At 37.1% G+C, this 121,896-nt stretch overlaps 1 protein-coding gene across 1 annotated transcript; it reads left to right on the forward strand.

The window, feature by feature from the left end:
* Window positions 1-56,294: 56,294 nt before the first annotated feature.
* Window positions 56,295-102,417, forward strand: Anxa10 (annexin A10). The gene is made up of 12 exons (XM_042054917.1): window positions 56,295-56,305; window positions 61,568-61,677; window positions 65,844-65,938; window positions 75,781-75,894; window positions 81,019-81,109; window positions 83,001-83,080; window positions 91,682-91,735; window positions 91,829-91,922; window positions 93,060-93,155; window positions 95,232-95,290; window positions 99,792-99,914; window positions 102,349-102,417. The coding sequence occupies exons 1-12, from the start codon at window positions 56,295-56,297 to the stop codon at window positions 102,415-102,417; spliced, it is 996 nt and encodes a 331-aa protein (XP_041910851.1).
* Window positions 102,418-121,896: the final 19,479 nt, after the last annotated feature.

Below are 121,896 nucleotides of genomic sequence, written 5' to 3' on the forward strand. Positions count from 1 at the left end.
TAAAAATAATCTTTTTCCTCATTGATGTCCAATCCATTCCAAAGGAATAAAAGTGTTAGTAAATCTTAAAGAATTAGCAGTGTTTTGTAGAAGAGAGAGAGACAGAGAGAGAGAGAGAGAGAGAAAGAGAGAGAGAGAGAGAGAGAGAGAGAGAGACTCACTGGTGGCTTGTGGATATAGTTCTGAAGGACCTATCTCATGGCCATGAGGACTGACTGACTGACTCCAACATGGCCTAAAGGTAAGGAAGAGAGGAGAAGCTTGTTTATAGCCATCAGACAAGTTTAAAACAGTGGCATAACACTAGATTGTAAATGGTTTTATAAAATCAAAAGGCTTTAGTTTCTATCCCAAGGTCAAAAAATATATTAACTGTTTTATGGAAATTTAAGATGGATGAAAGGCATTATCTTAGATGAAGAGCCTGGTCATTGGATCTCTTTGGAAACTGTTATAAAAGATCAAGTAAGGGATGTCAGTACCTTTGGGTAAATTGTGTTAATGTGTGAGTGTTCATGTGAGTTCATGTGCCCAGAGGTAAATGACAGATGTCCCTATAAAATAGTATCTCTCAGTGAACCTGGAACTCTATGCTTCAACCAGGCAAGCTGGCTCACCACCAAGTCCTACTGTCATATGTCCTCTCCCCAGTGGTACAATTACATGTGCACACTACAGTGTCTGATTTCATTCTGTATCCACCTCCCCGGAGCTGTGATTATATGTACACACTACAGTTTCTGACTTCAGCTTTTGTTACTATATTGGATACTGTGTACATCTATCAAATTTTATGTTTGAAATACAAGTAAATAGAAGAGGCTACAATCTGACTTTATGAAAAACCTGTAGCATGTGGGGTTACGATGGTGGCTAAATACAGTAGATATAATTATTTAACCCACCTTTATCCTTCCTCTGGCAGAAGGCAAAACTGAAAATGTAATAGCTCATTTAGCTCAGTGTAGCCCACGTGAACAAACCCAGTCAGACCAGCCTTTGGCTTATGATTATGATTATGTTGAGGCTGTATGCATACAATTCTACAACACTATTGAAGGGAGCTGAAAACTGTGGGGTGCTCCCTTCCGGACTCTAGAATAGGTATAGACCACACCCAAATACCAATTTCCAAGCACAAACCAAACACAAGAGATCCACTATTAAGCAAGACAGAGACAAGGGGGCTGAATCTGAATAGTGTAGAAACAACAGCAAATAGCTTTGCAGGTGTTAATTTTAAGAGGAAAGAGGAGGAGGTCTGTGTTAGAATGAGCTAGAATATATTGGTAAGTTCTGATTGGGTATGTTAATTAGAGCCAAATGGGATTTATGATTGCTGTACCGTGATGTTTTGATAGGTTGACCTGGGTAATCAGTCTCAGGAATGAGTCAGACATAAGAAAGTGGCCAAATAAGGAAATAAACCTTGGTAGCTGACTTGAAGGATGTTGTAGCAATGCTGTCTTCTATTATTCGTGTGCCTGGATGTAACTAATGGTTTAACAAAGAAGAAAGCAAAGGGAAAAGAACAACAGGATGGCACCATGTTTGCCATGCTCCTGTCTGCTATAGCCCTTCAGATACATAGCATGTTTTGACGCCAGGACTTCTCACACCAAGCTATACAGCAAGTTGTATTCAGAAACTTTGGGCTCTCTGCAAGTGAAGCCAACTTCGTCAAGGTAGAAATTACTTCAGATAAAACAGAATACAAGAAAGCATTTTTAATTGCTCATAGGGAATTAAATTAATCATGATTTGGGGGAAAGAAACATGATTTTGTTTGATGCTATTAGACTGAGAAAGGAAAGCACAGATGTGCCCTAGTTATTTTCTTTGAAATATATAGACAATATAGAGTGTCTAAATCAAGTTAATTAACAAACATCTGTAAGTTTTCGACACTCTTTGGTGTTTCTTTTGGTAACAGTTAACATCTACTATTGACTGACAGGATGGCTCAGTCCTTAAAGGTCCTAACTGCCAAGCATGAAACCTGGGATAGATTCCCAGATGCCATGTAATGGAAGGAAATAACCAACTCCTGCAAGTTGTCATCTGACCTCTACACTGATGCCCCAACCCCCCAGTCTCTTTGTCACTGGATCTGTCTGTCTCTGTCTCTCCCTGTCATTCTGTCTCTCACCCATTCTCTCTCCCTCTCCCTCTCCCTCTCCCTCTCCCTCTCCCTCTCCCTCTCCCTCTCCCTCTCTCTCTCTCTCTCTCTCTCTCTGTCTCTCTCTCTCTGTCTCTCTCTCTGTCTCTCTCTGTCTGTCTCTCTCTGTCTGTCTCTCTCTCTCTATTCCTCTATTCCTCTCTCCCTCTCTCCCTCCCTCTTTCTGGCTCTCTGACTTACACACACAGAATAATATTTAAATAAAAGTTAAATAGAAATAAAATCTATATTGAGACATTTTCAGTTAAATTTACCAATCCCAGCAGAGACTGGCAAATCACTGAACTAGATGCCAGCCTGATCTAATTGTCAGTTCCACGCCAGCCCAGGCTACACAGTGAGACCAGATATCACAAAACAAACAAACAAGGGAAAACAGATTTTAATGAATATTATAGGTACATCAACCACTTTATATTTAATCAGCAACTACTGTCACCTTATTTCTAGATAGTAAATCATTTGCATCAAATCCACACCAAAAAAAAAAAGATTCTGAAGCTCAGTGTTAATTCCTATGAATCAGTTCTATTTAAAAAAAAATCTATAAATTATAGTGTGTGTGTGTGTGTGTGTGTGTGTGTGTGTGTGTGTGTGTGTGTGTGTGTGTGTGTTGAAATTAAAGAAGATTCCCTAGGGAATCTCCTTTATTTAACTATTCCAGATGTAATTCTTCCTATCTGTCCTTTGGAAATTAATGAGTAACCTTGAGTTAATGTGTAAGACTAGAACAAAAATAATCAATGCCTGTTCCCTCATTTACATGGAGAAGCAGCTATATGTTCCATGTGTTGTTAAATCAAATGCTAGGATATTTTTTTTGAATTTCCCTACATTACTTGTGCAAGTAAAATGGCTTTGGTTTGTGAAGGTAAAAACAAAAAACTTTTCTGTGTACTAAAATTATAATGGCTATCCATAAAAGTCAAATTTAAATCAAAATTTTCAGTAGGGTTTCATTGTTCTTAAAGCACCAAGGAAAATTGTTATATATATCAGTTATATACAATTTGACTTTTATTATAAATAAAAACAAGATTAATATTCAAGTTACTTGAGATGAACCATTTATAGAGATCTATTTCCTAGTGTTATGACAACAGAAGTTTACTGAAAACTTCAAAGTTCTTTGAGAAGAGAGCTAGTGTGTTTGCATCTGCCTATAATCCCTGCACTAAGAAGGCTGAACTGGAAGAATTTTGACTTTGAAGCTAGCCTGAGACTCACAGTGAGGTCATGTCTCAAAAAATTAAATGTTAAGAGGTTGGATCTTTTCTTAATATATTTTATCTTTACTTCAGACAGACAAACAGACATAGAAGCACACACATAAAGACACACTTTAATAAAGTTCAAATATAGATATATACATAACCAAATCTTAGAAAATTATATAATTTAAAATGAAAACACAGGGTTAAATTAATGTTTGATATATCACCAAAAATGCAGCACAAGAATACCCAGAATAAAACAACTACTTAGGACCATATTACTTTGATTTGTGAAGTATTTTATGCTACTTAATTTTACAAATACACATGGTTCTAGAAACCAATATAAAGTTTTAGAATCTTTGTGGGCACAAGCGCTCTTTTTATAGAAAAAATACATTAACTGTAACTAAGGTGAGTTAATATTATCATTAGAACAAAAGGTGTTTAGAAAGATAAAATTGCTTTGTGCAGACAGTAAGGAACATCAGAAGATCACACAAAATATACATTTATACAATAAAAATCTGTTGTCCTGCATTCAATGAAATGGCGTAGCTGGTACAAGCTTTTGCCATTCCACAAAGCCTGATGAACTCCATGGCACACCATGGCACACATGACCCCCAAATAAATAAAACATACATATATGAATGCATACATGCATATGTGCATGCATACATGCATACATACTAAAGTACCATCATGCTAGTCAATTTAATGAAGTTATGTATTATATACAACACATAAAAATAACAAAAATATAAATAGTATACATTCAATCTTACGTTTTTTACCATCCACAAACACATAATGTAAGGTGAAAAGTTACCCTGTTTTCAGCTTTAAAAGGAAAGACATCACATTTAAAGTTAAATATACATGGCCTAATGAAATTGAACAATGTACTAATGCAAGCTGTAAGCACTCATCAGTCCCTTTAACAATTACCTACATTTTTGTTTCAACTTATGAAATATTCTTATCAGAAAAATCACATTAATCAAAGAGAAATTTCAGAAGGCTTTTTGTTTTGTTTTGGTTTGGTTTGGGTTTCAGTTTTAGAACAATCTATTTGCATAGTCCTGGCTGTCCTGGAACTCACTATGAAGACCAGGTTGGCTTCAAACTCAAAGAGATCTGCCTGCCTCTGACATTCAGAGCATTGTTAGCATGCCCAATTACAGAAGCATTTTTAAAAGTTTCTGCATAATGAGTGTGATTTTGTGTTTTCTTTGTGAATTTTTCTCACACTGAGTTCATGGTACTCACATAGGCAGCAATCAAGAAAACCAATGAAAGAAAATGTACTGAAGCCTACATTTTAGGTGATTTTCTCAAGAGGAGTAGTATGCTGGATTATTTATTTATTTAACACGATTATGCTCTGATTTTCACTTTTGCTACAAGCCACGACCTTATACAGCAATTGCTCAGCCATCATTTGCATAAGATTTATCAAAACCAAGGGATCTGATACAGATTAAACCAAAAGGCAAGGCTTTGGAGGGGGAGACATTATTGCTTTATGAATAAGTGGCTATCCTTTGCTGTAGACTTTCATTGTAGTTAACTCTCTTTCTGTTGCATAGTTGGGAATTAATTCTCACAGTTCAGAACTGTTTTTCCCCTAGGTACATGTTAAAGCACTTTCCTACTGCCAGACATTTGTTCCTCCCTTCTAGGTAAATACAGAGGTCTGCCTTTCTGCAATTGTCTTTATCAGTTGTACTGTTCAGAGTTTAGGGTTCAGGCTACAGCATCCCATTTAAGATATTCACAGATATCCAAGGACACTGAATCACTACTTGCCTAAAGCGGCTGAACCACAGTTGCTCAGATTCTTAGAAAAATAAGCATGCCCTGGTATTACCTCACTCAAAAGATTCCTAAATCCGTAGTTCAGTTTACTGAAGGTTTTAGTTCAGAAAATTTACGGCTTGTATTTTATTCTCAAGTACAGCAGAAGAGATTATGAGTTACAACCCTGAGAAAGACCTCCAACGCCCACGATCTGAATGACTGAAAACAGCATACCTGGAAGTAATAATTTAGAGGTGTGGGTCTCCCCTTTGATTCTTAAACTCTAGACCTATGCCCAGTAGAAATTTCTAATCAGATCAGGGGTCAACAGCTTTTCCCTGACTTTTTATATAGGTTGCCTGGTTACCTGGTAGCCTCTATGCATGCTGGGAGAAAAGAAGCAACTCACTGATTTAAACAATCCATGCACTATACATAATTTTACTGAAAATAAACCTTTTAGCTCTTTTATCGTTCACCTAAATGTAGTGTAGTGCATTAAACTTCCCCCTATAGAATGGCCTGATGATTTAATTCCTTGGACTTTTGTGAGTGTGTGTGTGTGTGTGTGTGTGTGTGTGTGTGTGTGTGTAAGAGCTAGAGATGGGGGAGGGAGAGAGAGAACTCTTATCTGATTTTTAAAGGGCAAAAGAATTCCACCCCTGGAAGGAAGCTGCTAGGGCTGGACAATTGCTGGTGTTAAGGATATACATGAATGGTAATGCTTGTAACAGGGAGAACTGATAGAAATGAGAAAGAAGAAGAATAAAGAAATATGGGTAGACAGAAGCTGTTGTGAGTAGACTTCTTAACCCTTAGATTTTAACCCTCTTTTTGCTTATTGTGGATTATTTTCTTGAGCCCTGGGAGGGATCTCTAGAAGCTGGACTTTTAGATGCCCTGAAACACTTTGCCACAAATCCCTCCTTCCCCCATGACAGTCATACACAATATGCACATGCACCACAAACAGAATGATTGAATTCTTGTTGTCAAGGGGTTCCGACAGCAGAAATTGTTAATGCCTAAGTCTGGCAATTTTTGTTAAACTTACTGCTGTACTTTTAGCTTATCATGTCAGTGGCTCATGTCATTTTATGGCTGTTCACTTCATAATGTACAAAAATGACTGACTTTTTCACTTAACCTTTATGTCCTGTGAACTTGCTAGACCTAGTGGTTCCAGAAGAAGTTGCAAATTGTCTAGATCATTCTACATACCGTCATGCCATCTAAAAATAAAACACCGATTTCTCCACTACCATCTAGATAGCATTGGTACCATTAACTTCCTTAATTGTGGTAGTAAAATCTTCAACTCAGTGTTGAATCCGAGCAATGACAACAAGAGGCTTTTCTTCATCTCCATATGATATTAGATATCATTAGATGTAGCATACTGATGAAGAGAAAATTCTCTTTCTATGTTTTGTTTATTATCTTTTAACACAAATATGTGTCAGGTATTGTCAAATAATGGTCATTTAACCAGTTTGCTAATGTAGCACATTAATTAATGCTTGTTTTCTAAGCCAGTCTTGAATGTCTATGACAAATCCTACTTGATAGTGGTATATAAGCTTTATAATGTGTTTCTGGAATGATTCTCTTACATTTTATTAAGAAAATCTGTATGCCATGGCCCCACTGTAGCCAGGATTTGTGCTGATATCCAATGCTCCTGCTACCATCGAAAGCCATACAGACACCCATGATCAAGTCCCAAGTGAGAATCTCAGGGCCACACTGCCAGCAGGGACAGTGGTGACATCCAAACCCAGCTGCAGCTAAGAACCTTGTTGGAGTACACGGTCCTACTGCTGCTGCGGGTCTGACTTGAAGTTCAGGTCCTGCACTGTCACATAGAGGCCAAAGATTAGGGCAACAACCTGAGGCCTTGGTGGTGTCCAACTGCCAAACAACTGCAGGAACCATTCCCACCTGAGTGGCCACTCCCTCCACCCAGAGCCATAATTGCTATTCTTAACTGGTCACTGACTTCTCAAAGTCCCAAATAACTAATCTATGCAGGTTAGACAAAAGCCACCTAGGCGCATACAGAATCAGGAACTCACCAAAACCTTCTCTGTTAATGCCACATAACTAATACCCCATATCTTATAACTCTGAAATATCTCTGCATCCTCATTCTATCTTCTCCTATGACAAAATCACTAGTTCACACTTGTGTTCAATTATTTGCTCAGTGGGGATTTTCGTTCTTGATTTCAAACCAATTTCAACTGTTTGAACCCAGAAATGTAATATTCGTAATCATTCATAATATTAGAGGTGACAATGTAAAGTGAATCTTTCTTCACTAGAGAACGGGGATCACCCACTGTTACTAGTGTTCACAGCTGCATGCCAGTCAGAGTCATAGCATCAGTGACTCTATTGGTGTCTTTGTTTTCTTTTGCTTTTCCAATCTCATGATAAAATAAAAGTTCTCTGCAGGGCTGGCACTTTCCTTTTCCCCAGTAATCTCATCTGGAGCTGGGGGATATAGCTCAAAGATGCAGGACTTGCACAGACGCACAAAGACCTGCATTCAGTCCTGAGCACTGATAAATATATCACTTCCTTAATTGTTTCAAAAAAAATAAGTTTACAGGGTTTATCTGTCCTTCAATAAAAGCAAGTTACCATGTCTACATTGATGTTAGATGCATCAACTACAAAAATATTTTGTGCTATAACTTTCCTGTTGATTTTTTTAAAAAAATCTTAGTTTTTACTTGTAATTATGTGTATGAATGTTTTGCCTTCGTGTATGCTGTGCACCACATACATATCTGGTGCCTAAGGAGACAAAAAGATGGAATCATATCCCCTGGGACTGGAATTACAGACAATTGTTAGTTGCCATATTCATATAAATGTGTGTGTGTCTGTGTGTGTGTATAAAACCAATGATAAAAATCAAGGATAAAGAAGCAAGAAAAATAAAAAACAAATGGAAACTGATTTTATATTCCCTTTCCTCAGAACATTAAGAGCATTACATTTGGTGATGAATGAATATTCCGTTAACATCATAAAAATCAATTACAATGCATTTTGCAGCCATCTGCATGTGCAGAACCCATTGTGCCGAGATGGTCACAGTTACACATTTAAACTAAGTGCTGTTAATAAGAGTGACTGCTTAAAAAGAAAATCAGTTCACTTTACAAATGAAACTCAGGTTAATACCAATTACCAGTTGTCAAGGCAACAGCTGAATGCAGAAAGGTGGGCATTTTGCTCTTTCAGCTTGTTCAGTCAGCTACCTGCATGGGGCACAGGATATGAAGTTAAACATCTATAAAATTATAATGCCAGGCTCAGATCTTTCCCCCGTGGCCTTTGTACATTACCATTAAAGTTATCTTGCAACACTATTAATTAGGCTTGATTGTCTCCTTGTCTAGCTTTGAAAGCAAATAATTATAGAGTATTTATATTCTACAACTTCCCGATATTGCTAGTTAGAAAAATATTCTTTCCAATATTGTGAAGATTGTATTTTCAAGAAAAGTCAATCTATCCAATGTTAAATACAAGGCTCATGCAGCCATTTGCCTTTCACATAAACCATGTACAAAACTCAAAAACCCAAATTATGGTCATATAGGAAACCTTCAAAGAATCTTCATATTGTAACTTTATTGTTTTCTAATTTTCTGAACTTTAAAAACACACATGAAAATTTACCTGAAAGTTATTTTTGCATGCAATTATGATTGCATAGTCTTAACTATTAATTTATAAGTGCTAGATTTATAACTCTGGTGTAGCAAAAGATATTTTATCCTTTTTTTCTACTAACTGAATACACTATGTAAACTTGCTGTTTAAGTCACACCGTTTTAAAAATGTTTATTTTTGGTAGTGAGCCTTAGCCTTTTTAATGGCTGGCTCAGCTCTCCAGCCCTAAAAATGTTTAGTAGATATCAGCTGCCAACTGTAGTATGCCTTTTCTATTATCTGTGTCAATCTTTCATAAAAATTTCAAGTGTTTCTCTCCCACTTGTTTCTGAATAATGTTGGAAGAGTTAGCACATTCGTGTGGAGGATATTTATGGTAAGTGTATTAGACACTGGACTGGGTGCTTATTGAAGTTTGGACTAGAAAACATGCAAATAAATCTCCACCCCAGTCAGAACTAAAGTATCAGATTACTATTTTGTTAGGCAGAATCTAGCAGTCTGATTGGATAAGTACTACTTGCTATGCAAATGTGTGCTAAGTTTGAGAATGAGAGACTTCTGCTTTCCCAACACCTGATTGTATATGCATACTGACTTATGGCAAGTCATTTAGTATTAAACTGGAGGGAATTGAAGCTACAAGTGTTTTATAAGAAAATATTATACTTTCAGATGAAGTTTTATCAGCATTTCTGGTATTAATTTGTCTTATAGAAAATGGTAAGTCTTCCATTCTTCATAACTATAAGTTATTCTTATAACTCATGTGTACTCTTAACACTTTTTGCACCTGCCACACAGTACTACTCTATGTAAACCAGCAGTGGGATAATGTTTGAACACTGTAAAGATTTGTCACTCCTATTGGTTTAATAAAATGCTGATTGGCCAGTAGCCAGGCAGGAAGTATAGGCAGGGTAAACAGACTCAGAGAATTCTTAGAAGAAGAAAGGAAGAGAATCAGTCACCAGCCAGTTGCAGAGGAAGTAAGATGAGAATGCCTCACTGAGAAAAGGTACCATGCCACATGACTAAACAGACAAGAATTATGGGTTATTTAGATTGTAAGAGCTAGTTAATAACAAGCCTTAGCTAACAGGCCAAACAGTTTATAATTAAAGTGAGCCTCTGTGTGTTTCTTTGGGCAGCTGTGAAACCAGGTAGAACCAAAACTTCTGTCTACATAAAGCCTTTTGTTCACCTGCAGAACATCAACTAACTATATAGAAGAAGCTTTTCTAAGCTAAATAATTGTCTCTAGAGATCAACAAAACCCCAAATCTCTCTGTCTGGGAAGTCAGTGCTGTTTGGACATGCTGCATTGTCTGTCAAGAAGGATCAGATTGTATCTTAAGATGTGTAGTTTGACAGCAGCAGGAAACCAAATATCTGAGTGCAGCCTTCTTGGTGTCACCAATCAGCCTCCTTGTGAAAGTAGAAGTCATGATTGCCTGATAGTCTGAAAAGAAAAGTTCTGAAACCATTTCCTAGGAAAGTAATATTCTCCCAATTATTCAGGTTTTATTATTTTAGTAGAATAAATGTAATTACTTATTATCTTTTAAAATATAATTAAAATATAATTATTTCCCCCTTCTCATCACCTAACCTTCCAATATTTTCCAATCATTTCCTCTCAAATCCATGAACCCTTTTTCATTCATACATATATAGAAGCATACATATATGAATACAACCTGATGAGTCTATTTAGTGTTGCTGGTATATATGTTTAAGGGTTGACCACTTGTTGAACAACCAAGTAGGGGGCCTATGCGTTGGAAAGCCTAATTCTCCCTCTTTCAGCAGTTTTTAGTTGCTTGTAATTCTTTGTCTAGGGATTGGAGTGCTTGAGACTCCCCTCTTACAAATTGGAATGTCAAGTATTATCATTGTTCATGTCTTGGTTAGACAGTGGCATGTTGAGATATCATGAGTGCAGCTTCTGTGTCATTTCTAGGAAACTTAATTTCACATAGACTTCTTGATTCTTTTACCCTTACAATCTTTCCACTTCTTTTTCTCAATGTTTCCTGAGCCCTACGTGCAGGGCTGTGTTGTAGATGCATTTCTATATGTTAGTCATTGCCTTTTCCCCATAGTATCATAAAAATTTCTATTTCTGTAGAATTTACCATATTACTCTAGTGAGACTAAGAGGTTGACTTTCCGCTTCCACCTTGACCAAAGACAATATAAGATTACAATCTACCAAATGAAGGAAATCAATAGAGTTCACTAAAGAAAGATAGATGGCTAAAAAAGGTGGCCTTTGTTGCCTTCTTCATCTTTCTGGGTCTTCATAGGACTTATTATTGAAGACCAGGATTATGAGGCTTGAACTTACTTGTTTGGAATTTGCCTTTCATCTCTCAAAAGTGTGTTTTACCATAGGTCATTAATGACCTACACCAAAATCTAATGATCAGAATTACATCTTCTGTATAGATCTATCATCATTTGAGAAAACAAGATGAGCAAAAAACTAAGGAAAAAAATCCAATATCTAGAAAAAAGTACTTAAATGTAAGTGACCCAAGAGTTTTCAGATTACATAAATTTACACATTTAAAAACTTCAACAAATGGAAAGCAACAATCACAAAATAGAAAAGTATGACAAACAACTTGAAATAAATCAGAAATATTTTATACACACACACACACACACACACACACCCACACACACATGTTCAAATCTTTCAATATCTTAGACAATATGAAAGAAACTTGTTTCAAAAACAGGAAAATAAAGAAATAGATAGATGATAGATAGATGATAGATACATAGATAGATAGATGATAGATAGATAGATAGATAGATAGATATTGATAAAATACTAGTCTGTTTTATTTATATGCTCATTCAAGTTCAGTTAAATTAATGAATATAAAATTCTTAATGTTCTTCCCATATGGTGTCTAGAATTCTAAAGATAACAAGATTAAAAGGTTTATTTTATTTATTAATTTTATTTTAAAATCTTTAATTCTTTGTGTTGTTGGCTGAAGCAATAAATAAATCTATTAGAAAAGTCCATGCTTCTGTATATTTCCAAGAAAAATATGCTAACTATGATGTGTGTTAATATAAAAAAACATTCAATCAATGAAAGCAGTTGTTCTCTATCATCCAAACACAGTGACATTTTAATACAGATTGTCATGTGTGGTGATCCCCAATACAAAATTTTTTCATTGCTACTTTATAACTGTAATTTCACTACTGTTATGAATCATAATATAAACATTCAATATGTAGGATATCTGTTACGTGGCCCCTGTGAAGGGTCAACCGACCTCAAAGCAGTTGATTTTTTTTTTTTTATTTTTTTGGTTTTTCGAGACAGGGTTTCCCTGTAGTTTCTAGAGCCTGTCCTGGAACTAGCTCTTGTAGACCAGGCTGGCCTCGAACTCAGAGATCTGCCTGCCTCTGCCTCCCGAGTGCTGGGATTAAAGGCGTGCGCCACCACCGCCCGGCCAAAGCAGTTGATTTTTTCACAGGTTGAGAAGCAAGGAATAAAACTTAAAGGACACCCATGATGTTTTCATGCAGAGAAAGATAGTTGTTTTGTTTTTCCCTTCTAATAAAGTAAAATGAAGTTTAAGTGTACACAAAAATGTCTTATCTTTTAAAATTATTGTTCTTTGTTGGTTAATATTTTCTAAACATTTGGTTTCATCTTTACCACAATAGAGCATAACCAAACAGGCATCTCTCAAGATTCAATTACTCTTTCCTCAGTATAGTTTTGCTAATCATGCCTCTCACACTAAAATATTATTTGCATATCCAGTGAAAAATGATAAATATAAAAATTCTTTATAAATAATAGTTTGCTATGTAAATAGATGCTTGTTATTTTAAATAGACTCTGCAATTTGCACAGGATAAAAAAAAAACAAGTAAGCTGCTATGATCAAAAATAAAGCTAAAGAGCTTAGAATAAATCAGATGATAGGTGCACAGTAGTACCTTGTGTAGAATTCAATAGCTAGAGTTAGAGATGTTGCGTGACATCAAAAGACGGTCAATGGAGTTGCCATTTGTTGTATTCAGACACTTCCTGAAGTGATTGAGATGCCCAGGTGAAACTGCCAATGATACAGAGAATGTAAATACAGCCTTCCATTCTTCATTTGTCTTATATTGAAAGTTTCTGGCTTAAGAACAAAAGCTTCTTCATGAAACCATGCCAAGATTAAGGTATTTCCCTTAGTTTATCACAATATATCCATTTCTTTCTCATCCCCAAGCACAACTGTCATTTCCCAATCTTACTGGTCAGAGTGTCATAAGGCAGCAGCAGATGAGGGGCAGATGCAGAGAAATACACCATGGGAGAGTTGTAGGAATGAGAAAAGAATAAGAATGGAACCTCTTGAATTCCAAACCACTAGTTCTCAACCACCAGTCCTCTAAAGCCATGACTCTGCATTAAAGTCATTCGAAGAACTTGTTAAACAAAGACACCTTGGAGTCAGTGGAGACAGGAACTCACCTAGAAAGCTTACTCCTTCATAAATTTCTCGTTTCTTGATGTTGGTAATGGTCCAAGGATCATTTTAAAACCATCTTATTATGTACTTTTGTCATTATATGATTTGTTTTTAGCCTCCAGATCTAAAGAAAAAAAGTGTTAGTTTTGTGTTATCTGAAATCTTATTCTGCTTTCCTATGAACCAGAAAGAACAAATTAATACACAATAACTCCATCTACCGATGACAAACCATGATCCCATGACAAGCATAGTAAATGCACCAACTCTGTTGTCAGCTACACTCATGGTGACCAATTTTTCTCTGTTCAAGATCCAGAATTGTTTTGTTGTTCTTTTTTATACTAGGGTGATATTTACTAGTTAATGATTTGTATAACTATGATACATATCTTTGAGCAAAATTTAAGTAAAAATTTAGGAAAATATACTGGACTAGAAAAAATATATTATTATTTGTTTTTGCTTGGTTACTAAATGTTTCCTACATTCTCTTAAGAAACATGTTTAAAGCTGGAAATCATTAGGAAATTTTCAGAAAAGCAATGTCATTGCAATGTGTGTATTTTATCATTTTAAAATTACATAATGTCTGGACACAGAAGACTTTGTTTTAAAAATGTAAAAGATCATTCCACCAAAATGAAACTCCTTTATATTTGGCAAATCTTGAAAACATTAATCATTTGCAATGACTAATAATTATTATATGCATCCATCTTTGTGTCATCGTACTGAGTGCATGAGAAAATAATTTTTTGAGGAATAGTTGGCACCATTATACCACACAGGAAGAATATATACTTGCCTTACATTTTTCCCTCTGTACAAAATTCTGGAATGACATACTCTATAGCTGAAAGCCAGGAATACCTTTCCTTCATAGAGCCCGCCCATGTAGTGAAGCGTTCTCACGGGATCCTATTAACAACTAGCTCCACCTTCCAAAAGGAACCATTTCACTTGAATTCATGGCTCACATGAATGCTGAGAATAGAACAGACCCCAGGGCCTAAATTGTTTATGTGCCTTCTTTGTTTATGCCTGACCAGTAAAAACAGGCTGAACTCTCAAAGGTGTTCATAATAGAAAGTGGAAAGATAAGGTAGTAGATTTTGTTTTTATTTCAATTAATTACAAAAACATGAGTTACTTATAATAGCCTAGACACTGCACTACTTTGGCACCTAAAGAAGATTAAGTTGTAGCTCTTGTTCACTATAAATCTTGCTAATAGGTATTTACAGGCAATTCAAGTGATAGATTATTTCCTTTGGTATAACTAAGTGGCACTAGTTCATTTCATAAGGAAATGATACTGTAGCAAATACAAATGACTGTGAGCAAGCACCAGGTGGTGTGTGTGCAAAAGAAATCTGACAATTCAGCGATTTTGGTGCTGTGGAGATTATAAGTCTCTGAAAGTGACTGCAAGTTTTACAGAGAGGCTTGCAGAGACCTGGGGCCCACAGCAGGCTGAAAGTAGGACCCTTGCATTCAACCCTCTGCTCTCCCCCTATGAATTATATAAAGCTATGAGCATCAGAGAAGACTCTGTTTACCCTTAGGACAAACTTTCTCTATTATTCATTTCTAGGACCACACTCTTGGATAAAGCAAGGTAACATGGACATTAGCACTATCATTTATAATGTGTGTGGTGGTTTGAAATAAAATGGCTCCCAAAGGAAGTGGCACTTGAGGAGATGTGGTCTTATTGGAGGATGTGTGCCACTTTGGGAGCAGTCTTTGAGGTTTCTTTTACTCAATCTTCCCTCAATGTGACAGTCAGTGGACTTCCTGTTGCCTGCAAGATGTAAGAGTCTCAGTTACTCCAGCACCATGTCTGCCTGCAAACCGAACATGGATTGAACTTCAAAAACTGTAAGTGAGCCACCTCAATTAAATGTTTTCTTTTTTTTTTTTTTTTTTTTTTTTTTTTTTTTTTTTTTGGTTTTTCGAGACAGGGTTTCTCTGCATCTTTAGAGCCTGTCCTGGAACTAGCTCTTGTAGACCAGGCTGGTCTCGAACTCACAGAGATCCGCCTGCCTCTGCCTCCCGAGTGCTGGGATTAAAGGCGTGCGCCACCACAGCCCGGCAATTAAATGTTTTCTTAATAAGAGTTGCCATGGTCATAGTGTCTCTTCATAGCAACAAAAACCCTATCGAAGACAATGAGCTATTTAAAATTCTGATGGCTAACTCCTAACATGTCTACATAGTCTTAATTTATTAGATGTTTAGAAATAAAAGAGCCACAATTAGAACTTTAGAGAGGCCTAATAAATATTATGTTTTTAGCACACAAGTCTTAATTTCTTTTCATCATAAAATCTGTGCCATCAGCATAGTAAAGGATCACTTTTGCAACAGTGAAGTCTTCACAGGGACTATTGAAGACAAAGAGACGAGAAGCGACAATCATTACCAGAATGACTTCTTGTCCCTCTCTGGCACAAAGCGGCACAAATCCATTAGGTCATCAGCAATGTTGGGAGGAAATGAGAACCAGGGGTTTCAGAGAGGTTAACACGCAGCTTGTGCAGGAAGTTAAAGTGGTTACAAATGAAATTCCTGTAGCCTTTCTCTTTTAGGAAATAAATGGCAGTAACAACTTGTCAGGCAGGATATACCCAACTGATGCCATAGTGCCTGTATTACGGGCAACCAACTACTTTCTGATTTGATTTGAGGCCAGCTCCAACTAGAGAATACATGCCTGGCTTACCAAGTCCAAAACTCTATAGCTACAGAGGTCATAGGCCCTAGCAGCAAACCTACTACAATATCTTAGGTAAATGCACATGCTGCCAAACTTCCTTCTAAATGGTGAAGTTTATATCCATACACCAGCGTTGCTCAGGACGTTCAGCAAACAAACTCTTCTTTGCAGAGGACAATGTATGATGAAGGGTCACTCAGTGCAGCATCACCAAGACAGGATTAATAAATTACTGAAATATAAGTATACTCTGAGAAATGGGTCACCTTCCTTGGAAACCACCACAAACGCATTTCCAAATCCCTACAGAAATCAATGCTATGCATGGGCAATCAATTCACCATTTCCCTTAGGTCTGATTTGGTCAAAGAGGTGTGTGCATTAGTGCTCTCTCGGGACTCTCACTGAGTGCAGCTTTTTCAGAGGTGTGAACAAATCTGATAAGCTCTATAAAGGCATAAAGATATGAACAACCTATTTTTAAGGTGGAGAATGGTCTAAATTTGCTCTTTGTCTTAAATGGGGTATTTAATAGACTGCTAAATATAGAGAGGAAAAATGAGATTTTATAAAATGCAGTAATTCTAAAGATCTACTTGACTTTACACTTACACTCAACACATGGTAGATATTACTCTGTTTGTTATCAGGCTCTGTCCGTGAGTTTTCGGCAGTGGGAGTCACTGGTACAGGAAACTACTAGGACGCAGCCCTGATTGTCTACTGAAAATCATATATCATGGTGATAAACTGCTTGAATTACCTAAAAGAGAGGAAAATGGTATTTAAAAGTTGGAAAAATCAGAAAAGTATAACTTAATGTAAGTGTTCAGAAGGTGGCTTTAAAATAGTACTTACAAAGAAGGGATTGATGGAATAGACAGATCCTGCCCTGAGTCACCCTGTGAAAATTGGGTCACCTATGTGCCGTGCCACTTCACTAACCTGTTGAGAACTGTGGTAGAGCTTCTCAACCTGCCTAGCCTCACTAAACTCTTCAAACTGTCACTATTGTAGAGAAAAGAATTTACAATTCTATCAAAGTTGGGGCCAATTTTAATGATTTGTTAAGAAGTGATGGATGTGGATCTCTGACTGACAAATGGCCTTGGTCACCTGGTTCTTTTCCCAGCACAAGGTCCTAGGCTGCTTACTCTGTTTTAGGTAACATGACACAAGAGTGTGAAGAAACCATCTGGGTGGTGGTGGTGCATTCAAGTGGATGTCTGTGAGTTTGAGATCAGCCTGGTCTACAAGAGCTAGTTCCAGGACAGGCTCCAAAGCTACAAAGAAACCCTGTCTCGAAAAACAAAAAACAAACATACAAACAAAAAGAGTGTGAAGAAACCATAGTCAGAATGGTGGACTATGACCCCCAAATCATATGATCCCAGAATAATAAGTAAATGATGGCAGGCAACCTAGTTAAAGTGAATGGGCAGCTGCATAAAACATCAGGTAGAAGGACTTTATTAGCAAAATTGTACACAGTTGTACTTGCCCTGCTGGAATGGACTATGGGTATAAGACTCTTAGCTTAGAGAGACAGAACTTACCAAAAACAATTGAGAAAAGCAATGTCTGCCCTGTGTATCTGTTCTTCATCATCCTTTAATGGAGCATAGCAAATGGGCAGGTTTAGAATTATGTAAGCTCACTCAAGTGGCTAATTTAAAACAATTAAAGAATAGTATGGAATGGGCTAGGGTTGGATTCCTGAGCTGCATAAAGAACTTTTGGGTTCAATTAGCGATCTTTTAGATGTGGGTATATCAGTATTCACAAACCCCTTGCTTAATGACCTGTGAGCAAAGCTGATGAATCCTCGAGACTGACTTTACGTTGTAGAGATATTAATAAGTAACGCCATGCGACAAGCAGGACGCTTATTGTATTAACTACTCAAGCTGTGAAGAAGCAAAAAGAGGCTAATATTCTGTAACCAATTTGGCTAATGCCTTTCTTTTCATCTCTCCTTAAAATTAAAAGTAAATTTGCATTCACCTGAAATGGATGAAAGCAGACCCATTTCCTACGTTCCCTGCTTTCTGTTGAGCCTGATGAGTTGTGTCAAATCCTGACGCAATGGTTAAAACTGCTACTCATTGCATAAATGAGATAATATTTATAGACTGATCTGAACACAAAGTCAGAACTGAATTAAAAATGGTTATTGATCATATTATCCCACAGAATGGTTGGTTAACCTAACTGATGTCCCACACACAGAAAAAAAAGATAAAATTCTTAGATAATCCATGGATCCTTCGACAACAAAAAGTAAAACATTTTCTGATTTTTATTAAAATCAGTCACACAGAGAATATGGGACATGTACTATCCTCTACTCAAAAGAACCCAGGGGAAAGAAGGGCAAACATACCCTGAATTTTAGTGGAATGTAGTGAAACAGAGAAAAAAGAAAACAATTTCCTTTCTTAATGTTTCAAAGAAACAAGTCGAAACGGCAGGTTTTGTGAATTGACTATCCCTGTGTTTAACTCCCCCACCACACGCACACTCAATGCTCAAGTAAATTTGATACTGTGTCATAAACTCTAGCGAGGAGATCTGGAGCATTTGACAAAAGTCCGTTACTGACACCCAGAGGTAACTGCGGGTATTTTCAACTGGGAAGTAATATTTGCAGAATTAACGAAAGCACAATTTAACAATAGACACTGTCCTACATGAGACATTAATGTCACACCACCCTTCAAGGCCCAGCAGACATCTCCGAAGAGTAAAAAGAAATAATATAAATTAGGAGACGAGGAGGCGAGCCATGAAACACCGATCCTAATAAAAAAAAAATAGCAATCATGACCACACAGGCAGCTTTGCCACCTGCACAAGATTGGGCCAAAATGTTCTACTGCTCCCTGAGTGACCTGTTAGCAGTAAATGCTTGGTGGGTGTCATTTTCTTCCGTGATGCAGTCATTGATAAGTAGTAATGGGCTGAGTCGAGAAGGAGCTCAGCATTAGAGGGAGGGGTCAGAGAGAAATATATGATAAAACTACACAGTATATATCTGAAATTAGCAAAAACTAATGAAAGCACTGGTTTGCTATTGTTACTTGAATTTTTGTTGAAACTTCTTCTATTATAGACATCTATAAACCTTTTCTGGACCTGGTCTGTTTAATTGTCAAGTGTGCGTCATGTCTTTGTGCACTGGCTTATCATTTAACATAGCATCTATGCCATTAGTGTCGTCTCAACTGTCAGAACATTATCGTTCATATGTACTGTCTTTTTTAAATCCCTTCATTCCTTATTGGATTCCTCTTTTGTTTTCATATCTTGCCCACTGTAAATCATCCACTTCTCTTTTTAATGCCCCGTTTAATCATTTTTTTGAGAATTTCATACAGTGTATTTGGATTATATTCACACTACCCACTTTACAAATATCCACCCTGCTAAGACTTACCTCCCAATAAACCCAACTTTGAATTTTCTTCCCCCCTCTGACTGGCCCATCAAGTCCAGTTTGTGTGGACAAACTATTCTTGAAGTGGAAGATGTCGTGGAGTATATTCAGCCTGCATGGGGTCAGGTCAATTAAGAAATCTTCCCCCTTGCTAGCGGCTATGAAATGCCAGTGTCTCCTCAGCTAGGGGTGAGATTTAGTTTGCTTGAGCTTTCTTGTGACACTGTCAGAATTGTGGGAACTCATGCGGGGAACTGACATGCTGGGTCAGGAAAAATTTTCTGAAAGTCATCTTCAACCCTTCTTCACACAGTGTTGGGATTAAAGGTGTGTACCACCACACCCAATTTGGAAGAGGTAGATTGACCTCTGAGACTTCAAGGGGCAGAGGTAGATTGACCTCTGTGACTTCGATGTGTGGTAGTATACACATTTAATCCCAATGCCTGGGAGGCAGAGACAGAACAGAATTCTGGGAGGAAGAAGGCAGGCTGAGAGCGCCGCCCACCATGAAGCTGCCAGGTCAGACATGCTGAATCTTTCCCGATAAGCCATGGCCTTATGGTGACATACAGATCATTAGAAATGGGTTGAATCAAGATGTGAGAGTTAGCCAATAAGAGGCTAGAGCTAATGGGCCAGGCGGCAATGTAAATAATACAGATCTCCTTATGATTATTTTGGGCATAAGCTAGCCAGGTGGCCAGGACAACAAGCAGCCTGACAGCCTGGGTGTAAGCCAGTCGGGCAGTGGGATACAGTCTGCCACTCCTTTTACTACAGTAAAATAATTTCAGGATTGCTCTTTGATGTTCTTTTTTTTCATGGTTTATTTTTTTATATTTAAAAATTTCCATCTCCTTCCCTCCTCCTCCCCCTTCCCTCCCTTTCCCTGCACCCATACCCCCTCCCTCCCTCTCCAGGCCAAGGAGCCATCAGGGTTCCCTACTCTATGTTAAGACCAAGGACTTCCCAACTCCCCCCAGGTCCAGGAAGGTGAGCAACCAAGCTGAGAAGGCTCCCACAGAGCCCGTCCATGCAGAAGAATCAAAGCCCAGCGCCATTGTCCTTGGCTTCTCAGTCAGCCTCCACCGTCAGCCACATTCAGAGAGTCCAGTTTGGTAGCATGTTCCATCAGTCCCATTCCAACTGGAGTTGGTGATCTCCCATTAGTTCTGTCCCACCGTCTCTATGGGTGAAGGCACCCCTCACGGTCCTGACTTTTTTTCTCATGTTCTCCTTCCTTCTGCTCCTCATCAGGACCTTGGGAGCTCAGTCTGGTAATGTTTACTAAAACTGAGAAAGCCACAAGATCCCAGCCCTTCTTTTATGAAAACTTTTTTTCTGATTCTACCTTACTTTCTAAGTTTGTTAGAAAGTAATTATTCCAAAAATCATTTTTGACCTTTTGTGACATCAGGTGTGAGGTCCTGAGTTGTTGTTCTTTTTGTTCGTATGTGTGTGCCTGTTATTTCCTTGTCTGGATTCCATTTGCGTGAAATATCCTTTTCTACCTCTTCTTGTCTGGCCTATGGGTCTGCTAATAGTTGAGCTGGGAGTATTGTTAGCAGTATGTCCCATTCATTCTTGACTTTTCATTACATAATGAAAGGTATTTCCATTAAGATAGTTATTGATAGTTAAAGGTTTATTGCTACTAATTTGTTAGTTTCTTTACCTTCATTGTGCTTTCTTTTTACTTCTTGTCTTAAAGTCCTCCTCTGTGGTTAATTGGTTTTCTCCAGTTGTATATTTTGATACTAACTTATTGTTTTTGTTTTATATATAAATCTATATAAGTATATATTTATATTTTGTGGAAACCATAAGGCTTACAAAAGAAGTTGATTATAATAAACTATTTTGAGAAGACAGCAATTGACAGAAATAAAGAATAAAGAAAACAGACACACTCAAAACTTCATATGTAGTTCATTCCTCCAAAAAATGAAAATTTGAGGTTCAATTTTAAATCTTTTCACATATCCCATCTTATATAAATGCACTTATTTTAATTAGTATTCATATTAACCATACCATGTTTATAATATTAGATTCTAAATTCATCTGTAGTTGCTTTATATTGAATAGTTCACCTTCTCATATTTTGTTCTTACCAGCCTGGCTTTCATTTTAAAGATCTCTCTATTGTATTTCTTGTAGGAAATGGGATCTCTCAGCTTTTGGTTGTGTGAGATTGTCTTCTTTCCATTTATGAAGTATAGGTTTGCTGCAAGCAATATCTCTATTGGCAGTTTCTGTGCAGCAATACTGTGAAAAACATTCCATCCCACTCCCTTCTGGTCTGGAAGATTTCTGCTGAGGAGCCTGCTCTCATGTAAATTTCAAAACCCTGGTATGTTATATCTTTTTCCTTGCTGCTTCAAGAATCTACTCTTCTTCTTTAAATTTGAATTCAGTATCATAGCTGAGCAAGGTATACATCCAAAAAGAATAGAATCCCAAAAAGCTAGTACATGCAGTAGGGATAAATCCTGGTGCCACTGCTAGTGGTCCCTTCATCTGCCCCAGCCATGCAAATGTCAACCACATTCAAAGGGACTAGTTTGGTCCTATGCTTCTTCCTTCCCAGTCTTGCTGGAGCTGATGAGCTCCCATTAGCTAGGTAGACTGTTTCAGTGGGTGAACACATCATGGTCTTGACCACTTTGCTCATATTCTTATTCCTTCCACTCAGCCTAAATATAGTAAGGAGGGTCTTGGACCTTCCACAAAGCAATAGCCTTACATTATGTGAGGATTGGATAGAGGTGGAGTGGGAGGGTGTGTGGAGGGAATGGGAAGAGGGGAGGAAGTGGGAACATGGATTGGTATTTTTAAAAAATCTAATAAATAAAAAGACGTATTCTGAAAATGTGCATAAAAGAAACACCATAAAGACTGAACAAGTTGTATTTAGGAATACATATGTATGTAAAAATACATGTATACATGCAATAATAGCTAGCAAAATAGAATATGAATTTGAAATACAGTGGATAGTAGCATATAGGAGGCTTTGGAGAGAAAAAAAGAAGGGAAATACAATTATAATATCAAAACTTAGTAAATAAATAGCCTGATGCAACCTTGTTTTGTTCAGCAGTTATTTCTTGGAATTTCCATGTTGTGAAATACTTTTCTATATCAGGATAATAAATAGGCCTGCTTCATGGTTGTTTAGGGGAATAAATGAAGTTACTTAAGATATTTAGATCAGGATCAGGACATTCATTTCTTAAAATAATGTCATTTATCACTGGAACCACAGTATCATTGCAGTAGCTCACATTAGATCTTTGACTGACAAGAATAATACATACTTAGAAATACTAATTTTAATGCATTTATTATTGACTTATAGACATACATCATAATGAAGCTTTGAATTGTATTTTAAAATATGCTTGTTATATTAATGAAAAGTTATAGTACGTACATGTTGAAAACATTTTATTTTCATATTATAAAAGGAGTTCTTTAATCTGCTTACAGGGAAACTCTGACAAATGTGAGATTCTTCCACATTAGAGCCATGAGAACAAGTTCTTCCCTATGACTAGATGATTGACCCCAAGAGAAATGAGTCATAAGATATACCTTGTTGCAAAATGAAAACAAAAGCATGCATAAATCCTAAAGGAAATAAGACAAAGAAACATTTGATGCTGCTTTGTAATATATAAAAATAACATATCTCAATATTAGTAAAATTCAACTGAACAATTTAATACAAGTATTTCTTAGCCTTTGGTAACAATTCTCTGTCTTCTGATATCTATGAAAGAGAAAAAATACTGTCATAAATTTTTAGGGCTGTAAACTTTGTTTTGAATTAAAATACATGACTAATATGCAAGAAGTTAATTTTCAAAGTGCTGACAATAATTTTGTACTAGTACCCTTTTCTTTAACTTTTTTTTTCTCTCATGGTTTATTTTTTTTTTATATATTTAAAAATTTCCATCTCCTTCCCTCCTCCTCCCCCCTCCCTCCGCTCCTCCTCCCCCTTCCCTCCCCTCCTTCTCCCCCTTCCCTCCCCTTCCCTCCACCCATACCTCCCCTCCCTCCCTCTCAAGGCCAAGGAGCCATCAGGGTTCCCCACTCTATGCTAAGTCCAAGGTCCTCCCAACTCCCCCCAGGTCCAGGAAGGTGATCGACCAAGCTGAGAAGGCTCCCACAGAGCCCGTCCATGCAGAAGAATCAGAGCCCAGCGCCATTGTCCTTTGATTCTCAGTCAGCCCCCGCTGTTGGCCACATTCAGAGAGACGGGTTTGGTCACATGATCCATCAGTCCCATTCCAACTGGAGTTGGTGATCTCCCTTTAGTTCTGTCCCACCGTCTCCATGAGTGAACGCACCCCTCACGTTCCTGAATTTCTCCCTCATGTTCTCGCTCCTTCTGCTCCTCATCAGGACCTTGGGAGCTCAGTCCAGTGCTCCAATGTGGGGCTCAGTCACCTTCCCCATCTGTCGCCAGCTGGAGGTTCCCTCACAGTCCTGACTTTCTTTCTCATGTTCTCTCTCCTTCTGCTCCTCATCAGGACCTTGGGAGCTCAGTCCGGTGCTCCAATGTGGGGCTCTGTCATTTTCTTCATCTATCGTCAGGTGGAGGTTCTATGGTGATATGCAAGAAATTCATCAGTATGGCTATAGGAACTGGCCTTTTCAGGCTCCCTCTCCTCAGCTGCCCAAGGAACTAACTGGGGGCGTCTCCTTTTCTTTAACTTTTAATTAAATTTCACCTTCAAGTATTTAAAAATATGATTTGGGCGATAATTAAAACTGGTTTATTTTTATTCATCAATTCTATTGTTTTAAAGTGAAAATGGTCAATGTAAATTTACAATAAGAATGAGTCACAAATGAACTTTAGAATATCACAATATGTACAAATTTCGTGGATATATATTTTAAAAACATATTTGGTTCATTTGCTTAAACTGTAGAAATTTATTATGTCTTATATATAGATTTAACCGACGAACTGCTTCACATTTGGCACCAATTATTTTTGCCAGTTGATAAAAAATAATAGTGACACAATTTGCTATATGAAATAAAATCTATTATTATAAATGACAGAATAAGTCAGAAGAGATAATCTTTGCCATTTTGTTTCTGAAAGAACTGGAATATAGAAATACTGAGATTAAAGTGATTACCAGACTAAGATGATAATATTAACATTTTCAAGTTCTTTAAAGAAAGAATTAATAGATTGTGGTGACCTAGCATTGGCCTATAAGCTCACAGGTACACTTATGCTTATCAGAGGTCAAGAGTACTACAAGAAAATATGTTCACCAGTAAAAGATTAATGAAGTTACAACCTGGTTAGTGGTCCTACTTCCATCTTCAAGTTCAAGCAAACAAAAACTAGTTACTGAATGCTTTTTTAAAACAATGTAATACTGTTTTGATTGTAATTGTAAATAGGACCAATAAATTTTCTGTTCTTTTATATTTTTTTTAGTGGTAGATGCACATTAAAAATAACAAAACTACAGATTCAAAACAACAGGATCTCCATGACAAAGAAAGATTACAGTATGCAAAAGAAAATTCCCTGTAAGAGCCCATTATCAGTGGTAAGGCAGAAATCAGAGGCCTAGAGCCAGATCAATGACTTGTATCAATGAACACTTGCAAGTAAAGATGAATGGACTAAAAGGTAAACTGTGTGTCTCAACTGGCCACATGAGAGCTTCCACAACAAGAGTCTTCTTTCTTTTCTTTTCTTGTTTTGTTTTCTTTCTTTGTGTTTAGCATTTGGTTGGGGGCAGAGAAGGTTGGAAGGCAGATTTGAGGTGACAGGGACATAAGCAGGATCAGAATGTAAGATGTGAAATCCACAAATGATCAAAGTTTAAAAAGGAGTATAATTTCTATTAGTGAAAATACTAAGGAAAACAGAATAAGATAGATGTAGAAATGAAATTTAAGTGGACTTTATAGTAAAGAGGAAGGAGAAGATAAAGAAAATAAAGTCATGGTAAACCTAAGACGCAGTGGTACTGAAGGAGAATTTGTATCAAGAAGGATTATATATTGTCACTTAATGTGGAAGCCCCCTTTATATGCTATGAATACCATTAATGAATAAAGAAATTGCCTTTGCCTGTTAATAGGGCAGAACTTAGGTAGGCAGGAACAACTGGACTGAATGCTAGGAAAAAGAAGAGCAGAGTCAGAGAGATTCCATGGAGCCACCAGAGTCAGACATGCTAAATTTTTGCTGGTAAGCCACTGTCACATGGTGATATACAGATTCATAGAAATGGGTTAAATTAGTAGAAGAGTTAGCCAATAAGAAGCTAGAGCTCATGGGCCAAGCAATGTTTTAATTAATATAGTTTCTATTTGGTTAATTCAGTTTTCGGTGGCTGGGACAAACAAGAGGCTCTCTCCCAACAAATTGGCACCTACGTGGCCAGCTAAATCCACTTAAAACCTGAGAATTTGAAAAAGAATTCTAGACACAAAAATAGTTTAACAGAGCTTCTTGCTGTTTGCTGGTGGCATGGTGTAGCTCCTTTAAGAGAGGTTTTCCTGATTCAACAGCAGCAGCAGAAAAAAGCAATGCCATTTTGAAATGTAGACTTCTGGGATGTGCTGCCAGCACGACCTCTGGCTCTTTCAGGAGACCAAGTATTTGGATGGGGTTTGTGAGCAGACTGCTGCAGCTTGCTAAATGGCAACATGGACTGGCTGTGTGCCTGAGAATGGGGCTGTGGGCATGGCCCTCAGAGGCAGTGAACAGCTCCACCATGCTGGACTGTGTAAAGAAAGAAGGCATACCATATATATCATAATAATGACACAGCTTGAGTTTTAGACTGGGAAGACAAGGGAAAAGTCCCATATAAACCCTAGTACTGGCATAGCTTGAGTTTTAAAAAGCACTCAGCATTTTGAAAAGCTCTCCTGGACTGGTAAGAATTACAGATATGCAGTAAATCACTTATGACAAATCCAGATGAGTCATAAGTGTAGGATAAATTTACATAGGTTTGGAAGAGAGAAAAAAAGAGTATTGAGAGTCATAAAAGAAAGTTAATGCTTTAATAAAAAGGGTAAAGTCTTTAAAGAGACAGAATACAGACAGTCATAGATTAAAAGCAGTAAAGAAAACTAGGCTTCATAAAAATGGAAAATTCACAGAGTCTAGATTGTGTATATTATTGTGTTATCTCTGAATATTTTGTCTGTGAAAGAGCTAAGTACAGAGAGACATTTTATTGTATTGGCTGCTAAGCTAAACCAGCATGTATATTATAAAGGTATCATGACTTCCAAATTTGGGTTTAAGCATATGTTGCTTTGGAAAAGAGATTCTTTTTTGTTTCCAGTGAAGATGCAAGTCTGTGGATTGCTTTCAGACCAATACGGTTTCATGGAACAAGACCCCCTAAAAGGTTATTGTGAACACCCTACCCCCACAAAGAAAATACTTCACCCAACTGTAGACTAAGATGAAACTAGCACACAAGATACATGATTAATAGTGGCCCCAAACAGCAGGAAATAGTATGGACAGAACTAAGCCCATATTCCCAAATATTGTTTATAATTGATTATTTACATTTAAAGGGAGATATGTTATAGAGATTTGTATTGGTATTAATCTTGGGTTGTAAGTTTTGTTATATGTATATTTCTGCTCTTGATTATGGTATTGTGATTGTGTACTTCATTTTAAAAATATAATATATAATTAAGAAATATAGGTTAATAGATAATCATCTATAATAGTCAAGCTTGTAGTCATGTTAGTTAGATTTCCTAGATGTATAGAGATATATTTCAGATGGATAGGCATTCTTTAAACCTTTCCAAGACTACAGAATATGACATTTAAAATGCTTTAAGAACTTAAAACTTTACATGACAATGAGACACGTGTGTTCCTGGCAGCACCAATCTACTTCAAGAGGAAGATGGGCATTGAAGAGGTACCTTTTGGAATATGTTAGATGAACTGGACATGCAGGATCCACAGAGAAATGACTGATGAACTTTCCTAAAGGTGAGATGATCCTTTGGGGTTACCGCTTCATGAAAGAGACTGCCAGACATTCTTCAGGACAAAAGAAAGTGACTGGCAAACTGCCAATATAGGTGGAAATGTCTTTGAAATTTCCTGCTTCATGGAAAAGTCTGCTGGATACTATGGGCCTGTAGGCTGAAGATGGATGCTCCAACAGTACCAAAGAAATTTGGGTAACTGTTCAGGCAATAAGATGTCTCTGTCAGTCGAGAGTTTTAGAAGTTTCTTACAATGCACTTTCTGTTTACTTAGGTAACATTATATCCTTCTGGAGTCTTTGATGGAGTTGAAGAATAGATACAGTTTTTCTTATTTATGATAAAAGATAAATTAAATATAAATATTGCAACTCTAATTCTTGTTTGATACCTGTTTTTATATGAAATTTTACTATGATAAAGTTAAAGCATTCCTTTTTGTTTAAACAGAAAAGAGAAAATGGTGTGGGAGGTCCTATTGTCTATGTGTTGATTTTATTGGTTAATGAATGAAGAATCTGCCTTGGCCTGTTGATAGAGCAGAATTTAAGTAGGCAGAGAAAACTTGATGGAATGCGCAGAGAAAAAAGGCAGAGTCAGGAAGCTTCCAGGGAGCCTTCAGAGTCAGACATGCAGAAAAATTGCTGGTAAGCCACTGCCATGTGGTGAAACCCAGATTAATGGAAATGGGTTAAATTAAGATATAAGAGCTATACAATAAGAAGTAGGAGCTAATGGGCAAGCAGTGTTTTAATTAATATAGTTTCTGTGTGATTATTTTCGGTCTAAGCTAGCTGGGAGGCCAAGATGAACAAATGGCCCCACCGCCAATTGTCACCCTTGCCTAGAAAAGAACAGGACTAACCCACAGAAATTATAAAGATACTACTCTCTCATGGTAACAGCAAAGTTAGTATTGTGAGGGAAGCCCTAACTGAATGAAACAAGCAAATACCTCAGTTTGAAGAATGATGGTTTGTACAACCTTTGAAAGTGTTTTCTATCAGAAAAGAGAAGCAAAAAAAAATAAGAAATGAAAATGGGGACATAACAACAGACAGCGCGGAAATCCAGAAAATCATTAGGTCATGCTACAAAAACCTGTACTCCACAAAATTGGAAAATATAAAAGAAATGGATAATTTATTGGATAGGTACCACATACCAAAATTAAATCAATACCAAGTGAACAATTTAAATAAACCTATAACCTTCAAGGAAATAGAAACAGTCATCAAAAGCCTCCCAACCCTCCCCCCAAAAAATTCCTGGGCTGGATGATTTCAGTGCAGAATTCTACCAGATCTTCAAAGAAAAACTAATATCTATACTCTTCAAATTGTTCCACATAATAGAAGCAGAAGAAACACTACGTACTAACCTTTTTCTTTGAGGCTATAGTTAAACTGATTCTAAAATCACAAAAATCTCAACCAAGAAAGAGAATTACAGACAAATCTCACTCATGAACATAGATGTAAAAATACTCAGCAAAACATTAGCAAATTGAATCTAAGAACACATAAAAAAAATTCACCATTATCAAGTTGGCTTCATCCCAGATATACAGGGATAGTTCAACATATAAAAATATAAAGAAACTGAAAGAAAAAACATATGATCATCGCATTAGATGCTGAAAAAGCATTCAACAAAATCAAACACCCCTTCATGATAAAGGACTTGGAGAGATCAGGGATAAAAGGAACATATCTAAATGTAATAAAAGAAATATACAGCAAGCTGACAACCAACATCAAGTTAAATGGAGGAAAACTCAAGATGATATCACTAAAATTAGGTACAAGACAAGTCTGTCCACTCTCTCCATATCCAGTTCATAGTTCTGGCTAGAGAAATAAGACAACAAAGAGAGATCAGGGGAATTCAAATTGGAAAGGAAGAAGCCAAATTTTGGTATGATAGTATATATAATGGAATTAATACAACTCACAATCCTAGAGAACCTATACAACAATGAGAACCCTAAAAGAAACATACAGGGATCTAATCTGTAAGGGAAATAGAAAAAGACAAGATCTCCTGAATAAATAGGGAACATGGGGACCATGGCAGAGGGCAGAAGGGGAGGGGAAAGAAAGGGAAGGAAGTAGAGAAAAATATATAGCTCGATAAAAACAATAAAAAAGAAAACCTTGAAAAAAGCTAAAAATAAATCCTCAGTGAGGTAATCCAGACCAGAAAGATGAATGTTGTTGGTACTTACTCGTAAGTGGACATTAGACATAAATGAAAGGATAATCAGCCTATAGTCTACAACCCAAGAGATGCAAGGGAAGAAGTACTGTAACAGAAACAGTCATGCCCCCTGGGAAGAGGAAATAAAAACGATCTCCTGAGAAAACAGAGAAGATGGGGAGGAGAAAGGATGGTAGAATGTGGGGCAAGAAGAAAGAAGGGGAGGGGAAAGGAGAATATGAGGAAATGGGATGACTGAGATGGGGAAGAACGGAGAGGGAGAACAAGGAAAGAGAAGGAAAGGGAGCCATTATGGTGCTAGCAAGAAATGGAGCACTAAAGAAATTCTCAGGAATCCACAAGAATGACCCCAGTTAAGACCCTAAGCAATAAAGGAGAAGGTGACTGAACTGGCCTTGCGCTGTAATCCAGATTGATGAATATCTTAAATGTCACCACAGAAGCTTTAGCAATTGTTGGAAGTAATTACAGAGATCCACAGCAGATCACTGGGCTGAGCTCCCAAAGTCCAGTCAAGGAGAAGCAATAATATGCATAAAGGGGTCAAGACCATGATGTGATACCCACTGAAACAGTTTGCCTGAGCTAAAGGGAGCTCTCTGACTCTGGACTAACAGCAGGGGAACCAGCATAGAATCATACTAGGCCCTCTGAATGTGGGTGACAATTGTATGACTGGGGAAGACTATGGGGCTACTGGCAGTGGGGCCAGAATTTATCCCCACTGCTTGAACTGGCTTTTTGGAACCCATTTTCCTTGGAGGGATACCTTGCTCAGCCTAGATGTAGTAGGAAGGGTCTTGGTCCTGCTTCAAAGTCATATACCATACTTTGTTGACTTCCCATGAGAAGCTTTACCCTCTCTGAAGATTGGATGGGGGATAGGGTAGGGATGAAGGTGGAGGGAGCATTAAGAGGGGAGGGAGTAGGAACTGGGATTGGTATGTAAAATTTCAATTAAATTTAATAATAAAAAATCAATATAAAAATAAATTAACAAATATTCACAAGAGGATTAAAAATTTAAAATTTGACAAACAAAATAAAGGAAAATAGAAATATAATTTATAAGCATATAAGGTAAATTCCACAAAAATGCAATCACAATTTAACTAAATTTATTAACATAAACTAATTCATTAAGATTATTTAAATTTCTTAATATAAATTGATAACATACATAAGCATATTATATGATAGGTTTTTTTAATTTTTTTTCTCATTTTTTTATTAAAAATTTCCATCTCTTCCCCTCCTCCTCCCCCTTCCCTCCCCTCCCTTCCACCCATACCCCCACTCCGCCCCTCTCCAAGCCAAAGAGCCATCAGGGTTCCCTTCACTATGTTAAGTCCAAGGTCCTCCCAGCTCCCTTTTAATAAAAAATATGGAGATAAATGTTCAAAGAGAAGAAATATGAAATATTCAGCTATTAAAAAAGAGGGGAAGTTAATCTTTTTATAGTTTGTTTCAATTTTATTGGTAAAATATTAGATATTGTTTTTCAGAAATTATTTAAATATATTATTTTTAGAAAATTTCAAAACTAGAATTTACAGTTGTAAGTAAAAATTATTCTTTAGTTCTCAAACTTTCTTGTGCTAAACTGACATATTTTTCCTTAGTACATAATTAAATTTGTTAATTTATTTTACATTCAAATCACAATTTCCCTTCCCTCCCCTCCTCCCATTTCCTCCACTCACTTCCAACACCCCCTTGCCACAATCTACTCCTCTGTTTCTCTTCAGAAAGGGGCAAATCTCCCATGGGTATCAACAAAGCATATCAAGCTGTATTAGGACTAAGTACCTCCCCTTGTATTAACTGGGTAAGGCAATCCAGAATGAGGAATAGGTTCCCAAACGTCAGCCAAATCATTAGGGACGGGTCCCATTCCCACTGTTAGGAGTCCCACAAGTGGACCAAGCTACCCCAAGCCTCATTTACCCCATCTACATACTGTCCATCCTACTTTTCCTGCTTCCTCTACGTTTGTCTGGCTTGCCCCTGGATGGCTGGTTCACCTTTTATCTCTGATCACCAGCCCTGCCTATCCCTACTCTGCCTACCTGTTGGCCATTCAGGCTTTTATTAGAACAAGCAGGTGCCTTAGACAGGCAAGGTAAAACAGCAATATATCTCTACATAGTTAAAATAAAAAGTGTAGCATACACAAAAGCAACACATCTTTACACAGTTAAACAATTATTCTGCAACAAAAAATATAATACATTTTTACATAGTTAAATATTGTATTACACAAAAGGTATATGCCCAAGAATGGTACAGTGTGGGTCTTGAGGTAGTTCAATTCCAAACTTTCTGAGAAACCACTATATTGATTTCCAAAGCGGTTAACCCCGTACGAAGAAATGGCACCAAAAGCCAAGTTCTGCATTTTCTAGTGACCAGTGCACATGACTTCCCTGGCCCTGTCCTTTGGCACTGGTGAACTCTCCCTGAAGTAATGCCAAAAATGCCAAATAAACCAGCACTTATCTGCTTGTTATCTGGTTTCATCTGTCCTTTGCATTGTCAGAAAACATATCACTTAGTGCCAAAACCCTGGAAGAGTTGAGCCCCAAGGCAGAAGAAGGCTAGGCCCTGGTCAAAGAGGGATCTCTCTCTCTCTTTCTTCCTCTCTCTCTCTCTCTCTCTCTCTCTCTCTCTCTCTCTCTCTCTCTCTCTCTCTCTCTCTCTCTCTCTCTCTCCTTGTCTCTTGCAATTGATTTTAGATTCAGTGTAAATTGTCTTTTTCCCAGTTACAGAGGTACTGAGTACCTCTCTAGGTCCAGGCTGGGTCAAGATTCACAGCAGAGCCAGAACAAGTCCATCCTGGAACAGAGATAATGTCTGTTCCAGGGAGCCTTGCTGGACCCGAACACATTCCTTTCAAGGCTATTCCCCATGCTCAATTCCAGGCTATTTTGGGGAATGCCTTGGCCTTGCTCTAGTCTTCACTCTGCACAGGCTTAAGAATGGATAATGCCAGATCCAAACCCAATCCTCAGTCACTCCTGGGGTTCCTGCTATGAAATTTATTCAAATTGGAGATGTCTCAGACTTAATGCAGAAAAGACCCAATTTTCCTTAGTTCTGTGACCTGGCCTCAGTACACTCTGGATAACTGATCTAAATGGTTACCAGAGGGAATTCTTGATTTTAACCTCCTCCATGATCTTTAATTTTTCTGCAGCAACATGGACAAATGATCTGAGTTTCCTTATTTCCTGGGCTTTTGTGTCTGGACTCATGCCCCTCCCTTTGCAGCCAGTGCTTGGTGGCCCAAGTCTTGTTGGCCAGGGTTACAGCTAAAATTCCAAAAGGAGAGGAGGTAAAAATTGTTATATCTATTTTATATGTATAAAAGGATCTGTGCCTATAAGTTATGTTACAAACATAGAACCACAGAGTATTTTGTTAGGGTCAGTTAAATGTAAAAATGTATGTAGCCAGTAGGTGTTTGTTTCTCACTGATTTTGAATGTGTAAGTTTAGTATGTTCTGTGTGTCTTGGTGATAATAATGTTAAAGTTGTTTTATGCTGTTCTACTTCATTAAAAAGCTGGCAGTGAGATTGGGTTATGCTCAGGCCTTTTCAGACCCAGACATGCTTTCAAAGTCTATCTGTCCAAGGACAAAAACCAGAGGACAGAAAGAACAAGAACAGGACAGCCAAGGAATTATTGGTTTATAAGCTATTGGCTATGGTTAAAAATTTGTAAGTAACATCTGTAACAAAATTAACTGAAAACTCATAGCTCAGAGTTGGAGCCCTTCTGGGAAACATGTGGCTTGCTTCCAACTTAGGTAAGGACAGTCACCATTTTTAGCTAAGTGGTTACCATTTTGACTTGGGGTGGAGAAGTTGAATGTCATGGTTTCACTGTCATCTCAACTAAGGGCAACCATGTGGTAAGAGCCAGCCAAATGAGACAACAGATCTCAAAAGATAATTTTATTTGGGATAAGATTTTTGTGTAATTTCTCTCCTGCCTTAAAGACCAGGTTTATAAAAGATATGATTTAAAACAATGCTTTTTTAATGAGGTATTAAAGCTGTACTTATGTGTTTATATACAGGAATGTGTCCTGCTGGCAGCCAAACTTTGTACCATAGGAGTAATCAACTTAGTATTGATTTTAGAGGCACTAGATTGTTTCCACAATTAAAACTTAGTTTTGCTTTCTACAAATTATGGTTGTGCTCTATGTCTTCACTCTTAAAATAAAAAGATACTTTTTAATATTACAAGAACACACAATTTGGGCCTTGGGAGCTCAGTCAGGTGCACCAATGTGTGGCTCTGTCTCTATCTCCATCCATCGCCAGATGAAGGTTCCATCACGGTCCTGACTTTCTTTCTCATGTTCTCCCACCTTCTGCTCCTCATCAGGACCTTGGGAGCTCAGTCCCATGCTCCAGTGTGGGGCTCTGTCTCTATCTCCATCCATCACCAGGTGAAGGTTCTACGGTGATATGCAAGATATTCATCAGTATGGCTATAGGATCTGGCCTTTTCCGGCTCCCTCTCCTCAGCTGCCCAAGGAACTAGCTGGGGGCATCTCCCTGGATACCTGGGAACCCCTCTAGAGTCAAGTCTCTTGACAACCCTAAGATGGCTCCCTTAATTAAGATATATGCTTCCCTGCTCCCAATCCACCCTTCCTATATCCCAACCATCCCATTCCCCCAAGCTCTCCCCATCCTCCCCTTCACGCTTTTCTCTCCCCATCTCCCCTTGCCCCCATCCCACCCCACCCCCAAGTTCCCAGTTTTTGCCTGGCAATCTTGTCTACTTCCAATATCCAGGAGGATAACTATAAGTTTTTCTTTGGGTTCACCTTCTTATTATCTTCTCAAGGATCACAAATTATAGGCTCGATGTCCTTTATTTATGGCTAGAAACCGATTATGAGTGAGTACATCCCATGTTCATCTTTTTGGGTCTGGGTTACCTCACTCAGAATAGTGTTTTCTATTTCCATCCATTTGCATGCAAAATTCAAGATGTCATTGTTTTTTATCGCTGAGTAGTATTCTGAGCAGAAAGAGGGAGAACATGAGCAAGGAAGTCTGGACTGCGAGGGGTGCTCCCATCCACTGAGATGGTGGAGCTGATCTATTCAGAGCTTACCAAGCCCAGCTGGATTGGGACTGAAAAAGCATGGGATAACACCGGACTCCCTGAACATGGTGGACAATGAGGGCTGCTGAGAAGCCAAGGACAATGACACTGGATTTGGATCCTACTACGCATACTGGCTTGGGGATGGGGGGCTAGCCTGTTTGGATGCTCACCTTCCTGGACCTGGATGGATGGGGAATGAACTTGGACTTCCCACAGGGCAGGGAACCCTTACTTTGCTCTTTGGATAGGAGAGGGAGGGGAGTGGAGGGGGGGGAGGGGGGTAAATGGGAGGTGGGGAGGAGGTGGAAATTTTTAATACAAAAAAACAAGAACACACAAAGACTTTTAAACTTCTTTAATTTTTTTTAGAATTTTACAAAAAAATTAAATAAACTGGATATTTTAAGGAACAACTTTTTGAATGTTTAAGTTTATAAGAGTATGAGACATTTTAAATTTATAAAGTATTCTATTAAATTGTCTTTGCTCTTGATACATAGATAAATAAAAGACTAAAACTTAGAACCACGGTTAAATACCAGAGACTGAGATAATCCTATTTTATGATACAGTAAGAGAGTGACCTAAGAAGTCTGGCAGAAAAACATGGAACCCCTGGCTTAAAGAATATCTCTCCTTACTTCAGGGCTACAGAGATTGATTTAAATATATACATCTAGTCTCCTTGTTTTTGCCAACATTGTTAAACTGTAAAACTGAGTCATACAGAAAACAGTTATGTTCTAAAATGGCACGTTATGTAAGGGTTAAAAAAGTTTCAAATCTCTTGTAGACTTCATTTATAAGTCTTGATACTAAAAGTGTTTCAATTCTAAATTTATCGTTTTATTATAAACTGTTAAAGAGAATTAAGCCTTGAGATATTTGGAACTATATGTAATAGATAATAGCCCTCAAACTATCAGATTTGATGAATATGACACTTAAGATACTTAAACTTATATGACAAACAGAGACTCCCAGATCCTTGCTGTGACTCTTAAGGTTTCCAGGAAGATAATCAGCACAGCTATGGACAACTCAACATGGACTGTGGTAATGCTAACCATTGGAAATGACTATCCCAATGCTTCAACTACTGCCAGACCTCAAGCCAAATTTTGGACAAGCAGGACACTAAAGAGTTGATTGTCCCACTCTGGCTAGATAAAGTAAAGTCAGTCTTTTCCTTTTTCCTCCACAGAAAAGCCTCTCGTCTTTTGAGCCTCCCAGCCAAGGGTATTGTGCTGATACCCCTGCATCTAGCACCATGGAGACCACAGAAGCCTGGGACAACTGTCTAGTTAAAAGATTATGGACTAGTCTCTGTCATTATTTTGTTTGGTCTGTCTCAACTCTCCAATCATATTGAAGGCCAGGCTAACTGTAGTTTTGTCAGCCAAGCAACAATTGACAATCATCACCCCTGCTAAGGCTACCACCACTTTTGTAGTTCATTGGTTAAAGTTACTAGGTTTCTTGTCGAAGAAGACAAATAAGTTTGTCTTCTTCACAGGTTTCATGTTAAAGAATAAACAAGTTTAAATGCCATGAAATGGGTTAACATTTATATAAGCTATGAGGGTCTAAGAAAATGTTTTAAGATATATAAACATCTGGGATGTGGAAGCTTCAGTGAGGTCTGCGGGTCTCAGAAAATGATTTGAAATGTAGAAATCCACGTTATAAAGGCATAGATAAATTATTTCTTGTATGTGAAAATGGGAAATGTTTCAGATTTCTTCCCTTTTCTATAGTATTGTTACATTAAGATTTCAAAAGTTCAGAGTTTTAACACTGATCAATGGAATTCCGATAAGCAGGTAGAGCACTGATTGTTGTTATCAACCACAAGCTCAGGATTTTAAATTTCCTTTGGTTGTCTTGTTATTATAGACTTAAAGACACTTTTTATTGGGCTAAAACATCAGGCTCTCTAGGCATAGAAAAAAATGTTTTTTTTTAACACAAAGCTATAGTCTTTGCTATGATGCTAGAGTGTAAATCTTTTCCAACCGTTTTACAGACACCTGTTAACTGCTTCTCCTAAAGTGCAAATTTCAGCACAATGGTAATGCTAATATGTCTAGAACGTTTTTCTCCTATGGTATATTAAACCTCATGTAAGCTTCAAGAAACCAAAAAGTCATAAGGTTTGAATTGATCTGCCATGGGTGAAAAAAAAAACTTCAAGTGTAAAGTTTTTCTTTAAGTTCCAAAATTTTAACTCCTGTCTCTATAATTTGTCTCAGCAGATTTCCACTTGCTTGACACACCCCATCCAGGACACATTGGTGAGCTGCAAGCTGCTGAGCTCTAGACTTACTAAAAGCTGATGTGAATCCATTCAGCTGATGTAATTGCTTCCCATTCCTTCTTTTAACTGGGCCTCATTCAGGATGTGTCTACCTTGATCAGTCTCTCAAGAGCTATCTAACCTGAGCTATTGCTTCCTACGTATCACCATGAGCTGGCCTTCCCTTACAGCAATACTCTTGTAAAACCCCTTTGAGGCCCTCCTTTCTTCAATGCCACCACCTGCTTAGTCTTGCCCAATCTCTTTTCTGGGACCCTCTGATTTTACAGTTCTCTTTCTGTTATTAGGGTTCACCCTTTTCGCAATACCACTAACTGCCATCAAAATTCATCTGGGCTCCCCTGGGAGTGTTCTTCTGGTGTAACGGGACTTTGTCTAAAATCTGTCATCCACAATCTCTCCATCCACCTCCTTGTGCCTTCTGGTGATGCTGGTCCCACAGCTAACATGCTATGAACAAGTTAAGTTCACTATGATTTCTTCTTCCTCTTTTAAACCTGACTTGGGCTAGACATGTCATGTGTTTTTCTCCTGGTAGTGGGGGCATCTCATTGGCTTCAGCCCTGGTGTCTTCTTCCAAGGTTGTAGACTAGAATATGCAGCTCAGAGAAGAGGGTGCAGTCTGGGGTTATTGCATAGCCTCCATCTAGTAAAGCCTATGTATTCTTCCAAAGTTGTGAGTGAGAACATGGAGCCCTGAGGCGAGGGTGCAGTCTGGGTTTTTCAAGTGGACTTAAGGAGTATTATCGGGTGGGGAGAAGTACCTTATCTGTACTGCCACCCACCATCCACTCCTCCCCACGGGTAAGGGCACACATGGGAGTCAATGAAATCTGAACCATTATTTTGGGACAGGACCAAATCCCTCCCCCTGCATTAAGGCTGAACATGGTATCCTAACATAGGAAATGGACACCAACCAGCTAGCTCATACAACAACAGTAGATCTTATTCCTACTGCCAGAGGTCCCTCAGATAGTCTAAGTTTCACCATTGTCTCCCACACATGCAGGGTCTGATTTGACTATACAGAGACTCTACAGTTGCTGAGCTAGAGATCATGAGTTTCCATTGACCTGGTTCAGCTGTCTCTATAGATTTCTCCATCATGATCTTGACTTCCCTTGCTCATGTATTCCCAATTCCCTCTCTTTGATTGAATTCCCAGAGTTCAGACTGTTGCTTGGTTGTGGATCTCTGCATCTTGTTCCATCAGTTACTGGATGAAGGCTCTATGATGGTCGTTGGAGTTATTCACCAATCTGATTACATGGGAATGCCAGATTAGGAGTCTTAGCTAGGGTCATTCTTGGGGCTTGTTGGGAATTCCCATAGCACCAGGTTTCTCCCAAACCCCATAGTGATGCTCTCTATCAAGATTTCTCTTTCATTACTCTCCCATTCTGTCTCTCTCTACCTTCAACCATCCCATTCCCTCCTGTTCTCATCTCCCATCCTCTCCCCTTTACAGCCCTCTTCACCCCCAGTTTGCCTATGAGATCTCATCTAGTTCCCCTTCCCAGAGCAGTCTATGTATGCTTCTTAGAATCTTCCTTGTTACCTAGCTTCTCTGGAGCTGTGGACTGGAGTCTGGTTATTCTTTGCTTTGCAACTAATACCCACTTATTTGTGAGTATACACTGTGTTTGTCTTTCTGAGTCTGGGTTACCTCACTCAGGATTTTTTTTTCTAGTTCCATCCATTTGCTTGCTAATTTTATGATGTCATTGTTTTATTTTTACAGCTGCGTAATATTCCATTGTATAAAAGTACCATATTTCCTTTATCCATTTTTTAGTGAGGAACATCTACGTTTTTTCCAAGTTACGAATATTATCAATCATGATCCTGTGAACATTGTTGAGCAAGTGTCCTTGTTGTATGATAGGTATATGCCCAAGTGTGGTATCCCTGGTTCTTGAGGTAGATTGATTCCCAATTCTCTGAGAAACCACTATAGTGATTTCCAAAGTGACTGTATGTAAGAAGTTAAGGCCTACTAGGCCAAGGTGAGACAACCTGGTGTCTTCCTGGCACTGACAGAAGTCCTGATCATGCCTACAATGAAGGGTGACCACATAAATGTAACAGATCAGAATGCCTGGGTGCTAGAAGGGTATATAGCTTTTACCCAGTGTTAAATAAAATCTGCTGTTTGCCTTCTAACCGACTCACAGTGTCTGGGCTGCTAACACCATGCATTTTCATACCCCCCCCCCGAGGAAGATGTTAGGGGCCAGCAGCATCTGTACCTGGAACAGGGTCTTCTACCACAGGTTTTAAGCCAGCCAGGTCAGAGTCCTTATTTTGCGGGGGAGGCTGTAAATTTTTAGGATATCCCTGAAACAAGTTCTAGTTGTCTCCCTCTCCTCAATCATGGTGCTGAGACAGAACCCCCAAGACAGTGTATTTTTGGTGATAAGGCCCCTTGATGTTGCATGATCTCAGTTCCTTTAGCACGTTTTTCTTGGGCCCCCCATTCTTCCTTTCTTTTGTGTTTTCTCTCAAGTTTTTCTGTCAATCCAGTTAGGAAGGCACATATTTTCTGTCACATAATTTCCCACCCTCATTGACAATTATCTCCCTCTACAAAATGGGTAATGTCTCCTTCACATCCACCCCTTCCATGTCTGATTCTTCTACATCCAATGAGGGGGAGACAGACAGTTCAGGCCCTATGGGGCCTGCTGCTGAGAGAGAGGCCACAGTTAAGACTGCACTTGCCTCTTCCCAGTCAGTTCCATTCCCAGTGGAGGAAGCTAAATATCTGCTGTGGTACTCTTGGAGCAAGTGGTGGAGTCAAGCAGTGGCAGGTCCCAGTTGGATGTATACAAGAGCCAGGCTGGGCCCATGGCTGTGGAGGACCAGCGGGCACCATAACACTCAGCCTAGTGCTCCTCAGGCTCATGCTCACTGTGGCCATGCTGTCCTGGCTTGCAATAGAAGCAAGTTTCGTCTGGTGTGGCCTCAGTTGCAAACCCTGAAGCCCATGGAGTCTGTCATTGTTCATGTGTGAATCACACTGTCACTTTCCAGTCACGTTCACTGCTTCGCCACCTCTGACCAAGTCAGTGGTCAACGGCAGCCTCTGTGAACCTCAAAGCCCACCATGCAGACCCAGACTCCACTGAGCTCCTACTCATGGGCAGCTACCTGGGCAAGTCCAGCCCACCAATGGAGCCAAAGGAAAGAACAGTGATTATTGAACATAGCTGGGGAAGTCCCAGAATGATAAAAGATGGAATCATTGTTGCAAAGTCAATTGATTTAAAGGATAAATACAAAAATACTGGACCTAAACTTGTTTAACATGTAACCAAAAACACAAACGAAGAAGCTGGGGATAGCACTACCACTGCTACTCTTCTGGCACATTCTATTGCCAAGGAGGGTTTTGAGAAGATCAACAAAGGGGCTAATTCAGTAGAAATCTGGAGAGGTGTGGTGTTGGCTTTTGATGTTGTCATTGCTGACGTGGCCACTGGCCAGCACCTTCTCAGACTCCAAACCTACAGCTGCCTCCCAGGCACTGACTACTGCGCCATCTGCAACACTACTCACTGACACCAAATCCCCTAGAGTCCCTCAGGCTGGGCAGTCTATCAGCACCCCAGCCTTCATGGCTCCCTTCCCTACCACAAAGTCCAGTGTGCTGTCCAGGCTATTGGTCCCAGCTGCCAGCTTATCCTCCCTTGCCACCTCTGTCTCAGCTTTTGCTTCTCCTGTGTTTAAGTCCATTTTTAGGGCTACACCTAAAAGTAAGAATAACTAACTATTGTTATTTGTTTTTATGCCTTTCTGCAGAAAGATGTTTTTGCCCCACACAACTCACCCCTCAAGTTCTGCTTGCCCTTGTGAGTAAAAATTTTACCCATGTGACTCTTAACCCTCAGAGTGTACATTGTCTGATCCTTTGAATAAAGTTGGCTGCTTCATGAGACTTTATTCTGCCTCAATTCTCCCAGGCCCCACTGCCTCTACAGTACTAAACAAAAGTGTCTTTGCCTTTTGAATTCTTTTGCTGGCCAACAAACCTATGTTATGTACCCAATTTATTTTTTTTAAAAGATATTAGGAAACTCAGTGTCGCTAGGATATTCTTTTCAATGAATAATATTGAAAAAACTGAGTATCTGCCAACAAAACAATGAAACTGACTGACTTTTAATATAGAATGCAAATGGAGAGAAAAGGAAAAGAGAAGGCAGAGGAGAACATAGGAGGAGAAAGAAGAAAAAGGAAATGATGAAGGAAAGGAAGAATATGAAACACTCTCGGTTATCTTCCTCTTCTCTTCTCCTTTTTATTTTTCTGGGACAAGGGCTCTGTAACGATCCTGATTCTGTTTCAGCTCAATGGCTATCTAGTAATGCCTGGACCTGCATGTCTCTGATGCTGTAGTACTTGGGTTACAGGAGTGAACCACCACATCCAGCTTATCCTATAAGTGCTGGGGATCTGAATTCAGGCCCTCATGTTTCCACCACAAGCACCTAAGTATTAAATCCTCCACCTAGGCCAGAAGATATTTTTGTTAAAGCTGGAATTTCTGCTCTCTGATTCCTTATTGTTGATCTATAACTAAAAGGCAATATTAATTTATAAGTTGCTACTGTTTCTTCTTTGTTGAATTTTAACCCCAGGTTAAATTTTAAAACAAATTAATGAAGCAAATTATGGATAATTAGTGCAAAATATTTTTATAACTGTTATGAAATTTTCTTACATCCCATTTGACAACAACATTGTCAAACTTGGAATTAAGAAAATTCAGTACATTCTGCCCTCTCTCCTCACTGATATCCTGTTAGTGCTGCTCTCTTGGTTTCCCCATCTGGAAGGCTCTTTCTTCTGCTCTAAGTCAAACTTAGAGTCAAACAAAAGCTAGCTCATCTATGAAGACGTCTTCATTTACTTACTGCCTAGGGTTACTTACTGCTATAGAACTGCCCAGAATGTTTTGTGTGTTTTGCTTATGGCAAAACAGCTAGTCAATAGACAGAAAATAAACTACCGTAAAGTTCTCAGTCATAAACGGGATATTCATATGACATCCCCAACCCAAAGCTCAAGGATCTTCATGGAAGAGTGGGGAGAAAGGCTGTAAAAGCCAGATGTGGAAGATCACTTTAAGAAGGAAGTGTTTGTCAAACACAACAAGGCACATATGCACTTACAGCTATTGTGAAAGCATGCACAAGACATGAAAAGCTCCAAACAGACAAAATTCTCACATAGAGAAGGGGAGGTAGAAAGGAAATCTCACCATTAGCTGCAGAGTTATTGTCATCTGATACATCTCTTCAATAATACAACTTTGGGTAGGTCAAGCACACACCAGGACATGATCTAATCTCAAGCACTTGAGCAACACAAATTGGACTCAATGGGTAAAGGAAGAAAACAAAAAAAAAATGAGGAATTAATCTCAAAGATGAATTAGAAGGAAAGGAGGTAAAATGGTAAGTAATAGGAGTATATAATAGCCATAAATATGTTCAAAATGCATAGAATGAAATTTTCAAATAACTAATAGAATATTTTAAAAATATTTTTCTTAAGAAAGTCTTAATAAATCACAGCCTAAAAATTGAAAAAGAATCTGGGTTTTAATAATAATTAATCAGAAAATAAATCATTAACCTTGCCCCTAGTTGGGTTACCTTTCCATGAGTCATCAGGTTTTACAAAAGGTTATACTTTTCACTATTTGGCTAATGTGCGTTCCTTAAATCAACACGTAAGAAAGGGCTGGACTAGTGCTTCTATTTATTTTGTGTAACAATTCTATCTCTGTTGTAACATCATATCTATTTACATATGATTGAGTGCCTTGAGTCACACTGTTCTAGATTTGCCTCTAAATTTTCTTCTCTGAGATACTGGGTTGGTCAGGTGCACCTATTTAAATTTGGCAGTGCAGTGAACATCAGCCATTCTGACTGCAAAGAGAACAAACCGTGATTTGGTTTCTTTACTAAAATTCTTGTGATCTACACTGGTTGCTCACTCTCTTCAAAATGTTCTGCGGGGACTATGTGAGTACATTAATTACTTCTATATAAATTTTTATTCTTTTAATATTTCAGTTTCTTTGCAGTTTGAAGAGGAAATATAGGTTTTAATTTGCCTTCATTAAAATTTTGATTAGTTATTGCCCAACATAACTATTAAACAGACCTAATATTATTAAACATTAAATCCATGCTAATATATTATTCTATTAAAATTAAATTACCTCTATTTTAATAGGTAGTTTGACTCAGAATAATGACTGGATATAATAAAATTGGTCTTTATGTTTATTTCTTATTATATGAAATTAAAATTATTTTGATACAAATCAGTATCTATTAAACATAAAGTAATTTTAACTTAGTACCATTTTTCATATGTTTTAACTCAACTGCTAGTCCACCATCTTTCGCAGAACCAACAAAGTGCTAGCTACATATGCATATATGACAAAATATCCATTTAACATGGTAATTTTATATAAGTATGTATGTATACCGACAATAAAAAAATGGTATTATAAATGTACTTTCTAGAAAAGTTTTATGCAATAAACTCATTAATTCAATTGAATAAAATAATTTTCTTTACTCATTTACACATTAGTAATCCCTAGAAATTGTTGAAGGGACGTGGTCAGTCAGCAATTGGAATTAACCAAATTAGTTTTATTATAAAATATTCAGCTTTAATAAAAGGAGGAAAAGGGAGAAACTTATAAAGCCAGAGTTTCAGTGAAGCACAGGAAACAAAAAAAAAAAAAAGAGGAAATGAGCACTTCAAATGTGGCTACTTCCTATCACCCTTGGTTTAGCAATTTACATCTGTAACTTCCAGGTCTCATATACAGTTGGAAGCTGCCATCACTTTTATTAGTTAAGACATAGGTATACTTCAGTATGTAGAAATTAGAAGTGTTATGTAGCTGAAGGCCGAAACATAAATGAATTATTTTACAAAAATCTTTATTTTTCTGCATTTTTTATTTGAGTAAAATTACTTGAATGTTACATCTATAAACTGTAAGCTTTATACTATTATTTATGCCATTTTAACAAATGTTTTCAAAGAAACTTTTATAAAATAATCTTTATAATTTAGAGATTAAAAGGAATCATTACGCAAAAATTTAAGTTATACAGTTTACTTTGCTTTTAGAACCATTAAAAGTAATGATTAAAGTGCTATATTTAAACCCTTCTAAAATTTACTTTAAATATTTTTATTAGATGTATTGTATATGAATGTTTGATATTTTTATTATGAACACACCATGAATGGCAAGTAAGATAACCTTAAGTTTTACATCATTGATGTCATTCTAATATGAACCAATTTTCTGTCTGAAGATATATGGTCCAAGTGTCTGGGGTTTAACATTAACACAATCAATATTAAAGGGCAATTTAATTATTCTGTATCCATTCTGTATGGAGCTCCTTCAAACAAGCAATAAGCTCTCCAACAAGCAAGAGGATTATCATTTTAATATAGATGATAAATAACTAGGTTGCCAGTTAAATGTAGACTCCTAAGCCCTCTATTTAGCAGTTCTGATTTATAATCTCATATAAAAAAAATTAAATAAATTTGAAAATACCTGCTTGATAAACATACAATAACATTCCTAAGTGCAGTATTACTTTAGCACTGCCATACCTATGTCAACCAAGAAGCAAAAACATATTTTGCTTTGAAAATCAGTGAGTATTAATTTTTTTATTATTTCTAGAGGTATGGAGTTAGGTGTCTCCCAGTGATGAAGGCAATTATAGTATGTTTCTTATGACCAGAAATTACACTTACCATCGACATAATAAATGTGTTTTATATGTGAGACATCTATTAATCATAAGATTAAATTGGCTACTGTGAACCTAAAATCATTTGACTTATATGTTCTATGTAAGTCATGTTTCAGGAGGAATAAAGGAAATCACACAGCAGGCTATCAAATCATGTTCAATTCAGGATTCAATCCCAGGCATTCCAACTTCCACAGAACTCAAACTCTTCAAACTAAGATGGCCTCCTTAGAATATATTACATTGATTATTCTAGGAAAATGTTTGCTAATTTTGTCTTGTCTTGTCTTCAACCAGTCCCAGATGTTTTGTTAGCATAAGATTTTTTATAGATTCATTGATAGGATGATATGTCAATTTTAATTCTATCCATTTTATATTCCTTTTAAGACTTTTACATATTTCTACATATTCACTTTTATACATTTACTGATTGACAAAAAAGCATTAAACATAGTAATATTAAAAACAAAGAACATGTTGAAACTTGGATCAAGTACACATATGTCCAATACCTGAAATAACACTATTAGTATGCAGAAATTTTAGAAATCATTCTAATTTCTTGAGTAACTATTGTAGTATCTAACATTTTACAATTATAATTTTGTCTAATTTGATAGCCACATTCAAGTATTTCATAAGAATAGCAATTAATGAGGATCTTGTGGGAGGGTTGAAGGGGAGGGCAGAGACAGGGAGGGGTGCAGAGAAAAATGTAGAGCTCAATAAAAATCAATTAAAAAGAGAATAGCAATTAATATATTAGGAATTTTTAAAGTTCTTAGCATTACTAGACATTTCTCTCAGTGATTCAGTTATGGGATTTTAGGCTTCTTATCTTCACTGAAACTATCTACCTCCTTATATCAGAGATTAAAATACAGAAACTCAGTGACATTAATGACTTAAGAGCCTGGAAGTTACAGACACAGGATCATGTCTAATTCCAAAATAATTTGTTTTAGAAAGAGGAGAGGAGAGGGAGGGACAGAAGGAGGGAAGATGGAAGAGAAAGAAAGATGAAGAAATAGGAAAAAAGAAAAGCTAGAATGATGATCAAAATAATTTCCAGTATTTTTTAAGGAAAAGTAGATCAATTGTTCTACATATTTATTGATGTACCTATTAGTTTTCTGTGACAAGTAAACTCATGATTACTAAGCAACATTCCCAACCCTTACTGAATTTTATTTCAAGACAGGGTCTCATTAAATTTCCCAGTTTGGTCTCAAAATACATGACCTTCTTGAATAGGTCTCTATCTGTTGAAATAGGTTCTGCCTCCTGATTGTTGGAATTACATATGTATACATATCAGTCAATAAAAAGACTCCTTGTGAATCCAATTAAGAGACAGAAAAATAACAGTAATATTTTTACAACCATGTCCCTATTTCTAAATAAGCTACAAAATGACTTTGAAGATTAATATTAAGTGACAAAAAGTGAATCAGTGTCTACATAGATAATGAGATGCTCAATATTTTGACTCGATGAGGATGAAATAAATGAACAATTGGCAATGAACTCTATAAACCAGAAAAAAAAATTCAAGGCGCATTATCCAGAAGTAAGTGCGTGCGTACTTAGGGGAAGTCAGATGGGAGCAGAGGTTGTTGAAATGGCAAGATTAGTTTCAAAGCAGAAGTGGAAGGGTTATTCCGGAGAGAAACTTCACTCCAAGATATCTAACTTGGATTGTTTATCTGCAATATGACTTACTGAGCAAATATTATTAAAAGGTTATTCATACTTTAGATTGCTTTTCGCTATCACAAGACCACATTGTGTGAACTTTACACATATGAATCAACAGAAGTTGGAAGTTGTGCTTGGTTATGACTTCAACCTTTATTAAAGCTTTGGCAGAATTAATGAGTACTGGAATGAAAAAGTTAAGTGAAATAACACTTTCTTTGGAGTAAAATGTAGGAATTCTTTATATTTTTGAGAGAAAAGCTAACCTTGTTTTATCAACTGTTGGCTGCCTTTAATTTAAAGGCTGAACAAACGTGAGAATGATAACTATGCACTCATGCAGTCAGAAGCAGTCTTGTCATGTGGGATACAAGTGGCTCAGGACATTTTCTTTTTGTCCTTTGAAACCAGTCTCAATTCCTCTAATTGTTTAGGGGATATGATCTCATGGTGGTGCTGCATGCCGGCAATATCGGACCTTGGAGTATGAAGAGTCCTACTTAATTTTGGACTCCATAATGAGTCTCAGACAGCCTCCCTATAGAGCACCGGCCACTCTCTCTCGAGAATTAATTAATAAGTAAAGTTTAAGGAGAGTAGAAGGAGGATAGAAAGCATCTCACAAAGTACGTTACTTTAATTTTTATTAAATATAAGTGTCAAACTCTCCTACAACAATTACTCTGGTTTTTCAGCATCACAAAATCTTGCATATAAAGAAGAGGTTAAACTTGTATCTATTACTAATAATTATATATAAGTGTGACAATTATTATTTCCCAAATTTTATAAGTTAATCCCCATGAGTAGAAGGATATTTTTTTCTTATATTAAGCATAATGTTTATTTGTGTAAATATTCTACTACACACAAAAATATATACAGCCATTTCCCCAACTACCAACTTCTTTTCTGGAGAAAAAATTTAAGTGCACACTCATATCCATTCTCATTTGTCCAGTTTTCTCTAAATCAACTCCCATTAAATTTTTCCCAAAAGGCACGTCACCTGCTTTTTTTGAGAAAAGTAGTGACCTCCATCTGTCTGCAGACTGTGTCCAGTTCTTAATGCTATCTTAAGGTGTTAGCTTGTTGGAAGTACGCCAAAGCTAAGTTCTTAAAGCTCTTCTCTTTCCTTCTTCATAACCATAGTGTTGAAGTCATAGATGATTTTTCTATCTGTTCAAATGTTCCTTCTTCAGTTTACACATCAACCTAGCATCCATGCTTGAGCCCCTAACAAATAACCATGAATCTACTTGGTGATTTGGCTCCACTCTCTTATTACTGCAAGCAAGAATAAATGAATATAAGAGGGAAGACCTTGAAGTCGGGGTTAGCATTTGTCTCTCTTTTATGACCGACTCTCAAGCCATTACTTTCAAGTGTTATGAACTACTACCTAGCGGCTCTTTAGTGAATTAAGATTGCCAAAGTCTGCCTTCTGAAAACATTTAGTTCAGGAATGCAATTCTTTAGAACCCTTGCACAAATAAGAAAAAAATAAGAGTTAAATTTATAGACTGATTTTCCTAGGTGCTGGTTACTTGGGACCTCTTCAGATCTCTTTAGAAAATTGGCACTCATTTCTCTAAATTCATTTTGTCTCCTGAAATTCTAGTATTTCCAAATAAACCAGATACACCATATTTTGTTTAAGAATGTTGAAGTTTCCAAATAAAACCATTTGTTTATTTGGTTTGTTTTTGAGGTAGATTCTTACTAGGCAGTAGGTTACTAGGAAATTACTATGTAGCTCAGAAATGTTTCACACTTAGAGACTGGCTAGCCTCTGACTCCCAACTGCTGGGGTTAAAGGTATGGGCCACCATGTCAGACCAGGAATTTATATGTTCACTATTAGCATTAATATATTTAATGTAAGTTTTAGTTCTCAATTTGAATGAAGAAAGTACGTGTAAACACGTTTCTATTTCTTTCCTCTTAATTAATCTACCCAGTTAACAAACAATACAGGAAAGAAATAATTGAGTTATCGCAAATCCATGAACTTTTTTTTTTTTTTTTTTTTTTTTTTTTTGGTTTTTCGAGACAGGGCTTCCCTGTAGTTACTAGAGCCTGTCCTGGAACTAGCTCTTGTAGACCAGGCTGGCCTCGAACTCAGAGATCCGCCTGCCTCTGCCTCCCGAGTGCTGGGATTAAAGGCGTGCGCCACCACCGCCCGGCCCATGAACTTTTAAAAACACTTAAATTGTAAGATAAAAGTCTTGAAAAAATGTGTTTGGCCAGTAAGAGTCATGGTTACTTTAATGAGTCATGCATTTCTGCAATTAGGTGAAGTGGTAACGGCAGAAAGAATCTGTTACAGGACATTGCTCATTAATTATTTTTCATTTTGTAGCTTAATCTCACAGATCAACACCCAACCTGCTATGTTCTATAGAATTCTATCAGAAGAAGTGCCTTATAATCGGGAACAACTCAGTCTGACTCACCAAAATGAAAGCAATGACAGGAGTTTTAAAAAACTAATTTAGAGTTCATGCTGTCAGTCTAAAAATCTCGTCTCCTTAGATCTCAATAACTCAGGAACGTTTGTTTACCATTTGCAAATATGCATCTTATCTAAAAAGGAATAAAAGTTTGCCAATTCTAGGGTTCATTTTCTTGGTCCAAAGTCACATGTATTACCATCTACACACCTTTCTAAGTTATGGCTTCACTCAAGTACTTCAGACATTCTTGTTAATGATGCTTGAAAGAAATAAAGATTATTAGACCATGACATGCATCATGTACAAAATATAAAAGTAATTTGTACACATGATTGTGTTTATTGTACTGCTATATAAAGTGAGAAACAGTTTTATTCATGAGCTGCTTCTGATCTCCATTTCATCTTTATGTCAATCTGTCAAGAAGTAACAGGGTATCGCAGTGCATCTTATCATGCTGCGTCTTCATTGAACATTGGTGATATTTTATTTAAGAGAAGCTGGAAAGATAGCCTACGGTTGGATTTTGCAGGTTGTGAAAAAGGAAAGCCCTTTAACTCCAGCAGACTCCCTGTGCCATACTGTGTGCTGCTAGAGTTCTAGATAAATAAGCAAATCATATTGTATTTTAAAACTGGGTCATTCCTTTTCTTACTGCCATCATTACAAAAACAATCCTCCCAAATCATTGTTCAAATCCTGGAGGATATTGAAATATGTGTAAATTATGTACGGTATGTACACATGTACAGTATATTAAATGAATCCCGGGTATTCATTTAACTGTCACTCTCAAAACGTCGCTGATTTAAAGGAAGTAAGAAAAGTGACAAAGGTGGGGGAAGACAGAGGCACTCATGCCTGGGCACAGGGTCCCTCTGTGCATCTTTCAGTTGCTGCTGTGTTGACTTCTGATTGTTTAATGAGGCATTCAACTGGAATATAGGAAAGCAAATATTCGCTGTGTATACAGTGGTCCATTTATAGCAGCCAGGCTCGGATTCGAGGCTAGTTCCTCTAACATCAGTGTTAGAGGAACTAGGTGGTTGGACGTGGGATATTGTGCATGTGTAATAAAAGTCACAGTGGAACCACTCTCAGCAAATAGTTCTACTCCCCTACAATGCTGATTCTCTTTCCTCCCACTGCAAATTCTAGGATTAATATCTGTGGGTACTCCAGATCTTTCTTCAGTGGTTTCCTCATTCAGAGGTTAGTAAGGAGGATGACATATCACCTGTCTGTCAGTAATAAAGAAACAGGTAGGATTGCCCCTACTTTGCTATTAGGCATTATTCCTTTCTCATAACAGATACAGGAGCACAAATTTAGGACTCATTTTGTTTTATTTCTTTATGTTGGTGTGTGTACATGCACATATACAAACGTACGCATATGTGCAGAGGCCAAAGGCCAACCTCTGTGATTATTCCCCAGATGTCATTTATCTTGTTTTTGACACAAGCTCTCTCTTTGGCCTGGAGCTCACCTAGTATATTGTGCTGGCTGGCCAACCCCTGTCTTTACACTCTTCAAAACTTTGACGATATGCTGGGATTACAAGTTCAAGTCGCTGGCCATCCCTTAATTTTCAGATTTAACCTTTTGTTTGGAGAAACTTTTAGATTTATACAGTAATCATACAAATGATTTAGGGCTGAAGAGGTAGGTCAGTGGTTGAAAGCACTCATAACTCTTGCAGAAGACCTGTGTTTGATTCCCAGCACACACACAACTTTGTACAACTACCAGTAACTCCAGCTCCTGGGGACCTGACACCCTCTCTGACTACCTTGGGCGCTGGGCACACACAAAGTGCAAAGACATGCAGGTTAAACACTCATGAATATAAAATAAATAAATCTAATTTTTTAATGATTTGTATTACCAGTTATCCTTTCTCCAGGTCTCAATATATACCGACGTCATCAAAACAAGAATATTACAGAAAATAGAATATTTTTAGATTATATCTAGTTCCTCTATAACTTTCCTTTGCTTCAAATTTAACATATTGCATCTTATTATTGCATCTCTTCATCTCTTATAATCTCTAATAATTCCTCTGCTTTGCCCTCAATTTTCTGACCTTGACACTTTATAAGAGTATTTAGTTATGAATAAGATGCCTTTCAGCCTAGCACTCCATGGTGCTTTTATTTTTTTTTTAAATTGGGCTGTACATGCCCTTTGTTCAAAAGAATTGTACCCTTTCCAGGGGATCCCTTCAGGAGATCACAGTGCCAACCCATCCAGTACCATTCCCAGTGCATCCCTTCAGGGATCACAGTGCCAACCCATCCTGTACCCTTTCCAGTGCATCCGATGGGGGATCAGAGTGCCAACCCACCTATCCCGGACAGGATCACTTAGTGATGGTAAACTTGGTAAGATAATGGTGTACAGATTTCTCACAAGAGTAAAATGAGTCTCTCATGTATTAGGTAATAAATGCTTCATGATGATTGAATGATCTTCTTCCTTTCTTAATTCCCCTTTTGCCTAATTTCAGCATCCTAATTGGAGTTTATTTTCTAGTTCTCCTACCTCTCCTCAATTTATTAATTGGAAACCTTTTTGAAGAAGAAATATAGGCATACTTTTTATTGATAAATAGAGTAAAAGTGGAAAGGCCTCCATCTGCATGTTTGAGTAATGACAAACTCCTACAAACATTTGCTCACTTCCACAAATGAAGTCAGCTATTCCTTATTCCTTTCTATTACATTTGTTGTGTGTATACGTGCATATGTGTGAGTGTGGATGTTAGCATCAGCTCACAGGAACTGCTTCTTTCCATCCAAATTCTATTGGAGTACTAGAGACTGAATCCAGCTTCACAGACTTATTAGCAAATGGCTTTATCTCTTGAGACGAGATGCCTTTTATTTTTATTTCCTGAGCATTCTGTTGCTACTAGTGCAAGATGTAATAATCTTATCTCTTTTTTTCTGTATTTGGCGTAGAATTCGCTGGTTTCCTAAAGTTTTCTGATTCATTGAACTTAACACTGATAACTGAAAATCTGAATGTTAAATATGTGCATTGCTACTGGAGTAACTGTTGGTTTACCTTTTACTGAGTAAGGCAAAGAACAATGTACCCTTTCATCTACATACATCTATGTTCACTCCTGTGCATGCATACAGATATATCTGTATGTATCTTCCCGTCTATACACCATTCTCTTGCTATCTACTCATCATGAATTTTTATTCTAATGTCTCTGATCTAATCAATGCAACTATTTCAGTCTTCCTAGGCTTTTTAATTTCTTTCTTAGATAACAAAAATCATAAGTATTTGAAACTAATTTGTTTATATTCTCAACCAAGTTATACATATAGTTTAAAACTTTTTAAGTCATTTTCCTGAAAACAACAGTTTATTTTCACTATTAGTTTATCATCTTAAGTCAAAAAGACAATTTTTCCAAAGCAAACCAGAACATGTGGGTGAATACTTTTATTTTTCTAGAGGAAAGTCCATAGCAACAATATTGCTTATTCTTTGAAAAAGCAATCTTGAGTGTAATTGTGTAGGCCTGGCATTTTCTTGCTGACAGATTTTCAACTAATAATTCCATTTTCTTGTAACTATCATGCTATTCAGGTTGTCTACTATTTAGCAGTGAGCAGAGTTTCTGACTCTTCTTGAGGAGGTGAATATACTAAAGGAAGTCAACATTACAGGAAAAGAAAATTGAAGAACAGGAATCTTTTTGAATATGGCTGCAAGTATATCTTTCTAAAAAAAAAATCCAATGTGACAATATAAAAAGAATGACCCAGAAAGGCCAGCTGAAAATTGTCTTAATAGAGCAAGGCTGGTCCAACATTCAAAGACTAATGAGTATATCTCACATTATTAATATATCAAAACAGGAAATCCTTGGGGTCTCCAAAATACAAGATGCAAGAATAGAATTTGATTAGTTTAATCCTATTGATGCTCAAAATTCTCAATAAACTTAAAAGACACCAATTTTCTTACTCAGTTAAAAAAAATACTCATACAAGCTGAAACGCCAACATACCTAATGGCTGAATATCAAGGTATTTATGCAGCCTCACCTTGGTTCCACTCTACACAGACTGGAATGTAAGCAAAAATGTCCTCTTTAGGAACTCAATAATATTTCTTTTTAAAATGAGACTCACCATCAATAAAGGGATACAAGTACAATAGACTGTAAAACTCTGGACTTAAAGTCATCACTCTATTGTTTTCAGTTACCAATTATTAAATTAGTGGCTATGTGTAAGTATTGAAGCATCATTTTACATATATAATACTTCGGAATGATAACACACGCCTTACTTTATACTGCCTTGATCGTATGATTTATTAGACCACTCATAAGAAAATTTGAGAAGCCTATCAAGTTATTTTATGGCATTTTCTTCAACAATCAGAAAATAACAGCATTAAAAATAATTTTATAAAGTGAAAGAACAGGTAGATTTAAGTTGTCGTTTTTCTGGGTGCAAGACTTTTGAGTCCTAAGTCTTTTCTTCTGGATTCTAGAAGGGATCAGGTCCATCCTCATATTTAATGTTAAAAAACAGAGTTTTGGTGTCAACTTACCTCCTTTGTAAGTGACCTAAATGTATCTAAATGTAATGTTGTAAATGTTAGCTTTAGTTTTCATTAATATTTACCAATATGAAATGATTTATTCATTTCTAATGATGTGACTTTTTATTTTCTGAATTATCTTCTTTCTTTCCATGGCTCTGTCATTTCTATTATATAGGTATCATTTGTTGTGGATGCAAAAAGTCTGTTTGGAACTGGATAAACTTGTTAAGTGAAAGTTTAAAATTGTGGACATTGAGACAAGGATTTCAAACAAATCGTTTTATTCTCTAAATTCCTGTAACAAATGATAAAGGACAAACTCCATACCTCAGACCCACATCATTTAATGTTCCTTGAGTTCCAGGGGTACAAAAATCTGCAGTCAATTTCAGTAGCCTGAATTTAAGGCATCAGCAAGACTGGTTTCTGTTGGAGAGTCTATGGAAGAAAGTGTTTCCTTGTTTTCCCCAGCTTCTAAAGACATCTACATTTCTGGGTCATGATCCTCTCTGTGTTCAAAGTTAGCAGCACAAGTTCTTGCTTGCATGAGCCTGTTGCCTTTTTTAAAAGTTAAATCTCTGCAAAGCTTGCCAAAAACCCCATGTAGAAAAGTAAGCTTAAAAGAGAACTCTATAATTAAGTCTTCTAGCAATGTATTTTACTGTACTTTGACAATAGCATTGTAACATTTTCATAGCTAACAAAAAGGTCAAATCTTGCCTTTTCTTCACCTTACAAAGACAGTCATATTTCTGACTTATTCGGATAATCTGAAGACATTCTTCCATCTAAAGACAATTTAATAGTATTAGAACTTTCCATTTGGGGTAAAATAACAGTCACAAGTTCCAGGAATTAGAAAGTAGGTATCAGGTACAGCATTTGAAGTTTTCTATTTTATTATAATTAGCTTAATTTTAATAATCTTCTACTGAAGTCACATTATTTGCAATTACATCTTTCAGGAAATTGTTTCCTATAAATTAGTTAAGACATTTTGCATCATACATATAAAGAGGCTGTGTAGATTAGTTTCATAAACATCTAACTGCTAACTTACAAAGACTTTATATCCACTAATTTATTAATGGGATCTTGTTTATGAATATTTTTCTATTATTTTGGAAAAATAACATGAATATCCCATTGTAGTACCACTATCAGTGTTGGTACTAATTAAATAAGCATCTCTTGATCAAATCTTATTTTTATTAGAAATATATATTTATATAGCGAGAAATAAATATATAAAGAATATATATATTCTTTGCAAGATAGAAACTGAAGTCATATTGCCTTTTTAGTCAGAACTTGGATTCATAAAATCACATCTCATTGACTGTTTTGCTTGAAGAATGAAGAAAATAAGGTTAATTGTCCTCTCACTTGAAGTTGTGTTTCTGTTTCCTGAGATTAATTAGTTTAGGGAATATTCAGTCAGCATATACACACTTTACTTTTTTGAATTGCCCTTGAAGCAGAGCTGGAGTTTATAAAGAGTATTTAATATAGATTTTAACCTCAAGGGTTCAGAGAAAGAAAAGCAGTCAGGAAAAATTAATGCACAGCTAGAACACTGGCTTGTCCTCCTCAAGGGAAAGAACCATGCATGCCGTGCCTCCTTAATGCCATCTGATCCTGCTATGGAGCAGTCTTCATTCATTCCAATGCCATCATCAGAAAGCATCTGCAACCAATCTAATGGGGACTCATTATTATTATTCTGCTGACCTTCCCTATCACCTGAGTACCCTGTCCCTTTAAGAGACAAGTTCCATCCACTTCTAAACCCCCTTCTGCTGAGGCAAGTGGATCCCCTTCCTCCTCTCCAGTCTGCTCTTGCTCTTAGAGGTAGCTCTGCTCCTTTCTTGACCCCTTCTCTTCTTTCCCTTCTTCTCTTCTTGCTCCTCTTCTCTCATAATCCACTAAGAGAGAGAGGGGGGGTATGCATACACATAGAAATTCACATAGACACATATAACACACATTGTTGTCTTCTTCCACTTTAAACTGACTTAACAATATGAGATAATAAAACATAACAATTTGCTTATGTACTTTTGTTTTTCCCTGTAGGGACCTTTAGAAATAGAAATATATTTTCTCTTACCTAGATGAGAAAAGTTCCTCAATAGCATACATTATTTATTTCATTTTACAACAATTATCCTGTAATGGATATAGTACTAACTGTGGAGGCGAATTTGAATTGGACTATTTTCCTCATGACACACTATCAGTGTGCTGTTAAGTAACTTAGCATCAGAAACTCCTCATATATGAAGACGATGAGTAGAGTTCATCCCCTAAGACTGCTCAGTGGAATGCAGGTAAACACATAAAAATAGAATTTGTTTATATGAGTAACTATTTTTAGAAAAGACTGCTGGGTAAAGTGAAGAACTCTTTCCTGATTAGATGTTTCTGTCAGTGTGATATTAGCCACAAACATCTGAGAAGAGGGAACTTCAATCACGAAAATGCCTGTACTATAATGGCCCATAGGCAAGTCTGTGGGTATTTTCTTGATTAACGAATGACTGATGTGGGTAGTATCACATGTAGGGAGGTGGTCCTGGGTTGTATGGAAAACAGGCTACCTAGCCCAAGGAGCAAGGCAGTGAGTAGCTCTCCTCCATGCACTGAGCTTCCGATTCTGCCTCCAGTTGTTGCCTGGAGCTCCTGCCTGACTTCCCTTCATGATGGGCTGTGATAAAATAAACTCTTTCCTTCCCACATTTCTTTTGGTCATGGTGTTTAATGCATCAATCAGAACTTAACATCCTTCTTGAACTCGGGAATCCTTATGATGGATAAAAATTCTTTGAGATCACATAACATTTCATGTACTACATTAGCAGCTTCAAAGGCAAAACAGGAAGGCATCTGCCCACTGAGAGTTTACAGTTTAAAGATAACGAAATGCAGCAAAGAGTCATATACAATAGAGGTGAAGACGGAAAAACTCTATGATCAAATCTAAATGGTTCCTTGTAATTGGAGGAGATCGAACTGAGTTTTGAGTTTGGGAACAATATAATCCGCATAGATGGCACAAGTACCAAAATGAAAATATACTTTTCAAAACTATGTCTGAGGAGTCACTGTTAAGTGGCCTCTTGACAAGCATGAATAAAATTTAAAGACCGAAAAGTAGTCAGGATCTATGCTTCTTGCATAGAAAAAAAGCAATTTACAGTTTCTTTCCTAGCTAATTCTGCTACACATGGGCACAGACATTAAACATGCAACCTTTGCTACAGCTTCCTCATCACCACAATAATAGGAAAGAAATTAATGTCCCTAGATATTTCTTTTAAAACTCACCTATTTTCCAAAGTACCCACACTGCTAAATAATTCATGTCTGAAACTTTTTCTAAACTTTATCAGAAGGTACTACATTAGCATATATTTATTTATAGTGTAGAGGAAATTCTATGACATGTAACTATCTGATGTTCTAAAAAGATAACAAACAAATTCCCAGTTATTTGCAGATTATATTAAAGTCAGGACCATCCTCCATAAAAATAACTTACTCAGAGCTCAAAGAAGCTCATGATTTCCCAAAACTAGAGTAGATGAAATTGATCTACATTTACAAACCCACATTCTTCATAAAGGTTGGTTGTTTGAGTCCACAGGATAAAAAAAAATGCAATTTATTTTCAATTTTTTTCCAAATTAAAAATTGCTTCCAAGTACACTATCATCATAATGTATTTTTAACACACAAATTAAATGGTGTTAAATAGGCTTTTTATTAGATAGATAGATGATAGATAGATGATAGATAGATGATTGATAGATAGATAGATAGATAGATAGATAGATAGATAGATAGATAGATAGATAGATGATAGATAGATTAGATAGATAGATAGATAGATAGATAGATAGATAGATAGATAGATAGATAATAGATACATACATACATACATACATAAATACATAGATAGAACAAGAATTCAAGCTTTAGTTAATTGTAAATATCTAATCCATTGTTAACATATATTCAAGTATCTCTAAAGTCACCTTGAAATATGTATCCCAGAATATTGAACAATTGGAATCATCCAAAATGACCACACTTAAAAATGCATTTATAATTAAGTATATAAATATGGATTAAGGTCTTTTCATTTTAGCAGAAACAAATCATATAATGTCATGGTTTTATGTTACTCACTTGCTATTATTCAGATATATATCAGACTTCAAGTGAATCTACGTAGGTATCCCATGGTACAAAGATGAGGGATCTGGTGTAGCTATGAAAAGGAGAGCAATGTGCTTTGAGCATTATTAACATGGAACACTCTTAGCTGCCCACATAAGCTCATGTATTTGAACAGTTGGGCCCCAGTTGGTGGCACACTTCAGGAGGTAGCGCCTTGCTGAGGGATGTATAAGCATCACTTAGGACAGGTTTTAAGGGTTTAATCTATCCTGAATTCCTATTCCTTCTACTTCCAATTTGCAGATGAAAAGGCAACTAGCCAGTTTCCTGTTCCTGCAACCTGTTGTCATGCTTTCCCCACTGTGATGGACTCTGTCCCTTTTGAAGCACAATGAGAAGTGAATTCTTCCTTTCGTAAATTCATTGTTTATGTTACTTTATCATAGCAACAGCAAAGAAGAGAGTACAGATATTGCACAGCAAAATTTCATAAAGATTAAATAAAAGCATAAGCCTTCCCTCCCTTTTAGCCGAAGTGAGCGTGTAGAATGTCTTATTTCATTCTCACAGTGCATGTGTTTTCCATACTGGAGCAGAAGCTATTGTAACTCTTCAGGTTCTCCATCACCTTTATTTATGCTGAGATTTAGCTCCTGAAAACCCCCTTAGGTCCAATCTACAGGAGACATGATTGTAATGTGATTGCTCTCCAAGAACGGGGAGACTACAATTTGACTAGTGTCCTGTCTGCTCTAATAACTCATACTAAGAACAGTTTCCCAACAATTCCTACATTACTAAGAATCTGGCTTGTATTTTACCCAAAGGAGAGCTTTGAAACCTTGCAGAATATATTTAGTACTAGAGATTTCTCCTTGCTAGCCATTTAATTATATTAGAGATTTCTAAAGAATGTGATTATGCATATATTTTTAATGAATAGTATAAAGTGTGTCTGAATATGATGAAGTATATTAGAATATCTTTGTTGTTTCTTTGATTTTTCAAAAATTTTAATTAAGCTTCCAAAACATAACAGTTTATTGCCTTTGCTCTAGTTTGCCTATAAAAACTGTGATGAAGGTGCTATACATATTTGACACAGAAAGAAGTTTCTTAAATTCAGTGTGTTTCAATTTTTTTCAGTTATAAATATGGATAATATGGCCTTCATATTAAAAAGTACTGTGGCAAAGAAATATGAAATTGTGCACTAGAACTTGGGGAGGTGCTTAACACTCTGAAATGGCAGCTATCTCAGGAATTACAGAAACATTAAAAAGAAATTTAGGGGTTTAGAGAGATGGATCAGCAACTAAAAAACAAAAAACTTACTGATCTTGCAAAGAACCTGATTTCTCTTCCTACCTAGCACACGTGCCAGGTAACTCATAACTCCCCTCCAGCATCAAGAGATGCAATATTTTTTTCTAACCTTTAAAGGCACCTGTACACACATGGTGCATATCCATACATTCAAATCACATATACATACAAATAAAATAAGTAAGACAAAAATGTTTGAGATATGTAGATCTAAGCATTTACATTAAAAATCTGATGCCCGAACTTAGTTTAATAATTGGAAGACATGTTTGTCTGTCTCTTTACAGAATCCCACCATATGACAGTTTGGTGAACAAATGTTTTAAAATTTTGTTTTCACCTACTGAACACCCTCAAAAAGTGGACTAACTCAAGAGAATATTCTTCTGAGCTCATGAGGTCATGTGCAACAAACTTGAGACTTTGGATGCTAACTGGAACTTCATTTGTAATTGAATGCACTGGAGCAATGAAGCTGAAGAATGAATTTGTAGTGGTAGATGTTTTGTTACTTGAGAGTTTCACTCTGCAACCCAGGCTATGTGGAATTTCCTGTTTAGATAAGCCTGGCCTTGAACTCACATAATCCTCTTGCCTCAGCTTCCCAAGTGGTAGAATTACTAACACAAAAACTCTGACACTTCTCTTTAATGACATCTATCAGTCCATGTAAACGCTGAAGGAGGACAGCCTACCATCATTGATGTACTTCCAAACATAAAACATGACTGCATTTCACACCGCAGTTACTATATGGTGGTTTACTTCAAATTAATAGCTACACATTTATCAATATCATTTAAAATTAAATCTATTTATACTTTAAGAAGACAGATCCTTTTTCCCCAAAATCAATCATTTAATAAATACTTTGGTATCAATAGATTGATACTCATCTAACAATTAGTTAGGTCAGCCTTGTTCTGTTTAACTGATTAACCTTCCATTAGACAATGAGTACTACAGAGCTGTAGTTAATTCCTCTAACATTGTATTCCCAAAGTACTAGCTCATTCAAGATCTGCAATCCTCATAGGCTCATTCACCATGAGATTGCATTTATTTAAATTTCATATTTTTATTTTATTAAAAAAAGCTTTTGATTTTACATACTAGTCCCAGTTCAACATCCCTCTCCTCCTCCCACTTTCTCACCTCCCTTCATCCCAGACCCATCCACTTCTCAGTGGGAGTAAGGCCTCTCTTGGGTAGTCAACAAGGTATGGCATACCAACTTGAGGTGGAACCAAGTCCCTCCACCCTGTATCAAGGCTAAGCAAGGTATCCCACCACAGGGAATGGGCTCCAAAGGGTTGGTATATGCTCCCAGGATAAGTTCTGGTCCAACTGCCAGCACCTTCCCCCAACAGATCAAGTCACATTTTTGCCTCCCACATTCAGAGGGTTTAGTTAGGTGCCATGCAGGATCCCAACTCTCAGTCCAGAGTCTGTAAGCTCCCACTAGCTCTGGTCAGTTATGTCTGTGGTTTTCCATATTATGATCTTGACTTCCCCACCCAGTACATATGATGCCTTCTCCCTCTCTTCAACTAAGTTTCAAAAGCTCAGCCCAGCGCTAGACAGGATTTTTATTTTCCAGAGTTCCAGACACACTGACAACAATTCTAGAAATATGATTCTTGCTCTTGATGATATCTGATTTACAGCTCTCTCGTGTTGAGGGTGAACATAGGATACAGAGTCTGAAATCAGAAATCTTCCCTAAATGTTCTGTTACTTTATTATTGTCAAGAGAGGAAGGGGTCAATTTTTTTTTTTGTTTTTCTCGCACCCAAGTACTTCAATCTTATCTAGGTTCTTCAAATTTTTAGTAATACATAATCTACATTCAAGTATTTTAATTTTTCTCACATGAATTTAGCTTCTCTTTTGTGCCCAAAAAAGTTATAATAGTGAATTATACTTATAATTCAGATGAATGGCCTGAATCTTTTCATGTGGTTTTCTTTTCAGAGTCTATAAAGAGTCTTCAGTTCCTAAGAAAATACATATTGTAAATTTTGTACTTATATCTTTTTACTGGTGGTTCTAAAATCTCAATGTCTTATTTGGATTATAGATACCAACATAGTGTAAGTCACTGAATAAAACACACTGAACCAAATTAGCTTTCTATACTTGGCACACAAATATGATGAATAATAAATGTCAGTGTAGTATAGTAATTTAAACTTGTAGAAGGTATTTCTGTAGACGTTTTATAGAAAATTTTGTTGAAACTATTCATTAAATTAATAGTCTCTTATGTTTTGACTTTTGCCACCAGGTTCAAGGAACAATCTTCCCAGCTCCAAATTTCAATCCTGTGATGGATGCCCAAATTCTAGGGGGAGCACTCCAAGGATTTGGTAAGCCTGAGAAATAAAGAATTGCCCACAAATATCTCACTGTCAACTCTTGGGTAAAATTCCAAAGCAAATAACATAATCGGAAGTAATGCATCCTCCTGACCTCTGCACTTGCTGTTATTTTAGCTTGTTTCTGTTGCTACTTACTCTTGCAGCCAAATCTAGCATCTTAATCTCCCAGATGGCTCTGTTTGTTCACACCTCATAAATTGTCCCAATATACTTCTGGCCTGGAATGTGTTTCTTTCTCTGGACTGTTTTTAAACTAAATATCCTCTTTGCATTCCTTCTCTGAGCACCCCAGCTCTACCAACTGTGCCACCCAGGGCACCTTTCTTCCTAGCCCCTTCCTCCTTGATAATCATTTGCTTTGTCCCAGTCCATTGCGCCTGCAGACTGGTCTGTGAGTTCCTAGAATATGGTATTTAGCTTAACAAATTGATGTTCATCAGATAAGATCAGAGTTTAGAAAAGAAAGTTACAAAAAGGAGGCAGTACAGTTAGCTTGTTTTTAATTCTTTGTTCTTAAAGGCTCAATGTAAAACTGTTAAATATTCATTTTTTAACAAAAACCATTTTTAAAAGATTCTAAATGGGCAGGAATATAAACATAGACAATATAAAAGAGGTAATTAAAGAAGAAAATTAAACCCATGCGTAAGAAAGCAAACTCAACTTCAGGACATGGTTACTTGCTTTACAGAATCTGTCTGTCTCTTTCCCCTCTATCTCTCTGTCTCTCTTCTCACTATCTCCATCTCTGCCTCTCCGTCGCTCTCTTTTCTATCTGTCTTTCTCTTTCCTGTACATGAATGCCCACTACACACCTACACACCTTTGTGTTTCAACCATGAATAGCATACCACGCATAGGAAAATAACATAGTATTAAATATGTTTTCTGACTTTGCCTTTAGGACGTAACAATCATTTCATGCCTTTTAAAGTATCAATAGTAACTAGAAAAACTACAGAGAATAAATAAGGCTTTTTTTCAGAAATATGACTGTGATTTTTTCTTTAAAATTGAAGTACAGAACAATTTGGTCACATACACACACAAATAATAATACATAAATAAATTCTTTTCTCTAGTTTCAACTTTCCTGCCATTATACATGGAGTGAAAGTATGGATTCATTTTGACTGTCGTGACATTTTGCTTATGTGGTTTAGGCTGACATATTTTAGTTGTTTGGAGTTTGATGGCATAGTATCCGGGAAAGCACTCAAGGGTAAGAGTATAGTTTCATATGTACAAATAGTCTGCAATTTTAATGAGTTTGGTCAAGTTCAATTGGAAAAGATAAATATCAATATTTTGCTCAGATATTCTTAATTATATAACTCTAAAGATAAAGAAAAATGGACTCTAAAGAATATGAAAACAAGAAATCTTAGCAAAAATTGTAGAAGTATGCTTAAATAGGTATTTATTCACCCTAAAATGGAACACTTCTTAGAATTGCATCTCCTAATAATACCCTCACATTCTCAACTCACCACCATTAGTAGCTACTTACCTACATTTGCAGAAAAGCTGCTTGTTATTGTCATTGTTGTTTATTTTTTTGTTTTTGTATTTATCATCTATAAGCATGTATTTTTTGAAATCTCCATGTGACACTGGCAAACCGAATCCATTCTTAACCTCTATCCCTAAATCTTCACAACAGGATACACAAGTCAAAAGTAATCTGTTTTTAAATACTCCCACTCTGATAAATGTGGCAACCTTTACTATGTGAAGGACCTTTCTTGCCGTGATAATAACACGAGACTTCGCAGAGGTTTTTTTTTTTTTTTTTTTTTTTATCAAATTGAAGATATGCCTTTTGATTACTACTTAGGTTAGAACTTTTGTCTTGAACTGATGTTACATTGAAGCATTTATCTAACTATTATTTTATCAATAAAAATTCGGGAGTCAGATATTGGATGATGATGATGGATCAGAGAAGAGGCAGAGTAGTGACCACCTTTCTCTTGCCCTTCACAATCCCGAAGATCAGAGAATCTCCTAAGCCTCTCCCTACTACTTCATATGCCTCTACATGTGTCCTTGATCCTCCAAAGCCTTTATGACTAATTTGGTTAGCTAGTAACCAGCTCCACCCTCTGATTCTAAGTAAATTTTATTATCACTTTAGGCACTGTCAAAGTGCAATCAAAATATCCCACAATATTGCATTTTATCAAATGCCTTTTCTACATCTCTCCTTATATTCACATGAATTTGCTTCTTTAAAGTGTCAATTACATAGGTTATACTGATTGTCTGATGCTAGACCTATGTATTATTTTTCATACACACTGTGTTATTCAATTCTATTTTCTGGGTTTTGTTTTGGAGGGAGGATTGCATCTTTGTTCATAAAAGATTTGGGTCCATAGTTTATCTGTAGTGTCTGTCTCTGGTTTGGATGTTAGAGTAATGCTGGAGGACATCAGAACATTTCAGGAATGTGAAAGAGATGGAAGACAACTGTTAGTTCTTCTTTTAAAATCTGTTGGATTAATTAATAAAAATATCTAATATTAACAAATTTATTCTGACAGGCTATTAATTACTGATTCAATTTTTTATGGTTACATATCTATTGAAATTGTCAATTTTCCTTGTATAAGTTTGACTACATACTATCTTTGGAGAAATTGGTCCATTTATCTAGACAATTAAAATTTGTAACATAAAGTTATTTATAATGTCCCTTTATTAGCCTCTTAATGAAATCGATGAGTAATTGATTCTCTTTCATTTCTTTATTAGTATTTTGTTTCTGTATTTTAATTAGCACACTATAATAAAATTTTTGAGATCCATTTAAAATTATTATGAAAATCTCCTAAAGAGTAACTGAACAAAAACTACTATAAAAACTAATAAGCACAAAGTAAGTCAAAGAGAAAGTTTGTATGTAATCTCAGCAGAGCAACAAAAACAGATGAGTAGAGTAATTCAATAAATGTTGTGATTAGAAGAATAATCATAATAATAATAATAGTATAAATCATTGAAAAAAATCTATTTATTATTCACAAATATCTTTACAGTCTCCTCTCTTTAAATTATTTATCTTTCTCTTGTGTAAAATATGGATAGATAGATAGATAGATAGATGATAGATAGATAGATAGATGATAGATAGATAGATAGATAGATAGATAGATAGATGATAGATAGATGATAGATAGATAGATGATAGATAGATAGATAGATAGATAGATAGATAGATAGATAGATAGATAGATAGATGATAGATAGATAGATAGATAGATAGATGATAGATAGATGATAGATAGATAGATGATAGATAGATAGATAGATAGATAGATAGATAGATAGATAGATAGATAGATAGATCGATGATGGGTAACAAAGAAGGCATTTACATGTCTGAGGATTTTAAGATAAATACCCTAAGAAAAAGGAGGTCATTAGGCTTTAGATAAAAAATTAATGTGCTTATATTGTAGTCAAGCAAATGCAGGAGTTAAAGTTACCTTTGTCACTCCAAAATACAACACAATAAAAGCAATTATGATATATTACTGCTATGAATATTGTGATGTGATAATATAATACTTTGGTATGAATAAGTATATACAACACAGAAAAACAACCATGATAATGGGTAAAGGACCAGGTTCAACCCACAGTTTGAGAGCTTCATTTCACCCAACTAAACTATGCAGACACCTTGCAATTCCACTATTTCCTTCTGGGTCATTCCCCTTTCTTGGTTGGATCCTATGAAAGCACCCCAATTTTTAGAATACAAGTTCATTATAAGTCATATATGTAGCTGTGCTGTAACAAGGATGTGGTGCTCAATTACTACTCATGAGTTTGAAAGTTTGGGGGAGGGCAGCTCTCTTTTAGGAGGGTAAACCAGATATCTGAAGAAAAGCTATGTTTTCCTTACCTTCCTATGTTTCTTGTGGAATTTTAGGTGGAAGGAATGCAATGTGTATTAATGGCAGAGGTGGGGGAGCATCTAGGATTCATCAAGCATTGCTATTGTGATATCTAATTGTATTTAAAAATAAGATGCTAACAGGAATAACACCTGCCCATTGGCTAGATATGATTAGTCCATAAAGTATGGATGCTTGCTAGAAACTGAGCAAGAACTTCCTTAATTTTCTGTTACAATTCCTTCCTAGAATGTAACAAAGACTTGCTGATTGACATCTTAACACAACGCAGCAATGCACAGCGGCAGATGATAGCTGGGGCCTACCAGAGCATGTATGGCAGGGTAAGACTTCTGCACCTCGACCTGCTTCCTTGGCAAGTGCCTGAGCATCAACAACCTTCTCGGAGAAATGAACCTATAACTTCCCTCACTTTCACTGAACACGTTTCTGAACTTCGTATTAGTTAGAAATGATCTGTCCTGTTCTAACATGTTTTAAGAAATAAGAGCATATTATGAAATGTATATATGTGTGAGGTGTATTCACACTCACTGTGTCTACCTCTGCTTTTCCAATTCATACAGCTTCTTTCAAATGAAAGGCTAGGTAACCTTTTATGCCACTTGGTCCAATTAGGCTCTGAAAGTGTTGAGCTGGGAATGGCTATATGGAGCTTTAGGGGAAGCACAGAGAGAACTAATGATTACTAACGTCAAAAATAATATATTTTCCCCCAGTTCTCTGCAGGTCCACACCTAGCTCTGAGCCAATATGAATTTTCTTCTCCCTTTTCTTCTCCACAGCATGCAGTGATGGAGACCATTAAAAAGCGAATGGCAGTTTAAAAATAGTTTAAGGCAATAAAACTATCCATGTTTTAAAGTAATCACCTTCTAATTTCAAAGCAAGTACCATTAAGGAGTCTTTGCTTTTGTTATGCATTTAAACCACAGATTCAGAACAAAAACTCTTTAGGCCAAAGGGGCCTGAAATGGCAATTACTTTGTCAACTGAACATTATCGATAAAACACTCTCATAAAACTTTCTCTGCAGTTAGTCCATATAAATTGACTTTACAGCTCAGCCTTTGAACAACCATAACACATCCAACACACAGTAGTCCTTAGTTTTAGAATGGTTAACGATCCAGAAAGCTCTGGAAGTGGAGAGATAAGTTGAATTAAGCCAAAGGAAAAGACAGTATACCTTTTGTCCACATAAAAATGTCACCTCAACTTAGGCTCCCAGGAATAACATTCTTGCAAACAAAATGTAACTGTAATAAAAATAGCACACATGCTAATCTAATGTGATATAAATGGGCACAGAACTATAAGTGATGTGACTTCCTGTGAACTTTTTTTTTAATAGAAAGGAGTACTTATTTCCTAGCTTTTCATATGGCAAGTTAATTTAGGTCAAAGAACTTTTGAGTATCAAACACTGCAAAATCATCACAAAGAAGATTAAAATGCAATATGAGTTCCTTAGACTCAAGGAATTTAAAACCCATTAAAAATAACTTGTGCTGGAGTGAAACCCTTTTCACTAAGGTCTTAGAGTTGATTACTCTGCGCTCTTGCTGGACAATTGGCATGTCATTCATGATCACTAAATTACTGAGGAAGCAGGACAACACAGAACCAGGCTTGTCCATCACATCAGAACCATTGTCATTAGGGCGGTTGTCAAGCCCTGCCATTTAGCGTCCCCTCACATTCTTTCCTTTCCCTACGTTACAATTCTTGATTTAGATCACCATGGCTTTCTGCCCATACTAATCCTAATTGGCTTCTACTAAAACTATCCCCCACCTCCCTTCTTCTCCTAGACCAGTCCACTATTCAATCTAAATCCAAAATAATGCAGAACATATAATTTCTTTAGTATTTATTCTATTACTCCATCATAAATGCCTATGTGTGCAAGGCACAAACCTGAATCTTTTTCCTGGCATGGAAACACTTTTATTTCACTTTTGTGTTACATCTGCATTATTCTCTTCCTCTCTTTCCCTTTCCGTCTCTCTCCTTTACCTTTTCTCCCTCTTTCCCTCCCCCTCCCTCTCTTTTTCTCACTCTTGGTCTCTCTTACATACCATTGATGTATCCTCCAGGAAGCATCTGTACTTTCCCACAGCACTTCTGCCAGCTTCCCCATCTTCTGTCCTCAGGAGTCTCAGTTTTCGTTACATTGGCTGTATTCATAACTCTACCCATAAAGTACCAGACACTGGAACCCACTCCTGAAATCCAGTAGAACCTAACTCAAGTATTTGTTTATGTCTCTTCCTCATTACCAGTGGGCAAACTTGGAATAACTTTTGTTCTGCCAGAGCTTAGTATAGCATTTGCCTAATATCAAGACTGTTTGCTTTATGTTTGTTGGATGACAGTGACCTCAGATCAAAGTGAAGCTCCTCCAGTAAAGTGCATTCAGGGTGCTCCTGAAAAGCTGCCCAGCTTGCCATGTGCTTTCTGCTCTTAACTAAGTGCTTTGTGTTTATATATTATCAAGTTGACTGTAACACCTAAAACAAAAATATAGGGACTGGCTTATTTTGTACCTTCTCTCTAGAACTCAGTCCAAGGTCTAACATGGAGGATGTTCTTCATTTAAAGTATAAGCCAATCTGGTGAATTAGATTTATCATAGTTGTCAGTATGAATGTGTAAGTAATTAGATTACCCACTGGTCTTTCCTACCACAGCAAGTATTGTGCTGTTGACAATGCAATAGGACCAAGCAAATGGGAGAAGGTTGCCCATGCATGACAAACTTGACAACCAGACAATGACTCCTTAAGGGCTTCAACCGGAGCATTAAGCAATTCATGTTCCCATTTTTCAGCTATAACAAGAGTGGTCAACTCTGAAATATATTGATTTCTAGCAATCACTTAATCACAGCATTGGCTGTGTAATGTCATGCATGCTCAGAATAAAATCATGTGACTAAATTGTACCTTCCACAGCCTCTCGTTAATGTCCTTTTTTCTCAAGTAAGAATGCACCAGAGTTGTCAAAGACAGTGACTACCCATACATTCTTCAAGGTTTCGTTCAATGTCAACTATTCCAGATAATTTAATATATCTTTCAGTGTCACTCACTCCCAAGGCATATACTAACACCTGTAACTCCTTCTCCTACTACTGTGTGTACACAGCAATTATCATCATAATATATCAGCCCATTCTTCTCATGTTGTGTCACCTCCCTCTGAAATACAAGCTCCAGAGAGGAAGGAATAGTTGTTCTATTCACCAACCTGTTCAGAGCACCGACCACAGTCCCATTGAGATGGCTGACACTATTGACTGAGTCATGGTGCTTAAAATGCACATGTCAGAGCCACACCTCCCAGTGTGATTATATCTGGAAATAGACTTCTAAAGATGTGGAGGAGGAAAGAGTAGATCCTTAGTTCAGTAGGATGCCTTTCAATATGGGAGGGGAGCCAAAGGTGTGTATGTGTGATGAAAAAAAGGTAGCTGTGTATATGCCAAGGAAATGGACTTCAATAGAACTCAAACCTTCATACCAAGACTTTGGACTTTTTGCCCTCCACATCCTGAAACAGAAACTCTGAAATCCTGCTATGGCACACCATGTTGTCTAATCCCATTAAGACTGCATACATAGATGTGAATTATGAAGAGTTCATTCTTCAGACTCACTTCAGATACACTTTGCCTTCTTGTCTCTGAGCTTCATGGTTAAAAATATCAATACTTAAGAGAAACATAACTAGGAAGTAGTTTTCTAGAAATTATCTAATCTACTTTATAGATGGCCCTCCTTCCTATAAGAAGGGTTCTTTCTTCTTCAGACTTTATTTCTAGTTTGAAGGGGGCAATAGATATAGTTTTAGCCCCAAAGACTAAACTTTATAGTTTACTGTATAGTTTATACAGGTAAATATTTTATAAATAACTAATAGTAATTAAGATGAGTTAAATAAACCTCCTGATGAAACTAGAAAGTTAACAAATAAGAAAAATAATTTCTGATTTCTAAAATATTTTTTAAGAATTAAAGCTCCACAAATTCAGAAAATTGCCTCTGCAATTTTCTTATTGAAATTACCACTCTTTGGAATGATACGTACTGTATCTGCTAAAGCAGGAAGGAGGAACAAGAGGAGAGGGGCTGGAGAAATGGAAAACTGACTGCTGTCACTCCTGCATTAAAGGTGGACCCTCTGGGCTTCATGTTGTTCTGTACATAAGGCATTCTCAAAGTTCACACTTCTACCCCCTTGCATTATGATTCCTGATTCTCTTGATTCATCAGCAGCACCGGATGATATGAAGATTCTTCAATATAGCCAGTTCATCATCCGGGCACATCTGAAATCTCACTGCAGCTTTAACCATTCCACAATGCCCGTGAAACTGAAATCTCACTGCATCCACAATCATTCCATAATGTGTTGGAAAGGGAGCGGCAGGCTGTTTCCTGCCTCCAGGCTCCCGGCCACCTGGCTAGCTTTGCCTGAAAAAATTACATGGAGACTGTATTCATTTAAACACTTCCTGGCCCATTAGTTCTAGCCTCTTATTGGCTAATTCTCACATTTTGCTTTAACCCATATCTAGTAGTCTGTATTGCCACTTGACTGTGGCTTAATGGCATGAGTCTAACCAGTGTCTGTCTCAGAGAGAAGAGCCGTAGCATCTGCCTGACTCTGCTTTCTTTCTCCCAGCATTCTGCTCTGTCTACTCCACCTATCTAAATTCTGCCTTATCAAAAAGTCAAGGCAGTTTCTTTATTTGACCAATGAAAGCAACATGTAGAAAGAAGACCCTCCTACACCAATAATGCCTTTGTAACTGAAATCTCACTGCATCTATAACCATTCTATAGTGCCGGTGTAACTGAAATCTCACTGCAGTTTTACCTTACCTTTGTCCCCTGATCATGCCTAATGGTGGTTGTTTTTCCATGTTTCTTTCATAGACAAGATGCTGTTTGTCTACAGTTAGCACACAGTCCTTTATGTGTTTTTCTTTCAGTATTTTGCACTTTCATATTTATATGATGTAAGTATTTAAATATTTATGTATGTTATTTCTTGATATATATATATTGAAAATGCTTTATTTAAATACAGTACTATTTTATGTAAGGCTTATTAAATTATGTATCTATATATTATATAGCTATGCAGTAAGCACTATGAAAGGTGTAAGATTTTATCTTGTTTACAAGATAGCAAATTAGTCAACCAGGATGACATAGATGTTGGTAAAGAAGATTCTTGATGAGAGACAGAAGAAATTTGAGTCATCTCATTAGTAATAGTCAAACACATCTGAGCTTTATGAAGTTGTTCCCTGAACTGTGTGAAGATGCTCTCATACAGGGGGCTGCCTTGTAACCAAGGAACCAAGAAATTCCAAAAACCAAAGCCCTCATGACTTAAGAAACTCCCACAAGTCCCATCTCTCAAAGGTTCTATCGCCTCCAAATATAGGTACCTTGAGGACCAAGCATTTGATGTGTAAGCCTTCAAAGAACATTCCAGATCCAAACTGTTCCAATTTCAATATGCTGTGCTATGCTGTACTTCTCTAGAAGACCAAATAGTCATTATTCTCATAAGTCAAAAATCAACTACCCATGTATCCACTAGAAATAATGAAATAAATAAAATGTGACAGTGCCTGTGCAGAGTAGCTATGTGAAGGAGTATTCTCTTACTGCAGCAAAGTAACACCAGTCTCACAAATGTCTTTGTAATGAAACACAATTGTGTGTTTGCACAGGGGTCACACACTGAGTAGAATTAAGAGAGAGTCTAACCTTCCATCTATGAGCTTGCCTTTTGAGTATTTCAGTAATAGGCCTTATTTTGTGATTAATTAGGAAAAGGAATCTAAGTTAAAAACACATGAAAGTGTTCCCCTGAGTCTATTCAAACAAAGAAGATTTCACACTCCCACCTTTGACCCCACTGGACCCATTTGAAGATGCAAATAAAAGAAACTGTGGATGAGAAAGCGTTGTTTTATTTTTAATTTAATCAGAGTGGTCAGAAAGGGTATGGTATGGTGGTGGCACAGAACAGCTCAATTTGAAAAGCAAGTACTTATTAGCTTAATGGAAGGCCAAGCTGTGATTCCAAGGGAGCCTGCTTCAGGCCAAGGTTTCAGTAAAGAGGAAATCAGAAGCAATGAGGCTGGGGAGAGTCACACTCCAAAGGTTGCAACTGAGAAGTTATTTATGTAGCTCCAAGTGAGAATTTAAGGCTCTCATTAGGAAGCCGATTTGAGTGTTCCTCTTTGAACTTTCAAAGTATACTTATTTAAACATACAATTCAATATTTATCTTCCCAGTCGAAGGCACAGTCTCCTTCCTGGTGCCCTGATAATAGCATGCTATTCCTATCTCAATAGCCCTCGCCCTGCTGTACACTGTGCCCAGGTTATTACCCTGATTTCTGCACCCTCCGATCATGGGAGGCTGCTGGGAGCAGAGCTTGCTTTCCTTGTTTGTTTTCAAACTACCGAGAATAACTACAAATAAACAATGGCTGAATTACATGCTGCCCTATCTATTTGCTTGCTCACTTTGTTCTTATTTTGTACTTAGCAGTTAGCAGGCACAGCTACAGGGTCTGATGAAAGAACTACGGAGAAAGGGGGTCAAATCTCTGCCATGGTGGAGCCACTCCATGCCTTGGTGCTAAGGACCCTTACTAGTAAAACATGTCAGTTTTAAGACAGTACCTACTGTGGAGTAAAGGGAAAGTCAGATGGGAAATGTGGGGCCAACTGGGGCCTGCCGGACTAAGTGGGTATATGAGTTTTTCAGAGAAGGCTGTAGGGGTGAGGGTACACTGGGGAAGAACATAAAAGGTGGAGTGAAGACCAAAGTCAGACAGCAGAGCAGATCTGCTGTTTCAGAAGCAGGGGGATGACCACCATAGCTAGAGTAGACCAATCAGGAGCAAGGAGAAGAGCAATGAGGGCCAAGAGGTGATCAGAATGTATCATAAATCATGTCAACCCTGCTAAGAATGTGCGTGTATAGTTACATGCAATGACATATTCTATGTCTGCTTTCTTCAGAGATAAACCACAAACAATATAGAAGGATGACGGTGTTTATTTTGGTGTGGGAGAACATTTAAGGCAGAAGAATGATTTTCCAATTTGTGTTTCTACAGATTATTATCATCAGATTTTTAAAGAGAAGGTAGGGAATAAGCACACAAGGAAAACTCACCAGATGCCTGTTCTGTTATTGTAGAAGAATGATAATGGCCTGGGCAGGGTTCCCAGGAGTGGGAACAGCAACAGTTGCTTATCAACAAGCTGCTTAACAAGCACAGGGGCTGAGCAAAGCATTGGATGACGTCATCGCATGAACCTCACAGACTTGCTCAAATAATGAAACCAAGAGTCACTAAGCGATGAAAACCATCTCATCCCTGCTGTGTTCTTACAGAATCACCATATGTGCAGCCCACAGAGTATGACTGTGTTTCCCAGTTAGAGACAACAGACTGTGCTGACAATGGGACTTGGTGAAAATAAGAGAGAGGAAAGATAACAGACGGAACTCTGAGCTGTGGAGCTAGAAAGAGACAGAGACTAGGAAGACAGGAAGATGGAAACAAGACTGTAGCGTAACCGTTTACAGCCAAAGGCTGCTTATTTGTAAGCACTGTTTAATAGTTTGGAGGGAATGGCATTTTGGGAGTACATTTTGAAGTGTTAAAAATATTATTAAACAATTTCATTCAAGTCTTGTAATGCTTAGACCAACCCTGTGAAGAGGGCTGCTGTTTTCTGTACTCAGAGTAATGAAAATACAATGAAACAGTAATATTCTTTCAATCTCATGACAATAATTTAAACAAGATTAATAGTTATAACAGTGACAGTAAAGGATATCTAATATATATGGCTTCTTTCACAAAACTGTTACTTAACTGAAGTTTTAAAAATGAACTTACTCTAGCGCTCTCTCTCTCTCTCTCTCTCTCTCTCTCTCTCTCTCTCTCTCTCTCTCTCTCTCTCTCTCTCTCTCTCGCACACACACTACAAAATATAGATATATATCGCCATCTAGTGGCAATCCTAACCTCGGTTTGCATATGCGATATTTGTCTAGAAGATAAAAATGCTGTTATTTCATATGGATTGAGAGAAGTGATCAAACAAATGTGCTTCAAAACCAAACGAAAGATTTGGTGTGCTAACACTATCTTTAGCTTAAATAGTACATTTATTCTCTGCACATAATTAAAAGCTATTTGTTTTTCTATATTATTTATTCATGTGTTTGTTTATTCTTTTTTATGTGTTCATTTACATATTATGCGTGTTCTATCTATATGTTTTTTTACACAACCCTGTTGTACAGAAAAATGCTGAGTTTAAAAGTTTTTGAAACAATTTGTGTGTTAATAGACACTGAAAAAATATAGATGCATATGAAGTTTTATTACATACCTAGATCATTATAATAAAATAAATTTAAAATTATATGGGTTTCAAATAAGGAATCAGCTTAGGTTTAAGGGAAGGCTGGTAGGCCAGGAGCCAATACATGTGTTTCACAGTTGCATCCACTGCTTGAACGTTCTTATCTCTTCCGAATGGCATAGTGAATCTGTCCATGTGTATTCACATTTTCAATGCACTGCTCTACACCTCATTGAACACAAACTCCGCATTCACAAAATATATGCTGTACTCACTGTCTAGGCTCCCAGTACGCTACATTCCAGTGCAAAACAGACTGCCTGGCCTTTGAGGCACATACCTGTAATCACAGCATTAAGGAGGCTGAGGCAGGAGGATAGAGAATTCAAAGCCAGTAAGACTTTCAAAAAACTACAGATAAACCACATCAAGGTACTGTCCCTTATTTCTCTCCTGAACAGTGCACTACTTATATTTAATTATAGATTTGATGCAGAGAATAAAAATTCTTTTCACATCAAAATCCCTTTTGGGAGATAGCAGCAATAAATCGTGGTTATTTAAACCCTCACACTCTCTCATCTACTTTGATCAGATCCCCATTTTCAGGAGCATTTCTTTGAAAACAGGTTGGAATAAACAATGTCTGAGTCTCCAGAAACATTTAGATTTCAAACCAACTTGATACTGACTTAAAGTTAGTTTGAGAACTCCATACAGACATCCTACTTTACCTGACCAATGTCTTCTCTGTGTTTCAAGTTTAATCTCTTCTGATATTGACTTAGCCTTGTAAATAAAGTCTCAAACGTTTGAATTTATTCTAGTAGAGTTAGTTATGACTCAGTAATAGTGTTAAATACTAAATACTGTTGCACACTTTTAAGTAGATCTAGATACACTCTATAGGTTTTAGCAAAACCAAATAAACACTAAACATCTCTCAATTGTCCTGATCAACATTAAGAAATATAATTTAGCAGTTTTTAATTTCTTCACATACCAGAAAAATAGAAAGCAAAAGCTAAAGTATTGGTTTAATATTTTGTACCTGTATTCCAAAAACTAAAATATGTCATGTATGTTTTGCTCTTGAAGTATTTAATTTTCAAGATATTAAATAATTTGACTGTTATTTGAGAAATTTGTATGATTAATCAATTTCTCTAAGGTTTTAGTCCACTAAATAGCCAAGTACACCCTACTAAAAAGATTTATATAATGAGAAACTAAAGTAAAAGACATATTTTATTTAAGGATTAGTGATTCATTAGTTCTATCCAGGAGACTAAAAACCCCAAACTGAAATGCTTGCAGGTTCAATGTTTATTTTTACAAGGAAACCAAAAGAGGCATGAGAGTTGGGGAGTATAGAAAGAAATGGCTCCTGTGCTGATGTGACTAAAAGTTAAAGTAAAGCCACATAACGATGGAAAATACACAGATAATGTATGTTATTATGCTCTCTTTGAATTGTTTTAATGCTGAGGAAGAAGCAGCAGCTGCTAAAAGATAGTTGTTTATAAATGCTGCTAAATTAATGTCATTCACAGATGGGATTAAAGTAGTCATTCATTTTCAACCCTCCAGTCCATTGTCCGGCATAACCCAAGGGTATGTGTCAAAACCAAACCACACTTATCTTCTAATACTAGAGAAAGGACATTTTCATAGAAGACTTCTCATAGTCCTATTTCTCTGGTAAATTGGGGTTATAATTTTTATGTTTCCTTCTTCATCCATAGGACCTGATTGCAGATCTGAAGGAACAACTTTCTTCTCACTTCAAAGAAGTGATGGTGGGCCTGATGTACCCCCCACCATCTTACGATGCTCATGAACTCTGGCATGCCATGAAGGTAGTGATTGACCCAATAATACACCTGCATCAAATACAGACTGATCCAATAATACATCTATGACAGGGACAGGATCAGATTTCAACAGAGACTTCCTTGGGATGCTCCTGTAGTTTATGATTGGGGAGACAAAGGAGAACATCTAATATGTACTTGTCTCAGCTTTCTGTCCTGCCTTGTTTCTGTTCTCCCACCAGTTCCCACAGCTGTTTAGCCCCAAAGAAATCACACAGAGGTCTATATTAATGATAAATTGATTGGCCCATTATCTCATGCTTCTTATTAACTCTTATAACTTATATTAACCCATTATTCTTATCTATGATAGCCACATGGCTCAGTACCTTTTTCAGAAGATTAATCACATCTTCCTTCTTCTGTGGTTGGGACAGGACTGGGAAGTAATGGGCTTCCTCCTTCCCAGAATCCCCCTGTTCTCATTGACCCACCTCTACTTCCTGTCTGGTTGTCCTGCCTTTACTTCCTCCCTGGCTACTGGCCAAACAGCATTTATTTAAAACATAATTGACAGAATATACACAATTGTCCCACACCACTTCCCCCTCATTAAAAAAAAGAACATCTATAGTCCAGTTTTGAGAATGTGGGTGTAGTTTTCCAGGCTACTTTCTGCTGGTTGCGGACACTGATAATCTTATGGGGACCTAAAGAAAATTTAGAATTATGATCAAGTCCTGACTAGAGTATCCTGTGAGTCTTGATCATCTCAGGCAGCAGTCTTGAAACTGTTCTGGATGTAGGACTCAGACATCTGGGCTATCTGTTCCTATCAGAGATTTCTCGGGTGGTCTTCCTTGATCAAACCTGATTTTTCTTAACTCAGAATGAATCTACAGCCTCTTATTTCCTGTGGAAACAAAAGCAAAATCTCTTCTCCAAAGTAACATACCTTTTGACTTCAAATTTGAAGTAAGGTATTTTCAAAATACCTACCTTGGATTAATTTAGCAGCATTTATAAACAACTATCTTTTGGCAACTGCTGCTCCTTCCTCAGCATTAAAACAATTCAAAGAGAGCATAATAACATACATTATCTGTGTATTTTCCATCTTTATGTGGCTTTACTTTAACCTCTATTTCTTTTATTTTTACTTTAACTTTTTGAGACAGGTTCTCTGTATATCTTTGCCTGTCCTGGAACTCCCTCTATAGACCAGGCTGTATTTGAACTCACAGAGATCCACCTGCCTCTTCCTTCCAAGTGCTGGGATTAAAGATGTGTGACACCACACCTTGAACTCACAGAGGTCTCTCTGCCTCTGCCTCTCAAGCATTGGGATTAAAGGCATGTGCCTCCATGCCTTGAACTCACAGAGGTCTGCCTGCCTCTGTCTACCAAGTGTTGGGATTAAAGGTGCATACTACCATACCCAACTACTGTCTTTTTTCTTTTTTATTTTAAGGACTTTAACTTTTTCTTTTCTTTCTCAAGCTTGCATATATTTTTAACACACTGTAAACCATTTAGAGGTTTTCTTCATCTTTGACTCTCTCTTTACTGTATATCTGTCTTTTTTTCTGACCATGAGTCTTTAGTTTGCTAAGCAATATGGAGAGGATTAAAGCCATGGCTTTGTGTTGGGACTAGTGAGTCCTAGCCTTCAGCTGGATGTTGGGACTAATGAGTCCTGGCCTTCAGCTGCTCTTCCCTCCTAGAACCTTCTAATTGAAGTTACTAGAAGCTGTACCTAGTTTAGAAGATCAGAGGATGGGATTTTCACCTGTTGACCCATTGACTGCAGTGTATTTAAGTCTACATGGTGTTAATAAAGAGGGGCTTTTGGTATCAGTGTTGGAAGGTTTGTGTGTCAGTCTGTCTCTGCATGTTTATTCTCAACCTCCAGCCCCTTGCCAGAAGCTCATGAACTTGGGTCTAGCGCAGACCGGGGCCATGGTGTGCAGCAGCTTTGAGCACTGGATCAAGCCCATTCCTTAGCTTTCTGAAATTCCAGGCTCATGGCAGAGGTACTGGCCAGAGCCATGTTTATTGCCAAAAATCTGTAGCATTTCAAGGTCCTTGCCAGCAAGCAAGCTGCAACAGTGTGTCCACAACCAACCCTCAAATGCCCTCTCTGTAGCCGGACCTCCTACCTCAAAGAGTCAGAGTTTGCACTGGCAGAATGGCCCAGAAAGCCATCATTTTAAAATGGCACAGCTTTTGTCCTGCTATTGCTGAAAACCAGAAAGCATGTGGTCCACTTTTATTAACACCATTTAACTGTTTCATGGCAGGACCTCTTAAAGAGCTGTAGGATTTTGCAGTTAAAGCTGAGTCAGGAAGCTCTTTTAAATGAGAGTGCTTGCCTCTAGCAAGCAGAGCCCATCTGAGAAAATGCTGCTATAAATAATCCATTCTTAACTCTATTTTCTTTCTAGAATTACTTCCCAAGCTCTGTCAAGCTTTATGTGGATGCAGTTGTTCACATGAGCACCATTTGTTGTCAGGGTTTCTGTACTGCCTGGTTTCTGTCCTCCCTACAGGTCTCACAGCCATTTAGGCCCAAAGAAATAACATAGAGGTCTGTATTAATGATAAACTGATTAGCCCATTAGCTCAGGCTTCTTATTAACTCTTATAACTTACATTAGCCCATTATTCTCATATATGTTAGCCACATGGCTCTTTTCGGCAGGGCAGGTCATATTTTGTTTCTTCAGTGTCTGGACAGGACTGGGAGCAATGGGCTTCCTCCTTCCCAGAATTCCCCTGTTCTCTTTGACTGACCTCCACTTCCTGTCTGGTTTTCCCACCTATACTTCCTGCCTGGCTACTGGCCAATCAGCATTTATTTAAAACATAACTGACAGAATATAGACAATTGTCACTTGAATGTACTTTCTGCCTGCTCAAGTAATATTATCTCCCTTCTCAGGCCTTCAATGGGGTTGAAGATTAGATAGTCATAATTACAGTCCTCTTCTGATCTAGCCAAGCTATTTCCAATACAAGACTTAGACTCCTTAAAAGAGAATGTTCATTAAAACATTAGCATGTGTTCCTTGCTTAATATTGTTTATGCTGATTGTAATTCTAATCTTATACTTGATATCTGTTCCTAGTGTATATTCTTTTCTATTGGGTTTGGAACTCTATTACTTAAACAAAATGGTGAGATACGGCAGGATCTCCTTCCACTCCTTCAATCAATAGCCTTTAAGATACTAGCCCCACTTGGGCATGGTCTCTTTTGCTTTAAAAAGCAGAGGTAACCCCCCCCCCCCCCTCTCTCTCTCTCTCTCTCTCTCGCTTCTGTTTCTGCTTCTGTCTACTAGACTCTGTTCCTGGTTGCACAGAGGGCTGCTGTCTAGGACAGTTACCTGTAAGTGTTCCCCTTAAATAAATAACTCTTTTATTAATAATAATTCCAACTGGTATGGGATTGTTTTATGACTAATGTCTATATGTACCCATGGCAATAATGTGGTAAAAAAGAGGCTTTCTGGGAAAATGACATCTATGAGACAACAGGCTGGGGCCAGCCTTTTCTTTGGTAGCAGAGACTCAAATATAGTCATCTCTAAGGTCAGCTTCAATGGGTTTGAGTGAATTCATTCTCAGAGCTGCTCACTTTAGTCTTTCTTCCATATGTGTTCTCAAGTTGAGGAAAATATATTTAAAATCACGGGAATCTTTTAAATTTACTCATAAACATTTACCTAAGAATCAAAATAAATAGTAAATTAGAAACAAAATGTCAAGGATATTGTTATTTTTATGTCTTTAAATTAAACACATATAGGAAATACTGCCGAGGTGCATTAAAATTTTACTTCTAAAGAATTATGACCTTACAGAAAAGTTGTTTTCATGAAATGAATTACAGATTTGTTACAGATTTTATTGTATGAGGATATGGGAGAAAGGGGGCCTTGACTTCTTTCAAATGCTGGCATTAGACTCGTGGAGACAGTTAAAATTCTTCATTGTGTGCTTTCTTTTTATTTTATTGATTTTTATTAAGCTCTACATTTCTCTCTGCTCCCTTCCCCTTCAACCCTCCCCCACAAAGATCTTGTCGTTTTCTACTTCCCATGTAGATTAGTTCTATGTATGTCTCTCTTAGTGTCCTCATTGTTGTCTGAGTTCTCTGGGATTGATTTGTATGCTGATTTTCTTTGTTTTATAATTAAAAACCATTTATGAGTGAGTACATGTGATAATTGTCTTTCTGTGTGTGACTTACCTCACTCAAAATGGTGTTCTCTAGCTACATCCATTTTCCTGCAAAATTCAGGATGTCGTTATTTTTATCTGCTGTGCAGTGCTCCATAGTCTGCTTTCTAAACACCAGATGACTACAATATGTGACAGAGATGAGGTTTAAGCAAGAAACAAAAAATTAAAGACACATTAATTTTAATTATAATATTCACTGATCAGAACAGTGATTTTATAAAATTCCAGTCAATTCCAGCCAATCACATTTTTTTTTCAAATTTTACATGCCAATCCTATTTCTTGTGAAACTATGCTAGAAAACTGTAAGAATGAGGTCATACGTGACTGTTGAGAGGGAATTAGCAAGAATTCTCAACACTTCACAAAATGTTAAGGTGTCCCAAGGACTTTCTCCAAGAGATGTGCCACCTTTAAGACCATAATGACAGATTAGAACATTGTATGCTCTAAGATACTGCAGAACACAGCCAGTTTCAGTGCTGTGGCAATCTGAGCACAGTTCCCAAGCCAGGGGGATGCAAGCACAGGTCACCAAAATATACACGATAAATTATGAGACCTGTGTTTGCTAACTTCAAAATACTTAAGAGCTGGTATTCCAGCAACACATGGAGTTTCAAATTCCACTCCAGGGGAAAGCAGAAGCACTTAGTGGGCTTTACTGTGTTGATTGGGAGTGCCCATGCTGTTGTTTTAGGTAAAAGAAGGAAATTCCAGCAGACAGATGACATCATCTTTCCAGGGACATCAAACAGTGGACAGTTAACACAGACCTAAGATTGAGCTGAGTTTTATCCTGAATGTTCTCTCTTTCCTCTCTGCCACCTTTAAGAACACAATGAATGCTTTGTTCTGGTATTGTACAGAAAGTAATCAATTGTTCCAAATAAAAGTGTCTTCATATTTCCCTCTAACTTTTAGGGTGCAGGCACTGATGAAAACTGCCTCATTGAAATATTAGCTTCAAGAACAAATGGGGAGATTTTCCAGATGCGAGAAGCGTACCTTTTACGTAAGAAAATAAATGAATAAGTATATATTATGTACATGTGCAGTTATACTTTTCAAGTAACACATAAAAGTATTTCATTTTATGTATTTTAAATTCTTTTAAGGCACCCATCTGGTTTATTTCTCTGTTACTGTGATAAAACACTGACCAAAAGTATATAGACAGGGGCAGATTATTTGACCTTCAGGTCCCAGTCCATCTATGATAAAAGTCAGTGCAGTAACTCAAACAGGAATCTGAAGTACGGAACTGAAGCAGAGATTGTGGAGGAGCACTCCCTACTGACTTGCTTCTCCTGACTTGCTCAGTAACTTATCTTGTCTAGCCCTGACCCATCTGTGCAGAGATGGCACCATCCACAATAGGCTGTGCCCACCTACCTCATTAGCAATCAAGAAAATTCTACTACAGACATGCCTACACACCAGTCTGAGGAAATCATTTCTTTAAATGAAAGTCCCTCCTCCCAGATGAGTCAAGATGACAACCAAGATTAGGCAAGACAGGTTATCTGACAATTGAAATATGACTCACTGGAATAGAATGGGGTTTTTTGGAAGCCCTGGAGTAGGTGGGAGGGAGGATGGGGAGGTTGATCAACAGGTATATTGTCATATACTAGAGGAATAAGTTCTGATAGCCTGTTGAACAGGACAGTGAAGAACAATAATAATAATGTATTTTATACCTCAAGGTAGCCAACAGAAAGGAGTGGTTGCATCAAATAATAATAAGTGGTAGACAACATTACACAATGTACTCATGGGTTTTACCATTATATTGTACGATATAAATATATACAGCAATTATGTATCAATCAAAAGACTAAAATATGGAAGCCAACAAATATAATGAATGTTAATCACTCAAAATCAATGTGTTCATTAAATAAAAATAATTGTTATTATGCTGAAAATGGAATAATTCCCTAGGAAATCAAGCAAATTTTCCTTAAATATAAGTACAAATATCTATGAGGTAGATGCTTTAGTATGACAGGAAGTGCCTGCACCTTGATACAGACGTGTATTATCCTTTACCTAAGAGACATCTTGAGTATAAACAAAATACAGCAAGCAGTGAACATTGCTCAACAAATACACTTTCTTACTTAATGTCACCATAACTACAAATTACCTCAAAATTAAATGTTTTCACATTTAAAAATAAAAAGGTGATAATTTTCATATTAAAAATGTTTTTAATTTCTGCACCATTGTATATTGTGAACATCGAGAATTCCTTACATTCAACCATCACACTTCAGAAAAACAAAACAGAAAAGAAAGAAAAGAAAAGAAAAGAAAAGAAACCCAAGACTTTCTTTTTTTTTTCTTTTTCTCATTTTTTTATTCAAGATTTCCATCTCCTCCCCTCCTCCTCCCCCTTCCCTCCCCTCCCTTCCACCCATACCTCCACTTCACCCCTCTCCAAAGACAAAGAGCCATCAGGGTTCCCTTCACTATGTTAAGTCCAAGGTCCTCCCAGCTCCCCCTAAGTCCAGGAAGGTGAGCAACCAAACTGTTCTTAGGGGGAACAAAATAACTTTCACGTGAAACATTAAGATGAGTTGAAGTACTCGGGGAGAAAGGTTAGCCCAGCCAACAGTCTACAACATGGTAAAAAACAACCCCTATCTACAGAATGAGAGACTGACAAGTGATTTCCCATCTTCTTTTTCAATGTTGACTCAAAATTAGCTCTTCAGTAAAACAGATGTAGGCTAATATTACCATTAGAATACAGGTGTTTTTGACATAGTTTATGATACAAAAAACAGAAAACTGACTAATGGCGTCCTCATCTTTAACATTCAGTAGCATTAGCTATGTAAAGCCCAATGATATGAGGTTCTATAGTAACCTTTTAACATGGATATTTTATTACTCAGAATACAGCAATAACCTTCAAGAGGACATTTGTTCAGAGACCTCGGGACACTTCAGAGATACTCTCATGAATTTGGTTCAGGTATGACATTGCAAAATCATAATATTTTATAATCTTTAAAAATGGCCACATTTCATCCTTACTAAATATGGCAGAAAATCCAGCATATTACAGTTCGTTCATACATTCTATGTAACAGCATTTACTATCAGCCAAGTTCGAATCACTTAATTTAAAACTTGACTTACACATTACATAAGTATGACTGTCAATTCTGTCTTAAAATATTGCAAATCTACTATGTTCCAAATTATTACAAACACATATGCATGCGTAAATGATTATTTAGAAAACTTAAAATTTGACTTTTTATTTATAACTTGAATTAGAAATCAAGTCCAGATTTTTTATGCAACTAAAAAATTTTATGTGTATGGGTGTTTTATCGACATGTATATCTGTGCACCACATGCATGCCCGGTGCCCACAGGTGCTAGATGAAGTTATAAGATTCCCAGAAACTGGGGTTACAGCAGTTGCGAGCCACCATGTGCCTGCTGAGAATTGAACCCAAGTCCTCAAGAACAGCTAGTGCTCTTAACCTCTGAAGTAACTCTGTACAATCCTGTATCCCATTTAAAAAAAAACTAGTAGATGAGTTGAAGAAATACTAAATTTCCTGGGCTGATACTCTGTAATTAATGTTGTATGGCAAGTAAATTAACTTCTCATCTAATTCAATAGAATTATGTAATACAAATATTCTTAGAAATGTTTAGCAACAAAATGTTTTCCTAACCAGCGCAAGCACCTAGGTTTAAGGTCCAGCAGCACAAAAGTGTGTGTGCATGCTTGTATATATGTGTGGACATGTTTGTGTGTAAGCATGTGTGTGTACATACGTGAGTATGTATGTATGTATGTATGTATGTATGTATGTATGTATGTATATACGTGCACTGACTGTCCAAGAAGCCAGTACAATGAAATGCAGAATTCAATTTGCTCCTATTGTATTTTACTGCCAGGAAAAGATCTCAATGCACCCTTTACAAATTCTATTATGCTATACATTACCAAAGAGGAACCTTACTTCAAATTAAAATTATATCTTGCCATTTATCTTCTTTACTATAATGAGTAAATGGTATGCAATTATTTCTATCCAATTAACATTTCTCAGCAACATTCCACCAATTAATTGTAATAACAGTAATATTTTAAAGCATGATCATCTTTTAGTTTTATATCTGCCTTTGAATGTTCATGTCACCCTGTCGAGGAGATGTGTTCAATAATTCAAGTAGAGTTAGTGTTCAGTACTTAAACAGTAATAAAAATGAACAAAACCTTGCAGGTTCAGAAGACATCTTGAAGGCCATGGACTTTTCTTTCATTTAGGAAATGGTGTTGTGGTGTGGATGCTTTGGTGTGTATGTTATACTGACTGTGTTCTGGTGTGTGTATCTGTTATAGTGTGCCTAAAGTAAAGCAATAATTTATGAATCTGCAAGCTTTTCCTTTATAAATCAAAAATATCAGCCCAGTAATTGGCAAAACAAATTTATTAGACATAGAATCAAAAAAGGCACTAAAAGTTATAGAATTCCATACACAATAGTGTGCATTGGAGAAAAGAATCCACTGCCTTTGAAGAAGAGAGCATAAATAAGTGTCTTATACAATAAAGTAAGGAGAGAAGTACCCAGGACATAAATTCTTTTTCTTTAATTATTTTTTACATTTTTAGATTAATATAATTACAATGTTTACACTTCTCTCCAAATCCTTCAATATATTAAAAATTATGACCTCTTTTTCATTAATTGTTGGTGTGTGGGTATGTGTGTGTTTTCCTAACTATATGACCTGCTCAGACTGGAACTGGAGAAATTGAGAAAGGCACACCCAATGGCTACCAAGATGCACATCCTTTCTGGAGAATCACCAGATGGAAACTCAATATGATACTTTATGTATTCATTCTCTTCTCTGTAAAGCTCTTTTGCTGATTACTATGCCTTCCTGCATTTTTTCACTTTTTTTATTAAAAATTTCCACCTCCTCCCTGCCTCCCATTTCCCTCCCTCTCACCCCACTCTCCTCCCCCTCCCTCTCCAGTATGAAGAGCAGTCAGGGTTCCCTGCCCTGTGGGAAGTCCACGGTCCTCCCCCCTCCATCCAGGTCAAGGAAGGTGAGCATCCAAACAGGCTAGGCCCCTCCAAATTAAAATGTATTTATGAGGGTAGCACATGTATACCACGGTACCAGTGTGAAGGTCAGTGTGTAACTTGTGGGAGCCCATTATCTCCTTCCACCATGTGGGTTCCAGAGATCAAAATAAGGTCATCAGGTTCAACAAGGCTTTTACCCACGAAGACATTTCACCAGCTCCCTGAATTGCTTAACCTATACATTTCTGTGGCTTTTTCTTCTTGTCCTTTTTTATTCTTGGCTATCTGTGAGTCTATCCTCCTTGAGGGCTCAATTTTGACAAATTTACAAGGGCCAACAGCTTACTACTCAAAAACTAAATAGCCAGTATTTTTTTTAAAAAAAATAAGTCCCTAAAGTCTTTGAAAATTAACAATCCTGAAAACTTGGAAGAATGATGACCTACCCAGTCACAGTTAGACTCATGCACAATTACCCACACTCCAAACTTTTTGAGATATATATTTTAGATTATTTATTTTTGCCTTCTTGCATCCCCATTATGTCTCTTTATTTCATAACTGTAAGTCTCTTAGCAATAAAATGAGCTAATTATTACTGTAAGGTCAAGATATATCATGTTTTTCCAAGTATTCTGCCACTCTCCAGTCACATAGTTTGGCATTTACAAGGATTTACCCCTTCTAACTCTTAAAAGAATCAGATTTTTAAACTTCCTCTCTCTTCTTTAACTTCAGTTTGCAAGATAACTAATTCCTTACTGAGTTCAGCTCCTGTTTTTAATGCCTGCTTAAAAGCATAGGACAAGTAAATTCCATTTCTCAAGGTCACGTGAAGATCTGAACAGCCACTTCTGATGAGAGCTTCTCCCCCACAGATTCAGGCACCTTCCCTCATTTTATCTACACATTCATTAAGTCACTTCACCTTCCAAAATCAACAGTACAGTGGAGGGTTCTGCATGGGACATTTGGAATTTTGTTATATTGGGTAGAGTTTTTTCCCTTAATTTTAATTAAAACATTCTCTAAATTTAGAAGGAAGATCACTTTTTTTTTTTTTACTGTAAGGTAATGATGTTATGTAATGTAAATTAAAACAAGAGTTTCCAGAGATTCTTCTATATAGATGAATTATAGTTGAGCAAGAGGAAAAGATTCTCTCTATTTATCTGTCTGTCTATCTATATATCTATGTTGTGTGTGTGTGTGTTTTTGTGTCTGTCTGTGTGTGTGTGTTTGGGTCTGGGTGCCTGGGTGTGGGTCTGTGGGTGTGTGTCTATGTTTGTGTGTGTGTCTGTGTCTGTGTGTGTGTCTGTGTCTGTGTATCTGTGTGTGTCTCTGTATGTGTATCTGTGTGTGTATGTATGTCTGTGTATTTGCATGTGTCTGTATGTGTGTCTGTGTATTTGTGTGTGTGTCTTGTGTCTGTGTGTCTGTGTGTCTGCATGTATGCCTGTATATGTATCTGTGTGTCTGTCTGTGTGTTTGTGTTGGTGTGTTGGTGTGTATGCTTTTCTGTATCTGTGGGGGTAGGGGCTGAGTGGGTATGTGGTGTAAGGGATTACTTTGACAATGAATTCCACTTAATACAATTTTAGATTGATAAAAATGAATTATTGATTCTTAAATTTGATATCTGGAGTATGAACATGAACATATTCTCTATTTATTCCTCTATCTCTGTCTCTCTGTCTGTCTCTCATCTCTGTCTGTCTCTCTGTCTCTGTCTCTGTCTGTTTCTCTCACTCTCTCTATCTGTGTGTGTGTGTGTGTGTGTGTGTGTGTGTGTATCTGTGTTTGTGTGTGTGCACCCTGGAAGTAGCACGTAGTATAGTAAAATTTTCAACATAAGAAAATGAGGGTGAATTGAGTCTTAGACTTATCAGGCAGCAAGAAACAGTTTACTTAATTTACTCTTTTACCAAAATGTTCTCACTTTTTTTTTTAAATTTTACTTGTTTCTTTTTCTTAGCAATCTGTATGTAAAAACAATGTTTATTGTTTATTTAATATTATATGCTTCCATAGTTTCATAGTACTATTCTCAAAATGCTAAACACAAAGAGTGAAAGTAGTGCATATTTCATAGGGATCGGTAAACTCAGAAAATAAAGAAAACAAATTTCACTAATATATAATTAATTTGTCTCATTTATTTATACTGCTTTTGAAGCACAGAAGTTCTATGAAGATTCAGAATGCTTACTGTATGACTTTCAATAGGATTTTAAATATTTTAAAAATTTTTACTGACTTTGATTACACTTAGTGAATATTTTTACTTGGAGCCCCTGATGTAGAATTTATGATTCTGTATAGTGATTTGGGAAGTTGAGAGTCGGTTAGCTATCTGGACCAATGTTTGTGGAGCATATTTCTGATGAGAGACTACATTGTGAGCTAATAGTCTCTAACCTCACAGCTGCGGAACACTGCAGTTCAGATTGATCTCCCCTACCCTTTCTCTAACACAGTAATGTAGATACTCATTTTTCTCTGCCTCTGTTTTTCTATCTTTCTCTTTATTACACACGTGCATGCATACATACACATGTGTGCACGTACACACACACCAAAGGAGATGGATAGATAGATGATAGATAGATAGATAGATAGATAGATAGATAGATGATAGATAGATGATAGCTAGGTAGATAGATTGATAGATAGATAGATAGATAGATAGATAGATAGATAGATAGATAGATGAAAAGTAGGTAGATAGATAGATGATAGATAGATAGATGATAGATAGATGATAGATAGATAGATAGATAGATAGATAGATAGATAGATAGATAGATAGATAGATAGAGATAGATGATAGACAGACAGACAGACAGACAGACAGACAGACAGACAGACAGACAGACAGAGAGGTTATTCTTTCCTCTTTCTTTCTTATAATTCAGTTGTATATCCTTGGGTTTATCACTTGACTTAAATTTTGAGACTTAGACTGCTGCTCACCAAATTCATGAATATGAGTTAATTCTTCTTTCAGTTCTTGCACAGTAGAAATATCCTATCTTTCTTCAGTGGCGGCAATCACAACATCACATCCTGTGTTTACCCTCATTTTCAGAATTAAAGGAAAGGTTGTTCACAGATCTACTTCTTCAAACATTAAAACTCAGACACACCTTTTCAGCATATGAATGGAGACAGGGACTTAGAACATAAGAACTTGAAGGTATTTGTGAGCTTCAAAGGGTGAAAATCACTGCTATGATTTCTGTGAGGAAAATCTTGTACTTTGTCTACACAGGGTTTTCTGCCAATAAACAACTGAAGGGAAGCACACTCATCTTGAATAAAGAACTGATGCCAGTGATTAAGCTGTCCCACAACACTTCCTGCAGCTTTTAGTACTCTTTATTTATGGAAGGTCTAATTATCTGTCAAATAAAGAAGGATTAGTTTCTTGGAGATTAATTAATCAACATGTGCAAATTACATTGTGGATAAGTATTTTCTCAAAGAGATGGGAAGCAACTTGATTAAATACTCCAGCCTCACTCCTCATCTTGGCTCACAGGATGCTCTGGAGGGCCCTTTCTGGAATCTGTACATAGAGGCATCGATGGCATTACTGCCATCCTTCTTCTGTTATCAAGTGTACTCAATTTTTCTGCCTTTAATTTCTCTCTTTTTATCTTTCCTCTTACTCAAATCCCATTCTCCCATACAGATGGATACCACTGCAAGTTAAATATTTAAGATTATCACCTTTCTAAGCAAAAGCTCGTGTAAATAGAACTACAGAAAATCTCTAACTAGTTCTCCCATTATTTGCAAGTGAAGGAGTTTAGCTGCATAGTTAAAGATCACACTTCAAAGATCCAGAAAGCAAATATAAAAGTCTGCCATCCAAAAGCATTCTTTGCCTTACCTAGGAGGCACTCCTTGTTACTTACAATGTGACAAGTATGATTTCTGACAACTCGGAATCATTAGAAAACAAAGGAGACAAAGTCTTTAGGCCTTATGAAAGTCACAAATATCAAAGCAAATTAAACTATTATAAAATAAGGAATAAGGACTTTATAAAGAACTTTTTAAAGAGATTAAAAATGTATCCAATCAGGAAGTGGGAGACAGAAATTGTAGGGCTGGGCAGAGTGGGTAAGTTGAACTGTTGTATAGGCTGGACAGAATAATTTTTAATGAAGCCAAGGCAAAGAAACAAAGACTACATGAAACCCAGGAATGAAAGCACTAAGGGAAAAAAGACAAAATTACACAAAAGCCTGCCAAAACTCAAATAAGATAAAAACTAACAGTTACTGTGATAACATTGTCAAATAAATAGTATACATTCACAGAAGATATAATGCTTTAATTATTTCCACTTTTTTGTAAATTAAATTTTTTAGAGGAAATTTGAAATAGAGCCCAAGGATATTGGTTGTTAGGAATGAATTTCCGTATGATAAAGTAGATCCTAGAGCAAACAATGCCATTGATATTTAATGATTGTCCTTCTCTAACTCTTATGCCAGAGACAATTGATTTAATAATTCTAAGTTCATTTATTTTTTTATCTCCAAAATAAGGTAGAAATGTAAGACCACTAGGGATCTTTCACTGCCATGCATTCATAATTTAAAGATAAAATGACACCCGTAATCCCACTGACTAGTAAAATCACTTTTATTCTTTAGATGTTGTCTCCAGTTCCTAAATTTTCAGGACTACAAATTTAGTCATTAAACAATGTGAGATTTATTTCTTTATGAATAATTATGCTTTTCTAGATGTGTCTAGGTATGTGTTAACAAAAAATAGAATGCTTAATAGTTATTTAATATGGCAAATTTAATCCATCCAATACTTTGAGCAGTAGAACTGTATGGATACATATTCAATCTCTTTGATAATTCTATTGAGTTGGCTACCCAGCTCCATGTTCTCTCTCCATCACTTCTTCTTTCCAAGAAGCTACTAGGTAGAAAGGTGTGTATATGTGATTTATATATAGTGATTTATAGATGTCTTGGCAAAGGATGGTTTCTCAAATAGCACAGATATTTTCTGCATCCTTTATGATCTTAACTGTGAAGTTACATATCTGAAAAACCCTGAATAGATGATGTAAGGTGTTACTGCCCATGAACTATGTGGAGGTTTCTTAATACTAACTCTACAAACAGCTAGTTAGCTAAGGATGCTTTCTCTGTTTGTTTGGTCAAAGCTAATTTAGCCTCACCTTAACCTTCTTAGCATCTGAGGAGTCCTGCCTAATTTCCAGCCTTGTCTCCTATGCAATTCTATTCAATGTTTTCTCATTACAACCTTGGGATGACTGTCCTTGTAATGATCATAACCAACACCATTATTCAGGCTTCACCACCAGTTCCTTAGCCAAAGTGTAAGTTCCTCTAACAAGAAGCATATGAGAAAATTGAGGTACTATTCATGTTATTTAGCAGTTGAAACTAATTCAGAACTAAATCCAATGTTATCCACACCAGAGAGACGCATGTGCATGTGCACACATGTGCGCGACACACACACACACACACACACACACACACACACCTTCCAATCTCACTGACGTCACTGGCATCAGTTCTTACAAGACATTGTATCCTTAGTTTTCTCTCATACTTAGTGATTTCCCTCTCTGTAATTTAACTAAAATAATGAAATTAACTCTAATCAGAAACTTCTCCCATCTCTCTGCTGTCTTCCTTGACCCTGGAGATGACTGGGTCTTACATTGTTTAGTCCTCCTTCCTTCTATTTGGAAGGTCAAATGGGCTCTATTAATTATATGATAGAGTGGGGGTTAAAAGATTTTACACAAAATTCTCATTGCAAAGCCTATACTTCATCACTATTTGGTTTTTATATAAATCCTGTTTACAAGTCAGATACTGCTATGTCTGCACCATTGCATTAACAGTCTTAAACTCCATCACTACCTCCTCTGATAAGGGATGGATGCTCATCATGATGAAGCAAAATACCTCATAGAAATAAAAAAAAAATCACTTCAACGTTTTTCACCAAGTTCTTCTGTTGCAAAGAAAAGCTCAAAAAGAAACTTCTTACAAAACTACACACTAATCCTCATGTGTTGAAGTATCTAAATCAATAATAGAGATTGCAAAGTAGTCACCATTGATTGCAGGCTCTGGGATTTTTGCCCCAAGAGTTCTATATTGTTGCTTGAAGTTTTGATTGCATTCTGATGCTCAGAAGACTGACAATAAAGTTTGTTTTGAGTAAGAGGGCAGAGCTTACTCTCCAAAATTGATTATAGAGATTAAAAAAAAGAAGACAGATAGAGAGACAAGAAGTACTCGGGAAGGGCTTAGAGAGGGTCTTGGACTTTTTGGATTGAGGAGCTAAGAGATAGTAGATTCCTGGTGATTTCTCTCTAACTTCTTTCCACAATATTTGACATCCTATTTTTTATTAATATAGAATAATTAGATAAATACTTCACTATATGTTCTGTATATTGAGACCATCTAAAAACATCTTGCTTATTTCCCAGGGAAACAGAGAGGAAGGATATGCAGATCCTGCCATGGCTGCTCAGGATGCAATGGTAACCAAGTCTGACTGTCCCCCTGAATAACAGAGCTTTTGATAGAGCAAATGGAGCTGGTTCTGACTCCTTTCTAACTGTGTGATGTTGCAGGTCCTGTGGGAAGCTTGCCAGCAGAAGACTGGGGAACATAAAACCATGATGCAAATGATCCTATACAACAAGAGCTACCCACAGCTCTGGCTGGGTAACTAGAAACAGGCTCTTTACAGCTCTTTAACCAATTGAGTGACATACAAGTAACTAGGATAAAAGAGGGACTGTCACTCAGCAATAGAGAAAATCCAGTTACCTGAGTTATGTCTATAGGGTATGCCTCATTTAATGCACTGCTAAAGAATAAAACTCTACCCCTAATTTTTTTCCAATAAGTGAATCTCACAGCTTTCACATATAGACTTTTAAAAATTACCTGTACCAGGTACTTTATATTGTGTCTTGAATAATCTCCAGTGAGCTGACTGTGGCCAGCCCCTGAGTCAAAGTCTTTGTTATAGACATTGTGATTTATGAAATAGCCATACTATCTACTGGTCTTTGAGATGTGGTCACATCAAGCTACATTTGACTTTCTCCAAACTGCACCTTTCCTTTCCATTATTATAAAACAGATTAAATACATTTAAATTAAAAGTAAAGTCCTATCAATTTTTTAGCAATGGCCTACTCTAATTAACTATGCCTCTTTTACTTTATGTATGTTAAATATTAATACAAACAATAGCAATACTTCTTCACATCTAAGTCGAAATGGCTGAGAACTGAATATTGCCAAGGATAGGGCCAACTGAGTGAACTCTTTAAAAAGAGAATTTATTGAACGTTATTTTATGTTAGTAAATGAAGCTGCGAATGGTAATCTTCTGTTCCTCAAAATCACTCTTCCAAACTCTATTCCTAAACATCACTCAGAGGACTTTTGTATTTAGCTTTTGTTTTTAAGCTCTAGCAGAAAGTTTGCTGTTGACAAATGAATTTAGACTGTTAACTATATATGTCTTATCTAAATGCATCATAGACAATAGCTCACTCTGTACCTTCCCTCCGTCTAAATCAGTTTTTGAGTCATTGAGTCCCAGTGGGGGTAACCATTGTTCCCCAGTTCAGCAATAGCAGGTCCTTACAGTCCATGGTTCATAAAAGTTTTTGCATCTCATAAGATCTATACTTATTGCAAAGAGTAGATTCTTTGCCACAGTGGGTAGCAGCACTAGGAAATGCTTTAGGTCTAAACCATTATATGTATAGTAAAATAGCCATGGTTTAAGGTTTAAGTTTATGATATATATAAAAATCTCTTTTGAATTACATAATTTTCTTGTAGTTTTCCAGGAATTTCAAAATATTTCTGGCCAAAGCCTGGTGGATGCTATCAATGACTGTTATGATGGCTACTTCCAGGAGCTGCTGGTTGCAATTGGTAAGCTGTATTTTTTTAGAATGAACAACTGACCTTTCATTCCAAAGTCAGCACTGACTAGTTGTGACTGGATTAACTTTGCATGAGTAGGATTTATGAAGCATTTTTCTCCATGAAATTATTTGGAAAGTTCTATAAACTTTAGGAAAGTCCATTAGCTAGTAGTTTAATGCAATGAGGTAGTAAGCTGGAGACATTAATGAACTACCATAATTCCCTAAAATAGGCTCAACTTTTCTATGACAGAAGAGAATCTTCAAATGCCCTGTCTCAAGAAGCAACTTGTCCCAGGTTTAAATCTATGTTAGGATCATTGACGTTCACCCTCTTGTCAGGAACAGATGCATGCTAACAGTGTGACTATGTTCTTGTCTCTGAGAAGAGGGATATTTTCAAATTTTGCTTTTGATTTTATTATTTTATTATCTTTAATAAAATTTCTTTTAGGAACAAATCATATTATCAAAAACCCTAAATAGTTAATTAGCAGTGAGTTCCACAGGCATTTTTCCTGAATGTTATCTAAAATGATATGCGCACTGTAGAAAAGGTCATTGCTCTTATCCATAGTGACTATTCCAGTGTTCATGTTTTACCATGTAGTCTGTGGCTTCCACACTCACACTTCAGGAAAAGTACGTGAAGAGTCATTGTGAAATGCTCCGTAATAGGTTCAGAAGACAAACACTTTGATGGGTTGTGAATAAACCATTGTTGTCAATTTTCCATTCCAAGAAAGTCTTGACACAGAGCTGAGAAGTCACAGCATTTTTATGAATTAACCAGTAAGCAAATATCCTATGAAAATGATTTGGTGGGTTTTTTGAAACCCCTAAAGATGAGTGATGGAGTTGATTATTAGTATGAATGATTCTTAGAAAGAAATACACTTATATTCCATCGTATTCCCAGTAGATTTAATAGGCATACATCACATGTCAGCTCATTAGCAACAGAGTTAGAATAGAACTCAAATTGTTGAAATCTCAAAGAAGCCCAAACAGTGGATCTGAGAGGAACAGAGAGTAGACATCAGGAACACCAGGAAAAACTTGGTTGGTTCATTCCATCAATTAATATTGAATGATTGCTTACTGTATCTCTAATTGGGTACTTGAGGTAAAATATCAAAGCAAGAAAATAAAAATAACAACAGATGTCCAAGTCCCCAGGAAACTTGCCTTCTAGAAGTGACTTAAGATTAGTTATTAGGTCTACTTCTCTCTGTAATGAAAGTTAGATAAAGATGAAGATATGGTCTCATGATCAAACCAATTACTTAAACTAAAGAAAAGCTAATAAGATTTTATTTTGAAGAAACAATATAGCTCCTCATTTGTTACTTATATATGAAATGAATCTATGTACTTTTTCAAGCGTGACTATTTGATGGTCTACAGTCTCAATGGATACCACAGAGACAACTGTTGGGAAGGCTTCAGGCTGTTTAAAGCCATGGCAAACTTAGTCAAATAATATCTAACACTGGAGAAAAACATTTGTTATAGCTTCTCCTTAAAGGACCTCTCATCTGGTTACAAATCTATAAGGAATCTGATTTCACTCAAAGAGCTCCTAGTCTAGACCAGTTTTAAAGACTACATGAATAGGCAACATTTGGGAACATAAATAGATAGTATGTGTTAGCTTTTTAATATTTAACACAACATTTTTTGTTTGTTTTTTGAGACAGGGTTTTTCTGCAGATTTGGAGCCTGTCCCGAAACTAGCTCTTGTAGAACAGGCTGGCCTTGAATTCACAGAGATCTGCCTGCCTCTGCCTCCCAAGTGCTGGCATTAGAGGCATGTGCCACCACCCACCAGTTTAGCACCACATTTTAAAAAATAGTAATAATGGCCATATGTTTAGTTAAGATCATTTGTCATTTTAAAATACAGTGTTGACAGTGTATTTTTTAGTAAAGTATGGCTAATGCTAACATTATTCTAAGTATTGAAATTGTAGTGCAATGCCATGATTCTGGAAGATTATAAAAGTGTTCTATTTGTTCTTTTTCTCAATTTCTGAAGAATTACATCTTATTCAAATATCTTCCTTGCTCCCTACCTCTCTAGTTCGCTGTGTCCAGGACAAAGCAAGCTATTTTGCATATAAATTATACAGAGCAATCCATGTAAGTATAACACACATCTTAAAATTCATCTAAAATTAATATATATATTATTTTTATTTCAAAGAAATTGTGTTTAAGTAAAAAGAAGTGAGTTAAATACCAAAGCAAAAAATGTCAAATACAGATAAGTCACATAAGACATATGTGACATGAGTCGTACAGCATAAGCACATAAAACATAGGGAAGTCAGGGTATATTTCCTTCCTGCAGCTTATAGTTGAATATTTATATAAATCGATAATTCATATGTATTCAGACATATTCAAAGACCCATATACGTAAACAAAATATATGGCAGAAAATGCCAAATATTGTAAACTCACAGCCAAAAAGAGATCAGTTCTAATTTTTGAAGTCTGGAACAAAATATTGGTACTTGTTTTTAGTGTACAAGTACTTTATATCCAAAATACTATAAAATATCATTAAATAACAATAAAGCCTAGAGCTCTTTTTTTGTAAATAACTGATAATGTTATCCATGTCTTGGTATGATGTACAATAGTACACAATGTAGTTGTTCATGCTCTGGTGTGGGATTCAGTTGCACACCCTGTACCAGTCCAGTTTAAAGACACAAACTCTTAAGCTCATTGGATAAGGGACCCTTTCTCCATCATGTTCTGACATTGTCTTAAAGAAAAAGTTTGGACTAGTGAGATGGGTCCACACCTCCATCTGAGATGGCTCTTGCTTACAAGACTGACAACATGAGTTCAATCCCTATCACCTACGTGATTCAAGGAACAGCTCCAACTAGTTGACCTCTGACCTCCAAAGGTTTACTGTGGTATACACACATGCACAACAATGCACACATGTACAAACACCCAAACATACAACACATGTACACACACAAACCAACATACCTACACATACAACACACATAAACACACATATACCTACACATACATACTCATAAAAACACATAGACATACAAACCAACACATATACACATAAATACACACATAGAAACCAAAGCACACACACATATATAAGCATATATGAACATATGCATACACACAATATACATACACACAAACATGTACAACATGCACACGCATACACATACAAGCCAACATACCTATATACACAACACACATAAACACACACAGACACACATAAAAAACATGCATACACACATACACCCATAAACACACAAATAATGTAATAAAAGTCTAAAGAAAATTTCTTACATACATATATCACATACCCTTGAAATAAAGTAACTTTTAGTAAATATAATAGTATAGTAATTTGAACAAAGTATGTAAAATTTTAATGATCAGAATCTGTTACTCATAAAGGAATTTATTTATCAGTAGTGCATATTATTTGTACAAAAGAACAGGTTTCGTTATGAAATTTTCATGCATGTCAGTAAAGTATTACCAAAAACATTTTACAGGCCAACTTCTTGATATTTCCCAGCATGTTTTGGAATGATGCTAATAGTTAACAACATTTTTTATTATGTGTCTTGTACATAGGAGTTAACTTATGCATAAGAATCTACATAGCCTCAGAATGCAAGAGAAAAATCATTGTAGCTTCTTTGCATTGTGCAAAATAGCATCTTGAGTAATGCTGTAAGATAATCCAAGAGTTTCTCTTCAATGAGCCATGACAGCACTGCCAAACTAAAGCCTCTTCTGTGAATTACCCTGGGCAAATAATCAGGTTTGTTTTTATTCTAGCTATGCCCTGATTAGGTGAAATTCATTCTAATGACTTATAAATTAAATCATAATCGTATATATTCTAGGCAGAAAAAATCTTATATTGATAAGTAGTTTTCAATTAAAGTTGATTACATATAAGTAATCCAAAATACTTTTTTAAAAATTAAATCACTGCTTGGCCCATTAGGTCTAGCTTCTTATTTGCTAACTCTTACATCTTAATTTAACCCATTTCTATTAATCTGTGTATCGCCACAAGGCTGTGGTTTACCAGGTAAAATTTCCACATGTCTTACTCTGGCGGGAGATATATGGCATCTCACTGACACCGCTTTCTTCCTTCCAGAATTCAGTTTCATCTTCCTTACCCACCTAAGTTCTGCCCTATCAACAGGCCATGGCAATTACTTTATTAACCAATGAAAGCAACATATAGACAGAGGGCTTCCTATACCATTTCCCCTTTTCTGTTTAAACAAAAAGCAAGGTTTTAATTTTAACATAGCAAAACTACATATAACAAAACAGGTATCAAACAAGAACTACTGTTACAATATTTATCTGCTTTATCTTTTATCATAACTAAGGAAAACTATAAGTATAAATTCTTCAACTCCATCAGAGACTCCAAAAGGATATAATATTACCTGAGTAAACAGGAGGTGCATTGTAAGCAACTTCCAAATCTCTAGAATTGACAGAGATATCTTTCTGCCTAGACAGTCCCTGAGTTTTTCTGTACCATTGGGGAATTCATCTTCAGGCCTTCCAGGCCCATGGTATCCAACAAACTTTTTCATGAAGAAGGAAATTTCAAAGACAGTTCAGTCACTTTCTTTTGTATTCTACAGAATATCTTGCAGACTCTTTCATGAAGCAGGAACCCCTAAGGATCATCTCACCTTTAGGCAAGTTCAGCAGTCATTTTTCTGTGGGTCCTGCATGTCAAGGCAAGAGAAATTTCTTGCCCAAATGGCTAACCAACTCCACAAGGAGATTCTTTTTTTTTTCTTTTTTTTTTTTTGTTTTTGTTTTTTTTGAGACAGGGTTTCTCTGCAGCTCTTTTAGAGCCTGTCCTGGAACTAGCTCTTGTAGACCAGGCTGACCTCGAACTCACAGAGATCCGCCTGCTCTGCCTCCCGAGTGCTGGGATTAAAGGCGTGTGCCACCACCGCCCGGCAAGGAGATTCTTTGATACCCATTTTTCTCTTGAAGTAGATTGGTGCTGCCAAGAGCAGATGTGTCTCACTGTCATGAAATGTCCTAAGTTCTTAAACATTTTAAAATGCCATATTCTGAAGGTCTCTGAAAGATCTGAAGAATACCTATCTAACTGAAACATATCTCTATAACATCTAGAAAATCTAATTAATATGACTGCAAGATTGACTATATAGATGATTATCTATTAACCTATATTTCTTAATTATACATTACATTTTTAAATGAGCTATACAAGCACAATACCTTAACTAAAATCAGAAATACATATACATATAACAAAACAGACCTTAAATTTGTATCAATAAACCAAAATCCATAACAATGCAAATTATTCATATCTATATCATATTCCCCTCTAAATTGTGAGATGGAGCATTTGAATGGAGTTTGTGAGCAGATTGCTACAGCTTGCTTGATGGTGGCATGGACTAGCTGTGTGCCGAGAAGTAGGGCAGTGCATATGGCTCAGAGTTGCAAGCAGCTCCACCATGCTGGACTGAGCCAGGCAAGCAGACAATGTCATATTACCTCTAGCAATGATGCAGCTTAAGTTTTAAGAAGCATTTAGTATTGTAAGAAGTGTTCCTGGGCAGTAAAGAATTACAGATTCACAATAGGACATAAACGACCTCAAAATGGGTCACAATATTGGACAAAATTCTTATATGAAGAGCTGGAATATCAAGTAAGTATTAGCAATCTGTTTTTACACCCCTGAAACTTTGTCATAAAAAACTCTAAATGACTAACAATTTAAAAATGAAAACTTGGTCAGATAATTTATTTTAATCACTTCAAATCATAAATTCTTTTTGTTTTTTTTTCTTTGACACTCAAAATATGAATAAAATTCTTGAATAAAATCTAGATTATTAAAGAAAACCAGCCTACAAACCTCAATCCCAGAAAGACAAGATCTCCAGAGTAATTTGGGAACATGGGGACCTTGTGGGAGGATTGAATGAGGGAAGAGGGAAGGCAGGAAGGAGAGCAGAGAATAATGTAGCACTCAATAAAAATCCATTTTAAAAATGAAAAAGAGCTAGATTATGCAGACTGACCACCAGATGTCAGCATTATTCCATTTCAAGATATTTGAACCATTCCTGCGGCTAAGCCTCAGACATCCCCCAGCTGTGGTTTGAGAGGCATGTAGACCTACAAGCAAATTGCTACTGAAAAGAAATCCAGTCAGAATGGGACTGATGGAACAGGGGACCAAACCGGACTCTGAATGTGGCTGATGGTGGAGGAGGACTGAGAAACCAAGGACAATGGCAATGAACATGAACTCTACAGCATGGACGGGCTCACTGTGAGCCTTGTCAGTTTGGTTGCTCACCTTCCTGGACTTAGGGGGAGCTGGGAGGACCTTGGACTTAACATAGTGAAGGGAACCCTGATGGCTCTTTGTCTTTGGAGAAGAGTGGAGTGGGAGTATGGGTGGAAGGGAGGGGAGGGAATAGGGAGGAGGAGGGGAGGAGATGGAAATCTTGAATAAAAAAATGAGAAAAAGAAAAAAAAAAGAAAGTATTAGATGATGGACAGGCCTTTAAAGTACTATTTTCTCTGCCCACCTTTCTTTACATTTTAGGACTTCGGCTTCCATAATAAAACTGTCATCAGGATTCTAATCGCCAGAAGTGAAATAGACCTAATGACCATACGGAAACGGTACAAAGAGAGATTTGGGAAATCCTTGTTTCATGATATCAAAGTAAGTTTTCTCTTCATGTTTGATTTAAACTCACATTTTGTTCTTTCTGAACCATAAATAAGAGCTTTAATTTAATCAGCTTGATGTTGGGATCTAGAAAACTACATATCTGACAAGGATGGCTGACTCTAAGAGTCCAGACACAGCATTAAATGCTTTAACAAATAAATCTTAACCTGCAAAGTCATTGCACCTTGAAAGTAAAACCTTTCCTTCATTTCTTTTAATAGTCATTCCCTATGACAGTTATTCAAGGGTTCAGTTCTCACATGAATACACAGGACCACATGGATGTGGCCTTCCTCTGTATTTATAGATGCAACCTTCACACTAGAATTACTGTGTCACACTCCTCATAGGATCATAGAAGGCCAGAGACACAGAAATACCATCAGCTGCTATTATGAAGAACTTTATTAGTGAATGTGTTAAGCTCTACATTACCAACCACTTCACCAAGCAGAGGGCAGGAAAATAAAAGTTCAAAACTAAGCAAATCAATGTCTTATTCTGATATTTCAAAACTTTCATTAAATGTTTTATAAAACATAGCAAAAATGGAAAGATATTAGTTATCTAGCTAGGTAATCTGAGTGCTCAGTATAAAAATAAAAATGCTTAGTTTCTACTCCAAAAAATCAGAACGATTTCCAGGAAGGAGAGAATGGGGCATGAGAATGCACACAGTACCTGACTATGTCTTAATTTATACTTTGTACATTCACATTGCTTTCTAATGTAATTTGAAAGTCACAAGAAAGAACATTTTAGCTCCTTTAATTATTCAAGATATGATTCAACATCTCAAATATTATAGCCACAAAAGCCAGAAGGTTTTCTAGAACTTTTGTAAGAGCCAAAGTGATTCCAAGAAATTGACAAATTAGTTAAAATCAATCTTATTCTTTTAAATCTTTGATAAAATGTTCCTTATGTCTACCTTGGAAATCCAGAGCTACGAGTGACGAGTGTACCATTGAGAAATAGTTAGAACTAGAATAGTGAATAAGCAAACCCACATACATACTTGTCATTATTCCCAGCTGTCTCAACGACAAGTTGGAATAATACAATGCTACTATGTACTTCTGGGTCTTAGTTACACAGAATCGTGTAAAATTGTACAGCATTAGGCAGGGCGGTGGTGGCGCATGCCTTTAATCCCAGCACTCAGGAGGCAGAGGCAGGCGGATCTCTGAGTTCAAGGCCAGCCTGGTCTACAAGAGCTAGTTCCAGGACAGGCTCTAGAAACTACAGGGAAACCCTGTCTCAAAAAATAAACCAAAAAAAATGTACAGCATTGTGGAAAAGATCACTAATATGCTAAGTTATTTTTATGAAACTGAATTCTATAATGATACTCATTCAACCTTCTGTACTAGGATATTTAGAAATGGTAGAAGAACATAAAAAGAGAACAAAATTGCCCTAATTCTCTAGGGTAGATACCCAGTAATAAAACAATTTTTTAGGCCCTAATATGACTGGAAAATATGTGCTTCCCCAAATCTCTACATTGAAACTCTAATCCTATAGAGAAGGTGTTAGGAGCACTTAACTTCAAGAGTTAAGTCAGGAAGGTGGAAACCATGAGCAGTTATTTTCCTTACTGGAAAAAGAAAGCTCCAGGATATTACTTTGTCCCTTTTGCCAAGTCAAGCTGGAGTCTATAAAGAAGTATGCTCTAGGTGACAAAAAAATGTGTTGCCACCTAGATTTTCTATTTAACATAGATTTACAACATCTTAAGCCACCTCATTTATGGAATCACTAGGGGACTAATATAGACACTGTTGATCTTTCTCAAATGTGCATAAATAATATTTTGCTTTCAAACAAATGATTTTATTAAACCATGACATTCCCTTGTATAAAACATATTATGAAGTAGAAAAACTATCTTACATGATTACCCATTGCTTTTCAAGTTCTCATTGATATGTATAATGTTTCATTGATATGTAACATTATGGTGCTTATGTGTTTATAGATCTCTGTGCTCATCCATAATTGACAATAATTTTAAAATGCATCTCTTTATATGGGATTCCTGAATTAAACAGTATAAATATTTTCATATATTAAGAAACACACTGACAATGTCCAGAAACCATCAATTAATATATTAATATTGGGGTACCAATTCCTAAAGCAGAAGAGAAGATTCATTTTACCATGTTATTGTGCTCACAAATAAACAGTAAATTTCCATCCGTTTTACATAAAACATATTGTAGTGAATATAAACACAGCATTATTTTTAATGAATTTCACCTTGAATAGGGCTCAGAAAATTTTTAGAGACAAAGATAAATCATTTTGTGAAAAAATAACAGTCCACAAATTTAATATATGGCAATTAGAAGAATTGCAGCTGATATTTTTAAGAATGGAGAGATTTGATTTCAAGTGCCTGTATTTTTTTTCTTTTCAGAATTTTGCTTCAGGGCACTATGAGAAAGCACTGCTTGCCATATGTGCTGGTGACGTGGAAGACTACTAAATAAGAATGGGAGGCCTTACAGGTCTTGCAACCCTCTTTACAGTCACCTCAGACACAGACGGTGGAACCTGTGCTGTTATTGACACTGAAACACAACTATAGAATCATGTTTCTCTTCTAGCTCTAAAATTATTCTGAGAAATAAACTACTGTTGAAAATATGCCATCCTTGATTTGCACCCCTCCCTCAATTGGTAATTAATCAAATTGTGTGTGGTGGAATAAGAAAAGCATTGCATTGGAGTAGATTTCTTTTAGTCATGAACCACAGGAAAGTCTGCCCATGATTGTCTTTAGTATCAGTCTGAAACCTATAAAATTGAAGTGTGTGACCACGCTCAGTATGTGATCACCCTCAGTATGTGCCCACTCTAAGGGAAACTGCCTGGACTCTTAAACAAACCCAGTAAAGCTGAGGTAAGGCCCTAAAAAAACCTTTAAATGAAAAGACCCAAAAGTAAAATGTACCCAAGAGGTAATAGGAAGTAGTAGGTAATACTACTAGATTAATTAGATGTACAGAGATTGGATAGAAAAGCAAGGGTTCATGTGTGTCTCTGTGTTTACTTTGATTGTGCTAAAGCCACTCCAGTAAGATAACTAAAATACTTCTAAAAAGTTCTTTCTTTAATTTTGGAGGAAGGGTAGTTGTACACATGTACCATGGCACATTTGCTCACCAGGCTGTCTCTCAACTCATGGCCTCTTTTTCTTTAATTTCTGTTGCTTTGTGTGTGTCCAAAATACATAATACAATCTACTCACTCTATACAATGTTACTTGCAGATATATGAGATGAAGTCTAACCTTTTTGCATTGGATGGCCAGCTGGAAAGCTCTTCCCAGAAGAAGCCTATTTCTACTATAATCAACATTAATTTGTTGCCTACAGTCTTTTTCTAGGGCTGTGCCCTCATGAGATTTTTCGCTTTCATGTTTCATGTTCACTAGTGTCCTTCTTGTTCAGATTTTTTGGGGGCAGGCATGTGTGACAGGACTTCATGAATGCATCTTCTGACATTTCTAATAGACGCAATAGCACAGCAAACTTCTTGATCATCTGGGACTTACAATCTTTCTATTTATCTTCTGTAATGATCTCAAAGTCTCAGATGCAGGAAATGTGTTGTAGATATATCAGTTGGGGCTGTGTACCGTATAATCATTAATTCCTGCATTTTAATAGATTGTGATTTTCTGCAAGAGTCTCTGTTGCAAAGATATTTCTCTGGGAAGGGTGAGGTCCACACTTGCATATGAAAATTTGAAGGTAGGAACAAGAGATGATATTTGTCTTTCTGTGCCTGGGTTATCTCACTCAATATGATCCTTTCTAATTTCATCTATGTATCTAAAAATTGTGTAATTTCAATTTTTATGAGGATAGATAGTATTTTATAATAAACAAAAATAAGTTTTCAGTATCTGTATATCAATTGAAAGTCATTTAGGCTGTTTTCATTTCTGACTGTTGCAAATACTGCAGCGATTAATATGGCTAAGCAATAACTGTGGAGTATAAAATGGAGTCCTTTGGGCATATACTGAGAAATTGTAAAACTAACTCAGGTGGGAGATTATTTTTAGCTTTAGGGGTTCTTCAAACTGATTTCTGGTGTGGGTATTTCAGTTTGCAATCAACCTGGTTTTACTTTTCACTCAGTTGATTGTGTTCTTTAGCTGTGCAGAAGTGTTTCAGGCTTATGAAGTCCCATTTGTGGATTGTTGACCTCAATGCCTGGTCAAATGGGGTCCTGCTCAGAAATTCCTTTCCTACTCCCATATTCCATATGGCATTGCCTATGTTTTCTTCCTGCAGATTTATACTTTTACACAGATAGATTTTCTATATACCTACAACAAACATACATAGAAAGAGATCATGGCTCCTCGGTCAGCCTCCACCATCAGCCACCCTCAGAGAGTCCGATTTGGTCGCATGTTCCATCAGTCCCATTCCAAGTGGACTTGGTGGTCTCCCATTAGTTCTGTCCTGCCATCTCAGTGGGTGAACGCATCCCTCATGGTTCTGACTTTCTTTCTCATGATCTCTCTCCATCCGCTCCTCATCAGAACTTTGGGAGCTCAGTCCGGTGCTCAGTGGCGATGGGCTTGGTCTCTACGACATGGACGGGCTCTGTGTGAGCCTTGTCAGTTTGGTTGCTCACTTTCCTGGACCTGGGGGGAGTTGGGAGGACCTTGGACTCAACATAGTGTAGAGAACCCTGATGGCTGTTTGGCCTCAAGAGGGAGGGAGTGGGGGTGTGGGTGGAGGGGAGGGGAGGGAAGGGGGAGGAGGAGAGGAGGAGATGGCAATTTTTAATAAAAAATAAATAAACTGGAAAAAAAATTCTCAATAAAAAAAAAAAAAGAAAGAGATCATGGATACTCTGATTCAAAATACTGTCAAAAAGAAGTGTCTAGCAATAAACCTAACCAAATAGGTGAAATATTTCCACAATAAAAATTATAAATTTTTGAAGGAATTTAGAAAGAACACTAGAAAATGAAAAGACTTTCCATACTTGTTAATTGGTAGAACTAAAACTACAGAAATGACTATTGTACCAAAATCCCTTTACAGATTCCCTGCAATTCCAGTGAAAATCTGACATTCTTCACAGTAATACAAAAATTATCCTAAAATTCACAAGGAACAATTGACCCCAAATACCTAAAACACCCCTTAACAAAAAGAACAGTGTTAGAGATACTAACATGATAGGCTTCCAGACACATTAAAATAATAAAAGAATAATAAAAGCAAATATGATGCAGACCCAAAAGTAGACATGAAGGCCAATAGGATCGAATCAAAGACCCAAACATGACTACACATATATATGCTATAGCTATCAAATTCAATCAAGCTGCTAAAAACATACACTAAAGACAAGATAATATCTTCAACAAATGGTTCTGGGAAACTGGATGCCCACATGTAGAATGAAGTAAGACCTGCTTCTATCACTTTGTACTAATTTCAAGTGTTTCAAAGACATAAATGCAAAACCTGAAAGTATTAGAAGAAAATATAGGCCATACTCTACATAATGTGGGTATAAGAATGGAGTTTCTGAATAGTAAGTACCCCATATACCCAGTAATTGAGACAAGCAATCGACAAGTGAGACTTCATAAACTAAGAAGATTCTATATAGCTAGAGAAACAATCATTGAATAAAGAAGCACACACAGTGAGAAAGAATCTTTACTAGCTTCCCATCTTATAGAGGTTTAATATATTATAAAAAGAGACTGTGTGTTGGTTTCCTGGCTGCCCAGACCCAAGTAATCACATGGAAACTACATTAATTATACACTGTTTGGACTATGGCTCAGGCAACTTTCTAGCTCAATCTTATATCTTAAATTGACAATTTCTATTAATCTATGTATCACCATGAGACTGTGGCCAACTGGTAAGTTTCCAGCATCTTTCTCAATCTTCAGCTACATGGCATCTCAGACTCTGCCTTCTTTCTCCCTGTATGCAGTTTAGTTTTCCCTTCTAGCTCTATTCTGCCCTGCCAAAATCAGCTTATTTATTAACCAATGGTAATAAAACATATTCACAGAGGGGAACCCCCACATCAATATATAGAATATACAAATAATTTACAAACAGCCCCCCAAAAAAAAAACAAAACAATGCAAAAACTGGGCTTGGGTTCTAAAGAGAGTTCTCAATAGAAGAAATAAAAATAGTTAAGAAATATCTCAATTTATGTTCATTATCAATAGCAATTAGTGAAATAAAAACAACTTTGAGATTCTTATTTTCTTTGCTGTTATCATTTTTTATTAATTTTTTTGAGCTCTACACTTTTCTCTGCTCCCTTCCCTGCCTCTCCCCTTCCCTTCAAACCTCCCCCAAGGTCCTCTTTGTTGTCTAAGTTCTCTGGGGTTGTGATTTGTAAGGTGTATTTTTTTGCTTTATCTTTAAAAAAACATTTATGAGTGAGTACATGTGATAATTGTCTTTCTAGGTTCTAGGTCTCAAAATGATGTTTTCTAGCTTTGTCCATTTTCCTGCAAAATTCAAGATGTCATTATTTTTTCTGCTGTGTACTACTCCATTGTGTAAATGTTCCACATTTTCCTTATCCATTCTTTGGTTGAGGAGCATTTAGGTTGTTTCCAGGTTATTGCTATGACAAACAATGCTGCTCTGAACATAGTTCAGGACATGTCCTTGTGGCACGATTGAGCATCCAAAAGATGGAAGAGAGAATCTCAACTGCTGAAGATACAATAGAGGAAATAGACTCATCAGTCAAAGAAAACATTGAATTTAACAAAAGCTTAACTCAAAATATCCAGGAAATTTGGGATACCATAAAAAGGCCAAACCTAAGAATAATAGGTATAGAAGAATGAGAAGTTCAACTCAAAAGCAAAGAATATATATTTAATAAAATCATAGAAAACTTTCCCAACCTAAAGAAATATATGCCTATGAAGATACAAGAAGTTTACAGAACACCAAATATGCAGTAACTGTGACTATCTAATCTTCAACCCCATCAAAGGCCTGAGAAGGGAGATACTATTGCTTGAGCAGGCAGGAAGCAGCTTCCAAAGTGAGCAGTCGATGACAGAGACAATGGCTACCTGGGCAATCACTCAAAGTCTCATTTTGCGAAATTGAAGCAGCCAACTTTGGCTAAGGCCTAGTGTAACTGACAGACCGTTTTCAGAGGCAAGGAATTTATTATAACTGTTTTACTCTGTCTTGGCAAGATTTGACAGTCCTCCTTATCCACCTCCAGATACCATGTACCTTGTCAGTGGTTGAGGCAGAATCAGTTCCTTGCCCAGAGGCCAGTTTTGCCAAGAAGAAAACAAGCTCCAAGTGAAAATATTTGGTGCTCAACATTCTCTTGGGAATAGATTGGTGCTGTCAGAAGTAACCATGTCTCATGTCAAAAGAACCCTACGTTATTTAAATCCCATGTTCCACAGAACCTTGAAGTGGTTGAAGATTACCTATCTAGACAGAATACAATCTCAATGTTTCTAAAGAACCTAATTGATAGGACTGTATGTACAACAAACATGAACAACTATTGTCATATAATAATAATTAATACCTATATAACTTAAAGACTAAAACTTCATGTTAGAATATTAAATAATCTGTTAACCAATGTGCAACAACTGAGGACAGTGACCTAAAAATGTAAACAATCTATAAGTATCTTGATCAGGGGTAGGAGTAATATATAATGCAATATGAAAATATATCCTAAAAGTTGTATCATATACAAAATGTCCTAAATAAAGATAATAACATACATATATACAATCTGACAGAATAACTTTGTATAAGTGCACAAATACTATAAACAAAAATAACAAATATAATTTGAACTTGTATCAATATACAATAACTATACAAAGTGATGTAAATTACCCATAAATAATAGCTCACAAGTATTCACTCTATTACCTATTATTATTATCCCTCTTTTTTAAACATAGCTTTCACCCCAACCCTCTATCTAGTACAAGTAATAATCAACAACCCATAAACAGTGTTCCCAACCCTAAGGACAGACTTTTTGGGGATAGGAAATGGTGTCCTCTAGAATTGCTTCCTGCTGTCATGGGGGCAATGTTCTCTTAATAGGATCCTGCAAAAATTAAGTGGTGGTAAAGTTCCAAAACTACTGTCTAGTATAGTAGCAAACAATTTCTGAGCAGTCAATAGAGTTTTGTTTTTGTTTGTTTTTGTTTGAGTTCTTATTTGGAGTTCTATCCAGAACATCATGAGAAGGTACACAATTTAAGCAGCTGGTACCTGCCCCCCCCAAAAAAACTGGTCTTATAGTAGCTCTGTCAGCATCATGATGTCATCTCAATTAGGTAGAGTTGTTGGTGTGAGGCCCCATCTTCTTCCTGGAAACTTTAAAGATTACTTCAGGAAAAGGATCTGTAAGAAAATCTATTGTTCATTGTGGAAAAACTTAAAAAGCATTAATATAAATAGACATTCAATGAAGAATATGATATAGACAAAATAGGCATGAAGAAAGCAAAATTTTTCCTAAAGTCTTCCTTCTGCCCCATACCAGATGGCTCCCGAAATGAGACAGAAACTCTGAATGTTCCTTTTGACAGGTTTAGATTTAGAGAAGTACAGACCTGTTGTCCATCTCCAAAATCAGCTGAATATATTAACATGTGTGTGTGTGTGTGTGTGTGTGTGTGTGTGTGTGTGTGTGTGTAAATGTAAGTGTGACCCATACCTGCATTCATAGACCACGTTCCATTTTCCAGATGTTCCTTGGTGGCTAGCTATTTTTCCTTCTGTCAACATTCAAACATCCCAGGGTCTCTTGAACTTTTGGTGATGTGTATTTTCCTGTAAAGATAAGAGCAGAACCCTGCCCTAACTCTTACGAGCTTTTCTTACCACTTGTATGATTGTCATCATTGTGGATGAGCTGTCATTCATCTTTTTCAAAAGGTTTCTCCTTTTCAAAGTGAATCTCTATTAATTTTGATGGTATCCATAATTTTTCTTCTCCTGTAGAAATAAGAGCAAAACCCTTTCACCAACATAGCACATCTCCTGGTTTCTGTTGTGAGGTCAACACATCCTTGAAATATACTGGTTGATTCAATTCAGAAGTTTATTCCATTATACAATGCCTCTTTGCTGCTGCTTTTCCTTTCTTATTAGGGTTAAGAAAATTTAAGGTTAATAAAGCATTATGCAATCTATTTCTCAGGGTATTTCCCATCATTTTCTGTTTGTTCAGCATATCCTTTATAGTAGTATTTGACCTTTTTGTAACTGCCTGACCTGTAGAATTATTTGGTATACCTGTAATGTGCTTTATATTATAATAAGAAAAAAAGTTTCATTTTCTTAGATACATATGCTGAATCATTGTCTGTCTTTATTTGTTCAGGTATACCCATGATGGCCATAACTTCCAATAAATGTCTGATTACTGAATTAGTTTTTTCTGAGCTCAAGGCAGTTGTTCATTGAAAGCCTGAATACATGTCTATGGTGTGGTGTACATATTTTAATTTACCAATTCGTATAAAGTGGAACACATCCATCTGCCAGATTTCATTCCTTTGAATACCCTTAGGGTTACTTCCTGAAGGAAACAGTGTTTGATTATAGAAAGAGCAAGTAGGATATCTCTTTATCTTCTCCTTCGCTTATTGCCATGAATTAGAAAACTCTTTCTTTAAACCTTTGCTATTGATATGAGTCTTTTATGAAATTCAGAAGCCTTCAACAGGCTTTCAATTAATAATTGATAAATTACTGCATTACCTTGTGCTAGAGGACCTGGCAGACCCATATGGATTTGGATGTGTGTTATGTATATAGGACAAAGCCTATTCCTGATTATATCTTGCACCTTGATTAATAATGAAGTCAATTCCATATCATCTGGTATAAATTCAGAAGCTTCAATATGCAAAACAAGTCTTTTTCCATATTGTGAATCAGTAACTGTATTGAGAGATTCTTTAAAATCCCTTAGTACCATAAGAATAGCATATAATTCTGCCTTCTGGACAGAATTATAAGGGAATTGTTCCACCTTACTTAATTCTTCTGATTTATAACCTGCCTTGCCTGATTTATTTTCATCAGTATAAAATGTACAGGCTCCAGTTATTGGTGTATCACATACAATTTGAGGAAGAATACAAGAATTTCTCTTTATGAGGTTAAGTCTATCTCTTTTGGGATAATTACTATTAATTTCTCTAAAAAAAATTAACACAAGCCCTTTGCTAGGGTTCATTGTCTTCCCATAACATTTTTATTTCTTCAGCAGTAAAAGGCACTATAATCTCTGCTGGGTTTATACTTGCTAATTGGTGAAGTCTCAATTTACCTTATATAATTAATTCAGAATCTTTTCCACTTAAGTTTTTTTTTTTATTTTTTTTACTTGGTTTATGTGGTAAAAGGATCCATTCTAAGATAATATCATCCCCCTGTTTTAAAATTCCTGTAGGAAAAATTCTCAAAGGCAATATGACTAGAATGCAACTAAGATTTGGATTCACCCTATACACATCTGCCTCCTGTAATTTCTCAACAATCATCAATTACTTTTTCACTTCAGCTATTAATTCTCTAGGACTATTCAAGTCTTTATCACCATCTAAAGGTTTGTTTAAATGAATTATTACATCAGGTATTATCCCAACAGCTGGTCATAGACTGGAAATGTCTCCCAATAATCTTTGAAAGCTGTTAAGAGTCCACAACCAGTCTCCTAATTTGCACCTTTTGTGTTCTAATTTTCTGTAAATCTATTCTAGGTAATTAAAAAAAATCTCCTCTTTGAATCTTTTCAGGAGCAATTTGTAATCCCTATATAGGCAAGACTGTCTTTCCTTCTTCAAACAACCTTTCTAAGGTATCTGTATTTGAATCAGAAAACAAAATGTCATTCATGTAATGGTAGATTATAGACTGAGGAAATTGCTTACATATTATTTCCAATGCCTGGCTGACAAAGTATTGGCATACCGTGGGGCTATTGAGCATTCCTTTTAGGAGGATTGTCCATTGATATCTCCTAGTAGACTGAGAATTATTATAAGTAGGCAATGTGAATGCAACCTTTTCTCTATCCTTTTCTGGTAAAGGTATAGTAAAGAAACAATCCTTTAAATCAATAACTATGAGGGGGCATCCATTTGGTAACAGAGAATGTAGAGGAATTCCATATTGCAGAGGGCCAAATAGGGTGAATTACCTTGTTGATAGCTCTCAGATCTGTCACCATTCTCCATTTTCCAGATTTCTTTTTTTAACAACAAATACGGGAGAATTATAAGGACTGGTAGATTCTTCTATATGTTAAGCATCTCATTGTTCTTGTACCAGTTTTTCTAAAGCCTGAAACTTTTCCTCAGCTAGAGGCCACTGATTTGGTTTCTCAGTTAACCATTTTAAAGGTAGGGCTGTTGGTACCTCTGAAAGTTTACAATTGCTTTGTGTACTTGTACAGCCCGAATGACTGGTGCCCATCGTCTATAGTACATTCTAATATTTTCCTCAGAAACATAAGTTCTTGGGGCTGCAGGAAAGTTAGTCTGGATATTCCATTGCTGCAACTGGTCATGACCCCACAAGTTCACTTCAATATTGACTATATATAGCCTCAGTCTTCCTATTTGCCCTTCTGGTCCTATGCATTCAACTTATCTCATGTTTCATTTTACTTGAGATAGGGTTCCAATTCCCAGGACCTGAACATCTACCTCTTGAGGAGGCCAATTCAGATGCCAAGATTCTGGAGTAATGATACTTACTTCTGCACCTGTATCTAGCAAGCCTTCAATAAAAATACCGTTTATACAAACTCTTAGCTTTGGTCTTTTATCATTTATGGAAGTCTGCCAGAATATACATTTTCTCTGTCCTACTGGAGTTTTTACTCATCCTCCACATTTAACCCATTATTCGGACCAGTATTGTTAACAACAGGCGTTGGATTACTTAAATTTTTCTGGCGAGACACATTCTCGACAGTAACTGGGAATGACTGAACCACATTCAACTTGGGGGCCTGCAAGAGGCCCCCCATGGTGTTTCCCAATAGAATCAGCCTGCCTTGTCTGTCTTTCATTGACCTACAGTCATTGGTCCAATGTTGGCCTTTGCCATACCTATTACAAATACCTGAAGCATGAGTCCTATTTCTGCCATTTCATGAGGAAACATTATTCTCACAAATCCATTGTCTACAATCCCTTCTAAGATGTCCCATTCTACCACAATTAAAACATTTGGAATTGGTTCTCACACCCAAGTTTCAGTACCATAGTCAAGTGTCTCAACATCCATTGTATGCAAAACCCATTTATCGATGGGTGCTGATCTGATCTTTTTTTTTCTTGAACATTTTTGATTTTATTGATGTTGTACATGGAACAGTAGTAGGCTTAACTTCTTTTTTTTTTCCTCATGGTTTATTTTTTTATATTTAAAAATTTCCATCTCCTCCCCTCCTCCTCCCCTTTCCCTCCCCTCCTCCTCCCCCTTCCCTCCCCTTCCCTCCACCCATACCTCCCCTCCCTCCCTCTCAAGGCCAAGGAGCCATCAGGGTTCCCTACACTATGCTAAGACCAAGGTCCTCCCAAATCCCCCCAGGTCCAGGAAGGTGATCGACCAAGCTGAGAAGGCTCCCACAGAGCCCGTCCATGCAGAAGAATCAAAGCCCAGCGCCATTGTCCTTGGCTTCTCAGTCAGCCTCCACCGTCAGCCACATTCAGAGAGTCCAGTTTGGTCGCATGTTCCATCAGTCCCATTCCAACTGGAGTTGGTGATCTCCCATTAGTTCTGTCCCACCGTCTCCATGAGTGAACGCACCCCTCACATTCCTGACTTTCTTTCTCATGTTCTCTCTGCTTCTGCTCCTCATCAGGACCTTGAGAGCTCAGTCCAGTGCTCCAATGTGGGGCTCAGTCATTTTCTTCATCTATCCCCAGATGGAGGTTCCCTCACAGTCCTGACTTTCTTTCTCATGTTCTCTCTCCTTCTGCTCCTCATCAGGACCTTGGGAGCTCAGTCCGGTGCTACAATGTGGGGCTCTGCCATTTTCTTCATCTATCGTCAGGTGGAGGTTCTATGGTGCTATGCAAGAAATTCATCAGTATGGCTATAGGAACTGGCCCCTTCAGGCTCCCTCTCCGCAGCTGCCCAAGGAACCAACTGGGGGCGTCTCCCTGGAAACCTGGGAACCCCTCTAGGGTCTTCTACTTCCAGTCTTCTACTTCTCCTAGGTGAGTCTGCTTCTTTTTTTTTCCAGAGCTTTCAGGTGTGCTGTTAAGTCACCAATGAGTGCTTTCTCCGTTTTCTTTAAGTGGGCACTTAGTGCTATGAACTTTCCTCTTAGCACTGCTTTCATTGTGTCCCATAGGTTTGAGTATGTTGTGTCTTTGTTTTCATTAAATTCAAGAAAGACATGAATTTCTTTCTTTATTTCTTCCTTGACCCAGGTGTGGATCAGTAGTTGACTGTTCAGTTTCCATGAGTTTGTGGGCTTTCTGGGGGTAGCATTGTTGTTGAATTCTAATTTTAATCCATGGTGATCCGATAGGACACAGGTGGTTACTAATATTTTTTTGTAACTGTGGAAGTTTGCTTTGTTACCAAGTATATGGTCAATTTTCGAAAAGGTTCCATGAGCCGCAGAGAAGAAGGTATATTCTTTCCTATTTGGGTAGAATGTTCTATAGATGTCTGTTAAGTCCATTTGGTTCATTACCTCCATTAAGTCTTTCAATTCTCTGTTAGGTTTCTGTCTGATTGACCTGTCCATTGGTGAGAGAGGAGTGTTGAAGTCTCCAACTATTAGTGTGTGTGGTTTGATGGCTGCCTTGAGTTCTAGAAGTGTTTCTTTTACATAAGTGGGAGCTTTTATATTAGGGGCATAGATATTCAGGATTGAGACTTCATTCTGATGGATTTTTCCTGTTATGAGTATAAAGTGTCCCTTTCCATCTCTTCTGATTGATTTTAGTTTGAAGTCAACTTTGTTGGAAATTAGTATGGCCACACCCGCTTGTTTCTTAGGGCCATTTGCTTGATAAACCTTTTCCCAACCCTTTACTCTGAGTAGGTGTCTGTCTTTGTGGTTGAGGTGTGTTTCTTGTAAACAGCAAAATGTTGGATTCTGTTTTCGTATCCAGTCTCTTAGCCTGTGCCTTTTTATAGGTGAATTGAGTCCATTGATATTAAGTGATATTAATGACCAGTGGTTGTTAACTTCGGTCATTTTTTGTAGTAGAGTTTTTGTGTTTCCCTTCTTCTAGTTGTGCTGGTGAAGGGTTGCTAGATGCCTGAGTTATTGTGGGCATTGTTGGACTCCTTGGTTTGTGATTTTCCTATTACTTTCTGCAAGGCTGGATTTGTGGCTACATATTGTTTAAATCTGTTTTTGTCCTGGAATATCTTGTTTTCTCCATCAATGGTGAATGCAAGCTTTGCTGGGTATAGTAGTCTAGGCTTGCATCCATGTTCCCTTAGTGTCTGTAGCACATCTATCCAAGCTTTTCTGGCTTTCATGGTTTCCATTGAGAAATCAGGTGTAATTCTGATAGGTTTCCCTTTATATGTTACTTGACCTTTTTCCTTTGCAGCTCTTAATATCTGTTCTTTATTCTGTATGTTTTGTGTTTTGATTATTATATGGCTTGGGGATGCTTTCTTTTGATCCAGTCTATTTGGTGTTCTGTAGGCTTCTTGTACCTTCATAGGAACATCCTTCTTTAGGTTGGGGAAGTTTTCTTCTATAATTTTGTTGAATATGTTTTCTGGGCCTTTGAGTTGTAATTCTTCTCCTTCTTCTACCCCAATTATTCTTAGGTTTGGTCTTTTCATGGTGTCCCATATTTCCTGAATGTTTTGTGTTAATAATTTGTTAGATTTGTTTAGTTCTTTAATCTGTGAATTTATTTCCTCTATAGTATCTTCAGGGTCTGAGATTCTTCCTTCCATCTCTTGTATTCGGTTGGAAATACTTGTCTCTGAAGTTTCTGTTCGTTTACTCAGAGTTTCCATTTCCAGTCATCCCTCAGATTGTGTTTTCTTCAATACCTCCATTTCATTTATCAGGTCTTGTACTGTTTCCCTTACCTGTTTGATTGCTTTTTCTTGTTTTTCTTGGGTATCTTTGAGAGATTTATTTATTTCGTCTACCTTTTTGTTTGTCATCTCCATTTCTTTATGGCAGTTTTTTACCTCCTGTTTAAGGTCCTCTATTATTTTCATAAAGTACTGTTTAAGGTCGGTTTCTTCTATATCTTCTGGGGTAGAGTGTTCAATTCTTGTTGTTTTGGGATGTCTAGGTTGTGGTGATGTCATGTTACCTTTCATGTTGTTGGAGGAGCTCCTGCATTGGCGCCTGCCCATCTCTTCCTTCAAAAGGAGCCCGGAGGCACTTGGTGTCCTAGACCAATCTTTGCTGTGACTGAAACTGGTTGGATCTCCCCAGTGCCAGAGGAGGACCTATTCCTTGCGTCACAATCCGAAGAAGCCCGCACTCCCTTGCAGGAATCCTCAGACCTGCCTGGAGGCCAGAGTCTGACCCCTTTGGGTGGATGGCCTTAGAACAGGAGCAGGACACCTGAGAACACTAGGGAAAGCTTGGGAGAGACAGGGACGGGAGAAACAGAGACAAGCCTGCAGAGGGAGCTGGGGGCAGGGGGTCTGTGCTCTCTTCCAGGGCAGGTTGCCCCAGGGTCCACATTCACTCACCAGTTCAGATGGAATGTGAGTGCACAGGATCAGGGATTCCAGGCAGCCCAGGGTCACCGCCCAGACAAAAAGGGCCAAGGTGGGGGCAGAGCGGGATGGAATACCACACAGTGAACCTGGCAGCACAATCTGAAGGAGCCCGCACCCCTCTGCAGGAATCCTCAGACCTGCCTGGAGGCCAGAGTCTGACCCCTTTGGGTGGATGGCCTTAGAACAGGAGCAAGACACCTGAGAATGCTAGGGAAAGCTTAGGAGAGACAGGGACGTGAGAAACAGAGACAAGCCTGCAGAGGGAGTTGGGGGGAGGGGGTCTGTGCTCTCTTCCAGGGCAGGTTGCCCCAGGGTCCGCATTCACTCACCAGTTCAGATGGAATGTCAGGGCACAGGATCAGGGATTCCAGGCAGCCCAGGGTCGCAGCCCAGACAAAAGGCTGCTGATCTGATCTGTAAAGGCCCAAGAATCTGTTTGCATTCTATGATGGTATTTACATAAACCAAAGATTCAATTGTCATATGTCTAGCTTCTAGGTCAGTTACCCCTATTTTTTCAGCCCTAGTTAGTCTTTGTAAAAAGTCACTAAAAGGTTCTCTGACCCTGTTTAACCCTAAGATATGATTCAACTCTTTCCTAGTTCTTGAATCCTGCCCCAGGCTATTAAAGCTGCTGTGATACATAGGGATAAGGTGTGTTCATCAAAAAGAGCTTGATCCTGATGATCAGAGTAAAGTCCTTCACCTAGAATTTGATCTAGAAAATTCTCAAGTCCTTTTGCTTTTTCTTGTTGCTCTAAAATTCTTGCCTCTTCTTTAAAAAAGCACCTCTAAAGTAATCCAGTCCACTTTCTATGACTGCTGAGATTAACTGGGTCCAATCTTGAGGCATTGCTTTGCTACTAAAAGCCCACGTTTTGACTATTCCCCTAACAAAGGATGAATGTAGTCCATAAGCTACAATTGCTTGCTTAATTTCCTTTAAATCAGTCCTATGTATGGGCTCCCATGTATTCTTTGTATATTCTTTGGCAACCTTAGGGTACTTGGGACCAGATACTTTTTCCAATGTTATTACTGGAAAGGCAGACAGGAATCTGGGGAAGCTATCCCAGAGTTTTTTACATACTAAGGTTAAATTTTGCCCTTTTATCTTTTGTTCCTGGTCATCAAATTCGATAATTTCCTCAGTCTTTCCAAATCTGTTTACTAGTACCTTTTGTAATGTTTGGATCTCCTGTCCAATCCTCTAATGCCTTCATTGAGAATTCCAAGGTATGTGGTCTGTCAAGTAGAGATAATGTCTCATCCTTGGACATAATCTTTATAGTACGAATATTACCTTCCTGTAGAGACATTCTATCGGTCAATCTGTCATACCCCTTTGACAGAGTGTAATTAATAAATTAAACAGAGCAAATTTTCTCAAATAATGTTTCAGCACCCACTGTCATTGATTGGATTTTATGTGCCAAATCATCTGATTCCTTCTCCAGAGTGCTGAATCGTCCTTTAAATAATTACTATCAGTCTGAAACCATTTCCAAAAGTACCTCAGTTGACTGACTTTTGTTAAATTGTTCATATCATCCTTCAGATTTCTGACCTCTTTTTCGAAAAGCTTGGTACCAGTCTGTACCATTTCTAAAAAGTACCTCAGTTGACTAAGTTTTGTTAGTTAAAGTGATCATATCCTTTTTCAGATTTCCAACCTCTTTCTTGAGAAGCCTAGAATCAGTCTGTAAAGACTGTACCATTTTTTAAAATGCCTCATTCTTAGCCTTATTATCAAACCATGTTTCTAAGAAAAAAGTATTGAGGACAAGACTAACCCCCCAAAAAATATAGTGATGTAGAAGGGACATCATATAAGTCTTGTAAAACCTCCCACATGGTGTAAGTAAAGAGGCTATTGAAACCTTGGATGGATAGGCTGTCTGACATATTGCCCTTTTTAAATTAGCAACTTATAATATATTCTGGTTATTAAATCTTACTTATGGTTTAATTAGCTGAGTTAGGTGCAATAACAATTGCCTGCCAGTAGGTGTCACGGGCCAGCTACAAAACAAATCCAGCTGGCCCCAACAGCATACATGAAGTCACATGACTGTCTTGAATCTGAATTTAGCACAAAATGCTGAAAGATATACTTAGATTTAAAAATAGTTATTAATAGAAATCACAGACTGTGTGTACTGTGGTGGGCCCTGATCAGTCAGCAGCTGCAGGATCACAGGGATAACAAGATAACAGCAGGCACTCAGGAAAGCCCGTATCCTGTTTGAATTTCCACATGGTACAAGGTGGTGGGACACAGACACTGGGCTTAATGTGTAAGGACTGGAAGCTGCCCCAAGGTAAGTAATGAGGTAATATAAAATCCATGGCTGAGCTGCAGCAAGAAAATCTGCCTCATCTTGAGAATTCTATACTCAAATGAACTTCTGGCTCCACACCCAGGCCATGGCCAGCTGAGGGAGGGCTCATGCCAAGCTGGACATACTCCAAACCTGCGGCATGCAGCAGAGATGAGGAGTTCTCATACCAAATGTTTGTGCACCAGATGATGACATAAGTCACAAAACAAACCAATCAATACCAGTTCAGAATTATAAAAGGATTATTCACTTAAGGGGAAAACTTACAGATCACTGTCCTAGACAACAGTATTCTGCACGAACAGGAAAAGAGTTTAGCAGCTGAAAGCAAGAGCTAGAAGCAAGAGAGTGGGCACACAGCAGGTGCACATTTACCTCTGCTTTTACAGTATAAGAGACCACACCCAAGTGGGCTGGTGTCTTAAAAGTTATTGGCAGAAGAATCAGAATGTGCTCCTAGAGAAACAGAGTAAAGAAAGAATATTAAGAGCTGCAAAGGAAAAAGGCCAAGTAACATATAAAGGAAAACCTATCAGAATTACACCTGACATTTCATTGGAGACAATGAAAGCCAGAAGGTCATGGTAAAGTGTTATGCAGACATTAAGAGATCATGGATGCCAGCACAGACTACTATACCCAGCAAAACTTTCAATCACCATAGAAGGACAAAACAAGATATTCCATGACAAAACCTGATTTAACCAATACCTAGCCACAAACCCAGTCATACACAACTTTGAGATTATATCTTATCCCACAGAATGAAAAAGACCAACAAAATAACAAACAACAAACATTGAAGAATGTACCTTAAAAAGGGAACCTTGATCACCGATAATGGATATCTAATTTACTTTAATCTACATGTTTTTAAGTCAGCATTAAAGACCATCAAGGTTGTTTGAGTTTTTTTTTCTTGAGTGTGAGTATGTATAAAGAGAATGAGTGACTGCATGTATGTGAAAAAAGTGTGTATGAGATGTGTGTATGTGAGTTAGTAAGTGTATGTGATAGTGAGTGAATGTGTGTATATAAGAGAAAAAAAGTATGTGTGTGTATGTTGCATGTATGCAGGCATGTCAGCCCATGCCAAGATCCAAGCAAATGTTGAGGGTATTCAACTATAACTCTCCTTCTCATTGCCTTGAGACAAGGTCTCTCATGGCTATGACAACATACCAGCTGATAAATACTCTTTAGCTGTAAAGATAAAACCAAAAAGTCATCCAATGAGGAAAAAATAAAAGGAGTTTTTGCTAACTACATACTTGAAGAATAGGAAACAATTTCTAGAATGAAGAACAAAATGATTATAATGGAAGCTGGAGTTTCATAGCGAAAAGAAAAAGAATTTATTTATTTTTTTATGTTTTCAAGATTGCTATAATTTTTATTCTTTTTATTGCTGTATAAATACTAACATTCAAAATTCCCACTTCCTCCCTTCCTCCAATTTCCCTACCACTCCATCATTTATCTTCCTCTCTCCCTCTCCAGTCCTAAGAGAGGACAGGTTACCCTGCCCTGTGGGAAGTCCAAGGCCCTCCCTGCTCCATCGAGGCCTAGAAAGGTGTGCATCCGAACAGACTAAAATCCCAAAAAGCCAGTACGTGCAGTAGAAACATATTCCAGTGCCATTATTAATGGCTTCTCAGTTAGCCCTCATTGTCAGGCACATTCAGAGAGTCCAGTTTGATCACATGCTCATTCAGACCCAGTCCAGCTGCCTTTGGTGAGCTCCCATTAGATCAGGCACACTGTCTCAGTGGGTGGCCCAACCACTCGTGGACCTGACTTCATTGCTCATTATCTCCCTCCTTCTGCTCTTCAACTGGACCTTGGAAGCTCAGTCCAGTGCTCTGATGTGAATCACTGTCTCTATCTCTATCCATCACTGGACAAAGTTTCTATGGTGATATTTGAGATATTATTCTTCAGTGAGACTACGGAACAAGGACAGTTAAGGCATCTTCTCCTCTGCTGCCCAAGGACCTAGCTGGGGACATACTCATGGACACCTGGGATCCCTTCTAGAATCAAGTCTTTTGCCAACTTTAAAATGGTTCCCTTAATTAAGGTATCTTGTTCCCTGCTCCTATATCCACTCTTCCTCCATCTCAACCACCCCAATGCACCAAGCTCTCTCCAATCCTTCCATCCTCCCTTCCCCCACCCATCCACCCCCACCCACATGCTCCCAATGTATGCCTGGTGATCCTGTCTGCTTCCAATTTCCATGGGGATTTATATTTTTTTTCTATGGGTTCACCTTATTATTTGGCTTCTCTAGGATCACTAACTATAGGCTCAATGTCCTTTGTTTATGGGTAGGATCCACTTAGGAATAAGTACATACCATATTCATCATTTTGGGTCTGGATAATCTCACTCAGGATAGTGTCCTCTATTTTTATATCTTTGCATGCAAAATTCAAGATGTCATTGTTTTTTTTTTCCTCTGAGTAGTACTCCAATGTGTATATGTTCCACACTTTCTTTATTCATTCTTCCATTGAGGGGCATCTAGGTTGTTTCCGGGTTCTGGCTATTACAAATAATGCTGCTATGAACATAGTTGAACAAATGCTTTTGTAGTATGATTGGGTATCTCTTGGGTATATTCCCAAGAGTGGTATTGCTAGATCTTGAGGTAGGTTGATCCCAAATTTCCTGAGAAACCGCCCCACTTATTTCCAAAGTGGTTGCACAAGTTCGCATTCCCACCAGCAATGGATGAGTAGTCTGCTTACTCCACATCCTCTCCAGCATAGGCTACCATTTGATTTTAACCATTCTGACAGGTGTAAGATGATATCTCAAAGTTGTTTTGATATGCTTTTCCTTGATCGCTAAGAAAGTTGAACATCACCTTAATTATCTTTTGGACATTTGAACTTCTTCTGTTGAGAATTCTTTGTTCAGTTCAGCACCCCATTTTATAATTGGGTTATTTAGAATTTTAAGGTATAATTTCTTGAGTTTTTTATATATTTTGGAGATCAGACCTTTGTCTGATGTAGGGTTGGTGAAGATCTTCTCCCATTTAGTCGGTTGCACTTTTTATCCTAATGACAGTGTCCTTTGCTTTACAGAATCTTCTTAGTTTCAGGAGGCCCCATTTATTCAAGGGTTATACATAGGAAGTGGTCTCCTGTACCTGTGTGTTGCAGTCTACTTCTCACTTTCTCTTCTATCAGGTTCAGTGTGGCCAGATTTATATTGAGGTCTTTAGTCAACTTGGACTTGAGTTTTGTGCATGGTGATAGATATGGATCTATTTTCATTCTTCTACAGGTTGACATCCAATTATGCCAGCACCATTTGCTAAAGATGCTTTGTTTCTTCCATTGTATAATTTCAGCTCCTTTGTTGAAAATCAGGAGTTCATAGGTTTGTGGATTAATATCTGGGTCTTTGATTCAATTCCATTGGTCAACTTCTCTGTTTTTATGCCAATACCAAGCTGTTTTCAATACTGTAGCTATGTAATAGAGTTTGAAGTAAGGGATAGTAAGTACCTTTGTTGTGTAGGATAGTTTTGACTTTCCTGGGTTTTCCATTTTTCTTTATAAAGTTGATTATTGTACTCTCAAGGTCTGTGAAGAATTTTGTTGAGATTTTGATTTGGATTGCTTTGAATCTATTGATTGCCTTTGGTAGAATTGTAATTTTCATTTTGTTGATCCTACCAGTCCAAGAGCCAGGGAGATCCTGTAGAAGGAAGCGGCGGGGCCATGTCCCGCCACCCGGCTAGCTTTACCCAAAATAATTACATGGAAACTGTATTTTTTTAAATACTGTCTGGCCCATAGTTTTAGCCTCTTATTGGCTAATTTTTACATTTTTTTA

Source organism: Arvicola amphibius, chromosome 4 (genome assembly GCF_903992535.2).
Source record: "Arvicola amphibius chromosome 4, mArvAmp1.2, whole genome shotgun sequence".
In the NCBI taxonomy this organism is placed as follows: Eukaryota; Metazoa; Chordata; class Mammalia; order Rodentia; family Cricetidae; genus Arvicola; species Arvicola amphibius.

Bases quoted from the DNA above. Each gene is read 5' to 3' on its own strand.
- Anxa10 (XM_042054917.1), top strand. The intron at 83,081-91,681 runs GTATGACATTGC...CTTATTTCCCAG, and splicing joins CTCTCATGAATTTGGTTCAG to GGAAACAGAGAGGAAGGATA. The intron at 93,156-95,231 runs GTAAGCTGTATT...CTACCTCTCTAG, and splicing joins GGAGCTGCTGGTTGCAATTG to TTCGCTGTGTCCAGGACAAA.